At 42.2% G+C, this 128,084-nt stretch overlaps 4 protein-coding genes across 6 annotated transcripts; 1 reads left to right on the top strand and 3 right to left on the bottom strand.

The window, feature by feature from the left end:
• Positions 1-10,279: 10,279 nt before the first annotated feature.
• Positions 10,280-64,175, bottom strand: ZZEF1 (zinc finger ZZ-type and EF-hand domain containing 1). Its single transcript, XM_088530106.1, is given in 56 exon segments — positions 10,280-11,354; positions 11,857-11,928; positions 12,426-12,576; positions 13,676-13,841; positions 14,475-14,573; positions 16,377-16,545; positions 17,576-17,719; positions 19,581-19,940; positions 21,041-21,176; positions 21,682-21,782; positions 22,149-22,337; positions 23,295-23,414; positions 23,772-23,968; positions 25,211-25,343; positions 25,869-26,043; positions 27,135-27,412; positions 27,936-28,075; positions 28,697-28,850; positions 29,470-29,642; positions 30,688-30,950; positions 31,486-31,651; positions 31,864-32,002; positions 32,225-32,354; positions 32,643-32,804; positions 33,567-33,686; positions 34,591-34,755; positions 35,412-35,928; positions 36,455-36,517; positions 36,520-36,547; positions 37,664-37,743; positions 39,387-39,627; positions 39,880-40,019; positions 41,337-41,538; positions 42,160-42,241; positions 42,808-42,974; positions 43,654-43,764; positions 43,853-43,974; positions 44,925-45,084; positions 45,693-45,807; positions 46,246-46,316; positions 46,977-47,110; positions 47,893-48,062; positions 48,322-48,422; positions 49,220-49,435; positions 50,482-50,593; positions 51,138-51,286; positions 51,732-51,823; positions 52,563-52,661; positions 53,473-53,651; positions 54,639-54,755; positions 56,667-56,877; positions 57,836-58,035; positions 58,452-58,623; positions 59,310-59,504; positions 60,553-60,697; positions 63,840-64,175. Coding segments are annotated over 56 exon segments (8,904 nt in total). The 3' UTR covers positions 10,280-11,279.
• A 287-nt stretch (positions 64,176-64,462) lies between these two features.
• On the top strand, positions 64,463-67,056 carry CYB5D2 (cytochrome b5 domain containing 2). The gene is made up of 4 exons (XM_088529983.1): positions 64,463-64,706; positions 65,047-65,187; positions 65,705-65,891; positions 66,708-67,056. Exons 1-4 carry the CDS (start codon positions 64,463-64,465, stop codon positions 66,919-66,921), a joined length of 786 nt encoding a protein of 261 aa, XP_088386109.1. The 3' UTR covers positions 66,922-67,056.
• Positions 67,057-72,302: 5,246 nt separating this feature from the next.
• Positions 72,303-100,016, bottom strand: ANKFY1 (ankyrin repeat and FYVE domain containing 1). 2 transcript variants are annotated; one of them, XM_088530102.1, is made up of 25 exons: positions 99,985-100,016; positions 96,090-96,282; positions 94,505-94,623; positions 92,091-92,226; positions 91,417-91,540; positions 90,138-90,287; positions 89,303-89,468; positions 87,050-87,254; positions 86,409-86,477; positions 85,465-85,664; positions 84,886-84,983; positions 84,371-84,593; positions 83,327-83,425; positions 81,941-82,094; positions 80,847-81,015; positions 79,742-79,860; positions 79,249-79,405; positions 77,996-78,196; positions 76,644-76,820; positions 76,080-76,227; positions 75,715-75,805; positions 75,270-75,394; positions 74,905-75,051; positions 74,296-74,386; positions 72,303-73,550 (listed from the first exon to the last, which is right to left on the bottom strand). In XM_088530102.1, the coding sequence occupies exons 1-25, from the start codon at positions 99,992-99,994 to the stop codon at positions 73,418-73,420; spliced, it is 3,504 nt and encodes a 1,167-aa protein (XP_088386228.1). In that variant the 5' UTR covers positions 99,995-100,016; the 3' UTR covers positions 72,303-73,417. The 2 variants fall into 2 exon arrangements, with proteins under 2 accessions (XP_088386228.1, XP_088386229.1); XM_088530103.1 differs by having other exon boundaries at positions 73,393-73,550; positions 74,291-74,386.
• Positions 100,017-102,851: 2,835 nt separating this feature from the next.
• UBE2G1 (ubiquitin conjugating enzyme E2 G1) lies at positions 102,852-127,291 on the bottom strand. Of its 2 annotated transcripts, XM_088530104.1 has the most exons (6): positions 127,139-127,291; positions 113,368-113,470; positions 110,320-110,417; positions 109,119-109,297; positions 106,214-106,337; positions 102,852-104,052 (listed from the first exon to the last, which is right to left on the bottom strand). In XM_088530104.1, the coding sequence occupies exons 1-5, from the start codon at positions 127,182-127,184 to the stop codon at positions 106,251-106,253; spliced, it is 513 nt and encodes a 170-aa protein (XP_088386230.1). In that variant the 5' UTR covers positions 127,185-127,291; the 3' UTR covers positions 102,852-104,052; positions 106,214-106,250. The 2 variants fall into 2 exon arrangements, with proteins under 2 accessions (XP_088386230.1, XP_010218419.1); XM_010220117.2 differs by lacking the exon at positions 127,139-127,291 and having other exon boundaries at positions 110,320-110,412.
• Between the last annotated feature and the right edge of the window lie 793 nt (positions 127,292-128,084).

The following is a 128,084-nucleotide window of genomic DNA, read 5'->3' as shown; positions in this document are numbered from 1 at the left end:
GCCTGTTTTTCCCGGGGCATTTGTTCCGGTTTATTTTCACGGCCGTTTGCACGTTGGGAAGGGGAGCGCGGCCGACAAGGCGCTCAGCTGGGGAGATCCCATGTGGGAAGAGCAGGGAAACCCGCACAGGGCTCTGGATGCGGCGAGCGTCCCTTGGTGCCGCAGGCTCTTCGCGGCCTCCAAACCACCCCAATGAGCTGGGAAGGGAAATTCGGCGGCGCGTTTTCAGCTGCGGGGCTCAGCTTTAGCCACCACGGCATCCCCGGCCCCGCGAGCGCTGCTATTTTTATCGGGGCCGGTGATGGCGGTTTCCTTCCTCTTTCACATGCACCAGACGTAAGAAAACCCGATAAAACCTCCAGCAAAAACCTCCGCGCCGGGGCAGGGAAGCCCCCGAGAAAAAACAGCTTCAAGCAGCCAAGCCGCGCGTCTCAGCACCGACAGGCGTCCGAAACCGATGCCATGGGAATGTCCATGGATCAGGAAAATCTGGCTTCATTGCAGCGTATTTACCAAAAAATGCAAACCTGGGCTGGGACAAAACTGTCGGTCACTTGGGGTCAAGGTGGGAGGAACAGCAGGAAAAAAAAAAACAAAAACAGCTTTTTTTTTTTTTTTTTTGCGAAGTCCAAGGATCAGCTTGTGACCTTTTCTAAACAAACCATGGCAATTTTTAAGGTGCATTTTAAAAATCCCTTCAGAAAGCAAGCTATCAGGCGCTGGGGCAACGACGGCATTTGCAGCTAGTGATAGCAGCTGTGTTTTGCAGGTAGTCTGCAAAAAAAAAAAAAAATCAAAAAAACAAAGTGGAAACACTAGCTGGAGTGAGATATCTATGTATTTATCTATATATAGCTCTCAGATATATCCACAACTACCTACGCATGGCATAAGGGAAATTGTTTTGCCACATCCTCAACATGCTGCCGGTGGGTTCGTGGAGCCTCTTCCCTGAAAACCTCGGTTAAGCAGGGAGCAGATACGTGGTGGCGGTGAGGGCAAGGCCAGGGCAAGAATAAATTCGGATTATCGAACAGCCCATCGTCCGCACAGGGAATCACTGCATGTGGGTGCAAGGCTCCGTTTTGCACTGCCTCTCCCTGGAGCAGATCCGCTGCTCCCAGCCACGCGGGGACCGTCCCCAGCCGGTGGGACCAGGGCCACCGTCCCGCGCGGACCGAGCCCCACGGCGAGCGCCGCAGGGCGGCGCGTCCGGAGCAGCGGAGCCACCCGGCCGGCTTCCTGTTCCCGAGCTTATCTCTGCGGGCCAGGCTGCGCGGAGGAAGCCCGGCACCCGGAGCGGCACGCGGTGCCTGGTCCCAGCGCCTTGGCATTAGCAGAGGGGCACAGGGGTAACCAAGGGCGATCGGTGCAGAACCCCTCATCCCTTCCCATCCTCTTCAGAAGATGCAAAAGCAGTTTCCTGGAGCACCGCTAGTATTTTGCTTCCCAAAATTAGGACTGGCTCAATGAAAGGGTCACTGCAGCTGCCTTGAGCATCACTGAGACTCTCAGCAGGGTCCCCGGGATGGGGTGACCCAGGTGTCACCCAGCAAAGGGCTCCAGAGCAGCTCATGCGGGGCCCAAACTGCCCTTAATGGAGCTTTCCAAGGGAAAAGCATTCGCATCTCCCAGGGGCAGCTGGGGAAAAGCCCAACCAGGAGTACAAGGCGCCGGACACCTCAGGACATGGACACCAGCAACCAGAGCCCAGCACCCGGCACAGGGGAGCAGAGCAGGACAAACACTTCTGTGGACAGAAAACACCAGGCGTCCATGGTGGGCAAAGCCAAGCAGAGGCTGCTCAGCACGGATGCTGAGCGGAGGCTCCTTCGGGTGCACATGCACCTCCTAAAATTGCCCCTTTCCCGGGCGTTTTCCTTGTCTTCCCGTGAGCGTTTCTGCAGGCCAAGGGACAGCAGCAGGAATTTCAGGAGAAGGCGGCGCTGCAGCCCGGCGGCCTCTGCCCTTCCCATGGGATCGCCAGGGCCCGGGGCCGCGCCGGGAGCGTGCGGAGCCCGATAAGGGCGGCGGGGAGGGAGGGCCGGCGCGCGGGGGCCGCGCGAGCCGCGCACAATGCTGGGCAGCGCTGCCAACTTCCCCCCGCCGCCAACGCGGCGGCAGCAGAATAAAGTCAAAGGAGGAAAAGCCCCGTGGGCGGAGAGCAGCGTCTCCCCGCGCAGCCCCGGCGGAGCAAATCCCGAGGCGACCAAGCTGTGCTCAGAGCAGAGGGAAAACTCACGGGGTTCCACTTCCCTGCACTGCGGAGGGCGACGCCACAGGGAAATATTTAGGTGGTGACATTAAACCACGGGGCGCTACCTCGTGTGCCACCCCGCGCTCCTTTTGCATGACAAAGTTGGGATTTTCAATGCAAATGCTGCTGCCCCCATAGGCAGCGACGCAGTGTCCGGCTTTGGGTGAATCCTCTGTCCTGGCACCCAGAGTGGCAAATGGCAACCCTGGCAATTGGCACCTGCCATGGTCTGCTTTGCAAAGCGCTCCGGGACATTTGCATTTGATTTAAACAAAGTGCTGGGAAAAGGAAAAAAAAAAAAAAAAACAGGCTTTGCAGTTCCTGGCGGCGGGGCCAGGGTAAGGAGCAGTGGGATGAGGGGCAGCCAAGCCAAGATGCCATATTTGAGATAAGGAAGGCGAGGGGAAAGGCGGCGTGGGGCACGTGGCGGCCGGCCGGGAGCCAACGCAAGCACGTCCAGCACCGGTGACGGCGCGCAGGGCTGGCCGGGCCTGGTCCCCATTGCCTTGGCCGAGGATTTGTATATGGAAAAAACATAGCCGGTGCGCAACAACAGCCCCGCTCCATCTGGATAAATAGTTAACTGAGTAGTCAAAATAGCTGGTGCTACAAAACAGCTGCTGGGACAGGAGACACCCGGAGGAGAGAAGTGTCACAGGGAAAACGGGATGGGAGGAAGGAAGTGCTCAACTGTGGGGATGCGGCAGGGAGAGGAGAAGCAGCCGCCATGGGGCGGCTGTGACGGCTCCTCATGCAGCCCCAGGCGGTGCCCAAACCAGGGAGCATCAGGGTCTCGCTGTCCAGGGGTCAGAGCAGACACAGCACCAGAGTCCTCCAAAAAATGCACCATGGAACTGAATGGGATCCGGCTCTCCTGGATGGACAACTCACCAGCAGCCAAGGGCCTGGAGCAGGAGCTGGCAACAGGGCTCAGGGTCAGCCACTGCGGCTGCTTCTGAAGGAAAATTTACCCTCTCCCCATCCCTCCTGAGCAGAGCTTAACCCCCAGCACATCTCTCACCCAGCTGCATGCATTTAAAGGCTCTGATGAGTCTCCCACTGCCTTAAATGCACTACATGGAGCAGCACCTGCTCTTCCAGGGCTCTTCGCATCAGTAGTGTGGGCTGGGAGGCTGCCTGGTCACTGCATCTTGCTTGGCACCCACCAGGCCCCGCGAGAGCCGACGTGGCCTCCCCAAAGGCCATCCCTGGTGTTCAGGCGTCCTTGTCCCTGGCCAGCCCTTGGGGCCACCTCAAAAATAGGCACGGAGGTTTCCACCTCCCAAACAGGCATGGAGGTTCCGCAGGAAGCGGGCAGCTCGTGGGCCGCCCGGCTCCCTTCCCAGCGGCGCTGCCGAACAAGCGCGTTGCTCGGGGCGCCGCGCGCTCCCCTTGCACACACGCGCACCAGGGACCTTGATTTTCCACCACTGAAACTGTTGCAGGCCCCAACGCCACACGAGTGTTTTTCTTATTAACCTGGATAATTAAGAGCCTTCTCCAGGCCCGCAGTGGGGATTTCCCCAGTCATCACCTTCCACCCACACTAAATGGCCAAGCGCGTTCCCAGCGCCGTGGATGGTGCAGTGATGGCTTGGCCCGACCACTGCCATTATGTTCCCAGCACTAATTACCCAAATCCATCATTTACTGCCAAACTCCATCCTCTCCAATAGAGGAAAAATAATTGCCGCTATTCACACACCTTGAAAGAACATAAATGAACTGGATAGGGGGAAAACACGCTCTCCCTGTCTGCGCCCTGTTCGATTTATGCTTCTGCATCAAAGCGTGCAGTTAGGAAGTTGCTGTCTTTTTAAATGATAGTTCCTCCATGATCTATGAGTCCTACCTGCAGCTTTCATTTATTGATGAATTGGAAATTATTCAGTAAATCGCAAGCCCGCTCAAAAGCAGCATATGTTCCGGGTGCTTTCCATCACGGCAGTAGGAAGTGCTGCAGATGGCCACGCTGCCGAGGAAGAAGCGGAATGATTGCCTGATGGACCCCGAGAGCCAAGGAAGCCATTATGAAAGCATTTATTAACCCTTCAGGAATTGTTATTAAGCAATCTTGTGATATAACTGGACAAATGAGGACTGGAGATGGCACTGACTTGGAAAAGCCCCTGAAATGTCAATGTTTTCAGGGAAAACCCTGGGAAAACGACATTCGACTTTGGCTGTAAATGTTATATTCCTGCAAAATCCCTGTTTTCTTTGTGGCTTTTCAAAGTGCGGTAGCGCAGTGCAATGTAAAAAAAAAAAAAAAAAAAAAAAACAGTATTTCAAAGCAAGAGTAACTTTCAAATGAAAAATGTAAATATTTGCTCTGTCAGAGGGAAAAGCGCTGCTCCAACACTGTCAAGATCCTCCCTCGGCCTCGTTTCCCCCCCGCCAGCATGTTTTCTTTAGTTTTTATGAGAAATCAACAGTTTTAGAAAGCTTTTGGATTTTCCAATGGAAAAGCGCACAGGGGAAGCTTTTCCAAGCAGTTCCGCCAATTAACTCCTGGCTCGGGCGCCCTGCGGCTGTTGCGAATTTTCCATGGCTGGAAATCTTAACTATCAAGCCTGGATGTTTTTCTCCCAGGATACAACCTACCCCAGGGTGAGTTGGCGGCTGATGTTCCTCAGCATTGGGATCAGCCTGACAGACCCCAACGGTCCCTTTGGCCTTTTTAATTTAGGAAACCATTATCAGGAGCAGGAGCCCAGCAGCATGGCCGGAGCGCCAACCCCGCGCTTGCTTCCTGGAAGTCGTTCAAGGACTGTTTTTTTAGTTATTTATTTTTTTTTTCCACGATGGCAATGCACACTTCATGCACATAATATATCCCAGTCATCAAAATGACAATTTTAGGCTTAATAAATATTCAGGAGTGGCTGCAAAGCAGCTGGACGATAGATAGAAGCAATATCCGTGCGGGATAGAGAGGCAGGTTGGGCTGAGGAGCTTGTAGCCAGCTGACGGATTTTTGGCAAATGGGGAGCCAAAGCTGGGAATCCCAAGGCCTGCAGAACTGTGTGGCCTCTGGAGAGAGCTGCCGGCGCTTCCTGATGGGATCCTGCTCCTTTGGAGCAGCTCGGAGGAGAAACCCGTGGGTGAACTCAGCCAGAGATGGACGGATGGATGAGACCATCCGGGAGCCGCCAGCAGTGCCCGAGCAGCGGCAGTGCAGCGAGTTTGGGGACAGAACCTCCAGAGGAAAAACAAACTGGAAAAACAAACTGAGGTGCGGCAGGCCAGGGTGCCATGGTGACGGAGCAGCCTGCGGGCTCCCGCGCTTGCCCAGGCCTTCCTCCGCCAGCCTGTTTTCCCCATCTTCTTCACAACTTCTCACTCGTTCTGGGCTGAAATATGGCAGAATGGGGTGTTGCAGCTCCCCAGCAGCGTTGGAAGCAGAAAAAGCCCTGAGAGGGAAAGAGACAAAATGGTGACGCTGAGGGCCAGGGGAAGAGACAAGATGGCGGTGCTGTCTGAGGGCCAGGGAAGAGACAAGATGGCGGCTTCCCAGAGCCCCCTCGCTTTTCCCCCTGTCCACATGGAAGGTTGGTTCCACGGGGCTGGCGGCTCGTGGCCGCCACCAGCAGCTGCGTGGGTGGGCAGCCGTGCCGGGCCGTATGGTGCCTTCACTGCCGTCGGAGAAGAGGCGCCGGCAGCTGCTGCGGCAGGACACCCTGTTCCCGCTGCCTGGAGGAGGATGTTGGAAGAAAGGGGCTGGGAAGCGCACAGGCACTGCAGAGCCAACCCACCACAAAGGGTGGCCACTGTCACCCACCAGGGCACCCTGTGTCCCCCACCCTTGCCAGAGGGTACGAAGGAGCCTCAGGGGTAAAAAAGAGAAGGGGGCAAAAATGCATCATTTTGGAGGAGGCCGAGACATCCCTAGCAACAAATCAAGTGCCAAAGACCAGGCCTAGCACAGTTAGAGGTTGGGAAACCAATGGAGAAAGGGGCAGATCTGCAGAGCAGCGTGAGGACGCGCGGAGTTGCTGAGCTGTAGTGAAGGCCAACATCTAAAACCCAGCAGTGCCTCCAGTCCTGACTCCAGGCAGCACAAAACACGCTTCTTTTCTCTCTAAACATTAACACTCACATCATGAAGAAGCAAAAATATATTAAAAAACAATAGAATGGTGCGAACATGCGGGAGAAAAAGAGCTTAGCCGGCTACTTAGAGGAACATAAAAACCACGGCAGGGGGGATTTCTGTAAAGCCCTTGACATTCTTGATTAACGAATTTGCAGTGGGTGGCTTATGTAAAGGAGAAGGGTAAGAAAGGCAGACATGACTTAGACTTAAGCAGGCGGATGAGACGAAAGGTCTCCTGACTCAACACTTCTCCTGACTCAAGAATTTACCTTTTTTTTTTTTTTTTCCTCTTTTGCAGGTTTTGCTGAATGCAGGAGCAAGCTATGCCATTTGTGGACTTAGTAGCAAGTGTGCTCTGTTTAGGCTCCAAGGCAACAACACTAGTTTAAAGTCTGTTTTTAAACACTTAAGCATGCACTTAACTATTCATGCTTAAGATTACTCCATAATTACATGTTTAATTTAGTCTAAACTAAGCCCAGTCAGGGCTGAGGCCCTGGTAAATGGCTCTGTTCATATGCATTTTGGAGCCTTCCTATCACAGGGGTCACCAATGTTGACCAAAATATTTATGTGTGGTCAGATAGTAAAATGGGGAACGGAAGGAAGAAATCAGATTTAAAAAATACATTAAAGTTGTCAAGAAAAGCATTAGCAGGAGAACCGCCCCCCCAACAGACTACAAACTACCCTGTCTTCAAGACAGTCCCTGAACCCAGAAAAAGAGTTGCTTAATTTAACACAACTGTTTGAAAGCTGCACTCCCAGACGCTTGTCAAGGCCAAGTGAGGACGAGCTCCTGCTGTCTGTGCCAGGAGGAGCTGCAGGACACAGCCGGGCCGGTACCAGCCATGGCAAGAAAGGGCTTCTGACCTTGAGGGCTCTCCCAGCACTTCCTGGGGAATCCCACATCCTGGCAAACTGCACAACCTTGCCTTATTGCAGCCTGTCTGTTTGCTACTTCGTTTAATCTGTTCCCTAAATCCAAAACAGACTCAGCTGTAACTGCTGAGGACAATTATAAAACTCTGAGATTTCCATCTATTCGTCAGGAATGCACGTTGACGTTTCTGGTTGGAAGGAATGAGGTTTTGGTTTTGTTTTGTTCCTTCTTAGCTTGCATACCCACTTAGAGGAGTGCTGCTGCAATACTGCAGCTTGGCTTTGAGTTCAGTAGCAGCTTTTTATTAGGTAAAATCCTTAGGTAAAAATCAGGAAAGATTATTGCAAAATGGACCTGATTAAATTGACCTGACTGTCATGGAAAGAATGAGCATTAATCTCATTTCCTTCGCCTCTTACTTAATTCCTTCCTTATTCACAGTGGATTTCTCCAATTTGCTTGAATTAGAAATTGCTTCTATGCTTTAAAATCAGAGGCAGGGCAAATTTCTGTTTCTAACTACCAAGCTAAGCACAGTTCCTGTTCGGTCCAGTAGCTTCCTTGGAAGGTATGTGGCACTGCTCACTTCTGAGCAGGCAGCACAACTCAGTTTTCTTGCAAGAAACACAATGTTCATTATTAGGAAGGGGAAAGAAAATGCAGAATTGGATTACCGGGTTTCATTTTACTCCAACATGCCTGATTTTATAGCAGGAGACTGCTGCAGATTAGCAGACAGTTACTCCAGGTTTTTAAGAGGTGCAGAAAGATGGATGATACCCCACCATTTGCAAAGAATTGTACAAAAAATCGTGACACCTTTTGGAAACGTCACATCAGAAAGATCCAACTAGCCTCCTATGCTTACCCTAGCCAAGCTGGACACCACACTCCTGCGGCCAATGTCACTCTTCGAAGGGACCCAGTCTCTTACAAGTGAGGTTTCTTACATGTAGATGAGCAAATCTAGGCCCTGAAGAGCAAGCCAGGGCTTTAAAAGAAGCCTCTGGTGGCATCCTGGAAAGGGTGACACAACAGCAGACATAAACCGCACGAGAACAAGCAGCTTTAGTTACAGTCATGGACAAATAAAGGCTTGTAAGAAAACTCTTAAATCTCACTGCAAACTCGAGCATTTAACATTCAGTGAGGAGAGGAAAAAAAACAAGAACAGACACTTTGTTGTACTTTTTTTTTTATAGAATTTTTACAATATATTTCTCTTCATTTGCATATTTTACCCACATCTTTAGCTTTCTTTTTACATGTTGAACTGAACTGGAATAAATCGAAAGATTTGATATATTTTAAACAACTGATAAAAATTGCAAAGTAGTAAACCCGTAAGAAAAGAAATTATAAAACTTTTTTTTTTTCTTTTAAGTGTTTAATGAAAGCATGTCAAATGTATCATTAGGAACAATATGGTTTGTCTTAAACACATCATAGGTGATTCAGGCAGGAAATAACTATTTTTATATTAGGCACATTTTTTTCAGCATACCTCTTTTCCAGACAGTTTTATAGTATTCAACAATATCATCTGCATCTACTTGGAACTGCTGCCAGATATTCAAAATCTGATTGATCGTGAATATTCATTATTACTATTCTCTTCCCCTTTCTTTAAAATAATCAGAAAAAAAACCAAATCAGCATTTCTGGTCTGTTAAAAGCCCCCAGTGATTGAGTTGTAAGGCAGCAAGAGATGCAGTGTCAGCTCGGGTCACAGTCCTTCAGTTCCATCTAGTGGGTAGAAATAATTTGTAGTGGACAAAGTCCCTAAAGAGCCCCTTGAGGGCAGGATGACCGTGGCACGGGGCCAGCACGCTGGTACAGCTGGCAGGGGCTATGCCTGGTAAGGACCACTGGCCACTGTGTCATCCTTGCAGCTTCATACTTCTTCGTATGAAGAAGCAATTTAAGCAAAGGGACAGTCCAACAGAAAAGCAAAATGTGAGTACGATAGAGCCACGCCAAGTTCTGTGAATGGTTTATTTACAGTTTTCATCCCTGATGTGAAAATAAGAAAAAAACGCTCGAGAAGAGCAACTTCCAAGCGTCCGCCTGGCCCATCCGTCCAGCTCCCAAACGGACCCGCGAGCGCCTCGTGCGGTGCCGCCGCTGCCCGTCGCCCTGCCGGGACGTCCTCAGGGACCTCAGCCACCCTCGCAGCGACACTGCCAACCCAACTGCATTACTCAGAGGTGGGAACAAAGTGATCCAGGGGTTAAAAGACGTGCCACAACTCTGACAATTCCTTCCCCATCATGATCTTATTCCAGAAAGGGGGAGGGCTTTAACCTTCGCTTGCAGTGTACTGGAGGAGGGTTTTCACAGCAGTGTTTCTCTGCCTCCTCTCAGTCTTAGATAAATAGCATAAAAGATTTTTTTTTTCCTGAATTCTGGCATTCTCGTTTGCTAAAAGGGTTACTCGTTTGCTGAAGGCAGTGGTTTCAGCATAGTTTTGCCTGGTCTTCAGATTGAAGCTTTTCAATCATATTCTCATTGAACCGCATCCCCTGGAGAAGCAGCATTGCTTTACACTCATCTGGAGTCACAAGTCACAGCTTCCCAGACTGCAGCCCCAGGGAGCGTGCAGAGCAAGGCCATGCCCACTGCGGGCTTCCCTCTCCCAGGGACACGGCATCGCCCTTCCAGCATTTCCAGCCCCGGATGATGGACAGACCGTCACTCCCGGGGGCATCCCTGCAAGCAGCTCTCCTACTTGCACAAGGTTATTTCGGCACCACTTGCCTTTGGGACAAGAAAGGCCAAATTTATTCCCTTGCAAACACAGCCACTGCCTTTACATCGTTTGCATTCAGTTACCAAGACTCCACTCGTTTTTGGTTGCATTTTCATTCTTATGTAGAGGCAACGAAAAGGAAAAAGAAAATAATTAAGCATAAAACGTATTCTCCGAATTCATACATGACAAGACCAGTTGTACGTACTGTGTAAGAGTATACAAAACAGCCCCACTTCCCCTGCCAAATCCTTCTATGTTCTCTTTAGTTCTTTGAAAAGGGAATAAACAGCATTGTTGGACAGAAAGAAAGCCGATTTATTTCAACATAGAAGGTCTGCAATTCATTCCATGTTCATTGAGAGTAATGCAGTTATTGCTCTGTAAGATAGACTGGATTAATCATTAACTTGCACCCTAACTGCTGGGAGTCAGGGTGTCCAACATTCCCACCAGTACCAAAGAATTAAAAAAAAAAAAAAACTTGTGAAAATGTGATCTTTGAGAAACATATAAGTTTCTCAGTTCTTCATATCACCACTGCTCTGTGAACAGAAGCTAGCCATTGCCCTTTCTGTAGAGAATAATGTACTATTTAGAATAATACACTGAAGATCAATTAAGGTAAAAGCAGGCAATCAAAGAATGGGAGAAACATTAACCTCTTGTATGAGGATGCTCTGAAACTGGAATCCTTTAACTGTGAATCACCCAGAATTTATTTTACAACCTGTAGTTTAATAATAATTAGTTGAAGTTCTTTTCCATGGCTTCTCCATGCCTTCAAAGCAAAAGGAAACATGACAGGATTCAAGTATGGACCATTTCTGCATCAGCCTACCAGACTCTGGCTTGCCTACTTCACTTCCAGTGACATATGGATTCTGCTGATGGCATCACCCCAAGTTCAGCAAACTTTCAAAGCTCTCGTGTTCCATCAATCAAGTTTCCTTAGGAGCAGATGATACCAACATGGGGCCTTCCATTCTCATACTTCAGATACCTTCTTTCGTTTACTTCCTTTGAATAAAAAAAAATATTGTTCTGTTTACTCTAACATGCTACAATATGTGCATACATAACTGTAGGCGACGCGTGAGTACTTCAAGATGTGCTTTTTCTTTGAAGTGCGCTTTTACTTTTACAAATTCTACATCAAGGTGGAAGGAAGGAAGGCTGCAGAGTGCTCATACACTGAAGCTGAAGGAACTTTTCCTGAACGGAGTTAAGATGTTTGTTCCAAGATTCCTATGGACAAACTACTCTATCCCATGCACTCTGGCCTAAGCCAGTATTAAACATTCCAGAAACTTGTTGATTTGTTTGGATAGTTAATGGCAAGGCTGATAGCAGCAATGTTTTTCAGGGCCTAGAAGAGAGAAAGAAAAAAATCATGTCAAAGTCTCTCCCCACTCTGAACTCGTAAAGAAATCATGAATTTAAACAGAAACGGATAAATAACCAGCCTGTTCTACAGTTCTATCTTGTGACAGGGCTGTAACTGTGGTACATACAGGCAGCTTCAGCAAGGCAACTGGGTTTCCAGTTGCTGAGCAGCCCTCCCCCTAACCCAGCACCGCGTTGCAGCAATTGACAGGTAAAAACAGTTAAAAGAGATACACCTGGATAAACCTACTGTATTAGAATGAGTTGGTTATCACTTCCCAACAGCCTTTTAGTGGCACATCGCCTCACTATTAAAGCATTTGTGTATAGTTCAGTCACAGAAAAATTCAGAAGCCCATCATGGTATCATAAAGTCTAGATATATTCACATCTATCTTATAGAAGTCCCCTGGGCAATCAGAAGTCACTGGTCATTTCTGTCTGCCAGAACACACACCTCTGGGGTAGTGTGTTTTTGTCAGTACCTGTGCTGTGCAGCGATGAAGATGGTCTTCAGTATTTAAGGCAAGCAAATACTCCTGTAGAGATCCAAGCTCCTGCAGCCAGAAAATACTGAATGAAAAACAGAGTCTCTAACAAAGGCACCACCCTATGAGTGAACATCCAAATGCTGTTCACTGTAGCAGTCCATAAGAACAAAGGTACAAGAATGACAACTAGACCCCTAGACCTCAACCTAGTTCAGGACCACACGTGTCAGTTCAGTACAAACCGTTTCAGACGTAGCATTCAAAATCAGTTCAAAGGGAAGCACATGTTAATAGCTTTCAGTTAATTATTAAATCCACATTCCTTTCAGAATAAAGGGCGGGTGTAGGGCCTATTGTCTCAGATAAATGAGGAAGAGTCATGATTACTAAAAGCCCCACGAGGGATATAGAAACCATATGTCCCTCTACTAGAATCTGCTACTGCTCTCCACAAGAGAAAGCTGTTAATTGGGCCAAGATAAAGAAACCTGCAGCCTGACCCTGAACTACAGAACATTCCCAACACTGCAGAAAGGGGGGATGCAGATGCAGTAATTGCTTACAGTAACTCTGTTTTCCGTAACAAAGAAGAGTTCTGCAAGTGCACGATGAAGAGGAAGGAGGATACCAGGCTTGGTCGCATCATGACACAAGTTGTTTTCCATATGGGTGAAAAGCTGCCAAAGTGGCTTCAACAAGGTAAGGTCACAGTCCCTAAAAAAGGTCATTTCAATGAAAACAGTGAGTAACCACGTTCTTACACCTGTTTGGGGGATTAAACAGCAAACCAAAACGAGTGCAAACACATAATGTTGACACTTAGATGTATGCATGAAATACGAAACAAAAGAAACTTTTTAACACTTAAATTCAACCAAGTATTTTGGCATATAATTAATCTAATTCTTAATCAGCGAAGCCCACAGACATGAGGACTATGGACAAAATCCTGCATCTATGGACATGTCTGAACTACTTTTCTAACCTGAATGGCCTGCTGAATTGAGGAGTTGAAAATAACTACATACATCACATGGTTAAATGCTCTGGCTCCACTGCTTGAAATTTTACAATATTCAACTGTAATATAGGGTGGCTGATACCCTTGAGTAGGGTGGATAGACAACAATTTTATATATATATATATATATATATATATATATATATATATATATATTTGATATACATATATTTATATATAATACATAAATATATATAAAATAGCTTTTCAAATAAATTCAAGTCTGCTTCCTTTCTAGTCTTGAAGAAAAGAAAGCTAATCCAAACATCACTTAACATACAAGAGAGGATGACAAATAGAGCTAAGCGAGCACCATCAAAAATGGAAACTTGATTTCAGAAATTGTTATAAGATAAACACAAGAGAAATATGAAATATTGTAGGCACAATGGAGACTTCATCTTTTAGCAATTAAATTTGTTGTCCACAGGATAAAGCAAATCTTCTATGATGAAGAAATGAGGGGAAGTTGGAAATACCATATATTGGTATACATATCCATGCTTAAAGGAAAACCAATTTCAAATCTGTTTGACATACCCTTGTTTTGGGATGATTTTTTTCCCCTTATAATAATTATTTGAGTTTGTAGAATCTTTTCAAAAGAAGAGAAAAATGTATATTTTGGGAAAAAAAACCAAAACTTTGTTACAAATTCCTGCTATCAAGACACTATGAATAAAATCTGAAAGGCAAATTAAGGACACCTTCTTTAACTCTGCTTTCAGCCTATTAAGTTAGTCTCTGTCTTTTCTTGCCCTTTGCCTTTGAGGTGCAACACAGAACAGTTACCTTTGGGCGCTGCATTGCACTATCTTCAAGAGCAAGTGGATTGCCTTCAAACGCTGGTGCCCGGTCTGGCGGCACGCGACCCCCACCTGCCATTCCCAAATTTTGGCCAGTGGGAGGTGAGGAACTACCCTTTCCTCAGACAGCATCTGCTTGAGGATTTCAAACCCTGGAAGTGAATTCAGTCAGCTGTTACTTTTGTAGGAAACCATTCTGCTCATACACCCATAGATCTGCTCTATATATTAAGCATTGCCCAAATACTTTTCTTTTATAATTTAGCCAAATAAGGAGAATGAAAAACAGACTCTCATTATTAAGTGATAAGCAGTAGGCTTTCACTGATTGCAAATCATCCACCAGCCTCACTTCGTTAAAACTACGTAAACTTTTAAATAAATTTATAAATCGATTCATTTTGTAACCAGAAAGAGGCTATTTTAGTGAATAACCACTTTTAAAAATGCAATTAAAATTAGTTCTGTTTCTAATTATCACAATCTCATAGTGTTTGCTAAATCAGATATACAATTATTGTCATATAATGAGTCTTTGAATGCAAATAACCTTACTATAATAGTTATCTCCAAACCTCTGTAAAGGTTTGGTATTAGCATAAAGTCACAGCAAGTAAGAGACATCAGTCAAAACCTAGTTTGAATGAAGATGAATCACATCTTTCCAGACTACCAAGAAAAGTATATTCTTAAGCAAAAATTAAAAGTGGCATTCATCAGTCTGTCAAAACTCCAGCAAAATAACCTCAAAAAGCCCTTTCAGCTACATTATGAACTGTGCTTACCAGTCTGAAACCTTCCAAGATGACCTGCTGTCACTGTAAACTTGTAACCCCATTCAGTGTTACTCATATCAGAAGTAAATCGGTAATAGAGTGTATCACCTGTGTACAAGGACAGGAAGAAAGTCCACATTAAAACCTTTTTTTTTTTTTTTTTTTTCCCCCCTGACAGAAATAGAATTAAAATTAAATGCCTGCTATTAAAATAAATTACAGCTACATTTCCTCATTCAGGAGAGGCCTTCCTTTATTTTTTTGGTAATTACAGAATGCACAGAACATTATGACAAATGGGGAGCTGATGCAAAATGCAGATTGTCTTCCACTATATAAATTATTTTGTGGAGAACAATGCCTCTTATGTTTCGAGTCAATTATAAAACAAGGGGGAGTTTAAAAAAACCCTCTATACTGTTTGCCATTCAACTTCGATTTCGTAGTTGTATTATGGATCAATTATAATTTATGAGCAAAGAACCTCTTCACAGGCAGCAAAATTTATACTCCATTAAAAAGGTAAAACTTTTCAAGAGTAGAGTGGTACTGTTCTTACATGTTGGAAAGTTAATATAGAGATTTCTACTCGAGGGAACAAAGTTATTTAACTTAGTCATCAAAGCTGGAAGAACTCTCAAAGGTTTTGACCATTTTACAGTAAGACAGAGAAGGCTCAAGAAGTTCTTCTAACTGAGGTCATGGTAGTTTGTTGTAATGCTAAAGAAAAACAACCTCTTATCTATTGTGCTGTATAATATTAGAACCATAAAAACTTAGGATTTCCTTCTGTTCCAGGAAAAATCCCATCACGCTCGGAAAAAGCATGGTAGCTTTCCATGTCAAGCAGAATTTTCAAAGTTTCAAGTGGCAGGAAATTTCTGAGCACGTTTGCTTGTGACAAAGAAAACTACAAATCTGGGAAAACCACAGATCTGGTCTGGGGAAAGGTCTGCAACCAAATTAAGAGCTCAGAAGCCTCCAAATGCCTAGTTCAGCTAAGGTCTGCATCAGTGAAATCAAGACCTCAATCCAGAGTTTTGGTTCAGTTGGACCTGAAAGCTTAGTTTTTTTTGGTAAAACTCTGCAGTTGTTCAGGAGGAATGGGAGGAAAGCAAGATTTTCTTTAAAAAGAAAAAAAAAATCTATAAAAATGTTTGATTTCTAACTAGCCCCTTCTAACCCAAGTGGCTTTGCTTAAAGACATTCCTAAGCCTATTTATGGCCATTGCCAGTTGGCAAAGTCAAAGCTTTTCTTGCAATATCATAAAGTGCTGTGGGTTCAAACAACTTTGCATGAGATACATGAGAGCTGACATGCTTTCTTCATAAAGTCCTTCGAATCACTGGCACTTGCTACTGCATTATCAAAAATGTGCTTAGAGACCACAGCGTAGAATTGTCAGGGGACTAACCCTAATTTTTTCAGCTGTGCTCAGTAGCAACAGCTGGAGGCAAAGCACTGGCACCCTCTTCTTTATTTGCTCTGAGTGCTGGTGAAGTACAGAGACAAGATATAAGCCTATCTTTTTAAACAAATGTGCTTCCTGTGGAAAGTAAGACAAGACACAAACAATGAAAGCGAATATCCTGCAGAGCTAGAGCTGTGTTGGAAGAAAATCAAGATCAAAATTTGTTTCCAGTAGCAAAGTGGCTGCTTTGACTGAGGTGGGGAAGAAAAGGTCAGAAGTAAAGCAATATGAGATATGTCAAGTACCAGAAGAGCAGATAAGCCCACTTTCAAGGAACAAACAGCAGAGCAGTCTGTCAAAGCAAGCAGATTAGGACAAAAAAAGGAGTTTTTCCATGCATCTCAAACATGACCATTTAACACCTCTCAGGAGCTCCTCTCAAGAGTCCCAGATAAAGCAATTCCCTATGTATTTGTGCTTTAAAACTTTATATATTCACCTGGCAGCTCAAAATCGGTCCATTTCTGCGGAGACCCGCTGAAGCTGTGCCGATCCTGCTGGAAGTCGCTGCTGCTGGACATGAGTAACTCATCACAACCTTCTTCCGTATTACACTGAGAGTCAAACTTGATTGAGAGGTAGATAGCACCAGGAATGTGCACTTTATCCTGAGAAGGAAACAAGAGATGTGTGTTGGCTGTCGTACTGTATTAACCAGAAGCTACTTAACTTTCACCCTACAAATAAGTGAGGTATAACAAGTATTACAGCGTCTCCATGAAGAAAAACCTCATTAGTCTTACTACAAACTGGTTTAACGAAGGCAAAGTGTGCCCTATTCGTTTGTATTACAGATTAAGAGTGCAAAAAGATATTTATTAACAGTACTTTCCTTTTTTGGAAAACTGTGATAATTCCTGATATTGATCTCAAGGACAGATCTTAAAGCTTCACAAACACATCAAATTAAAAATGTGAAAGAATCAAAGATCGGGAAAAGTTAAAAATCCCCAAAACACCGTAAAATCTGGAGACCAGCAGACAGAGAGCCATTCTTTTTTAATCCCATTTGTGAGTCCATTCTGAGATCTTCAGTCTCTGCCTGCCACAGGACATGGGAGAGATGACACCATTCCAGAATATCCTGAATTTACACCCAGAAGCAGCAACTGTTTTCCACAGTTGATTTGCACGTGCATCTTTAGAAAAATGCTTTCGACCAATATCAAGGAAAAAAAAAACAAAGTTTGTTTTGGGAGAAGTTAGTTTCAAATGAGAAATACACAAAAAGGATTTGCTTTGCTCCTAGTATTCCTCTAACACTATGAGAAAGTTAAGATGCCAATTGAAACACATTCCTGTAGGAAAGAGTGGACATTTTTGCTTATTGAGGCCCTGAAACCATTTAAGGTTACGGTCAGCTTTACACATGTGCATAATAAACCCTTTTAAGATGCAGACTTGTCACACGTTTGAATCGGGAGTGCACTGAAGTGCCCTTCTGAGCCTCTCTCTGCAGGGCAAGACCTCAGTCACCTGGCAACACCCTTCTCAAAAGCAAGACAGAATGGGATATCTGACAGGTGCTTCAAGCACCAAAGTCCCAGAGATTAGACAGGAATAACTGTGAGACTTTTCAAATAGTCTTCACTACCTTCTTCCTCTATTTTCCACTGCACTGAGAGATGCATAACTCACCTCAAAATTAGTGTTGTTATTATAAGGATGTTTAGATTCACGCATCTGGACAGCCATTCCAGGTTCCTCCATGAACTGGCAAGCTGTCAGCGCCATGGTTCCTAGCATGCTCTCGCTGCATCCATGCAGCACTTTCTGCAGAATCTGCAGAGAAGACACACCACAAACATCATCTTCTGCCAAAACAGCATTTGCAAACTTATATGTTGATGGCTAAGAGCTACTTCCAGCCACAGATCATTTCAAACTCACAAATACTGTTTGCAAGTGTTATCTCCCAGAGGATTTTATTCAGTCCTCTGCTTCAGACCTTTCAGATTTTAAGTGATTAAAAAAATAAATTTGAGAGTTATTAGCCACATCTCTTCCCACAGATGCTAGACTACAGGCTAATCCATAAAGTAATTCACAGGAAATTGAAGCTGTAAACAAGGAATATAATTTTAATCAGAAGAACTTTGCTAGCAAATTAAACAGACACCTTAACCTTCTGTATCTATGGGTTTTGACTTGAAGAGAACGTCTAATATATTTCAGCCTTCAAATTGCACAAGTTCCTATATAAAAAGGAGTGATCACATATCCGTTAAATGGCTGCAGCATTTAAAAGAGCTCGATACAAATGTCATTATAAATCTGTACAAATACAAATAAATGCCATTCGGTCTACTAGGACACACTAAATAAGAATTTCAGAACAATATTAGCTCTGTTGGCAGATGAAAGCCTTTTCCTTGTTTTGCAGGAGGGCACAAAAGTCCTTAATCTAGAGTCATGTTGCTGAAGGCCCTTTACAGGTAGTTATAGCAACCTATTGCATCTTTTCACCTGCAATTTTCTAACACCTTCTACAAGCTGTAAGATCAGCCATACTAGCTCAAACCACAGACTCCACCAGCCTAATGCCCTATCTCTAAACCAGCCAGAAGGGGATTTCTTGGGGGAAAGGAGCATTAAAAAAACAAAGTACTAGCACATTTCCCTGATGCTCTCTTTGCCTCTTGACACTTGCAAAATCACCTAAGTCAAAGGCTTAATACACTGTTGTATTTAACATGTCTTAACAGATTTGTGTTTCATCAGTTCATCCTACAATTTTTCGAACCTGTATAAACACCCTGCGGCAACATTAATGATGCAGCGTGTCAAGAAACAGATGGTTTTGGTTTGCTTTGGACCCACCACTTACTACATTAATTTGACATTCCCTTGTTTTCTTACAGGGAGGGCCAGCAGTGTTGCTGTCTGCCTCGTCCTTGCTGTTCATGGTCTTAAAACTACAGAGGAGTGTCAGACTTCCTTATTATTCCCTCCCTCCCAGCTGGGGCAAAGATCCAGGATCATGAAAACCGGCTGGTTCCTCATACGGAAGTTATTCCACAGATATAATAATCACTGTCTCTCTTCTGCAGACCCCTTCCAGCTGCACTCTATCTTTTTTTATGAGATGAGGGCCTCAGGCTGCACTCCAGATGAACGGACACTATGGGTTTATACCACAGCATACTTCTGCTTTCTGTTTTATTTTTAATTCCTTCCTTGAAGATTGCCAGCACTTGATTTGCTTTGACTGTCATGAAGCGCCGAGCTGACACTTTCATATAACAGTCTTTTATAATTCCAGTTCTCTTCCACCATTGTAATGGTCAGCTCAGATCTCATCAATCGAGTGGCAGGTATTTACCATGTACACACTGAGATCTAACAAAAAGCAGCTTTCAAAGTGCACTGCCTATTCTATCAGCTTCTCTGCAAGTTCTATCCCCTCCTGCCAAAGTACAAAGATTTCATAATCCTTAGCTGTCTCTAAGGAACTGTTTTTTTCCTTTTTCGTTAACAAAACCAGCATACTAAGACACTGACAAATTCTAACTGCTTTTTCTAAACTGATTTAAATTTTGTAACTTCAATCAAGCTTAAAAAAGAACTGCAAGTATTTTTGTAAGCCAGAGGTTCATGGCACACAGGCACAGAATTTGTTCACACACGAGTGCAATCCACTTACTTTTTCCCATAACTGCTTTTCCTCTAGCTGCATAAGCATGTCGAGTATGTATGTCATATGGGCTGGGCCACTGAGATCGAGGATTTCCTCATTTATTGCCACGTCATCTGGCCACTCGGCTAACAACGATGCCAGCACATGCCTGGCATAAAGAACAGCAGTTGCTTCATTCACACGATACAGGTAGTCCCTGACAGCCTTTTTGCTTCTGGAATCCAGCTCCTTGTGCAAGAGTATCGAGCTCTTAGTGCGACGCTGCTTGGCATAGCTAAGCTGCAGATCACTCTCTGTGTTGGTTATTAGTTTCTGAGCCACTGGATTGGTTTCTTCTGTTGCTTTATCACACAGCACAGGCTTTGACTGGAGAAAAAGAAAAAAAAAAAAAGAGAGATGCGTGTGTGAGAACAGTCTTTCAACAACTTGCTTTCCTGTGTTTAGACATCTGACTGACTAACCCATCAGATTGCAAGCTGGATTCACAAGTCAATTTGTCCTTACAGATAATCAGATGCATCACAAAGCACATGCTGTGATCTTTCATGCACACAGAGGGACAGAACTTCTCAGAGAAGACTGAATGTATCAATCTATAGTTAAGTCTGCTGGTCTAAACACTGATTCCACATTCACAAACAGAAACTGTAGTTAGAACTGATTCTAACCCCAAGTGTTACTTTAAGCTAAACCAGAGAGGTAAAGCAACATGGTGCCATGCTGTTTGTGACCCTAAAGCAGATTCACCAAATGAGGTAGTCTGAGATGGGCCTTTGGAGATTATTTGGCCCAAGTCCCCACTCAGAATTCAAGGCAACTTAAAAACAACATTAGGTTCCTCAAGGCCTGGTCCAGTCGAGTCTGGAGTATTTCCAAACGCAACAATCTCCATGTTGTAATGCGTGAATTTTTGTTCCATAACTACATTTAATTACATCAGGAAGCCCTTGGTCCAGCCTTCTGTGCAAATGAAACAACTGAGCTGCTGACGCCCCATGGCTAGGAATAAACACTTGAAGTAAAGGCAAAAAGCTGTGCAGCTGTGCCATTGATTGCAAAACCTCAACTTCAGTTTCTCTTCTCACTCTAACTACCTTTCTACTTTGCAAGACAAATTCATGGCTTCCTTGCTTTTCTGAAATTATTGTAACAGCAGAACTTACTGCACACATTTATTGTAATTAGACAGAATCGCTTTTGTATAAGTAGAGGAAATTATAGCATGCAATCACACTTTGCTATCCTGATCTAAGCACTGAGTTCTGCTATTTCATTAAGGAAGAAATTACAAGGAAGGCTACTTGCTTCTTGTTGCAAAGGTTCATTCCTTTTGAAATAAGACATAAGCTACAAATTATTTCAGATGTTAAAAAGCCTCAGATTTAAAGATGCTAAACAAAAGTGAAATTAATCTAATGACTAAATTCATTATTTCAAAATTACTTCTCTTCTGGAGATCTACGCACCAAACATGGTAAGATGATCATGTCTGTATCAACTGCTTTTGAACTCTGTTCCTCCAACCTCAGGCGCTTGCTGGGCTGCCACTTCTGAGCCAATGTTCGGATCCTCTCATCTGTTGTAATTACATCTCCATCAAACCTTTAACAGAAAAAAAAGAAAAAAGATATCCCCTCATACAAATGCATTTTAAAATTAAGGCAAATTAAATTTGCCTTGAAAACTGTCCCACCTTGGGTGTAGAAAGATTCATTACGCACTATCTATTTTTGTCATACTTCACACTCTAACAAATTAGTTTTATACACTATAGAACTGCTCAATCCCTGTACGAACAGCGGCTCCAAGATATGCTTTGATTCCCACAAGTCACAGGTAAGCTCTTCACTCATCCTCAGGATGTTTAGAAACAGAGTAGATGGGACGTTTGTGAGTTACTGTATTCAAAAGAACATGCAACCTATTTCAAAAGATGGTGACTTGTTTCCATAACTTCAACTAAAACTCAGCAAGGCTTCACTTCCTTGCTTTTTCACATGTGCAAAACAAGTCATCTTTGGAACAACTTCTATTTGACACCTGTTAGATTTAAAATTACCACCTGGACCTAACTCTGCCTTTGTGCTGAACTCAGCCTTTCACCTACCTCTTTTGAACTTCCAGGAAAAAAGAATCTGTTCTTTTCATTTGCAGCTCATACATGGCTCGAAGAATATGGAGAGGTGCATTAAGTGCATCATGTGTCATCTGAGCAGGAAGGGGGAAAAATATATACATATAAAGATGTCATTGAAAGAGGAGAGCAAGTTTCTTTAAAGTAGGTGTTATTTCCTCTGTTTATCATATGAGCATAGAATTAATGAATTTCATGGTGCCTGGTTAGTAAGAATAAAATGTAATTTAGCAAAAAGCTTAATAATCATTTTGCAGTGCCCATTACTGCCATCCTGGTATGAAGTTCATTTCCTTCAAATAACAATCCGCTGAAATTGCAGCCTCATATTCTGTAAGTTTAGAAGAAAAGTAGCCTTATAAACTCCCAAATATTTTATACAACTAGTAAGTTTACCAGTAAATTTAAACTTCCAAGGAGGGAAAAATAAGTTTAAGTACCAAGAAGCATATTTTGGTGGCTTCATCCAGACCTTCCAGAGGGTCAAGTTTGTTCTGCTCTAAATCAGTGGGACCAACAGTGGGTTGCTCCACATCTTGCTCTTGTTCCCGTTCTTCCAGCTCAGTATCCTCACGCTCAGCCAGGGAACTGATCTCTTTCTTTGATGAATACAACATTATTGACAAAATCTACACAGAAAAAAAGGTAGCAAATGTTATAGTAGCTGTAGAGATTTAGTATATCTATGATCAGCATTTTAGTGGAACATTTGCACTTATCTCCTTTGAAAATACACCTTTGGATTCAGTCTGGCCAACACTGAGAACAATAATGTTACCCCTTCCTTGGTCTTCCAATATGCAGCCATCTCAATACTGAGGATTAATACAGATATTTATGGTGAGATATTTTAGTGCTCGGGGCAGAACATCAATTTGACACGATGCTGCATGAAAGGGAGCAAGCTGGGATGCGTTCCTGGGTCAGGACGAGTTCTTTGGCTTCAATGCAGAAGATACCACGTTCCAGATCTGATCTTGCAATATTTCCATGTACAGTCATTTTCAGCATTCCTTTTAAGAGGCATTCCATTTTTTCCCCCTTTTCTCTCACCTTTGCTACAGTCCTAAGTACAGATTAATACCACAACTCCTGCCTGCCATAAAACACAACAGTTGAACCCCATTTAATCTTCCAGCAATCAACAAGCATTCAGAGAGGAGATACCCAAAAGTACATTGGACTTCCCATACTACACTGCAGTAACAACTTGTATGTGCCAGTAGCTGCAAAACACAACTAATATTTTTGAGATCAATTAGTATGATTTTTAAAATTCAAGAACAGCATTTTCTAGAACAATCTGAATAAAATTCATAAACAAAACTAAGTAGGCAAATAATGCTTGTCTTGTAGACTCCTTTCAAATACAAGCAGAACAAATAAAAATCAACTCCTGCCTTAATGGACTATTATTTACATAATTATGATGGACAGAGAAGGGCAGCAAATGAACTCTTTTGTAAAGACTACTTGGAAATATTTTTGAGACTCTCTTCAGAAAATAAAAACTCAATGCCCTAACCTTTCATGCCAGTGAAAGGCTCTGCAGCTTGACTTTCTATAAAATATTGCTATTCCCTTACCTCCAGGTCCCTGAGAAGCCAGGTCTTGCTGAAGCCAGTTCCTTTGCTGCATTTCTTCACCAGAAGCTTGAGTAAACCAGACTGAAGAAAAGCAGCTTGGATTTCTTTAAATCCATGAGTCTATCAAAGACACATGCACAACATAAATAAGAAAAGTGCATCATAAATCTTGCAACAGCCTTATTCACATGGCCTCAAATGAAATTCAAGCCTATACTATAGCACTTTTTTTTCCTTTATTTCCCTAAAAAAACACAGATCACCTCTTTATATACTTTACGAGCATCACAGAATCACAGAATATTTGAGGTTGGAAGGGACTGCAGATTATTTACTCCAATTCCCTGCTCAAACAGGGTCACTGTATCAACAACAACATGCTAGTTCCCCAGTGGGCTTGGTCAACGCCCAAGTCCCTCTTGTGCTGGGTAATATAAATGGCAGAACTTCATATACTACATGTCATGGAAAAGATACCTTAAGGGTTCTGTAAAGTCCCTTTAGAGCGAGTGACAAGACCCAGGTTGCTTCCACTGCCTCTGCGTAGCTACTGTCCATGCTGGTTTGCAGAAGGTGACTGGAGATAAGCACAAAGTGCTGCAGGTACTGCCTGAGCTGGGTCTGGGAATCGCTGCTTTCTTGGCCACATTTCTGAACCAGCTGATAGTCTTTCACTACAAGAAAGAAAAGAACATGATAAGTATGTGAACATACATTCTAATAACTGTATTAAAAGAGAACCACCTACTGGAGGACATGAATGTTTGCTCTGGCAAAATTCTGGCTTTGTACTCAACTATTTAATGAAATGGAAATAATTTAAGAAAACATTTTTATCTTTTCCTGCAAATTAAAAAAGTAACAACCAGGTAACAGCTTCTGGCAGCAGCTGATTGACTGTGCATATTTGCATACGAACAGTTCAGTATACAAAGAAGAACATGCTATATTTTAAAATCAGATGAAGTGCAGGAAAAAAAAAATCCTCTGATACAATGACCAGAAGCAGCATTTGGTTGTTTTCTGTTTGTTTCCTTTTTTTGTTTGTTTTAAACAGCATTTAGATACCATAATAGCCAAACATGCTCTACTGATGCACCCTGATGTATCCAGACACTTTCCTGGGAGAATATATTATTTCATTCTGTAGAACACTTTTTACATTTATCTCCTCTAGCCATATCCAAAATACTTCGAAAAGGAAGAAAGCAATAAAGATGCTCCTGACATTTTATAAAACACTTGATTAAAGTTAGCCCTGTCCTTCTGGCATGCTTTTCTGCAGGATTAGGAACAAAAAACAAACCTAGCACCCTTTCATAAGCAATCAGTCACTTATGGGCATGTGTGTGTGTTTGTTTTGCCCCTTCATTTGCTAGTGGTTTAGCACATCCTGCCCACACTGGGAACAAACACTTTGTAACAGAGTATTTTTGGAGCAACAGAAGGGACTACCCCAAACGTGTCTAGGCCCTGAGCACCATTCCTTTAAACTGTGGTACTTGACTACACAGCAGCAGCACGTGCATTTTTCAAATTTTCAATTATTTCAAAACATCAAGCACACATATAGAGTAGACAAGACACAAACAGTAAGCAAATCTCAAAACAGCTGTTTAAACAAAGCACTATTTCTCAGACTCCTCATATAATAAAATGGTCAGTGCTGTTTCATAAACCTTCTGAATAAAATTCCAAAGTTAAATCAAATAAAGAGGTCTCCATAATCAGTATTGCAGAAGCTCACAATTTGATTTAACTTATGAACAGAAAATCAGGTGACTTGCAAATAAAGGAACACAATCTCTGCACACCTGTATCAAGTGGTCTGTTTAAAACATCCGCTTTTGGCTACCCGTAAGAAACTGTAAGGAAATACTCTGCAATTCTTTGATAAAATAGTAATGTCACAGAACCTGTTTTCCTCTTTCGGGTTTTGATGTCTACCACAACTGCTCTGTTTTTTTCAGTGAAGTGCTTCAGGATGATCACATTATGAGGCTCATTAGCATTATCCATGTACACAGAACGAGTCCCCATACACAGCACCTGAAAATGCAGAAGCAGTTTCAGTTATGATTTGGAATATTTATTTAAACAGACAACATCACCTTTTATATTGCTTAAATTTTGGTTACACTCAGTACTGTATCTGTTAGCAGTACAATCTGCTTGCTGCAAGACATTTACTGGTCTTTAGAGACAAACTGTTGGTTTTTATAATGAAATACCTACTACAAACTTAATTCTAAGTATATCAGAGTTATGACTACTACTTTCTTTCACTTGTTCAACAAACACACACACACACACACACCCTTTTTGATATTCAGATGTACTAAGCTGGTTTTCTTATTACTGTTATGAGTAATACTGAAAGAAATGCAAAGCAAAACCAGCTATAATTTTCTTCATTAGATAAAAATTGTGCGCAAGTGGAAAGATGTGAACTCTGACATACACCGGGTTTTGATGATTGGGTTCTCCCCAATTGATGAAATCTGTAGTATTTAAAAATAGAAACCTAAAAGCTTTAATAGATTTATTTTCCTTTCCTATCAACAGGCCACTTACCTCAGGAAACCCAACCAGCACCAATAAAGTGAAGATATTGGTGTGTTTTAGCTGGAAGGGTAGTTGCTTAATGCAATGGTCAGTGAAGGCAGCGATCACATTATGCCACTGCGCAGAAGAGTTCAAAGCTCGAAGAATATCTGCCATGGAGCTTGCCCAGTCCAGACCTACACGACTGGAAAGCAAGAGCAGTTTGTATTAGGAGGGCTGACTACAGACTTCCCTGAAACCACCTCAAGTCACGGGGCTACTATTACACTACTTTTTATCTGTTATAGCTATAGTTCTCACGCTATTATTATACAATTGTTTCTTTGAAATATTTGAAGTTTTGATGTCTTCCACACATAAAATCTATTTTGATTCACATCGTTGGAGCATAGATATTACTCAAACTATCTTCTTAAATGTTTTAAAGTCCCAAGTCAAAGTTTCCCTGAATGCTGTCAACCTGAATTCCTAGTTTTATTTTGGAGTTTCGAATTTCTTTATACAACAGCAAGGGGTCTTCTTCTCATATGCATATGAGTACCTGCTCTCTCACTATTAACTACATAGGGAGTCTAGTGATACTGGACTCCTTGTTCTAAAGTTAGTCCTTGAAAATCTCCTTCCCCTCGTCTAATCCTCTGGGTTTTCTATATTAATATTTTGCATGCTTTTCCATTTGTTTATGAACCTGCATTACAGAACATAGTTGCAATAAGAAATACTGTCATATTTAACAGGCATGATATTAATCTTAGAATGCTGCAGAGCTTTCTCAAGTCTCTGAAAATTGAACATTTTCCTTGCTCCTCCTCAGTACTTCCAATGCAATTTTACTATAGGAGGTTTAGATCTTTAACCCTCTTCCACATATGGGGCTCATTGAGAACTCACCACGGATGAGAGCTGCCACATGATGCACTCTCTTCCCAACTTACACAGGGAAACGTAGCTCAAAGGGAGGAAATGAACTTCATAAAAAAAATCTAAGATGTATTTTTGTTTTCCATTAAAGTCCTAGAACACTAGGTCTTCTACCATAGCATGCTATGCATGAAAGTGCGGGAAATTCAGTTATTTTTCACCTGCCTTCTTTTGGAAGGAATCTTAAGAGATACTGACTGCAAGTAGGGCTGAGGCTGCCAAGTCCTTCCCAGGATCAAAAGGTGGGTTCAATGAACTTCCTATTAAGAAGTTCTCCATGCACAAGACATACTTAAAACAAAACTAGTATTAGTCCCATCAAGGAACAAATAAGAGGTTTTAATTAAAAAGCACCTGTCTAAACACACAGCTCCTAGACTGAAGAGAAGATGAGTTGTCTTCCACCCTTCTGGCACTGTAGACCCATCTCCTGCAGCAAACAAACTGTGTTTGGCTGAAAGGGCTTTAGCCACTGCAGCGTCCACTTCCGCAGGCCTAAGTCGCAGGATTAGCTGGCCCAAAAGTCCCAGTGTTAAATGGTAGGTTTCGTTTAGATGGCCAGCATTTGAGATGACAACCTGAAACATCAGTGGCAGTATTTGTTCCAGGTTAATTAAAGACATTGTGGAGCCCTGTGGAAAAAGGAAAAAAATAAAAGCAGTAAGGTAGAGAATTAAAAAAAGTTCATAGTCTAAATCATAGCAAATACAATAGGAAATGAAAGACCAGGCTTTTTTTTTAACTTCTGTAAGCAGACAGAAGGCTGCAAATCATACATCTTAACACACTTCTAATTACATTAGAATTACTCATATGAAACGTTTGCCATAAAACTGAAACAGGAAGCCTGGTCAAAGCTGTATTCAGCAGTAAAATCTGAAATCTAAGTCTAAGGTGTCTGTTTCATTTTCCTGGTGTTGAACAGTTACAATGGATTGCCCCAAGGATAAATCAATTCACTCCCCACACCCAGGAATGAAGCCTAGTGTGCCCTTACTATGTAAAATGGCTTAAAAGTGTCTGATTCTGACACTAGCATTTTGTGACATTTAAGCAAGAACCACCCTTCTCCCACATCATTTATTTTACTATGGATGCTGCTCATGTTATTTGTGACACCCAGGCAACTGCATATTGAAAGTAAAAAGAACTAACTGATTTAAAAGGTGGTAACATAGCTGCCAGCAGTCCTAGAATTCTCTTCTGAGAGCATTCAGCAAAAACTTGTTCCTGGCTAGGTATTAAAACCTTCTCTGTTTGCTTCTGTGTTGAATCTTCTGAGAGGCAATCACCTGCTTGAATTAAAAAAAAAGACATTAAAAAAGAAATAAATGATAGTTTAATGCTTATAGTTACACTCCAAGAATAAAGCACATTTTTTAGTTTTATTAAAAATTTGATAGACCAATCTTTATAAAAAAGATAGCAGGCAAAGAGATACATCTACCTCATTTCTCCAGAAATGTTTACAGAACAACACTACGGACAGAGTCATTTTACCATCTCAGTGCTAACAACACTAGCTTTTAATGGAATGAAACACAACCTCAGGTACCTCTTAATCTCTGGTAAGAATACTCATTTAAAGGCTCTCTGTAAAATAATGGGACCATTAGAAACAATATGAGAAGAGGGTCTGAAGTGTCTAGCACAAATTTATTAAGTGTTGGGTAACATCAGCAAGTTCTATAATCTTATGCATTGATTCATCTCCCTGAATTCTACTCTAGTTTCTGGAATCCTTTAAACAGATTGCAACAGAGCAGTTATTCAAAGCAATATGGTTGGCAGGTTTTTATGAAACAGTTCACTTGCATTGAGGATATCTGCAAACCCAGAAAAATAAGATAGGAATAAAATAATTTGTATACAGTGGATATTTCCATGTTAAGAAAATAAGGAAAACAATCTCTTACTTGATGGAGAAACGTTATCATCTGCAGACAAATCTGACTCTTGTCTTAAAACCGCCTTTTTGGCAAGGGGAGCATCGAGATTGCTTTCAGTTCCTTGTTTTACTACTTTATCTTCTGTAGAGGAATGGGCTTCATTGTGACCATCTCCTTTCCCCTAAAAATAAATCAAATGCAGTAAAATAGTTTAAAACAGTTTAATTCCTACAGAATCACACAGAATCACAGAATGGTTAAGGTTGGAAGGAACCTCTAAAGATCATCTGGTCCAACCCAAACCCCATGTTTCCTTTCATTGGAGAAGCAGCCATGGAAGAAAAAAAAATCAGTGATTAGCATTTGGCAAAAAATCATTTTCCTAGACTATCAAAATCTTTCACTAAATAACACTTGAATACATTAAGAAATTCATTCTTACATTTCTGTGCAGAAAGAAATTGCATTTTTTCTTTTTTTTTGCTTGCATCATCCATATGTAAGACTATTACACTAAAACACAAGCAAACCAAGAAACCAGGAAATTCACAAAAATGTTGGAGGGAGGAGGCAAGGCTGCCTGTAAGAACATAAGGCAATGTTTAATCTTTGTTCAGATGAATCTAGATGAATCTAGTTGAAAAACAAACAAATTGACAACCTTGCTCCTACAATTTTAACCTCCCAATGAAATCCTTGTTTTTCATTATTTCCATTATCTGTCCTGGAGTAGAATGTTCAGCCTCTGAAGATCACACAACTAATGGGTACCAGGGGTTCTATAAATAACAGGTACTCACATTGCAAAGCATAAGGGAGCCTGTGCTTGGCTTCTCATCTCTTCCCTTCGCTGCTTTCTCGCCAATATGTTTTTTTGCAGCACCATCTGTGGGAGGACTGACTGGAATGGTATCATTCTCGGAGAAGGATTCACCTTCTGGTAGCATACAGAGGAGAGCTAAATTTTTCAGACCTGAAAGCAAAAAAAAAAAGTTACAAAAGCTATTTAGAGCCTGAATGGCAAGACAAGCAAAAAGTAGAAGTGAAACATATTGAAACAGAACTACACACTTCCCTACGTACACTTCTGTAGAATTTTACTGACTTCAACCCCACCAAAACGATGTTCCCCACAATGTTCACTTGATTATGTAGTTTCATTAAATAACTTTGTGTGGTAACATATTCTACCTCACAATGATGCCATCGGAGTAGAAATCATACTTAATAGTAATAATAATAAATAACTTTAAAAAGTCATCAGGGTTACCTCCAAGGATTCTGAGTTATGATATTTAAATATTTGTCATAATTTTTAATCTTCTGACCACTTACATATTTATACAATCAAACTGTATGTTTAAAACAAATAGAGGAAACAACGGAGCATCAGTAAGTGACTCCTGGTGGCAGCTGTCTTTCAGCAGTATTAAGGCTTCTCAAAAAATGTAAATACACTCTCATGAAATTAAGTCCAAAATTTTTAATACACTCACAACAGGATTCTGTTATACCTATTTTGTATAAATCCTATTTTGTATAAATAGGTCTTCATTCACAGAAATCCTCATTTCCAGGCAAAAGGACATTTTCCTCAGCAACTCCTTTAACACCACAAAGAAAATTTAAAAAAATCTAGCCGTTTGAGGCAGTACAAGAAATATTTTCCATCGAGTTATTTGCTGTCCTTCAAGTCCTTCAATTTACAATAACAGGGCAGTAACAGGATGTGAAACCACACCAATCACTTCACAACATCCAAGGGGGGGGGGAGCGGGGGGGAAAAACCTACTGAAGAGTTGCTGTGTTGTCTTCAACATTTTTTAAGCAATAAATAAGTTTCCTCAAGCACCCCATTCTCCCAACACATGTTCCAATGACCCTGAATGACCCTTGCTGTACACAAGTGAAGTACACAGTAATTTCCCCTTTCCTTTGGAAACTTCAAAGTGAATAATCACCGAGACTTTTCTGAAAGTCTCCTGGAAATTATTATTTCAGAGAAGGGGCTGAATCACCTTTTCCGTGCTGGGCTTTCATCAGGCAGTCTCCGATGAGCTGGATGCACTGGTGTTGCAGAACCCTGGCGTGACTGAGGACCTGTGAATCTAGTTGTTCTCCTTCCACTTCTTCCCCGTTTGCCAGATCTGCGCTGTAGAGAGTCAAGGCTGCAAACAACAGCCAGGAATAGTTGTGGACATAGGGCTGGATGAGCCGCTGCCGATCGCTGATCCGAATGGTCACCATTGGGTACACTGTGATGCTGTGAGTGGGCAAGTGACTGAAAGAAGAAGGTACGGACAATTTTGAAACACAACTACCTTTTTGGTCGGAAATGTTACTAACAGTGCGTGATACATTTTTAGGAAACTATGAAAAATAGAACATATAATTCCAGAATTTCAAGCTTTGGACTTTCAAATGATGCAAACTGTCAGAGCCTCACTGACATCAGTACTGCTCACTTAAAAGATTCTGAACTACCAAGAGAAAACCTGCTCAAGGAATGCAGCTCCCGGTGATGTCTAACCACAGCTTTGTGGTCCCTTATTCTATCCTGTCTTTCAGGGTAGGAAAATGTCACAGCCATAGCCAGGAAACACTTAGAGCCAAGTAACTTCAGAACTTGGGGCAGGTTTCCAGTCTACAGAAATATTTGCTGAACCAGTCCTGTATTTCCTCTGTCCTCTAAGGACACCAATTACATGTTCTGATGTCAAGCATGACCTTGCAAGAACTGACATGAGAATGACTGTACTTAGTTGCTAATTAACACTTTTATAGCAAGCACAGGCACAAAATGCCATATTTAATACCTGTCAGAGTACTTCTTTGCAGAATAGCATCCATAGCAAAGGTCAAAGTCGTCACACACATTGCAGTTCATTCGCCGACCTATGATAACTCCTTGACAGTGATCACAGGCGTACTCCATGTTAACCATTTCATGGTCATCCTCATGACCTTCAGGTTTAACTCCACCTGCAAAGAAATGACTTTTTAAATTTCACCAATAATCCTTTTTGGTAAAGGATCTTCATTAATTTCACAGTCAAGTTAGGAAAAGATAAAAAGCTGAACAATTCCAAAATGTGCAAAAGAAAAGTACTCCCCTTTGTTTTATGTACAGTTAGGAGAGACTATATTCCCTTATATGTAGAGTTTTGAGGTTTTTTTTTTTCCTTAAATCTTACCAAGGAAACACGTTTTACACAGATCCATGTCATTACACTGGAGGCAACGGTAGCGGTGCCACGGTGCAATTTCATCACAGCCATCGCAGGATATGTCCACATTTAACAGGTCACAGTAACGAGCTACAAACATGTGCATCTGGAACAATAAGTGGACACACATTTCTGACTTTAAGAAGGCCCTTTCTAGACAGAAAATAGAACACTCTCCCCATTAAAAAAAAAAAAATATATATATAGTTTTGAAGACATCCATGAAGCCAGGGATTCAACTCATGAAAAAACTCATGAAGCCACATGCCTTTCTTCTGATTTTCAAAATTTCCTAATTACCCCTTTTGCAGATAAATAAGCAATTCACCTTTCTCTGCTTCTCTGGGTCAGCTTGAGCTATCTTTTCATACCAGGTCTCAAACATTACATCCTGACATTCATCCATCCACTCACAGTTTTGCTTGTAGTCTGCAATTTCATCTTCTTCGCTCCATTGACTAAAAGAAAAACAAGCTCAAAATGAAGTTTGAATGCAGTAAGTCTTCCTACTTGGAATGCTTTTTTAAAAACTATTATTATTTGAACAAGGTGCTATAACATGAAAACAGACTGCAGGAATTCTAGTCATTTGATTAATAAATGACTACAGAGCAACCTTCTTGTTGCCTGTATGACAACCTGTAAGAACATATGAGGAGCATAGTGCAATGTATGTATCTGCACACACAGACACACACGCAGACACACGTTAGTGCCCTGTGAAAGCTGCATTCTTCCTGACTCACCAGATGACACTGTCATGAATACTTATGTTTTCTTGTGATGTGCTCATAAGAAGATACGGCAACTGAATCTCAACAAAGAAGGAAAGATCGCTTGGTTCCCAACTCATATCCAAAAGATGAAGGAGAGTTGTTTGCACACAAGATAAGGCAGGAAGCAATGATCTAAATAATAATTAAAAAAACCCAGTCAAGACAACAAAATATGACAGCTCTAACCTGAAGTTGGAATTACATATTTAGCAAAAAGCATAGCCAAGCATAGTCTGAACCAAAGATGGCATTTTTCAAAGGTTCTGCAGAGAGAAAAGCTTATGCAACAGCCTGAATACAGCAAGGGGAACTGCCTCTTCTCTACAATAAGCTGCTGCTTCTTGATATTCGTAGGAACTTTCTCTTTGAAAATTTGCCATCATCAGTTGAAACTGGCCAAAAGACTTGTAAGTTATTAGCAGATAGCCAGACATCATACTCACAAAAGTCTCAATTTTCTAAGCCACTTAGCTAGAAATCTTAACAACCAAATCATCATCAAAACATGAGCCTTTAATATTACAGCATGATGGCACAACTGTGATATTACAGTTTTATTACATTTGCTAAAACATTTTACAATAAATTTGCTATTCATAGGATATCAGTGTTGAGCTTTGGAAACGTAGAAGTATTAACTACCATAGGACATTTAGTCAAAGCTTTAACATTAATGAATTTATTGAGCTTTCCTGCATAGCAACAATAACAGGTAACCTGGTGTTTTAGATCACAAACAACATCCAGATAAATTACTTAGCTTTGTAAACAATACTGAGTATACTTCTTGTTATTTATTGTTTGATGTCTCAGTTAAGAGCAAATGAGAGGGGAAGAGGTGACAAAGAACAGAGACAAAAATACCTCAGTAGTTAGGTAAGCAGGGTACTGTACCTGTCATTAATGGCACTGAATCCCTTCACAGAATTTACCAGGAACAAAACCAGCTGATAGTAGGACTCCCGAACCTCTTTGTGCAGCTCAGCACCGCAGCCTTCCAAGTTTCCAAAGTAGCTAGAAAGTAAAGAGTCAGTTTAGCAGTCTGCAATTCACTGCTTCATTTTAGGTGGCATGCTTCGTTCCATTAGGAATGGACAGCATTTTAAATGCTTTCTGACAGAAAGTCTGACAGAGCTTCCAAATTACTTTTTCCTTGCTCAGAGTAACAGTTGCACATGCATGTAACTCATGATTTCCCCGCCACGCTTTTGTATTAGTGCCCCACAAGTGGTACATAGCTGGCATGAGTACAGGCTGAGCAGCTTGCATGCCCGTCCCTTTAGCCTCTGGACACATTAACTAATGAAATGTAGGAGCAAACTAAATAAAAGCCATCTTGTACAGGTATCACATCTAAAACTATCAGCATTTATGAACAAGCAAACAGCTGGCTAAATATATGTCACACACCATTCTTGGAAGCTAATTCTATTGGCATATAGGTAAATATCTTAATTTACAGAGTTCACAGTTCATAGAAGGATAAAGATGCAATGCTAGAGATAAAGAAGTAAATGCATGTTATACAGTAGTTAGATTACTATAGCTCTAACCAGTAAGAAACATAAGAGCTCATAGTGAAACAATGAATGAAGACTCTCCAATCTTTCTGAGCTTGCTGTGATCCAGGCAGAACTGCAAAGGCTTTTCTTTGCATCTACACTGCTATTCAAGTGCCTGACACCTACTGGCATGAACAGCTGCACATCCAAATCCCACTTAAAAGGATATCTATTCTAAATATCACAAGCAAGATATGCACAGTATCTTAAATACTAATCTTCACATGATTTTTTTTATTCTGTATATGGATAAAAAACAATTACTTTTTACTATTTTAAGTTTACATGACTGGGACAACGCAAGGGCCCAGACATACAATATCATGTGTCTGAGACTTGTATTGATAATTACTTACTTTGTAAAATCTTTTTGGCAGGCTAGAAGTTCCAAGAGAAAAAGTACACAGGGTGGATTGAAACAGTGTGGTTGTCCAAGTGAGTCTAGGCACTGACGGATTGTCTTGAGCACTTCCATGATACTCTGTCCTTGGGACTTTCTCAAAGCAAGGACCTTTAAAACACTAAGAAAAACAAAAAACATCTATGAGGACTTCAAAACCTTGTGTTTAAAATAACTCAAGCAAACTACAAGAAGTCCTTGACTAGTTACACCACAGATATCTACATTTCCAATGTATTTTTAACAGTCTTATACTACTGTAGTGATTTATTACAAAAATAATCATTATAAAAACAGCTATAGAGACTGATAAAGCCCACACTAGATTCCAGGCCTTCCGGCACCAGTTCAAATTATAGAGATTAAAAAAGACACTTGAGAACTGGAAGTTTCTCTTTCAGTTTCCATTTACATTCTCAGAATATCATGTAATTTCATGATAGAGATGTGACTATTCTTGCTTTGTTATTAAGGATTTCTAATAGTGAGATACTGTGTCTTACCTGTTTGCAGACAGGAAGCAAACAGTACTGTAGCAGATTTCAGGAAGCAAGACAAGAAACATGCTGAAGTTCCACCTGATTTAAGTGATTCAAATGAAATAATACTCTCCACAAGCCTGAACATGGTGGTGAAATACTGAAGTTTGATACTTAAATCTGACACCTACTTAGGTACAAACTATTTTTTCAAAGCTTTCTTGCAGCTACGATATGTTTTATTCCAACTGAAGAGGTCTGAACACAATTTTATAACTGACATTTTCAGTTTGCTTACCTTTCATATGTAAGTGATTGATCCTTAATGAAGTCTAAGATGCTTTTCAATATGGGATATTTCTCTTTCACAGTAGGCACAGCTTTTGGCTCTTCCATTGATCTGAAAGACAGCAGCCTTAGTCTTCCACGGCTGAACTGAGACTTGCGTGTAGGAGTGGAAGGGGGTGACGATACATCCTCTTGCTGTGACACTGCGTTTTCAGCAGGCTTACAGTGAAGTGCAGATGCTTCTTCTGTTTGGAGGGGGTCTGGAACTTGTTTAGTCTTTGTATCAGGTTCTGTCATTTGGTGCCCATCCTTTGGAACAGGATGAGCTACTCCATTGGAAGACTGAGAGTCTGCTGCCTGGAAGTCTGTTTCCACAATGGAACCTGTCCTTTGGCATTTATTGCTGACATACTGCTGGACATCATCAGTATCTCGGGCTTCCAAGTTATCTGAAGCAAAACCTTTCGTCTTTGCTCTTACAGGCAAGAAATCCAGCAACAAAAGGCTCTTCTGCATGCAGAGTTTTGCTGTAGCATAAAAAGGAAAAGAGTTAGAATCAGGACTGCTTCAGAAGAAACTAGTTTATCTTATTTCTTCTGTGCAGAGAGAGCTAGAAAATACTGTTTTATTATCATTATTATTTAGTATAATGATCATCACGCTTCCAATTATTTAATTCTCTATCTTCAAACACTAAATCTGAATAAGAACTCTGAATCATACAAAGGACACATGTCAATGAGAATGCATTTTATTTCTATAAGAGTTCACTATTCTAACAGTTCATTGTAGCAACTAGCATCTACAAGTACAGATGAACATAAGTTAGGAACCAGGTGACTCAAGTGGTAAATCACTCCCCCAGTGGAATCTTTTTCACATACTGTTTTCTGCAAAGAATAGCAAGAAACAGTCCCAGAATCTATCTTTTAAAAAGTAAAAGATTAAAAGAAAAAACCCTAATTTATTTTTAAAGCTAAAACAATAAAAAAAATTACAAGGTGATATTTCAGTAACCTGAAACACTTCTGTATTTGAAAAGAAAACACTTACCAAGAGTTTCTGGGTTCACCTCACTTGCTTCTACGTTCTGCTTCTCCTCAGTATCATTTCCCTACCCATCAAGGATTTCTGCTTCATTTCTAACTGTAGACAGGATGTTAAAATAGTTAAAATATGATTTTCACCATACATCCAGACAGCAAGGCAATATGAAGATAACATCACAATAAAGGATTCTCAGGAACAAAATGACCTAATTTGTTCCTGAAGTCAGGAAATATTTACTATTTCCTAGTACAGAGTAAAACACCTAGTAGTGTAAAAGAGCAGTACCTAAGCACTCTAAGAGCAGATCACACAGTCTTGTACTGAAATGCTCGAGGTTTCTAGGCTGAGCCCCTTCCCTGTCATGCAACAGGACGTGCATCAGCCCTATAAAAAACATCAAAAGAAAAAAAGGAAAAAAAAAAAAAAAGGCTTCCCCTCAACCTCTTTGCCAAAGGAGAAAGATGCGCAACTAGTCATAGGATAAGATTCTCCAAAAAAATCACATAATCTAACTGGAAATTATGATCAGATACTATCCCCACTGGAAACACGCCTGTCGTATAACCAAAAGGCAACTCAGTTGTTCTAGAAGGCCCTAGAGTTGCCAGCACTTGCTTAGAGCCTCCTGCAGTCTGTGACATTGAAAGGGACTTTGCCTCTCCTCTGCTGCAGGGGATCACACAGACACCTCTCACCAGGTCGTGAGCTCATGACACTGACTCTTGCCACAAACCTTATGTTTCGAGGAAATTTATATGCAAAGAATATATCCTGAACTACAGCTACTTTCTCAATTGGAAAAAAAAGAAAAAAAAAATGAGTGCCTTTTCTGTTAGTACTGCAGAACTGAGAATGATATTTAAGACATGTTTCTTCCTATGTGATACCTTAAAAGAAAACTGACTCTGGACATCAATCTCCCTAATTTACAATACACATTCCTGATGAAAAACAGCACAATTTTGATTTATAGTCAAATTCTGTCCTAAATACTCATAATTACACATTTGAGGTGGTGGAAGGATGTAAGAATAGCGTAAGAATGTGCTTAATGTTTAAGTTCAAAGTTTAGAATTGAATACACCTTTTCTTAAATGAAAATATTTGACCTGGAATCACTGAAATAAAATGAGTTTCCCACTACTCCTTAATACCTGCATATAAAATATTAAGATAGGTGACATAAAGAGATGTCCTCCTGAATGATCTTACCATCCATATTCTAATTGAATCAGCCAGGGAATATACTTGTGCAAATTCATCATTCAAAGGCACCTTGCCTCCACTGTTGACTGAAAACAAAAGAAAAGAGAGACCTGTTTATTTACTGCTCCATTTTAACACAACTTGACTACATAACTAAAATTATGCTAGAGCCTTTCTTTCATCTCTTACTCAACACTGGGAATTATTCCTGCTAGAAGAATAGGAAATAAAAACTGCCAAGTTCTGCACGCCTTAAATACATCAAAGGTACCTTGACAGAGCTATTTGCAAAGTTAAATTATGAATATCTCTCATCGCTTTTGCAAATTTTTTCTTTTCCTTGACTGCATGCATCATGTCCCCTATATATCCAAATATTCCTAATGCAAGCTGTTATCAGAACAAATCTCCAACGCTCAGTATTAACTTAAAAGTTGTATTAAGTTATAAAGATTTTTTCTTTTGTTTTACACTATGAGCTTCTAGAACAGATTTACAAAACCAAACTACAAAAATTAAAGACATGACAAAACAGCTGTTATCAAAAGTAGCCTGAAAATGACTATCAAGAAAAAGATGCTTCTGTTCAGAGTCTTCTCCTTTTATATTTTCACTTTACAGCACCACTTGCACATATTTAGGATGGCGCAGGTCAGTAAGTATCCTGACATTATAGTCTGCCTGAGGAAGACTAAGACAGATGAAGCTATTAACATAATAGTAGCATGGAGATCTTATCCAGCCATTAATACATTCCTGAGCTACAGCAGTTTTCAATCTTACTAAGCAAGTTATATCAACTGTCAGACAGTAAAAAATAACTAAAGGCAATAAGCAATAACCACTTTAGTCATCAAGTCAGTCTTTATGTCAGTCAATTTTACTTATAGCTTTGTAGCTCAAAATGTAAGATCCTTAGCTTCAAAATTGTGCCATAAAATGAAGGCTCTTAACTTTTCCTTCAGTGAAACTATTTAAAACTATTTAAAAGTAAATGCATTTTATTATCAATACTAAGAACATGTAAATAAGCTTAATGGAAGGTTTGTGCAACTTAAAGAGTTATTCATTTTACTTACTGAGAAGATATAAATTGCAATGCAAAGAACACTATACAAGTTAGAAGCTGAATATTACCTTTTATTAAAATAAATAAATTATATATACACACATTATATATACACACACACACATAATTGTTATTCTGATCTTAGAATACTCAGTCTCAGAAAACTGATCTTAGAATAACACCTTTGGAGATAATTCAGACCTCCTCCCCAAGAAAAATTTATAAATCTACGCAGTTGATCCTGATTTTTTAGAAAACACCTAATGAGAGTGGAAATTAATCTAAAAACTACTAGTTACCAGGAGCCACATTCTTCCAAATTAAAACTGCAGAAGAAAAACAAAAAACCCACAACTTCTTTGGCTTGTCTTTAGAATAAAGGCTTAGATTGTGTTGATTGTTAATGTTTGGAAAGATCTCTGAAGTTAAACGCACATAATAATAAACATAAATGATTTCCATCACACTCCAGTAATAAGGCCTACTTAGTCCTCCTAAACAATGACTGCAGTTTACCAATATGTTCTTTATATAATTGAAATATCTTATTAAAAAGTTTCACACTAAACTGATTTTTCAGCATTTGCAACCAAACTGTGATAAAGTCTCTTATAATCTTTAAGGCTTCATTATTAAGATAATCACTAATATTGGAGTTACCATATTTTTGAAGCTTCTCATATAAATCTGGAGTGAGATACACCAAAGCAGCAAATGTTGAGTTCACAGCTTGATCAACAGTAGAACCAGCAACTATATCTGTCTTTGGGGTCTGTTTTTTACATGCCTGAATAAGTCCTTTGAAAAGTTCAGATTTTTGCCCACAGAAATCCTGGGCAGGATCTGATTTTGCGAAGTCAATGAGAAAGTTACGGCAGTCGTCTCGGTGTGAGTTCCTAGTCTGGAAAGAACGTTAGAACACATTTAATATCCACTGAAAAACTTACTTCCACAATTAAGTTAACTTTCAGTATATCTTCTGCAGTTAAAACTAGTAAAAGGACAAAAAAATAACTATTTTTCATTTCCTTGAGCAAAAGACAGCAACTGCAGTTCTACAGCATACCTTTAATTAGTTTACCAACTAATCAAGCCTGAATCAAACATAGCGATTTCAGTGGGGAGGAGGGGGATGAAACAGTAGCCTAAATACCTCTTTTTTATCTTCACTGATTCGACTTGCTCCCACGGTTGCCTCAGGACACATCTGATGCCTGAAGACAGGTTTCCACAAAGGAGAATTAAGAACTGATGTTACTTTCACAGGAGGCAAATCTGTTTCGCTACCTAGTTCTGCGAGAAATTGAGAACAGATATTTCAATCACAAAAATGCTTTTGTTGGCTTTTAAGAGTAATGAAAATAGAACAGCATGTTAAAAATCCAGTAAAAAGTAAGTAAAGCAAGTAGAGCAAAAATATTTAAAAGGCCTCCTCATTTCGATAGACACAATGTGGATGTATCCTTCCTTTAATGTAGCATCAATATCTCACACCATAATGACAAGAGTACATTATGGAAGGGCTGTGCTCATAATGATAGAAGTTTCCAGAATGATTTACGAAACAGTCAAAAAGCTTCTTCACCAACTGCGCACCTAATAATTTGGCACATGTAAGCATGCATGTCTTAACAAAGGAGTAAAGTGAGCTATGGTAGGAACTCTTCAATTAGTTCTCTACATTCACACATAAGCAGCTGCAAGGTTTTCCATGATGAGTACTGACTACCTGATACTACCAAAAAGTCTTTAACAACGTTTAATTCCTGCAAGACATTGAAAAAATGTAGATTTAAGAAGCTACTGAAAACTGTTCTGGCATAAAATTCTATCTCTCTGTATTTTTATGGCACCCATCTCAACTAACATTTTGCATTTATCCTGTCTTGGGGCCCAAATCCTACATGTGCTTAACTTCTGGAATCAGTCAAACTAAACCTGTGAATTCACTAGACAGGTCTAAGATTAATGATGAGCCTAAGGGTTTTGAATAATGAGTTTTGTGTCAGGAGGGGATGCAACCCACACATACTGAACGTGCTCACTATATCACAGGAGTCACCAGAGTACAAGAACATAGCAGAATGGCCAGTTCAGCAAAGCTGGACAAATACAAATCAGAACCAAATGCCTACATCAAACGCTCTAAATCCCCACAATTTGTGGTCTAAGCTTGGTATATTTTTTCCCAATTTGCTGGCTACAGTTTCATACCAACAGTATGTGGCAGAGCAGGGCATTAGTGATGAAGCTCAAGAGAAAAAAGAGCCAAAGTTTGTGCAGAATCATGTACTACTTCAAAAATGTAATACAGCTTAATACGATTGTTTCCAAACGTCTGTCTCTTTCTAGTATTGGCCTTTCAATATTAAAAAAGTCACCGTGATCCCTGTGACAAGTCCATAGTCTAACAGAACAGGAGGCTTGTGGCACACAGGCCACAAGCAACGGGTACAGCCCTAAGACCAAAATGTATTCCTTACCTAGCCACCTAGCAAGCCTTCTGTCTTCAGACAAGCAAGGCCTACAAATCGAGCTTTATTCCCACAGCAGATCCAAAACATAAGGTTTTTGTGTCCCACAACTGCTGGGGCATTTCCGTGCACTCACCTCGGAGAGATTTGAGTGCCATACTCCGGGAAGCCAAGCGCCCCATCAGCCGCGATACGAGAAGCTGTAAATCCAGGCCCCAAGACACGGCAACATCTGGCAGGCCGTAAGCAGTGACGGAAAACTTGTAGCCCCACTCATTATTACTGCTGTCAGAGTGAAAGAGAAACTGCAGCCGTGGGCCAGCCTTAAAGGTCACTTTCTACAGAGCAACAAAACAGTCATTTTGCCAAATGTACACGACAAGAAAACGTTTCAGGGTAACCAATTTCCTTCAGCAACTGTGGCTTCTCAATACTATGTTTTCTCCATAACGGGCCCAACTTCCCCACCAGGTGAACAAGAAAGCCCTAGTCATAAGCAGCTTAGATTTCAATTCAAAGGCTTAACGAGGAATTTTATAGATACTTTTGCCTTTGAAAATGGAGCCATAAACCAGCAGGTAAATCCCCAACATGAGCAAGTATCATGGAAAAGCTGGAGTGCTCACGGGAAGCCCTAAACCTATTGTCTCAAGATGTAAGAAACCAGAGGGGCAGAGACATTTCACCCCTGTAACTGCTGGCACTTAAACATGATTATTGCTTTTCCCGTGAAAACTGTTCCTTTGAAAACAGGAACAGAGAGGGATTGTTTTGTTGTTATCCACTCCTCTTACTTGCAAACTTTTCTCCACTCCTCCCCGCTCCCACTTTAGAGGGGTTTAAAAAACATACACAGAAGGAAATAAACATTTTCAGATGATACGTTTTCCACAAGTACCATAAGCTTTTCCTAATCTTAGATATAACATCACTTGGTTCAGAATTTTAAAGGTGCTCACCTTAGGCCACTTGTCAGTGCCAACCTTTGTATCATAACGAGTTTTAGCACCTCTGGCATCAGTAAACTCCAAGTAATCATACCTGTGAAAATGCAACTCATTACTTCCAAAATTATTTTTTAAACGCTGGGGGAAAACGCCTGATTTCCACAGGTGCTGCGTTTCAGACTCCTAGTACCCCACCACAAGAGAACCACAGCTACATTATTCTAAGAAATGTATTTCATACTTTAATGCAACAGTCCCAGCAAGCATTTTCCTGCAGAATTTCTCCAAATCTATAGAATTGGTGATGGGTGTTAAATTTAGCATACAACTTAAGGAAACAGCAGCCTGATTTGTTACCAGGACAGACCAAACCAGTAACTTTGCCTAAAGAGACGGTGACTGTCAAAACAACATTATAAAACAATCAAGGGCAAAGTGAGCAAAATTCAGAGAGTATATCTGTGAATTTGTCAAGAGAGATGGCCTTCTGCATGAAACATTGAAGAAAATTACTCAAAATAACACATTTATGGTTAGAAGGATAATGAGGAATAAGAAATGGCACACTTGTAGAAGAGGAAGCACTCCTCACACCATGAAACATAACTTGCTACTCAGCAAATAGATACTAAAATCTTACACAGCAAAAGGTTAAGTTACCTCCGTTCGGTTTCACATTTTTCATCAAATTCCACCTCAAAATAAGTTGCCCCATGACAGAGGAAGACCGAGACCTCATGGCAATTATTCTCATAGTTGTGAGGAGATTCCATCGTCCATGTTCGCAGCACTACAGGTTGCTCTTGCTGCCAGCTTTCCATTTCCATCTGTATAATGAAAATGCACTCAGACACAAATCTAAAGCATTCAGAGAAGACACTAACACCAGACTTCTGCGTCTGTGAGTGAACTATGTAAGTGGCCACATGTATGCACAGAGTGACACTTAAGAGGTCACAACTTTGATGAAGAAATGAAGCATAAGCTATTTAAAAATTATTATTCTCCTCCATCATTCTCTGAATCCTTCCTCCTTCTACATGCCTTCTAGCCATCTCATTCCAGTTGCACTTTTTAGTATTCATACTCTTTCACTATGAGAACAAATATTTCCAGTTCTCCACTCAGTTTTTTACTACACATCCAATACTCAGAGTAGTTTTCCAACTCCTTTCAGATGCTCAACAATCACCTGAGTTTCTTACATCTCTGTTGCAATTTCCCTATTGCTTCACTGTACTTAACTGTACTTTATTTCGTTTCATAAAGCACTGCATAATTTTTCAGTGCAGTTAATGGCATTAATGCACACATACTTTTTAATGTGCATAAGAAATCCATTTTTAGACCTGCCTGAAAGAATTGGAAAGAGTTCCAATCAAGCAAAATGCTCAAAAGTACTAAAATTTTAACAGAAAAAATGTTCACATGAGAATGACCAAAGTGTGACAGACAATTCAGAAGTTCATAGGAAATCTCACACTGTCTGCATGTATCTTTAGTTACCTTATGAGGTTCACTACAAAGTTTTTTCAGTGGTTCTATCAAAGTGCTGAATCCCTGCAACAGGGTACAGTATGGAATGTCTAAAGTGCAAAAATCCAACAAGAAGATCACCTAGGAGAAAACACAGAGTTTTCATCAAAACACATTTAAATGTAATGATGCTTCCAGGGAGTAGTACAAAATCCCAATGTTCACTTACCAGCTGACGAGTTGCCATAGCAAAGACAGAGTTACTTATTTTCTCTACTATTGTTTTGCCACTATATTGAGATAAAAGTGACTGCAAAATCGTTCTGACATTTGACAGGAACTGGCCCACATCTAAAGAGAAAAAAAAAAAAAAAAAAAAAAAAAAAAAAAAACTTAATAGCCACCTTAAGAACTTACTACCACAACCTGCTTTATCAAAAACTATTAAGTTCATGGTGATGTGCACAACAGGAAAGACACCTGCTTCCCCAAAGAAGTAATATTCAGTTCAGAAAAGTTTTCTGTGATACTTCCATTGTCAGAAACAAGGCACTCAACAAAGAAATCTTTAAAAAAAAACAAAACAAAAAGAAACATTCAAACCAAAGAACTCAACATTGAGTCCTCCAGCACTCTAAGAACCGTTTCAGCGATCTCAGTGCCGTATAACCAGTTGCCTCCCCCCATAACTAGGAAATGCAGCTTACATAACAAGGAAGCTAGTAGTTTTTAGCTATACGTTTAGAAAATTTCTAAATGCAGTATAGTATCACAAAACAAATACTAAGTAATTTAAATAATTTTGCATAAATTCCCTGAGATCACATCTCCATTAATATTTGGCCCAATTCACCATTTAATCCTTTCAGAAAAACGTTGCTTTAGTGAAACACATCTTAGAAGTGTCCAGCTTAAGTATATTTCCTTCCTCTTGCTGTCACAGACATTTGGGAAAAATAAATGCCATCCACGCAGAACTGAATCAAAATAATGGGCATTTAAAAAAGAAACAAGATGCTCGGATCAGTTACAGAAGTCTGCAACTGTATTTTACCCAGGATCTGAACACCATAATTTACTGAAATGTTTTTCAAAGATTGTCCCAACACAAACTCAGCCATACCAATATTTTTAAATTGCTTGTTATGCCTATAAATTCCTTCTGAGAGATAAATGTTATGATAGTTATAAGTATGCCTCTCATGTCTGCTTGTAAACCCTTATTATATTCCTACACATAAAATCACATTTTAAAGCCTATTTAAAATACATTTGGTTTTGTACTCAGTCTCTGCACTTACAGTTTTTAAGTATTTCTACAGCAAGATCCTTAGCTGAATTATCGCTACCCTTAAGTTGCAGGTAGCACCATGAAAGGAGGCTACCCTGAACAGACCAGAACAAGGAAGACAAAACTGTGCCACTCTCTTGCTGTGCAACATCCAGCATCATCATTTCACACTGAAAAAATAAAACAGAGCAAAAGGATAATCTTTTCACATGCAGCTTGACACATTTTAAGCAGTAAGTAAAGCAGGACAGTCATTAACATCCTCCTCCAAAATTAACTGCAACTGTAACATATTGTATCATGAAGTAATGTGCTTCAATAAATCTGATATCATGAAGTAATGTGCTCAGTAAATCCTAATTTTAAACAGCTTGGCTACATTTGAGTCACTGGTGCTCTCAGCACATTTTTTCTCTTTATGATAAATGACCCTCCTCCTCCATTTACACTTCCCTTAGCAGCGTGACCAATTCTAACCACCCAATATAGGATGAATGTTTCTGTTTTCCTAGAGTTGATAGGTTGCCATGGATTCTCTTTAATGCTATGGAAAAAAACCTCCCCATCTCATACAGTACTTACCCTACCATTAGGAAATAGGAATTCTTGAAGAAAAATATTTATACTGGTAGGAAAACCTTAGACCACAGACATGAATAACTTTACCCAGGACAGGAACAGTGGTTTCTTTAGTATGTATCTTAGGCAGTTTGTGCTCAAATCCACACAAAAAATGAGAGCAGAGAAGTGGGAAGAGGAACAGCACATAGACACCTACCTCTCTTGCTGCCACTAGCAGAAGGGTGTCCATGACTGACAGAACTTCACTTATGTCAAAATCTGCAGAAACTCCTTTCTCTGGTAATAGTAAAAGTCCACTTGGATCTTGATCACTACAAAACAAAGATCTTAGTAACGAACAAGTCCAAAATATAAACTTGGTTATCCTAATGACCAAACTTGTAGAGGTCCTATTCTATCATTACCCTTAATCAAAGGTGTTCAGGGTCTAATGAATCCAAACGGCTAAAACCAATGTCAACCACCACTATGGACAATCATTTAAAAAAATTAAAAGACACACTAGCAAAAGCCTGTAAGTGTATGCTGTGGTTTTCAAAACAACTGTTACCCTTAGCAATACTTTATCTGCATAGCTTTCAGTTCATAAATAAGTTTAGCAGTAGTATTCTCCTACCTAAAACAAAGTCAGATAACTATTTTGTAGAACTATTTTCCAGATAAATTACTTTTATAAAAGGATTAAATATGAACTTATTAACAAACGTGAGGTACTAGATACAATTATTTTCAGTATCAAGACTCCTTACCTGAAGTGAGTGCATAGTGACCTGAAGGCAAGATGTACTGATTGTTTATGTTCTTGTTCTGTGATGTTTTTCTATAAAATAAAAAAGATTAATTTTTATGATATGTTCTATTTCCTTCATCTTTGAGAAAGAATCATAAATTCTGTATAAGAACACTAATGAGGCCAGGGAGAGGAAAGAATAATGAAAGTTTTGTTGATTACAGAAGGACCGCATTTGTACAAATCAAGAAATGACTTCAAACTACCTTTTTCATTAAAGTACTAATTTCTTAAAACTCCAGAATGTAGAAGTCTGACTCTGCTAAAACTGAGCAATCCTGCAGCAATGACTACATGTTCATCATTTTATGTCTTGCCAAAAAGAGGAATAATGGAATTTTTCAATTAAACAATTTATTAGTGTTACAATAGTAAGCAACTCAGTAGTGATGCAACAGCTCAGATTTTAGTCTGAAATCAATATATCAATGGAAGAAATGTGTTTGGTAAGACCACAAAGAGATCCACATATAAACACAGTTAAAATGCAACGTGGAACTACTTAATTTTCAATATTTCTATAGGATTAGAAGAAAGAGAAAAAGCAGAAAGAGGTTTTTATTTTAATGGGACTAAGTATACAGTATTTGATAATGAGAACTCAGATTTTGCCTCTTTTTTGCATAAAGAAATGTAACAGAACTCACAAAAGTGAGCACCAAACAACCATTTTCTCATTTCATCGTTTACCATCATGGTGAAGAGCTGGTGACGCCTGGTTTGTCTATCTGGGAAAAAGATTGCAGCTCCACTGAGTAACGTGTTCTTAACTTCCTGTTTCAGCATTTTCATTGGCATGAAGTTACTGTCCCCCGTGTCCACTACTGCTCGTAGAAAAAAGGAAACAAATGACAAGTCGAAATTAATGCTCCAACTAATTTAGTTAGTGGTACAGTTAAATGTGTTATTTTACACGTCCTTGCACCCCTGTTATATGCGTAGAAAATGAGGGGAGCTATTTTCACTTCTGGCAGAAAAGATCTTTCTAGGGACGTATTTGTTCAAATGAGTAAATTAATTCCAGGAACATTAAGACTTGTCAAGCATTCAAAGGTATTAAAGCTTTCAAAATGTAACAGATCCTGTAAAAACCTGCTTATCTCTGGGTTGCTCTTCAGAAGACTTAGCTAATAACAAACAAACAAAAAAATGTATTTGATCAAAGAGGGTGAAATCCTACTTCCAATGAAATCTAATGCGCAAGTCTTATTCTCTTCACTGGCTCCAAATTTTTGCCTGCACTTCTGTAAAACTTTGCAGGCTTCTCATAAGATCATTTATACTTATATAAAATATCATATGATCAGTGAATCTCAGTAAAATTAGTTAAAACATCACATTCCCTGCTGCATCAGGAAGGTAACAGATTCAAAAGAAATTTTCTATTGCAGCCACTTCTAGGCCACATTTTATCAGAAAAGTCTGCAAAATCATCTCAAAGGGCCAAAGAAAGTTTCACTGCAATAGACTACTGAATACATATTGACCTGAAGAAGCAAAAATAAGAGTAGCTGTTTTGGTCACGAGGAATTTTCCCAAATTCTAGCTATTGTAAAACACTTGTAAGCCAGAACAGAGAGTAGTTAATACATTCAATATAAATTACCTTCACACAAGTGTCTGTAAAGCTCTTCTGCGGCTTCTGTATGACCAGGTGTTTTGCTTTGAGAAGTTTCTTGAGGCTTACCAGTTTTATTGTCTCCAGTAAGCACAGAGAAGCAGCTCTGGAGAAGCTGCAATAGCACTGTTTGAGCAAAGATGCATTCTTCCCTCGGGCTATAGGAAAACATAAAACAGAAGTAAAAACTAGAGAAGGAGAAGACAGAGTTGCTATCTCAGATGAATAAAAGACATTCAAAGTAGAGAACACAGCCAAAAATGTATAACTACCAGCTAAATAAATCTGCAACTCAAGCTTCTACATAACATTATAGTTAAAAACCCATATGGCAGAAATGTTATTTATGTAAATGATGCAGTTTAGGATACATATACACAGATTTGTGCTTTACCATATAGCAAAGATGTGACTTACTTTTGGTGAAGCTTATTGTAAAAATTCCAGAACAGCTGCAAATCAAGGCCTGTGAAATCTAAAAATGACTTGTATTTTAATCCACTGTCTTTCTGTTGAACCTTAAAGAGACAAAGAAAATACAGGGCTGAAAAGATTAGCTTCAAACACAGCATATTTACAAAGAGTAGATCCCTGAGCACTGGACTTAAGGCAGACTATTTTCCTATAAATCTTCAGTTAGCCTAAGTTCTTTCACCTGCTTATATTTCTGATGTCTAGATGTTACATTTATGCTGAAACCTTCCTCCTTACAAAGCACTCTCCTCCTTACAAATGCCTTGTTCTGTCCCTCTCTCTCCAGAAAGAGACTTTGCGACCTTTGCCTCTTTGCATAATGTGGTTGGAGTAAATAGGTCCTAAACTTATAGTGCAGATACAACAGACAAAACAAGATGCACAGGGTTCAGAATCCAAAGCTGAAAGGCACTGAAGCATGAGCTATACAAACAATATATTTCAAAGAACACAGAACATGTTTTAATCTATGCAGCTTTCCTAGATATCTTTCTATGCATCTTTATCATGTTTGCTTCAGAAATAGCTTCGCTACTTAATGGAGCATCCTTCTGTTGCACTGAGTTTACCCAATATTGGAATCTAATGCTGAGAGATGATCCTTAACTCTCTTCAGGACATAAGTGAACGTATTCCTAGTCAACTTTAGCAAGAACTCATAGAACCCAATCTTCCAGAAACATTTTTCCCCTTGCAGAATGATACTATTAATTATTACCATTACTTATTAGTAACTATTTGATTCATCTATTCACAAGGCTATTGATTTACTATTAGTATAATATTATTGTTTTGTAGCACAGCAAATATATACTTAACAAAAGTTAAAAAGTAAAGATACCAGGTCCTGGGCAAGCTGCTGGATGAAGTGAAGTGTCTTCAGGAGAAGAGTTGTGCCACAAACTGTGTCATCATCCACCTTCTTGCACTGCAAGCAGTTCATGCTCCTACTGGGCTCCTCTCGCATAGGCCGAAGATACCCAAGAACATTCAGGCCTTGAACACCCAATCGCTCTGCAGTCTCTTGCCTCGTGCACAAGAACTTTATCATTAAGTACTGGAAGGATAAAAAACACAGGACAAGATTTGGTTTTATTTGTTTATAAACTAGGCAGTCATAAGAGGCAGGTGCACAGACGAGCAGAGCAGTTGGGGCTGAGCAGGGCTTATTGCCTGTCAGTTACCCCCAGGCCTTTAAGACACTAGGTTTGAGATTCAGACTAAGCTTGGTGTCCTCACTTACATACCCTCCATCTCCCAAAATGTCATTCTGATGGATCTGCAAACTCTATACACATCTGCAATGTTATTTAATTCATTATCAGTTTCATTCGTTCTCTATGCTCTATTTCTTGTCTCTATAGCTACAGGATTTTTGTAGGTGAAAACATACCAGCTGCATTTAAAAGCAGACAGAATATCAGCAAGAAATATTTACAGCACACTTTTATGCAATCTGTACACAGTAAAACATAAAACTTGTGGCTGATGGGAACAGCAAGTTCCAAGTATACTTAATAATTTTGTACACTCAGAAGTGTAAGGCCATACATGTTACATGGTCAACAGAAGAATATCTCGTCAAGTGGAGGAAGCTTTGGAAAAAAATGCCAGTTGGTTTATAAGTGTCCTGCTGATTTCCACAGTACAAAAAAGAGTTTGGGGAACTATTGATGCCAGAAACAAAGTGCAGTGTATGAGAATTAAAATTCCCTACAAAACAAAATCCGTGTTCTGTCACTCTTGAAATGGAGAAGTCCCACACTCCTTGGGGAATTCAGTCTAGCCCACTGAACTACTGAGTAACTGTTTTCCACTTAAAATAAAGGTTGCAGAATTTAGCCCTAAAAGAGTAAATGCTGTAACAATGCAGCTGTTAATTGTTTTCAAAATTAAAATGCAGTAACAATCATGTCATCCTTTTTAGAAATATTTCTAAATCCCCCTTTTAGCCCCTTCTAAACCCCCTTTTAACCGAGCGCCTTTGATTTTTACCTCTGCCCAGACTAGTTATATGTGCATGAATAGAAGTTATGCTTATTTCAACTGGTATTACAACTTTGCTCGTTGTGATGAGGCTAATGAATTTGCATGGTTTCTTACTTGGGCAACTCGGCATTGCTGCATTTTGACATCAACCTCATCCCATTCTTCTTCCACCTCAAACCAGCCGATGGGATCATCATCTCCCAGATCATCACCCGAACAACTGCTCCTGTGTATAAAATAATTTAACAATGTTTTTAAATAAAAAATTTAAAGAAACTGCCAAGCTGCTTTTATGCTGCTGCAGTATTTTCAGCATGTTATTCTGGAAAAAGGTTAGAGAGATGAAACAAACTTTCACATATGCAAACTTTTGAATATACAAACTAAGAATATTTTAAAATAATTTAAGAAAATCTCTGCTGAGCTATGGACCCTAACCTCCCTTCATTCTTAATGTCATTTAATTGAGGCTGAGGCTAATAGCGATTACTGCTGCCCGTTATCATAGATCTGCACATAAAGTAGAGATTTTGTTTTATTACATACTTTTTTAAACTGGTCTTTAAATTGAGAGGTTGAAAACAATAGCTACATGTTTTTGCCCTCGCAAACATCTAGTTAACATTCAATAAAGTCAGACAAGTAGCTATTAAATGCTGCATTACTTTTTAAGTCACTTGGAGCAAATCTCAGTAGTTCAAATAGCTTTGCAAAAAAAAATGGTATAACATTTACTTTCAACATTTTCATGACAAAAAGTCGACATATACCTGTTTTTTAAAAATCGCTTAAACTCTGGTAACTTCCATTTATCATATCTTTCAAATCTTCTGAAATGTTCCTCTGCATGGAATTTTTCCGAAGAACTATTATAGGCAAACACCAGCCCACACTGGGCCCCAATGGCACCTCTTCGAACCTAAAAGAGCAAATCCAGAGCAATGTATATAAAAGCTGAAAATAAAACTGTTGCTTTCACAGAAGAGTGTTATGCACTGACAAAACTGATCTCTGGAATCACACTATGATTTTTACCTAAAGAATTAAGATGGAACTGTTTAGGGAAGAGTTATGAAAGCTTTTGAAACCCACTCAAAAAAAAGAAAGATCACATGTACAGTTAATGTTCACTATCTTATGACCGTGCTAGTGCAAAGCTACAGTTCCGCATATGGATTCTTACTGTATATACACACATGCTTTTTAAAAAATTTCCTCCGATTTACATAAAATCAAAAATCTAACGTAACAGTATTTAATCAACAAATTACAATTTCATTAAGAGGTTTTTTTTTTTTAATTCAACATTATTGTTAGGGAAGAAAAAAAGCCTTTGACTTGCAAAGCAAAAGGAAAGTACATACCTTTATTCTAATTTGTGTCACCTGAAATGAAGATTCAGTTCCAGTAGAAAGAATGATACTTGCTCTGGTCTTCCCAGTTTCGGTAAGGAAACCTAAAGACACAGCGGAAACGGAATGAAACTGGAAGGATTCTTGATGTAAAAAGGTTGGTGCAAAACTATACAGTGAAATGCCATAGCTGATTTGAAAATGTTTCCAAATACAAGGATAAAAGACACATAGATGGTATCATGCTAGTATAGGCTCCTGCAGGGCATACAGATGTTGGAATTGCTGTAGATATTGCAGTGTGTTTCCCCTCTACTGTTTAGTAACAACTCCCAAATATTATTTTGGCTTGTAGCTCTGTTCGTGGATAATTCGCTCTTCCTCAAACTACCACCCACATAAGAAGGCAATCTACAAAACAATTTGAGAAATCTGAAATCACATGCATAAGCGAGCAAGCAATATAAGCCTGATTTTCTGTCACAATAGTGTTCATTTAAAAGTAGTAAGGCGTAAAATAGTACACAGGTTTTTCCAGAAAGATTAGGAGAAACTTCGGTTAAACAAGAGGCCAAGAAACACAAACTACCCTCCTACAGTTGCACCCAGTGCGTATTTTAGAATATATTTTATTAATGTAGGTAAGTTTTAAAGAATTAATAGTTATGCATAGTGACCGAAAAATTCAGTAGTTTCTACCATAGGTCTCCATCAATTTTGAGGAAATGAACTGTGAGCGATTCCTGACTTCTCCCCACAAAATGTGCTCAAGTATAATCTTCTTTGCGCCAGTTTACTGCTCACATCACACACAACGTCCGTAACTTAAGACTTTGCTCTTACCATCCCCTGTCCAGGGCTCCACAAGCAGGTTTTCAGGTCCTGATTTATCTTCTTTCCCCTTTACATCGCATGCTTGCAAGGTTAGTCGCAAAGGTTTTCCTAAATAAGCACATCAACAGGTTTGTCAACTTTGTAAAACATGAAACCTCTTTCCAGTTTTAGGTTCTTCACACAGAAAACAATGGAACTAAGAGAATCACAGAACTATGAATTTTTTTTACCAATGTCGGACAAAGAGGAGGAGGAGCTGGAGTGTTAGAGACCTGCTGGTCTAACGTTATAGCTAAAGTTTTACATCTGGACACGTGAACAGAAACTCATGTTCCTTCAACTGTTTGCACACTTCAGAATTCACAGTACATGCAATACGACTCTTTTGTTGCAAAAAGTAACGGCTATTTGGAGAAAATTGAACAATTTTCAAATGTTTTGAAAGGAAATACTATTATAATTACAAAGGTATTTAGTAATAGTAATAATAGTAATAGTTGGCACAAGCTAAGTGGTAGTGACAAAACATAATACATAGTAGTGTGTATATGTGCATGTGCAAATGTGTGCAAGAGAGACTACTTATTGACACTAAACAGGAAAAAGGAATAGTTGGAGATAAGAAATGCAGATAGCACCAAATAATTCAATACAATATAAACACTATCACTGTCTTGACTTCAGGGCCACTGTCTATGAAGCTCATGCTTCTTCCCCTCAAAATTACATAATCTGTTTTCATGCTTGGGACACAGAAAGCTTTCTTTTTTACCAATTTCTATGGCAGGTAAGGTATATGTTCTTCATGATAATCATTAATTGTATGTCTCATAAGATTTTAAGCCTTAGCAGAGGAAGTAAAACCACTTAGAAAGCTGTATGTTGTATTAAGTAAAGGATCCAACAATTATTCATTTACCATATTTATACAGCAGGTTCTGCCTAACTGTGGCCATAGAAGCAATAAGTGATGAAGCTTTGTATGGAGTGTCCAGATGATCAGTGATTGTACAAAGGGAACTCAGCACTTTAGCAACACTCCCTCTGGCTAAGGCGAAGGCCAAGAGTGTAAGTTCAACTTCGGGAGTGGTGCAACAACTGCAGAGAAAAAAATAAAAAAGTAAAAAACAGACATGAAAGAAAATTCAGAAAAGAAACCCGAGTTAGAAAAATCAAGTACATTAAGTATGACTTTAATGTGTGATACCTCTTTCTCATGTGTTAGCCTATCTGGAGAACTCTTTTAAGCCATCAAATTATAATACTTAGTAGCTATGTGGCTTGCTGCACTTACTGGAATAAACACTGTATATCTCGTTTTAGAGAGAAATCTGCAGAGGAATAAAATGTCCTATTCCATGCAAGCCGAGTCTCCTGAAGATTCAGGTATGAACTGAACCTCCAGATTCAGGTGTGAACTGAATCTGGCCCTCTGGATGCTCTGCTTTTTCCTGGAGGAGACGAGGACCAGAGCACACAGCCTAAACTCCCTGCACAAATCGCACTGGTTTCTTGGGTGGGTGGTGTTGCAGCAGGCTCTGTGAAAACATGGTTTCTCCAAGCAGCAGTCACAGCTGCAAAGCCCACATGTCCCTTAGTACTGGCAGCTCAGCCCATGTCAGGCTGTGACAGTCGCATCAACTAGAGTAGTTTTTGCCAATAGCTATTCCAGCTTTTCCTTTTTTCCTAGCATCAGTAGTCCCAGGTTGGCCTGGTCCGTGGCCAGAGGTGCAGTCACAGTATAGGCTCATGTAAACAAAACCAACCTTTGACCTTTGAAATTATTTGGAGTCGCAACTTATTCTTGCTCATCAAACTTCCCCCAACCCCTTTTAAGCCACTGTGCATCATCTTAATGCTGAATTACATTACCATACTGCATTTCAAATCAGAGGTAGGCACTCTGCTTTTACATAAACACAAATGGGGCTTGAATTAAAAATCTAAGGTGTCAATTCTTAATGATGGATTTTTTTCCAAAGTACTAAAAAAGAGCAGATAAATACAAATAAGAAAAATATATCTGCCATAAAAATTCATCTGAATCCTTTTCCACTGCATTAGAACACATGAACACAATCTCACCTTGTTATTCTTATCAGGAAGCTATCTACTTCTTCCAAAACATTTGGAGATAAGAAACTTGAAAAATCTGTTGAGCCTGGTGTTAGGGACAGAGGTGGCATGTGTTGCAGTGCTTTCCTAGTTAAAAAAAAAAAAAAAAAAAAAAAAGGAGTATAACATCAGAAATCCATTCAGAATCAAAGAAAGTCTTTTGGGAAGAATGGGAAGTTTGAATCTTTACTCTTCCATGATTAGGCACCTACAGGCATTATCTATTTACACAGATAATATGTTCAAAAAGAAAAGACAGCACTGCATTCTAGCTGGAGAAAATTCAACAACAGTTCAGTAATCTTGAATCTCTCAAACTTACTTCAAATGACACACAAGTAAATCAATGGCTTTGAAACAAACCTCCTACAAGCAGCGAATGTGTCTAAATACTACCTTAAAAAGTTACAGAATTTAGCAAGGGGATCCTTCCGGTCAATGCTTTCCTTAAAAACGGAAAGTTTGCCTTGAAATTCTTTTAAAATAATTATGAAAACTACAAAGACTTTTAGCTGAGGTCAGATTTTTTGTTTGATTTCCTAAGGTAGTGTAATAATCACTGAAAATAGTAATTCTTAAAAAAATATACTGCTACCATCTTGCTTGTAAATGTAATTGAGTTATTAACAGTAAGACCACTTGCCTTTGGGCAAAAGTTTTATCTATAGATACAATGCATACCAGTAAATACTCCCAATTCTATTCTTCCTCTCTTAATAGTGCATCTTTCTAATTTTGCAAAATTTTAACTCATTTTGAATTTAGCAAAATCTAATAAATAGAATTACATTGTATGGAAAACAAATATGTTATTAAAAACCTTGAAATACTCAAATGTTTAGTGTTAAGAAGTTTTAAGTTTCTGATTCAAACTAGTGAATCACGCATGGTAAATATTTTAGTAAAAAGAGCAATTAGGTAAATAATAAATAGGGGATTATGATGAGCCAAAGTATATATTAAGAAGCAGCAGCAGCAAAATAAAGTCTGTTCAAAGATTAAAATATCTGAATTATCACTGAAACCATTTGCAACTGTGTAATGCCCAGGTGTCCAGGGTGGCTATTGAGGATGGGCAGTTGCATCAGAGTAATTCCAATTCTGAAGTTTGGTTTTCACTGAATTCATAACTCTTGAATGCAGTTTTTCAGTCCAGATTTCCTCTTTTTAAAGGCCATAGGAGACCAAGATTCCTATTATCCTCCTATCAAATATCTAAACTGCAGTGTAAATGAAGGCTCTCACTTTAGCAAAGCTGCACAGCTCTGAACTGTCCTCAGGCAGGCATAAGCAGCATAAAGTTATCTAAACTTTAAAGAGGTTTCATAGATGAGACAAACTGCAGATAGGCCTAATGGACTTTAGCCTGCAGTACTCATTAACCTAATGACAGTAGTGCTCTTAGGCCGGGTGGCATCACGCTAACTAAGCTCTATAAAAGTTGGCGTGGGTGTGTTGCGATTTCGTTAGGATTCCAATCCTCGAAGTCATCGAGCAGGAGGGTTTGGCAGTTGGACAAGGAAACGCTACGGAGCGGAGCCAACTGCCACAAGACAAACATCTGCGCAGAGATACTGCGTATACCCGGCCCTGTCCCCATGTAACGCACGGCAGGGCGGTACGCAAGCAAAAACTGTTGAAAACGAGCAAAATGGAGCTCCGTTCAAAAGTGAGCAATATTCATGAGCCACAAAATTAAAAGAAAAAAACAGTTACTTTTAGGCTTCCTGAAAATATTACGAGACAAAGGATAGCTGTTCTTTTTTTCGGTGGTCATTTAGTTGTGACCAAACTACTAAGTTACTTACAAAGCACAGGAGAACCATATTTGTGCTGGTATGTGCAAAAGTATAAAGCAGAAATACCGAAATTTAAACAATCTGATAGTTAGGATGACGTTTAAACACCTTAATGGAGGGAGCGAAAACCAGTTACACGAAGTAAATTAGTTGACAAAGGCTGGAAGTAGTTGCAAAGACAAGGAGGTTTGGTACTTACTGAGTATTTTGTAAGATAGTGTGAACAAATGCTGGGTTTGTTTCCATGGAAGCTGTTACCAGAGAGGTCAGTAGAGACCAGTACCAGATAGCTGAAGCATCGCATACTGAGACGCCCACCTTCTTAACCCTTTGATAACCAAATGCCCTGAGTCCATGGATCCTTGTATCACACCCATCACTAAGGCAACGCTTGATATTTATCTGTACATCTAACAGAAAAAAAACACAAAACAGATTTTTTTCTCCCATTTGCTCTGTTAGACCAGACATAGAACTCAAATATTCAAAACAAGAATTACTGCAAAAGCTCTTGAACAACTCCACATGTGTATTTCTTGAACATGCAACTGCCATGTTAGAAAAAAAAAAAAAGCTTCTGAATGGCCTGCTCTGATTCACTGCATTGTACCATGGCCCTGTACTACTAGAAACTAAGAAAAAAGGAAGTAAAAAGACTCTCAAAGGGGAAGTCAAACCAATACCAGCACTAATCAAACCTAAAAAAGGGAGATTCTCACAAAAGTTCTTGACCATTTTGCAGAGAAAAGGTTCTCTTAACCATGTTTGAAGAATAACATGCCCAAAGCCTCTTTCTGTAGCTGTGAGAGTTATCTTAGTGGAAAGCATCAGATTGAGCTGAAGAGACATCTGTGAAGGTTCTTTGGAAGCAACATCTTTGCTGTGATTGATTCCAATATAGCACCCACAGATCTACCAGGCTTAAAAATAACACTACTTAGAAACCCTTAGCATAAAACCTGCTTCATGAAAGTCATCTGACTGCTCCTCAGAGTTTTTCTAGGGGAAAAAAAAAAAAAAGTGTCTCAGAAACAGATCTTTTGCTAGATAATAGTATCTAACATAAGGTACTTTTGCTTGCGGAGTGTACCATAATGTTGCCCAATACCTTCACATTGAGAGGTTGAAACTGCATCTTTAATCATTCCAGCTATTCTACCCTTAAACTGAGGTACAGATGCCATGAGAAAGACTCTTTAATGGACTAATCATTAAACAACAGTCAAAATTTCTCTGACCTAAGGGCTAGGTCAAAAGTTTCTGCTGTAACAACTGACATTTCAACACTCCATTCTGTGACATTCCCTACATTTCACCTTCAGGAAAGAGCAACAAGACAATATGCCAATGGTATATTTATGGACTCACACATCTGACTAATGTTAGCGTTTTCCAACAACGTTACGTAGCCAGTGATATTGCTTGGAATGTGAACATCTCGGACCTCCTGGAGACTGCTGGCATTCCTTCCCACCGCCACCGTAACTTGCTGTGGCATATAACTCTGGTCATTAGCTGCCACTGCTATAGACAGATGTCTCAAAACAACATCTGGTTTCATCTTTAAACTGCAAAGTAAAGAAGAAAAAAATAGTTCTTGCAAAGAGAAGATAAGACAAATGCTACAGTTTTAGCTAAAACTTTATCCTGTTTTTACTTTTGCAAGTATAGATAAACTTGTTGGAAATTATCTAATAATTCACAAGTTTCAAATACCAACCACCGCATCTATAATAGAGGTTGGAAAGCTTAGCTACAAAACAAGGACACGTGTCAGTGTGGAAGAGGCATATATCTTACAGATGAATACTTTTCTTGCTGGTTAGGCTTTTAAACATTAAGCAAAGATTATCATGACTTATGTTTTCAAATTAGTTCATCTGTCACTCAATAATTCACAGCTTTTTTCAGTTACACCCCAGTGGCTGCAAGACCCACGGACTAACCAGCCTGGAACTCAGCCGTGCTTTACAGTGTTGCTCACCGTATCCAGTGCGAGCGAGCGCTCCCATCGGACTGCCAAAAGGATGTTGTTTCTCCATTTGTCATCTTGTCGATATCGGCAGAGTTGGATGAGGTTTCTATGTGAGTATAGCACTTTGTGACAGATTTCAGTTTGTCTGACTCTTGATTACCATTTAAGTCACTAGGGTATTCTGTAAAGGTAAAGAAAAGGGATGACTCATAACATTCTTTTCCATTTGCTTCCTTGTAAGAATTCCTATATCGTCCTAATAACTAAATATCTCTCAGAGATGAGGTTGTTCGCATAGAACACAACTTCTGCAAAATTTCTTGTAGTTTTTCCCATATAAAACAGACAACAGAAAAGTTGCATTTTAGATGGAGGCACATTACTCTCAATCTACTACCTGCAGTATGAAAATAGGTGTCTGAAAACACCATAGAGTCAAGCCATGAATGCCAGGAGCACTCTCTTAAAGGTGTCAAAGGTAATTGCTATCAATTTCAGGAAACGGTCACCTTCAAATGGGAGGTATGTTTCTAGTAACTGGTAAAAATATTTGATGGAAAAGAGAATATCATAAATTAGTAATCATCATTCTGAAACAGGTCTGGAGAAAGCAAAAAATGTCCAAGACTTCTATTCAGGATTCCAGACAGTGAGGAAATCAGTTTATATGACTGATAAAAGACTCCAAAAGAAAAAATCAGAAGCAGACAGATCAACTTCATGAAAAGTCAAGTCTGCTAAAGAGTTTTTTTTTTTTCCTTATACCTTTATTTTATCTGTAATGTCTTCTTCAAACTATGGTTCCAGTATCCACCCTGCAAAACAAACGGCCAAACAAAAATCCCAAAGCACAACAGTTTCACATACCTCTCTCTTTCAGGAGAAGTCGATCTAAAGAATCCTTCAGCACAGACGAGCGCATCGTACAGATATTGTTGAAGTACTCCAGCACTGGGTACGGGATAGCAGTGCTAGAAATGCGATTCCGGTGCAGGAATCTCAGTATCATCGAAGCATGAAGACCAAGGCGCTCTTTTGATTCGGAAAATATGTCAATGAAACCTAGAAACAGACAACATTTCTATCTTTGTTGCAACATTGGACAGAACCTTGAAGAACCATTTTTACTCACTACATTTTTTCTCACTACGTTTTATTACTAGGTAAATTCAAATTAAGTATGGAAGCCTATATTGGAGCCTACATTCCAGATGAAGCAGCTCATTTACCACATTTAGAGCAGTGTCATGAAAGGTGCAAGAAATCAAATGTTACCAGTCACTTGAAATGTCTGAAAAGGTTCAAAACTACCACTACAAATCTTAGTTCTTATGTTTATTTTGCTGTCTGAAAAGCCTCAAACTCTTTTGTTTTATATTTTAATATCTAGATGAAATAGACACTCCTTGGCCAAAGAGCTGATGTACTCACGTCATTCAGCTTGGGCTATCCTGGCATCTCACTTTGCCATTTCGAATTATTCCCAAAGAGGCACCCAAGTTTTCTGCTGACTAGCTAATTAACAGCTGGACTCTGAGGCATAGTGAAACCAGATGTGTAGAGGACCCTGTGAGTTCTCTCCTCTGACTTTTCTTTCAGCCAGTTCTTAAACTTCTTGTCCTCCCTGGCAAATCTATGTTAGCCACTTATCCTTAAATGCTTAGGAGGAATGCCAGTAACAAATACCTAACCCAGGACTGAAATTCCAGGAACTTGAAGTTTTATGCCATAAACTGTGAAGTTAAGAAGTTATATGCTATAAACTGAAATATATTTTAGCAGGATTCAAAAAGCTAAACAACAGTATAATATTAAGTGCACAATTCATCACCTGAAACAGACTCTATGGAGGATGCTTCCAGTTATTACATATAAGATTGCTACTGTATTAGTTAAGTCAGTCACCAAAATTTTGCAAGAAGCTCCTCATTCACAGACAGGAAAAAAAAAAAAAAGGTTATTATGAAAGCAAGTCAGCTGGCTTGTAACTATGGGAAATACTTGCAGACACTTCACTTGTCTGACACTAGGGAAGTGAGAATGACTTGGCCTAGTGTTGTGAGACCAGAGAAAATAAAAGTTTTGTTTTGCTTTGTCACTGTTCTCATACCTGGAACTAGGGAACAAGCCTGCAGCTGCCTGATTACATGACTAAGCTCCCCTTGAAGATTTGCTCCACTGGAATTCTTGAGAGCCTCCAGCATATTCTCCACATCTACAGTGCCATCTCCTTCAGCATCAAATTGTGCAAAAGCCTAAAGAGGAATGAAAACAGTAATTCAAGTTACTTTAGATAAAACTGAACAGTAAGCATTGTGATCTTATTAAAGCTTTAACCAAAAGAATCAATTTTCTGCAGTAGTGAATTCATAAGCATATTCACAAGCATACCCTAGTTGAAAATCTGCAGTTCTTAGCAAAGTTTTATGGCACTTGCACTGCCTTCCTATAAAAGTCAACTGTAGTTATGCTTAGATGGAGATAGCACATCATCTATACCAGTGAATAAGCAGGATCCACCCAACATCTGTGACTACCAAAAAAGTGCTCACAAAAGAACATCCAAAAATCTATTTCATTACAGGGCAAGTTACTTCAAAAAGACATTTAATTCATCACTCATTGTTTTTATAGCCACCTCATACCGCAGGCATTCAAATTCTTAGGGATTTAACAAATACATAATCAAGCAAGTTTGGCTTCTGAGGAGCGATTACCTCCCAGGTATCTGACAGAGCCAGGAACCTGCAGCTATTCAGAAGGAAGTTTACGTGCCAATCTCTTCTTTTACTAACCGAGTATCAAACCTGATGTACCATTAAGAGCACTATCCTAGAGAGAAATAATCTGAAATGATTAGGTCAAAATAATCTGCCAATTAACCATGACATAATTACACTACCTAAATGAGAGCAAAGTCCTCAAAAGATAAGAGCTTAAATACCATATTTTACAGCTTACGAAAGCTCCAAGGGCAACTCTGCAAAACAGCACTGAATATCAGCTTGGCAGTTTCATAAATGCTTGTGAAAACATCTGGCTGAGCCTATGCTAAAAACCATCTCCTTTAAAAAATAGATTATTATGTATAGAGATGACTGGTGCTGGGCATCAAATGGATACCAGAGCACAAACCAAGAGCTTTGTTTGCACAAAACAATATAAAAGGAATTAATTGTAACAAAGATAGCTCAGGCTGCTGAAAAAGTTCAAAGTACAGCTTGGTATCAACCCACTGTTGCTTTTATAGGTCTTTCCCTCATACTTGAAGCCCAGCTGAATTCTTAACTAAAATAAGGCATGAACAAGTTCGGAGATTTTAGTAGCAAAAACAAACTATGCTTAAGAACACAGGCAAAGGTTGGATCTGCTCATAGCTGTTCTAAGTTAGTTTCTTATACTTTTGTGTAAGAAGAAATTAGCGGGCATATATATTTTACATATGTATTTGCTTCTTTGTGCATTATTTTATTATATTTTAAAAAACATGTCCTACAATCTCAGTACCAGGTTGACTTTCACCTACCCTACAACTCCTACAAGATTTTTTATGGTTTAGCACAATTTAAACTATATCCATGTGACACAGAAGTTGCACAACTTCCACGGGCTCCCCTGTACAACAGCGGTACAAACAAATAAAAATATTTAGTAAACAAACCAGTACTGAGCTGTGCTCATGTTCGGGATGGACAGCAAATGCAATGGCAGCTTTAAACCATCCAGCTCCATCCTGCTCCTTAATAAAGGGACTAAGGCCAGACAATTCCTATCAAGCTCAGCACTGAGCATGAAGAAATCTTAGAGAAATGTCTTTTCTGGGAAATGGTGGCTAAGTTTTTCTGTCCAGGAAATACAGCAAATGGAAAAATGACCACCTCATTTCACAGACAGCTTGGGAACTGGGCAGCATGAGAAAATATTTTAAATATTATTTATGACATTCTATATTCCATCCTTTGCTCTTAGCAGGGGTAAAAAGTGTTCACGTTTGAAGTGAAAGCTGAGTCCGTTACCGGCTGGCTGCTGGAGCATTAATGGATAAAAAAGGATTCAGAGTTTCTCTAGCAAAGAGATATTGTAGTTAAAACAGAGGTGGTTCTGTGCATAAAGCACTCAACGTACACGCTCGCAGGGCCACGCTGAGAGCCGAGTAAATCAAATTTAGTCTCTGGCCAGCAGGATTTTGTCAATATCAGAATTGCAGCCTATTGAGCTGCCACCAACAAACTGACTTCTCACCAGTGCAAAATACACCCCGGAAACGTGAAGCACCACCCTCACCTGGGCAGTGCCAGCGAGAGACACAGCGACATGGAGGGTTTCCCACAACTCCAACATCTCCACATTGCAACAGAGAGGCGACCACCTGCCCAAACCATTATATATCTCTTGAAAAGTCTTTCAAAGAGCGGCAAAAAAACTATACTCCTCATCTTTTTTTTTTTTTTCTACGAATAACTGCAAGAACCTCTCCTCTAACAGAGAGCGATCTGTAAAGCAGACAAGCCTCCAAGTAGACCCAAGACTGGCAAGGCACAAACGTTTGCATTAACGCGAGGAATGCCAAAGCACTGATTTCACACCTTCACTTCCATGACAAGTGAGCAAGCGCTCTTCATCGGTGCCTGCAACACACTGGAAATTCTGAGACAACTTTTCAGTGAAGAGCTCAATGGGCACTGCCACAAACATTCCTATTTTTACAACAAAACTAATCCCTTTCCGCTTCCCAGTGCTCGCATTACTCTGCCATTACTCACTTCACGCAGAGCAGACGTGATTTTAGAGCCAGTTTATAAGGTCGCCCTGTGACGGGGGCGCAGCTCCGCGACAGAAGGAAGTGGCTGGCGGGACTCAGGAACTGAGACTCAGAGGGAAGCACCGGCCTAACCGAGCGCGAAATTCCCAGCAGGGTATTCCAGCTACGTGGGAAAGGCTGGCGGTAAAATAAACGTTCTGGATATTAAGTTCCCTCTACCCTTCCTGGGAGGGCAACTGGACTCAGTTTGTCCCTTAAGGCTTTAGATGCCTGCACGCAGGGAGGGCTCCTTTGGGCTACATTCCTGCAAGGCCTCCAAGCCTCCCGCTTCAGGATGAGCGATGCCGGTGCCGTTCCGGCCGCCTCCGCTTCGGCACACGCTGACACCCCGAAGCCAAGGGAACCCCCCGACCCGCGGGGAATCCCCACCTCGGCTACGGCAGAGGGCAGCAGTAACACGACGGGCAGCTGCCGTTTCCCTCGAAGGCGGCACCTGGGCCCAAAACTGCCACAGGCAACAGCGGAGCCGGCGGCTCGCGGGCCCGGTGACCGCGGCGCTCCAGGAGCCCCGTTGTCGGGGCCGTGGCCCGGGGGGGTCCCCGCCGCCGGAGCCGCTCCCGGGGGGCGGTTCTCACCTCCTCGCTCTCGCCGCGGGACGCGGCCGCCAGGCGGGAGACGCTCTCGAGCACCTCGCAGAACTGCTCGAGGCTCACGGCCTCGTCGCCGCGGCTGAGCCGCTCCTCGAGCCAGCGCACGAGCGCGCCGTGGTGCCGCGACACGAGCGGCTCGGGCAGCGCCGCCTCGCGCAGCCGCGCCGTGGCCTCGCGCAGCGGGGCCTGCTCGAGCAGCGCGGCCGCGGGCGGCAGCGGCGGCGGCGGCGCCGCGCTCGCGGCGGGCGGCGCCGCCGCCTCCATGGCCTCCTCGGCCGCCTCCTCCTCCTCGTCGCTGCTGCGACTCGCCGCCGTCCCCATGGAGGAGCCGCCGCCGCCCGCTGCTGCCGCCGCCCGCCTCAGTGAGCAGCTCCGCGGCACCTGTCAAGCCCGGCGGCGGCGGGCGGGCGCGCCACACTGCCGCCAAGCGCGAGCCGGTGCCGCAAAGCCGGCGCCGCCCCGCGAAGGGGCGAGGTGGCCCGTTCCGCTCCGCGCGACGCTTGCCGTAAAGCGGCGGGCGGCGGGGGCAGTGCCACGCTGCCGTCAGGTGCGCCGCGCTGCCGTCAAGCCGTGCGGAGTGTCGCGCCGCGCCGCGCCGCGAGGGCCGCATGTGGCGGGGCGCGGCGGCGCTGCTGTGCGTGGGCGCCGCGTGGCTGCTGGGCCGCGGGTTCGAGCCCCGCGCCCGGCCGCGCGCTGCCCCTGGCCCGCGCCTGCTGTGCGCCGCGGAGCTCGCGCGGTACCGCGGCGCGCCGGGGCAGCCCGGCCTCTACCTGGCCCTGCTGGGCCGCGTGTTCGACGTGCAGCGCGGCCACAGGCACTACGGCCCCGGCGGCGCCTACAGCGGCCTCGCGGGTACCGCGGCCGCGGGGCTGGCGGCGGAGCGGGCCCGGCTGGGGTCTCCCGGGGGGTGACAGGACCCCGGTGGGGTCATTAGGGGTGACAGGGCCTTGGTTGGGAGGACATGAGGGGCTCGCAGGAGCTGGGGGTCACTGGGGCCCATGGGACTGACTGAGGGGGTGTCGGGGGGGAGTCGTTGGGGACTGAAGGACCCTGGGAGGTCTTTGGGGGGTGACAGGGACCTGGGGCATCACTTGGGGCTGGCAGGGCCCAACTGTGGGGAGGTCACTGCGGGCCGAAGGAGCCTGAGACGGGGGTGCCAGCGAGGCTCAGTGGGACCGGGCCTGCCCTGCAGGCAGAGATGCCACCAGGGCCTTTGTGACCGGGGACTTCTCGCCCGCGGGGCTCGTGGACGACGTGTCGGCGCTGTCGCCGCCGGAGCTGCTCGCGCTGCGCCGCTGGCTGTCCTTCTACCGCAGCAACTACGTCCTGGTGGGTGAGTGCTCCGCTCCCTGGATCCTGGTGGGTGAGTGCTCCGCTCCCTGGATCCTGGTGGGTGAGTGCCCCGCTCCCTGCATCCTGGTGGGTGAGCGCCCCGCTCCCTGGATCCTGGTGGGTGAGTGCTCCTCTCCCTGGATCCTGGTGGGTGAGTGCTCTGCTCCCTGGATCCTGGTGGGTGAGTGCTCTGCTCCCTGGAGCGGCAGCGGCGGTGCGGGGAGGACGGCCTTTGGCAAGGGGATGCACGTGCTGGAAACGCTTCTGTGCTCTGCAAGGGCCGTTGGCTATTTTGATACTGAGTCACTGGCACGTGCCCGTGCCAGAGCTTGTCCTGCGCTGCTTTAGCAAAAGGGTAAATGTAATCCAAGAGGACATTAGCCCAGTTCTGTTTTAAACTGGGACACGGCAAAGATGCACTTCTGTTTCTTTGCCTTTAAATAATAAAATAGCAGAACTAGTAATTTTCCTTGCCTAGAAACACTGCAGTCTTAATTGATCTTCTCCTTCTCTCCAAGGAAAGCTGGTGGGCAGATACTATGATGAAAACGGAGCACCGACAGAAGCCTTAAGGCAGGTGGAGGCTGCTATTGAGGAAGGCATGAAGCTGAAGGCAGAAAGTGACCAGAGGAAGCAGCAGTTTCCACCCTGCAACTCCGAGTGGAGCTCTGCCACGGGCAGCCGCTTCTGGTGCTCCAAACAGAGGTGAACTCTGCCTCTCTGCTCTTTATATATATTTGGATGCAGATTTTCTCGCCTACCCTGAATCCAAGGGTCAGCTGGTCTTTCAGGGAAGTTCACAGCCCATCTCATTGTCTATTTCCGTAACTGTTTTCATTTGAAACCGCATAAAAATTAGGTTAAGCTTTGGGCAGTCATTTTCTGCTTGGTCTGTGTCGCAGTGCACATCTCTTGGTTTAGGGAGTATTTTGATTTAAATTGAGATCCGTTTTGTTTTTACAAGTGAAAACACTTGACCATGTTGCAAGATGCTTGGGCTTCATTTGAGTATTGCTCTAGCAGCATGGATCCCAGGGGATCTGCTTCTGGAGCAGTGCTGGGCCGGGATGTTTTGTGGTCGCCTCCTGTGTTGAAGGTGCAATGGTTACAGGAACAGATTTGGTGCCTTAAGACACACTATGGAATAGCTGCAGAATTAATCGAGGCTTCTTTTCCTTGTGCTGTGGCACATAAGGTGGCGTGTATTACTGTGAGCAATTAATGCTCAGAAACAGGCACCTTGCCATTCGCAAGCTGTGCTCTGCAGGGCTGTGGCTCTTCTTCCAGGAACAGGAACGGCGGGTACGGAAGGTGGCAGCTCCCGCAGGTTGCTGAAGCGCAGCCAGCAACAGGGTATCAGACCACAAGGGGATGGTGGCCATTGGGAGTAAATTCTTTTTCAGTATATTTTGGCTTTCTGAGACTGCCATGTAACTACCTGAGCCTGTATTGACTGCAGGAATTTTCCCAGTTTGGAAACTTGTCATCTGAATTGTTTGATTTTCCCTTTCCTGTTCTTAGTGGAGGCATAAGCAGGGACTGGGTCGGAGTTCCCCGGAAACTCTACACGCCTGGATCGAGAGGGAGCCGCTGCGTGTGCGTGAGAGCTACTGGTCCCCCGTCCGGAGAGCTGGACGCGCCCGAGCACCAGGACAGGGGAGACCTGGATGACCCCCACCTGGAGGAGTACGAAGGCTGCCATCCCCGGGCCGAGTGGTGCGTCCTGAAAGCGTGACCGGGGCGCTGAACACGTGCGCCTGCTCCTGCTGCAGCTCCCTGCCATCTTCCATCTGCCCAGGCAAGGGGAGAGCGCAATGCCAAGGTCTTCATAACTGGATTTAACACATGACAGCGGAGCCGAGAGGAAGAGGGAATATTTTTAGCTAGGTCATGCAGGTAATTGCTAAAAACGAGCACTGGAAAATTTACTTTCCTAGTGAAAATCCCTATGGTATTTTACACCATAAAAATATGGCTTGTAAATAAAAATGTAAATGTAAATAATAAATTGCACCATATGTAGCCTGGACTGGATTTAAAAATTGATGTTGTATGCAGTCAGGAAATAGATGCTTGTGTGCAGAGTATTACATGTTGTATTTTAAGGAAATGAGTTGTTGAGCGCAAGAATTACTGCAGCATCATTGACTTCAGCTTTTGCACAGTCCTGCCCTGTCACTCAGACTCTGTTTCCTATAGTGCAGTGATAACACTCCTTCCTTATCACCTGCTTTGCTCTGAAGAGCTTAAAGGTAGCAGCAGAGAAGCCTGAATTTCTCCTGCAATGCAGGCTCGGAGTATCTAGGATCTGGTGTGGTTTAGTTACACAAAAGCTCTGCTATCATGTTCTTGGAGCACAGAAGGCAAAGGTCATAGCTGCATTTCCTTGTTTGATATTTGAAGTAGATGTTGAGCAAAGAAGGTATCAGAAGTGAAGACTTGTTTTAAACTAACCTCACCCTCCTGGTCCTCCAATTTACTACTTGCGAATGACTCAGAGGTCAAGAATTGATAGTTTTAATTAGACTGTAATGAAAGCTGTGTAACAACATGATCATCGTGCTGCAATCTCCCTCCTTTTCCTATTTCCGTGCTGGTTTACGACATCTTCCCCTGCCCCCATTCCGATACAGGTCCATCAGACCTTAACCACAGGTTGGCAACCCAGCTCCCTTAAAGGCAGTATTTTATCAGACCTGGCAAAATCCATTAACTTCCACAACTCCCACAAGAGTAAGGCCAGTTACTACCCTTTCTGTGCAGGATTAAAAAGGACAAGGAGCGCCAGGCCAGGGCCCAGGGACTACAAACACAGGCAGCACTTTGGCTTTTCTGTTTTCCTGGAGGCTGCTGCTAAACGTGGGGTCCAGCCCTGCCACAGCTGTGTGCTGAGCTGTGTTCAGTTCCTCTTCCTAAAGCAACCTCCACCTATTTATAAACAACCGGGAGATCCTTCGAGAGCCCTTTATGAGTGTTGAGCTATTTCTGCCTCTCATCTCCTCAAAAAATATCCACAGATCTAAGGAATTAGCTAATAAGTAAGTGAGATTACAGGAGACCTGGCACCATCCCCCCGGAGCTAGGGCAATCACTGCCTTGCACTGACAGCAGGTAGAGACACCAGCACTTCATCCCTGCAGTGTTCAGAAAGATGAGGCTACAACTGCCTTGGCCCAGGATCCTGCAATAGCTTTAAGATGCGTCTGTGCTTATTGGAATAAACGGTTCTTTTTTAAACCTGGTTTTGATGCTTATTTTTTGCCATCACCTCCACATTGTATGACAGGAAAAGTTTTGTAAAGCACTTAAGAGACCAAAAGAGCGGGTCCTGCCACAGCTGGAAGTTGTCCAAGGGGATGTGTGGCAGCACAGAGCCATCACACAGTGCCTGGCCTTCTAGCACTAAACTGAGCCTTAGGCAGGTACCATCCTTGCAGTATCTTCTAAACGAACAGCTTAGCCTTAAAAACAGCAGTGCTGCTTTGCCTGGGCTGCTTAGCAGCCGCTATAAAGATCCTCTGTTTTGGTGCACATACCTTCTTCCCCTGCTTGCTCCTAGTAATTCAGTAAGATCGTTACAGGGAACACCATAAATGTACAGTAACTCTGAACAAGTCCAGTGTTTTTAAAAACAAATCTACAGCACAGTCCAGATCCTTGGCTACAAAGAGTAGTTGTAGCTGCAAAGCACCTGGGTATCTAGCGGAGGGCAGTATAAGCCACACAGGCCCTAAGCCAAGCTTCAACTTGCTGTGTCTTAGGGCTGCTCCTCCCCATGCAAACAGTGCCGAGCTGCTGCTGAGGGGTTTCACAGCTTCACAGCAGCACAGCCCCAAGGTGGGGCTGCTGGAAGCAAGCACTGATTTTACAGTCACTTGTTGCTTTGAGTTAAAAATAAAGTCACAAATTCCTTCATTTAAGTCCCCTGCTCCTTGCCCCAATACTAAAAAGTCTCATTCTATCAGCAGGAAGAAACATCTATTAAAGCAAACCCCTACTCTGGTCAAAGATTGTCTCACTTTTGCTGCCCTAATTAAAAAACTAAGCAAATTCCTCCCCAGAGTAGGCAGGTAGAAAAAGAAACACTTTTATAAGGGTCAATGAAGCGCTCCAGTGATACTCACAGTTCACCATTAGCCTGGCCTTAATAATCCTAACAAAACGCGCTGGGCTGGTTTGGTCATTGCACTGAAGCCTTCCTTTCTTTGATGTAAAGCTGCAGCAGTTCCATACTCTTCCTCGAGGGTAGATTACCTGCTCCTCAGTGACAACACAAGATAGTTTGTTATTTAGGTGAATTCAGCTCAGCTGGTCCACTTAGAAAGTCAGAGGCATGTCATAGCTTGTAGAGATTGAGTATCTAGAATAATTGCAGAACAACATGAGCTGTAATATCCCCTTGCCTGCAATCCCAGTTTTCTCGGGGCTTCTAGCCCTTCATGAAGGCAGCTGGAAGGGGGCAGCCCTCTTGCACAACTGCTATAAAGAAGCTGCAGGTTTTCACATCCAGATGCATTATCTCGTTATGCATTTTATTACAAGTATAATCATTACACAACAAAGTAATGCATATTGGAAAAATACATTTTTTACAATGACTCCGGACAAACGTTGCAGATAAAATGCCATCATTCTAAGACTTCCCTATCTATTTCACAGAATGTATTAAAAGGTTCAGAGTTATTTATCATCACTCAAATTAAGCTTTGATATTGTTGAGTTTGCTGCAATATCCAACCCTGCTGTTAAGAAATTAAGACTTCCCTTTTACTACATTTGATCAGCAGCAAAGATCCAGCCTCAGCCTCCCCTGCTGTTACATGTTAGTTTACATGCACTGTGTGAGCAGTTGTGCAAGTCAGACATCTCCAGAACAAAGTCATTAAGGCATCTGTCAGCTTTTAGCAAGCAACACGTAATGCTCTATTAGTACCTTTAACAGCAACATTCTCACTCCTAGTGGTGTGAAGCAGCGATTACAACCTCCTCGAGTAGATGCATGAAATAAAACTGAAGCCAGACCGCGTTTTGTGCTTGTGTGCAAGTGCGGAATGATGAACTCAAAAGGAACCCGGGCTCCGGAGGAGAAGCCGCCGTGGGAGCCAGCACAGAGCGTCAGCGCGCGCAGCCCAGCTCGACAGCGTCGCTTTCCTGGGCCAGGAAGACGGCTCATTTCCCGCGTGCCCCCCGAGCGATGCCCGTGCCAAGGTGACGGACACTGCTCCGGGACAGCGGGGGACGTTTTGGTCACAACGGTAAGTACGCTACAAAAAAGGAAGTGCATTTTTTTATATATAGTTAGAAATGTGTTGACCACCACTCTATTACCAAGTGCCTCCACTCAAGTTTGTGCCCCACAACCGGCACTGCCAGAAAAACCCCCTCAAGAACCCCGGAACACCAAGACCTCTGGCCAGCGGCAGCAGAGAGCACAAGGGATGGAGCCCCACCAATGGTGCCTGCTGCAATCAACCTCCCCAGGTGAAATAATGACTAAAAGAAAACTAGAGTTTTGGTTCAAATTGCAATTTCTTCCTCTTTAATTGTGGTAGAAAGCTGTTTAGCGTTGGCTGTAAGGAAACTCTCTCAAAGGCACTTTAAGTTGATCAACTACTAGACTTAGTTCCTCTGAATTAATGAACACTTCAGGCTGTACATTAGTCTCCATCAATAGCCTTAATTTTCCTTGCAGAGCTCAGGGGAGAAAAATACAGCTGGTGTAGTACTGGCTGTATATCGCAAGGTAGGAGCATCAAGTTTATTCCCCCAGCTGAGAGTTGCAGGCAGTCACAATACATAATTCACTTTCCAAAAGAAAACTTACCAGCCTTAAACTTGTGTTAAGCTGAAATTTCAGATTGCATTTTTTCATTATTACTTTAAAAGGCTGCTTCTACTGTTAAAGCTGAGCTCCCTGTTCCCTTGTGCCTTCTATCAGAAAGTCATTGAAAAGAGCTTAGATGCTTCAGCATTTACACGTGGTACAGTTTTCCACGTAAGTGGAAGTCCATAGGCTGCAGCCTTGGAAGCAAACTCCTGTAGCATCTTTCAGTCTTCCAGGTACACAGTTAACAGGATTGCAGGTCCAAATGAAGAAGTTAACATGTTACCATGGGACATCCAACAGTCAAGACTTCTCAAGAGAGTGTTGACCACAAGTCACACTCTCTCCATCATTTTGTTAAAGTTATCTTTCATTACTCAAGACTTAGTCAATGATAACTTGAACCACGAGAAAAGATAGACGAGAAGTACTATGATGTCCATCATCTGTTTTGCTTACCAAAAAGTAAGCTGTAATTTGCTGTTAAATGCTTTAGACACTGTATTTTTTGGCCTCGCGTTTGTCTAGAACAAGCCTAAAAGGTAGTGCACAAATCAAGCTATGCTGAAGATGTACCGTTTGTGTTAGGAGCTGGTGTTGCACACACCAGCTGTGTTACCTGGGGCATTTTGTTGGAACGTGGCAAGAGCAGACATTAAACAATGAGGCAAAATTGTATTTAGCATCATCCATTCTTCTTCTCTAGTGTTACAAAGTTCAGGATTCCAGTTATAATACACACATATTGGAAGATCAAAGTGCAGTGAGACTTGATGTGGAGTTCATTGTGCAAATGTCAGCATTTATACCATCTCCCGAAGTTTTGCTGCACAAGTTTTGGAGCAAAACTTCAAGCAAGTCTCCTCTAAAGGGCAGTAACAGTCTGGCTTGCCATCTCATTTTACACTCGAGAAAGCCCAAGAAGTCACTATTCCAAAACAGGGCAGTGTATCATTACCATAAACTTTTTGCTCCTTCCTCTACACTTCACATAACAGCCAGTAAATAAATGCACACAAGTTGTTCATGAAGCAGTGATGAAGAGCACTGGTTTGAGTCTGGACTAGATTCATCTCTCGGGATCAGTAAAACCTTAACGAGGCTTTAACCCCATACACATTTCTCTTAATCTGACTGAAGCCTCTGCACAAACCATAATCTTGTTCAACAGCAAAGTGATTTCCTGTTTGCCTGGACAATGTGGAGTTGCAGTTTCAGATTCAGCATCTTCAGAGACCATAACCAGCCTCGATCTGTAGCTTAATCCAGAAGTGTGGCATCATACTGCAAGCCCAGAATCCTTTCTTCAAGGCCAGATGCTCAATGGTAGCAGTAAGCCTCCAAACAAACATTCCTGCTCACTGGCAATCCTGCTGAAACTGGACCTGAACTGATCATCTAGATGGGCAGCACATGCTACACTGCTAGGGTGACTGGCTCTCCCACAGCAATTAACCAAGGCCCTTAAATTCAAGGAAAGTGCTAGTTTCCCTTGTGGTTCATAACGCACTCCAGCATTTATTGCTGGATCTAGCAAGTTAGACTACTGGTTTTAGTGTTTCTCCATTTAACATTAAGCTTAGGTCTTCTCTTAAAGCACTTACGCTTCTTAGGGTTTTTTTTTCCCTCTAATACACAAGTTTCATGAATTGAAAGAAATATCAATGTAAATAGGGAAGTGCAACAAAGCAGCCTTTGATAGGTCTAGCAGGCATGAGTAAGAGTATTTTCTACTTAAAACCATCTTACACTTTCTTGAACTTGCTAAAGCTAATAAGACATTTTCTGAGGAGGTATCAAGACGTGGATCTGCAATTCTGACTGCTTTGCATCATATGGTGTAAAGCTTTCCGTTGTAAGGCCACAATTCTTGAACTATGCTTAGAACTAGACCCCATTTTAAAAAAGTTTCTTGAACAGTGGTTTTAACAGCTCAGTCTAGCTTCACAAGAAGTCTTCTCTAGAGAAGGGGAACATGTAAGACAAAGCAAAGAAAAATACCTGGTTACCCTGAAACTTAATGCAATCTCTACTAAGCAGCCTGAAAGCAACAGGACTTAACAGAGTTGCTCAGTGCAAAGCACCATGTCAAGGACATACCTGTTTTATGACGATTCAAAGACCAGCCTAACAATTTTAGCTTCCGTACCCCACTGATGCTACAAGAGGGTCTAAATTCCTGTTTGTCACTCGGCTTCCATGATCCACTCAAATTCCTAGTGAAGTCTATCACAGCCCAATACATTTACAGTCATACAAAATCATTTATACTGGAATATATCATAACAGGGTCCTTAATTAGTTCAGAAGATGACATGTATAGGCCTCTTCTTCCCCGTCCACAGGGCTTGTAAGCAGAGCTGCTGTCAGGAGCACTGACTAGGAATCCCTTCACTGCCACAGCACACTAGGAGACTCCTCCCAGAGTCAGGACATCAAAGCAGATGTTGCAAACTCGAACCGGCTTGTTCAGATCAAATTTTATGATGGGAATCTCCTTTGTTGAGCACTTATGGCAGAGCAGACGTCCACAGTGTCGGCTGTTGACGTAAGACAGGTAGGAAAGAATGAAGTGTCAGTTAAGTGTCAGTTACTGCTACAGCTAACACCAGGGTTTCGTTTCATATCATCACATGTTTCAATGGTGCTGTCATTTATGCAATTGAAATACTGCATTTTTTCCTTATTGCCTGATAACTGTCCCATAAGAATTATATTCCAAACCAAAAATACATGCTACTTCTCTAACAGACAGTCACCTACTACCACTTCAACTGATGCTTGCACATAATTTACCCAAAATGCTAACCATAGTCTTACCTGGGTTATAAGGACAAACCTGGCTTAGTATCTAACCCAGAATGTTTTACAGAAATTCAGATTACTTAAGAAAAGGCAGCTCTACACAAGAGCACTGATATCAGTATCTTCAGCTACTTCCATATTGCAGTTACCCTAACCTAAACTGGCAGAAAGTGTTCAAACGTCACCTGTTTTTGAATAAATCAGCCCCTCCTAGTAGCAGACTTCTGAATCTGTTGTGTCAATGCTGTAACTTTGATGTGATTACTTGCTGAACAAGCCTGAAATATTTTCTAGATGCACAGACTGCTTTTTCTAACAGTTTATTACTGCTCCGACAGGTAGGCAAGGCAGAATGTTTCAGCTGGGTTACCAGTTATGCACCTATGTTAACATGGAGGTGGTTGAAAGCAGCAGAAGCCTTGCTACATTTGGAAAGGAATGTGTTTCCTTGTAAGCACAGCAAGACGTGTCATACATTACCAGTGATGCTTTCTTGTTGTGACTCCAAATTTGGCAGTGCATTCGTAACAGTTGGAGCCATCACACCAGGGAGGTTCTTTTGTCAGCATATCTGTTAGATGCAAAGTATAAAGGCAAAATAGACTCCTGAAGAAGTGCATTGACATTAAGGAAACGTTTTATGCAGTTTTAGGTGTCATTCTGTATAATTCGTTTAGCTACAGCTGCAGTAGCTGCAGTTTTGTTTGTATGAAAACCATACAGCTTTCATCAATCCCACACTATCCACAGGGAATATACAGTAGCAAGTTAAGGAAAAGTAATTTTAAGCAACACTAGACTATATTATCCAGGATCCTCCACAATCATATTCTCAAAAAAAAGGAAGTACACATTCAAGGTTGATAGGGCTGTCATACATTAATTGGGCAGTTTTTCTGCTGATCTTCAGAAGATGAGCATTTACATTCCTCATTCAAAGGAGGAAGATATTTACAAGCAGTAAGACATTTACAAGATGCTCTGCACCTCTGGAATTAGAGTTTTGCATCAAATGTCTGGAGTTCTTACACTGAAGTATGTCAGAAGCCTAAGCTAAGGTACCTTCCAGCCGTAACAAGTAACACTTACCCAACAGTCTAAAGAGAAGCTGTTTTGTTGCAACTTGGTAGTTGAAGATATTGACCCCTTGATTATTGTTAACCCCAAGACGAGCCCCAGCTCTCACTATTGCCCGGCACAAGTTAGCATTCCCCTTCATATATGCCAACAGGAGCACTGAAAAACAAAAGCCAGACAATTCCCTGCTAACACAGAGTAGGTCTTGCACTTTCACTCAATTCAGAGCAGGATTTTTAGTCCTTGAAGTATCAAGGTAACGTTTACATCTCACTGTATTTAACATCCTACTGCCAATTAGCCATGCTTTAAAATTGACATACTATTGAAATGATTTAAGTGACATTCAAGTTTAATAGCTATTGAGTGTCACCTACCTGTGTTTCCTTCAGCATCAGGTTTGTCTAGAGGGTATTCTGGCATACACTCCAAGAAGAGCTCACAGATGGCTGCAGCATTATCTTTCCCATATTGTCCCAAAATATGCATTGGTGACTGGCCTCTGTGGGGATAAAGTGTATTATCCAGATCACTAAACTGGACTAAGCCACTTCTGTGGGCTTTGTTTTCAAATGGGGTTACAGACTTGAACAATGCTACACCTATTTGAATTCAAAGGGCATCATACATAGCTACGTACCAAGTTAATTTCTACAGTATTTTGACAAAGCATGGTCTGCACACATCACTAAGATTAGTCCAAAAATGCTATAATCCAAGCCAGATCTTTAATACCATATCTAGTTACAGCAGCACACACTTTAAAAATGTATTGCTTTCTTCCCCCGTCCCCCTTAAGTCTCTTAAGACTATACTAGTTACCTAATATTAAAGGCTTCTGCATCTACATTGCACTCTGTGAGGAGGACTCGGATATTGTTTAGACGGCCATGCATCACTGCTAGATGAAGAGCTGAAAAAGGAGTAGAAGAGAAGCTTCAAGAATCTAAAATCATTATCAGCAATAACTGTCACCTGATAAAGTTAAGCACTCCCTTTTTATTTTCCCACCTTCCTTGTCCATCTCTAAAACTCCCTCCACCAGCTTTAGTTTTCTGGATTTTCCTTTTTTTGTCTTTACAGAGTGAGCCTTTCAACGATCAGTCTCTACCACTACAGGACACTATGAGCAGGCCTGCTGGAGTGTTTACATGTACAGATCTACTTGAAAAGCTTTACTAGTTTACCATTGTTTCCATTTTCATCCACAGCTGCAAAGTCTACTCCATTCTCCAAAAGAACTGAACAAATTGTGGGCAAGTCTTGCTGGGCTGCTAAGTGAAGAGCAGTCTGACGATGCTTAGTCAGTTCATTCACCTGGGCGCCTGCAAGCAGCTGTCAAGATGCAAGAAAGAAGGTCTTCAAGAACGTGTTTCAAACATGAACTCTTGGCTAATAGTCCTATAAATGAAGTATACAAGACTTCACTGTACAGAGATACTTCCAAGTGCCTGGCCAATAGGTACATAAAGCTATTGCTACTGAGCTACTGCAGTTTTTGCACATCTTCCTATCTGTGGTTAAGTGCAAAGTCAACTAAGCTGCACTACCCAGTGACTGCTGTGAGCCAAGCACGCTTATATGAAGGCTACTGTTGCAGCTCAGTCTGAGCCAAGGTAACTTTATGCAAGTTTGAGTTCCTGTTCAGACAGAGAGGCACCAGCTTCAGCAGACGTCTCCAATCAGTAGGCAATCAGCATTCAGATTTATCAGTGTGGATTTCTAAGAAATAGAAACTCTCCAGTACGTACTAGATTACGCACGATGATCTCTGAGCCAGCTTGTACAGCCAGGTGGAGAGGTGTTAGTTTGGAGGCATCCTGGACTCGAGAGTTGACGTTGGCCTGGACACTTATCAGGAACAGCACACTCTCAATGTCAGAGTTCTGAACAGCTACATGAAGGAAATTCCGACCTTTATTATCAACCTGTGGCAGAAAGGGCACGTGACATGAAACATGACTTTTGCAGAGCAACAAGTGGTTATGCAGTAGAACCTATCTCCACTTAGGGATACTTGCTCCCTCTGCTTGAGGTGAGCTGTAGTGTCTTATTCCTTCAGTGCTTCTAGTAGATACTTACCTATTTCATAATCAAACAAACTGAGCAGAGCAACTGTCAGCAGCATCTGCCCATCCTACTCAGCCTCAAGCTATCTTCTAGGCTAAACCTTGTCATTTCTTGGTCACATACTGAACAGTATTAAGATGAACAAAAAAGCGTTAACAGCTGTCACAGTAAGTATAAAGTAGCAATTAATGATGAATAAATTTATTTAGTCAACATGAGACAAACTTGAATAAACCAGGTAGTTAATGCTGCAGAAGGAAGCAACATGCAATCCTGTCACATTGCTGCGAAGAGTGTGCATTTGTTCACTTAACACCAAGAGCATGTTGTGGCTCATATCTGTCTTAAAGGTGATGTTATATTTGGAACTAGGCTAAACTTATAACACAAGTTTTAGACGTGGAGCAAGAGCTCACTACACTCTCAAATACTTTGCTAGTAATTAAACTTACACAGAGTAGGAAGGAACTGCTGAACAGCTGCCTGAAGTGTCACACCAGAAGCCTAAAGATATAGTTGGAGGTCTCCAATTCATCAGTACAGCATAACATCTGCCACTTAGTTGTTTTAGGACAGGGCTTGTTTTTGACAACTTTTCTAAAAAAGGTAAGTAACAGGTTACCCCTGCACTAGTCCCTCGCAAGACATACCAGAAGAGTTAAGAGTTGGCACCTTCTCCTTACATTTTTTACATATATATATATATATGTAATTTTTTTTTATTTACATATTATATATATACACACATATATATATGTGTGTGTGTGTATATATATAATCTCCCTTGTTTCTTAATTTAGTATTGGGAAGGTAAGACTAAAGCCTGATAAAACACTGACCCTTGATTTTCTCTTATGAAAAAGATGTACACATCTATAGTTTCTTAATAAAACTTGCTACAGAAAGTTACCATGTGGCAAACTTGATTGTATATAGGACCAGAAAAGGATAAAGCAGAGCTTGCTTGTAGAACACCCACTACTGTACTCTAATACTGCAAGAGACACGTGTGTCCCAAGTGCTCTTATCTTACCTGTTCAGCAGCTCCTGGCTCCCTCTTCAGAATTGCTTCGGCTGCCTTGTTGTTTTTATACGTCATAGCACACGCAAAGGGGGTCATTCCTTGCCTGTCACGCACATTCAGCTTTATTTCTGGATGTGAAATCATAAGCTGGATGATAACATTGTGTTGGTTGCTAATGGCAACGTGGATCGGAGTTCTCCCTTCTGCATCCTAGAAGGAAGCCACAAAGTTCACTGTATGAAGATGCAGTACAACAGAAATCCTTCCCTGTCCGAAGTATAAGGGAAGCTTTTTAGTTTTATTCTGTGACCTACCTGATAGCCTTCTGCTGGGACACCAAACATTTCAACTGCATCATGATTTGAGCTCCCATTACAACTCTGTAGTCATTTCTCTCAAATAGCCTGACCTCAGTCCACTGTGCTACACAGTTTCGAGCTACTTACAAGGCTTCCTCCCCATACAGTTAAACAGTATTCCAGTAGTGATACTTCCCTAGCTTGACTCTCAGGTACTAGTGCTATTTTTTTCTGGAAAAAGCTAAACATTTACAAGTTGGCTCATTAAGTAGCACAACATGTCAGATAAACTACTGCTTGCAAAATGTGCATGTTTTAAAGCTCAAATTTTGATAAGGCAATATACATAGCCTATAGCAAGCTGCCTAGAGCAAGTAGCAGTCCACAGCCTAACCTCATGATGCAGTTTTGAAGTTATGATTTTAACTAGCTGGAAGACCTAAAGATCTTGTGTGTTTATTTCCTCTGTTGCTATTTTCAGGCTTCCATTCAAAAATTGCCACACAATCCGAAATTATCAAGTGCAACTCTAATTATTCACCCCAGTATGCTCACTGACAGAAGACACCTCCCAAGCATGCCAATAACTTAATAAAACATTCTGCTATTTTATGTTATAGTTGACTTAATGATTAATTGCTGCAGAAGACAGTCCTGGTCCCTTCCCTAATTCACACCAAGGACAGAGGAATAGAATTCAAAGCCTTATGTCAACACTAAGATAACACATCAAGAAGTTTTTTTGTATCAGTATTTTCCTGCCAGAATAGCTTCTGAGTTAATCCACCATATGGACAGAGCCGAAACCACAAAGCTGCAGCCAATCATTGTACTGGCTCATCCATAAATAGAAGCAATCTTTTTTTGTCAGGTAAAAAACCACCACTGAGATGGAAATCTGTTTTCACTACATTCAATATAGAGAATTAACCTCAAAAAACTATCCACCATTTCATTACATACCTGAGCATTGACATTGGCACCAAACTCCAGAAGGCACTGAATCACCTCTTCTAGCCCCCAGCAGGCTGCCAAGTGCAGGGGAGTTTGTCCATCATGAGCTTCTTCCTCCCCTTCTCCATTAGGGCCTGGCTTTCTGGGGCTATTCACATCACAACCACTACAGAAAAGCAGGAGAGCCCAGTTAATACATGCTCAATCCAGGCTGAAGTGGTTCCAAAAAAAGGCTCAGACTTTTAAAAGAGTTGATCTAGCATCTGACACATTCTGTGTAAATATAAATTCCTGGGGAGACTCTTCTCTAAACTAGCATCACGTTCTTGATGACATTAGAATGTGTCTAAGATTAGCCAGGCTTCCGCATGTGCCATTCACTCACTAGGAAGTTAATGAAGCACATACCTGCTCTTGGCTCAAAATAGCATTCATTTGGTTTAAGCAAGGAAGAATATGTACTTGTATATTGGAAAGTTTGTATTTTAGGAAAGGGTCTGACCTGCGAATAAGAAAGCATGCTATTTGTTCACTGTTTTCATCAATAGCTCTATGAAGAAGAGTCTGTAAGCACCCACTTGGTCCTGACCCCCAACAGGTTGAATCACAGCCATGCCTAACCTGGAATGAAAAGCACAACAAGGCAGTGAAGTTTTCCGTAAGTCTCCTAAAAAGCACCTTATACTTTATATGCCCTTGATTAACTCTTCTGGAACATTACACCTTAGGGGTAGAATTAGAGATGTTTGCTCTATTCTCGTGACAATCATCAAGTTTTAGAAGGCTTCTTTAATGCCTTCCAGACCAATGGAAGGTGAGACAGCGTCAGACAACAGCCTCTGAAGGTCTGGACCATTACTTGTTCTGCCATACATTGCTGAAGTTACCCTACGTGACGATTTATAGATACAATCAAAACTACTTGAGAATCATATGGTTCAAATAAGACTTGCTCTACTCCGTTTTATGAGCTCACAACATTCAAGTCTTAACTCTAAGTACTCTTATCTGATATCAGCCCAAATGGTTAAGTACAGTTACAACACTTATTTCTCAGCCCATCAGTTAAGTTTAAATATTCATGTCAATATAACAGATAACAGCTGACTATCAAAGACAGGTTTCAGAGAGCTTCCTTCCTATAAAGGAGACAAAAGGAAATCTACTTATGTCTCATACCATCAAGTTGCCTGCTGAAACACTTATGCAGCAATAGGACGCAGTCTTGAAAAGAGACAGACAGCGTACTGTCTCTCTAAAGCATAAACAAACTAGATGTTCCATTTTATTCAGGAAGCTGACCTTTACCCAAGTCTTCACATGCTAAACTGACATTTCAAAAGATCTTTTGGAAAGTAGATACTATAGCACTTTACTTTCTGACAGCTTATTTTACACCTTTAATATGGCAACTGCGAGGTATTTGACTATACAGAACTGCAGTATTTAGAGAAAATTTCCCCAGAAAGAGCTTCTGATGAAGAAAAACACTAGAATCTAGATGGTGCTATAGGACTACTCCACTCATGCAGTAGCGGAAACGAACTGCTAGTTGGTACTTCATTACTAGTGATATCACAGCAAGACAAAAATAAAGTAGATCTCACCAGAGTTGAGGCAATATCTTCCAAGTTATTTTCCAAAGCAAGCCATAAAGGTGGATTTCCTTTCTCATCTGGCACAGACATGTCTGCTCCCCTGGTACAGATGGCATCAACCACAAGAGGGAGCTGGTTTTTTATTGCTAGTTGTAGGGCAGTCTCTCCATCCTGCGTTCTGCAAGACGCACAGTTGAAGAGTTCGGTGTCTGCTACTACTCCACTAGAAGTTACTGTTACAATAATCCGCTGGTTTATGTAGTAAGGACTAGTATTATCACTCTATTTATGCATTTTAGCTATGATAAAAATAACTACAATTGAGAAAACCTACTAAGACAGTCTATCATCACAGCTACAGTTTATACTTCTTTTTCCAAGTAGCAAATGAATCATTTCTAAAGTCTGAGCTAAGAGTGTTCACTCACTGCTCACTTTTCTTTCTCATTTCTTTAAGCTCAGTCATCTTCTGAGCATGGAGTTTCTTTTAGAGCAAAAGTCTCCTGCCACAGAAGGGAACAGGTTTGTTCATAGTGTGATAACACTTTAAACAGTCAGACAGCAACTGCAGGGAGGACTCTGAAGTCAAAACAGCAGTATCAGGCAGTTTATCCCCATTGCACTCACTAGGGTAAACATAGCAAAACTGTAAAGAAAACATGTCAGCTGCATGTAAACAGAGTTCTTTCTCTGCTAAATTTAGTATCAGCTTGTCTAGAGACAAACTCATGATGCAAATTCTATCTGAATGTAGTTGCTGTATCTACACCTAATTAAGGTTATGTGGTAGAAGGCACAAAGCTCCAGCAAGCTGATAAACAGAAGGGAAACTACAGAAGTTCAGTGCTGTGTCTGTGGCACTTGAGTTTGTGATAAGAGGATCCTGTTTTATCTAGAAAGAAGTGACACCTCCCTCTGCAGTCCCAAGAGGTAGCACTGACTGATAGAGCTATAAATAGCTTCAAGTTCACATATACAGCCCATCAGTCGTAACTAGTTCCACAAAAATAGGCCAAGTGCTTAAGTGTCAGCTTTGCACCTCTAACTTCAAGTTATGCTCCCAAACATGGATCCAACTAGTGTTGCATCAGTTAAGATCTTACCTGACATTTATATCTGCCTGATGTTCCAGCAGAAACAGGGCACTCTTACTATCTTGTCTCTGTATTGCCATATGCAGCAGAGTCTGCCCGTCTGACATTGTGTCATTGATGGACGCCCCAGATCCAAGCAGCTGAGCTGCTATCGTGTGCATGCCTGAAGATTTACAGCTCATTAGTATTTTACCTTCAGAGATCCTTCAAAGCTTAATAAATAAGGCTTTGAGCTTTCAACTTTTGATAAAAACAGCATATTGATTCTATGCTAGCAAACTTAAACATGAACTAAGCAAATTCACCCCTGCATAACTGTCATATTCACTGATGGACTAATTGTACAATACTGATTACCAAGTCCTTTCTGTCTTGCTTTAAGACACCAGATGTGGCTTGACATACAGGAAAGATTTTTCCCTTAGTTCTGCCAGCTGAAGTCTAGTAGGAGCCACATCTAGCCTAATCCTTCACGTTTCCTCCGATTTTTGTTCAAGAGGCATATTGACTTTTGGCACTACATTCATTAGCCATTCACATGTCTATTATTGTATCATTCAGCTGCCTAATTCACAGTTTCCTTCTCTCATTTCAGGAGATTAAGTCAATGATTAAAATAAATCTACATTTCAGTTTCCTTATTTTAAAATTATTGGGAATGAAAAAACAAAACACTGGACAAGAAGTGTTTTTACATGTAGATGATATCTAGCACTTCAGAGTAGTAGAGTATATGACTAAGTGTTCTGCCTCACCTCACTAAGCTCATATCCTGGGAAGTCACCTGCTATATAGCTGTTTGCTGGTCTGTAGGACCACATTTACGTTGATTCAGTGATGGTCACCCACTTTCTTTCAAGGATGTCCCAATAAGGCTGAAGTGCCACTTGATTGTGGCTCTGAAGTTTTCCCAAAACTATCCCCCTTGCCTTCATAAACAAGAAAGCAACTTCCAATTCAGTATTTCAGATCTCTTACCCTTCACACCCTTTAAAGTAGCTTACCTTCACTTTGTAACCAACAGCATTAGCACATTAACCATTTTTCTACACAGTTAGCCTCAAAAGACACAGCCTGCTAAACTGATAAGAAACGCCAATGAAGACTTCACACGCTGAAGCAATTCCACACAACTGCCAGCAGGGCTGTAGCAAAGAAGCTCCAGGCCTCCAGGTCCCCAGTGAAGGGGGGATGCTATAGGGCTACTAATCGCCCACCAATAGGCTATACGTGAATATTCATTTTTAGGAGCCAAAAATCACTACTCCAATTCTCCTAAGACAGCTTCTCATTAGCAGCCCAAGTCAGGCTATGAACTCACAGCTGTCGCTTTGTCTCAGGTATCTTATTCACATCATGACTTCCACGTTTAATTCTTATTTTGTAGTTACTTACCTGTCCACAGAGCCAATCCCAGCACCGTCTGATCTCTCGAGTCCTTTAAGCTAAAGTCAGGAATGATTTGCAAGTTGTTGGTAGCATGAAGCGCATTAGCTAGAACAAAACATTCAGATTTAGAGCGTTCTTATATTTGACATGTACAGGAATAGCAAGGTCAGTCAGCAAACACCTTTAATATTTTCAAGTAGACTGCTCATTTATCCAGACAGTTTGAAAAAAAAAATCCATTCCTGAGCAAGGAATGGGTTATCCTGAGTTTCCCCAAATGCTGGGACTGTTTAGGACTAAGCAGCAGTGGCAATCCCACCAATTAAAACCTTTCCCATTACTACCCCCTTCCCCCGGTTTTGCTCCAAGTGGCTTCATGCTCAGAGCTTTATATAAAGACCTTACTGGAAGGTACATTGAACAACGGCACCAGCACCCCTCCTTCTGAGCTTCTTTGAAAGGAAGATGGCACTCAATTCACCACAGTCCCTCCCACCCATTCCTAATGCCAGCTGAATCTGATAAGGATCCTAGATGCCAGAAGTGTAGAATTCTGCTGGCATTTCAGTATTCATTTAAGTCCAATACTGTCATTACAATCACGTTGACTGTCCTCTTATTGAATGAGTTGAAGGCCACAGAAGGCAACTTCCTGTGGTAAGATTTCCACCTGTATTTAGCAGATTCCTGCATTTATCTGAACTGAGTATTTTGACAGGAGAGAAATCGGATCTCACTAGTACATCCAGAAGAGCTTAAACTTCAAGTTCATTATCCATAGTGGAGGCACTAGAGCAAATCTGTATTTGCTGATCTTTCCAAGACAACATTCCGGTTATAAACGGAAGTCACTTGTTTGGGTAATCAGTCTTGCTAATTGATTTAATTACACAAAGTCTACAGGAACACATATGCAATTTGTAGTTTTTCCTAGCTACTTTCTAACTTCTACTACTGTAGTTTTCCCTAACTACTCCCTAACTAGTTAGCAACTAGACATACCAGTCCATTATAACACCAATATAATTTGAATCAGAAAAAAAAACAAACCTTTTTGTTCCAGGATGACTGACACCACATCTGGATGATTGTGAGCAATAGCCATGTGAAGGGGAGTCTGCAGATAGACATTCTCTGCTGCTGGAGAAGATTTATCCTTCTGACCAAGGGCTGCTTCTGCAGTTTGGATGTTGGGATTGGCTCCTTGCTGCAGAAGTTCTGCTGTCAGGTTTGCTAGGCCATGCCTACACGCTGTATGCAGTGGTGTTTCTCCCTTTAATAAACAGAAGATGGGTTACGGGCTTGAGACAAGCAGTCATGAACTAAAGGAACTTTTAACCTACATATAACCATTTTTAGGGGTATGTAAAGCTTACACTCTAGTAGCTGAAACTTATTAGAACTTGAAGTTACAAGAAGTGACCTTTGATAAAGAACACTCTGATCTTCCAGTTTATTTGAAGTTGGGATTAGCTAACTTTTAAGAGGTTCGCTTTCTCAAAAAAAAAAAAGGTATTGCATTTCTGGAACAGTGCATTCAAGGGAACTTTGGGACTACTTTTTACCCATTTGTTTTGATGGTTGACTTTTGCTCCATGAGTTGCTAGGAAGAGAGAAGCTGCCTCATTTCCAGCACCAGCTGCCCTCTGAAGCAAGCAGTTTCCTAAGAAAAACATTTAAATGCAGTTAAGAGTGCTATCCCAACTACAGCTTGACACTAACCAGTGCTTACACCTTCCCTACTACATTAAAGCTTGAAGCTAGAGAAAAAAATCCTAGTTGTCCTCTCTCAATGCCCCAGTGTCACATTCACTGCCATTCAGCAAATACATATTTTGAAACTGTAAAGATGCCAGGACCTGGCAAGGAGTCCAGTTTTTGTTACTTCTGCAAACCAAGCTCACTTGGAGCTGGAATTCTGACAGGTACCAAGTGAAGTCACTACCACCTACCATTCGTTATGCATATGTGCTCAGCAACAACTGTGGCAATTACATTCCACTCCCCAGAAGTCTTCACCTAATTCCATCCAATTACTTAAACAGCCTAACGTAGTTTGGATTTCAGAAAATGTAGTTAGTAGCACCACACAATTAACTTGCCCAAACCTTCCACCTAAACAGAAATACAAACCCCCGTTTTACCTGTTACTGTGTCTGGCGCATCTGTATTGCTGCCTCGTTGGATCAACCTTGCTGCAAAACTGTTCTCATCAAATGAGGTTCCATTTACAACCGGGGCATCCTCAAAAGGATTTACGGATTGATCAGAAGACACGGTGATATACTGAATTGCAAGCCACAGAGCTGTGCTTCCCTCGTGATCCTTCAGTTCCAAGTCTAGTCTAAAAATAAGAGTTAATGTTCCCCAATTTATGCCTTAAAAAAAAAAAAAAGTTCCTTGTGCATCTTTTAACACTCAAGTAGCTGTACTAATTTATCTAACATCTCATTAGCAACCCTTTGTTTGCCCAAGAAACCTGCTCCAGCTTTAGGTACTTCCAAGTATTGTGAATACTCTAGAGCACGTATTAAATTACTATTTTACCAGTCATGCCTAAGCTGAGTGCTCCTAAAGGGAAGTGTGGCATTACCGGATTTGGATTGCCACAAAAATCTACACAACGAAGAAGTTCCACTGCATGTGAGTAATTAGTGCACAGAGCTCTAACAAGAAGCCGAGACACATGAAGCATTCTGCTTCTTAGCCCTGGGTATTTGCCTAGTATCTGCATTAGCTTTACACAGAACCCAACTTGAAGGCAGGAAAGTATTAAGACATTAGAATCTTGTAACTCCTTTAGGCTCTACTATGAATGAAGTTATTGCTACATCCTTTCACCTAACCCTGCTTGGAAAATGAACGAGATGCAGTTTGCTTCCTCTTTAGGGTGCAGCAAGCTTGCTTGGCTGCTGGCATTGTGTAGGAAGGTAACTTTCATCTTATTATGCAAAGTCCTTACATTTTTGCATCCCTAGCCTACTGCAAGCCTACAAGGCCAAAAGGCCTAACAGGCTTGTTAAACCAATTCTCATATCTTCACTGTACAAAGTAACTTCATTGTGATTTGCATTTAAATGAAACTTACTGTTTGCACTGGAGGAGTTGACTAAACACAGGTTCATTCCTAACAGCAATTGATGCATGTAATGGGGTCCTGCAATTGAAGGCAGGTATAACTGAATTAGCAAGAAGCAAGATACTCCCATATAAGATTCTCTTACCTAAAGTTCTTCCCCCACTAAATCTTGGCAAGCGAACATGTAAAGTAGCTGAAACACTCTGTGCTTCAGTAACCATGTACCAAAGCAAAAGACATCTCAATTGCAGACACTGTCTCTTGAGGTAAAACTGTTTGCCAGCCAGATTGAGGTTAAGAAGCCTTTTTTGCTCCCCCCACACCCTGCTCTTAAAAAAAAAAAAAAAAAGTGAAGAGATATTAGTCATCATTTAGGTTGCTTTACTGCTCAGTGATCCAATAAAGAGAAACTGCTAACTGTATTTCAACAGGTAGCTCACTCCAACTTTCCATACATGGGGTACATTTGATTACAGTATCATTCAACCTACAGTTTTCTGCTATCAGTGGGTCAAATACTTGATCTTTCTTGCTTCCGGTATCATCTGTGCCTTGTTGATAGACCTGAGCATGTTCCTACTGGATTGTATCTAATCATTGCCCTATTATCTGCCAAACTGGCAGCAGAAGTTACTTCAGCCAGTATTTACCTTCCTTTGCTGTCTTGCATGTTGGGATTGGCTCCAGCCTGCAAGAGGGATTCTGCTATCTGGGCCATCTCAGCCATGACATTTGGTGAATGCTTCTTGGAGCTGTACGATGCCACAAGGTGCAGAGGAGTCTCCTGGTCTCCCAGTGTAGCAGCATTCACACGGGCACCATTTTTAATAAGAAAGTTTGCAGCAAATTTATCTCCTTTTGTGAAAGGAAAGAAGATTATCCATGGGTATGCTAGGAATCTGCATGCTTTATGCAAGTCCAAAAAATGGATTCACAATTTCCCTCTATACCATGTAGTCACTCCAACAGAACCATCTGTTCTTAGAGTGCCTTAGCAAGGAATAACTCCAAGAACACTTTGCTACATAGGCAGCATTAAGGTATCTTATAACCTCTCAGCACAAACCATAGAGGTTACACACAGACTCTAGATTTCAAGCACTAGCTTATTGGTGTGGTGGTACCGAGTGACTTTGCTAGCTCCCATACAGTTAAGATGAACCCATTGCAGCCCTAGTGCACAACTGGACAATTTGCAAGACTAAGTACACTAGTCATTCGTGCCCAAGAGGCACTATTCTAGAGCACCAGCCAAGAATTGTGTAGTTGGAAGTTAGTCACTATCTGTACTGCTACATAAACAAGCACTTGCACAAACTTTGCCATCTTTGCAAGTTCAGACCCCACTCTGTCACCTCAGAGCTTCAACAGTCAGGACCAACCACGCAAGGCACTAAGAACCCCCTCCCTCAGCATTTCTTCAGAAGGCAGCATTGGACATTATGCCCACTTCAGTACATTAGGCATTGACTTGAAACACCAAGATGCACTTCAACATGAGACTATTCCCAGAATTCCAGACTGGAGAGCAAACATACAAAAACTCCCACCACACATTTGCCTGTTTAAGCAACATGAAAAGCTGCATCACATCAAAAAGCGAAAATCAAACCCCCACTTTCCCCAATTTCCACATTTGGAATTCCCCCACTTTTCTTCAACGATCAGAGGAAGTAAGGATTGTGCGGCAAATTCAGACAATTTGCTTTATATGTTTCCAGAACACATGGTTGTTAACAGTGATTAACTCACTGAAGCTTAGTTGCTGAAAAGCAAGCATTCATTCTCAGAGTTTTAGCTTAGCCTGAAAGCAGGCATTAGAACTAGCGGACAAATGCTAGTATTAGTTGTAACAAGCAGCCTGCTGCAAACTTTCTAATGCTTCACAAGACTGCAGTCACCAGAACACTGACCTATGCCTAGAAAGCCTCCTACTCCCGCTGCTGAAGATTTATTCTTAGAATCAGGCATCATCATTACCCTGTTCAGGCATATGAGAGATTAAAGAAAGTCATGAGCTTTGAGCTCTCAGACTTCATTAGAAATAGTTCTTCTTTTGTAGAATATTATCTGCTAGTAGGAGTAAACAGATTCTTTTAATTACTCGTAGCACCCCAATATCTATGAGAGCTAGTCACAGGTAAGATGCCTTGTAGTACTTTGGAACAAACAGCTGCCTAAAGATGAAATCATTACAGGAAATGTCAGTGGTAGCTCTAGAGGTTTGTTTTAAACCAGACCTTGGCCATAAGCCAGGATGCTGCTGCTCCAAAGCCTTCCAAATACCGTGGCTATGGCAACCAGGTCCTAGTGCGCTGCAGTTCTCCTAAGATGTATTTTGCACTCGAGAGCAGCTCAAGATAATCACGTAATTGTACCCAAGCTCCACTCTGTTAATGTTAGCCATGCTACCACTCCCTGGAGCTACAAGAACTTTGCAGATATTTAGACTAGAAGCACCTCTACCTGCTTTCCAGTAGGGAAGACCCTTGCTGTTAACCATGATCAGTAAGAAGAAGATGCTGCATTCAACCCAGGTCTAGAAAAAGGCTTCCCTTTCATTTTGTAGCTAGGTTGTCCATGTATGATATAGCTTGATTCAGCTATCTGCCAGAAAAACATTAAGTGTGTTGCCATATTAGAATGCTCTCTATCCAAAATATCTACCTATATATCCTTTAGCAGGCAATGCTGTTCTAGATGGCTTCTTGATGTCATATACAGAATTTAGTTCACCAGCCAGCAGGCCAGCATTTACATCCCAAATACTTTGTGGGGGTTTTGTTTTTTAGTTTTAGAAACAAAGTGTCAATTACAGAGCAATACAAAGCTAGTCTTTGGAATATATAATTCAAGTTGGGAACAACTGCAAGTTAAAGAGGCTTCATATTCTATTTACTCACCTCTTTGGATGGCTTTATGTAATAGACTCCAGCCATTCTTGTCTGCTCTATCTATATCTGCCTTGTAGTTGACCAGCGTAGTTGCAATGCTCTCCAGTCGCTGGGAGAGGGCTAGATCTAAAGCAAGATCTCCATTGTGATCCAGTTCATTGAGTTTCCCAGGAAGCTATAAAACAAGTTGAGTGGATTAACAGTAGTTATACTAAGAGACACTCACTGCTCAACAGGAAATTTTAACAGCCCATTCTAACAACCGATGTAAGAGTTGAAGTTTAACACAAAATATTAGTGCTACATTTGGGCGAGTACATCTCAAAAGACAGGAACACAACAACAAAATAAGCACTTCCACATGCAAGTCTAGACCAACAAGAAAACAGAAGTTCTCTTTGCAACTCATGAGAAGTACTACTGAAGATTCTGTCCATGCAGAGCCAACAAGGTACGAAGAAAAGCATTCAAATAATTCCTTTTTCAAAAACTCATATTGTAAAATCTGAGGGATAACTTGTTTGTTAACGCTTTAGTATGTTCACTGCTATGTAGTGATTCTTACTGTGCACAGCAATAACTAGTACTGGATTATCAGATACAATCTGTTGTATGCAAGGCATATGTCCTAAGAGCGTTATGAAACGCTTCTGAGTTAATCTCTATGAAGCTTCTAATGTGGTAGCTAAATTTCCATTACATAAATGGAAACATATATGGCAGTGATAAACAACATATGAAAAGCATCAGTGATGGAAACTGATAACAAGGTTCAGACTAGCAGTTAAACTACTTATTTGAAACATCAGTATCACTGAACACAGAGCAGGTCAGTTCACCATACCTGTGAATCCATTTCGATAAGATACAAGAAGACAACATCCTCTCTCTCAACTTTAATAGCCTTATGCAAAGGATATTCTGTCTTTGATTTGAACATTTTATACAGCAATTGAGCACTCATGCTACTGAAGTCTTCTTTACGCAAATCATCCTAGAAGGAACAAAAAAGTACAGGGTAAAAAAACTTCTACCTTGTTTGTACACAATCTGTCATTACACAATGCAGTTAAAGTCCAGAAAACAAGCAGAGTTAAAACTCCATTTAGATAACATGCATTGCATAACAACGAGCAGGAACAGACCCATGTTTGTCACCTACAGATAACCCAAGATGGCTTTTTATGACTAGAAAAAGTCATTCAGAAAAGATCTAACATCTTGCAATTTAGTTTTAAGACCTTTTGCAGTGAGGTTTTCCACTCCCTTATGTCTAGGTAGAGGGGACAACAAGCATTTCACCAACCCTTCGAACAGGTCAAAATCCAGTCTCTCAAATAAGACAGTAAATCAGTCTAAATCACAGATTCAAGTTACTTTTGTGAAAAAGTCTTACTACTATCGAAGAATTCTTTACAGTACAGTTGATTACACTTTCCCTAGAATAAGAGATGAGAACAAGTGGCACTTCCAAGTCAGCTGCATGATTCCTTGCAGCTCCCTCCATTAGAAATGAACTCGCTACGAGGTTGACTCTTACTTTCAAGGATCACTTTTGGAAGTAAAATCAGCCATAGGATTCCCAATTGTGTACAGACAGAGACTAATCATGGCTGAACCTCTCAACAGTTTAGAATCCAAATTTGATAGGGAACTCTTTATTATTTGACTGATCTTTTTGGTTTGATTCATGTTTACCAAGAGAAGAAGCTTTTTAGGGCATGGCATTTCTTTTTCCAGCAAACATGACCCCCAAAGGACAAAAAACATATACACAAAAAAGGGGAAGAGCCATTTAGTGCACCATTTGTTTCTTACGTAGATATGACAAAGTTGTATCTGAGAAAGAAGACAAGAGAAGAAAAATGATTCCTGCCTCAGAAGCCCCTCTACTTAGTGGGGGCAAGGCTCTCCACACTGAGGCTGTCCCTTGCAAACAAAGTGAGCAAGGAAGGGCACCTTCATGACTGCAAGCTACGCAGCAGCCGATAACTCCCACCCCAAGTGGGACGCTTGAATGCTACCACACCAAAACATACTGCAGAAGTTAAGCAAAGAATCTACAGTTTAAGCATCTCCATTTCACCAATTTATTTTTCTCCTGTGTCCTTCAAAGTACTTACCCAATGACTAGCAATTATTTCAGCACAGTAGTTCAGGAGAGTACCAGCGTTCAGCTCCTCAGCAGTCTGATAGAAGCGAATGCAGTTCCTAACATTAACTAGTGACATAACTCCTTTCTCACATCTGTCAAAATAGGAAAGTCACACTCAGTTAATCAGGACACCACTTCTGGAACCACTTTCCCATGCTACAGGCATTCTACCCCTTTTGCTGGGTGCTAACACAAAAAGACTCAGCTTTGCTTTACTACTTTACTACTATTCTCTCTATATATAGTAAGTATATATACACTATACTTACTATATATGTATTTATATATATTTACGCTGCCTAGCTTTACTTTAATCAGAACCCCTTCAAAACCCCTTCAGCTTCAGTAAGTGCAGATCCCTATCAAAGCAGCTTCTATCAAAGCTGAGGTACCATGACAGCACCAACCAGTGCTGGAGTCCACATGAAGTAAAGCAAGCGTGAGGAAAAACTGCTACAGTTAAAATTTATTGTGCAAAGTTTCATCTCCTGTGATCTACTGAGTGTCATGCTGCATTTTAAAAACTTCAAGTCTTTCTTTAAAAATGCAAAGTTCCATCCAATCGCTAGCAGCTGTTAACTTATTTCTTGAATGTTCTGACTTTGTTTGAATAGAAGATTCAGTGTGTTTACCCAGACTCACCTTTCCCTAAGCAGCTGGAGCTGAAATTTATTAGCTAGTTTCATGAGCTCTGTCAAGAAGATATCATCTTCTCTTAGGTCAAGCTCATCTGTATAGATCCAGCGCAGCATTGCCATGGTTACCTCTGGGTCAGCATCTAGCACAGAGGAACAGGTATTAGTCAGACACCCAAAGAACAAGCATGTATCCAAGTAGCTGACATTCCTCTCTCTGATAAAATTTATAGCTAACAGGAGAAAAAAAAAAAAAAGAAGTTGAAACTGTACTGCTTTAGTTCGATCAAAATGCAAATACTGGCCAGATTGAACAGAAGTTTCCAAAAAGAAACACATCACTCAGGAAAACACTTTTCCCCTCTTCCCCCAAAACAGTATGCAGAACGTACACAGCTCTATAGCATTTCACAGTATCACCTATAACATTGCATATTTAGGAGTCAGTGATTCCCCTTTCAAGTCTTTGGTCCCTCACATTACGGCAAATCTAGAATTTATTCTCTACATCTGGCAAAGTTAAGCCTCCCTTTTCACTTTAACAACCCTCCCTTCATCAGTTTGCATGCCAGGGCCATGTGTTATGAACTGCTGCATTCCAATAAATGTTGTTTACCTCTTAGAAAGAGCTACAAAGTACTTAAACTGCTGGGAACCACTTCTAGGAAATGGTAGTAAAGAGCTCGTGTAAGAAACTAGTTTAACTTCAGGTGTTTTTACAGCACTAGTTCCAAGCCAGCATGTTTTTACACCTACAAAAAAAAATTGTTGGTTTTTACACCAACAAATGATAGAAACCTACACCACAGGTTGCTAGAGATACAGGTCTTATGGGCCAGGAGACTTTGTCATTTGATCAGAAGCATTACACAGACAGTCCTACTTGCATGGATATAAGCGAGAGTTATGAGACAGCATAAAATCACACAGAATACAAAAAAAAAATACCACTGATATTAGAAAACAGTATCCAAGCTTAACAAAAATACACACATACATAGTTGGCTGAACTACTCATCCTTTAGATGAAGAGTTGGCCCCAGATTTCCAGACTACAAGCTATTCCAAGTACTATTTGGTAGAGGACCTCTAAAGAAAAAGGCCATTTGTAAGAAAAAAATATCTTTGGATCAGTGTTCCTGAAGTATCAGGAAATCCACTTGAGCTGTCACCAGCACTGCTTTGGTTGAGATAGCACTTTCTCTTTCCAAAATGAGAAGATATTTATCTCTCTCTACTCAATCTGCAGAATTATATATACCTTTATATGAACCGCACAAACATTCAATTTTGAATATTGCCTGTATTTTGGTTTAGGCCATCTTAAATTGGAAGTTCTAAACAAAGTCTTATAAAAATTATGTCAAGCCTTAAAGTGGATGGCTTGTGGCAACTACTTCATACCTTAATCTCATGCAACTGATTAAAGTTAAAAATAAGTTTTGCACAGTGGTAAGTGGCACCAACACATATTTTACTATAATGCTATAATGAGGCCATATTTATATTGCTAATCATGCAAGACTCTGCTTGAAGCTTCCAAAATAGCATGAAGTGGAGCTAGAAATGCTACAAACCGTCTCTTAACACCTGTAAGAAAATTGTAATCAGCATTGATTTACAAGCACCCTGTGCTGACAGTGTTCAATATCACATCGCTCCCTGGCATCTGTTGTCTTGCAGCTGCAGAAAGCTCCTTAAATCCTTCCACAAGGAAGCTTATGCTGTCTCACAAAACTGAATTGCTGCTTTCTAGCTTGGCTGCATTTATGACTCCTGGTAAGACTAGGAGTAGTAGGGGAAGTCAGTGGCTCACAGGGAGCATTTCAGCCTGCAAACCTGTCTAGCTTCACTGCCCTTTCCTTTGCTGAGGAATTAATTGCATGCTAAGACTCTGCCATACTAAACTTGTCAAGAGATTCAATATGCAAAAATACTGCTTAATCACATGCTAGAAACAGCTACAGCAGAACAAAACCCCACTCCATAGAAGACAGGGTTTCAAGAGAGACTTCCCTGGCCTATTCTGCAAAGGTATCAAAATACAAAAAGCTTTTATAAGAAATCAAAACTTTTCCCCATTTTCCTCCCCTACACTCTTCTAGAAAGAAACCTTGTGCCTCAAAAGCCCTGTCCTAAAAAGGAGAGTTGAGCTTCTCCACACAGACTTGGTTTTCATGTTTACCTTACTCTCAGAAAGACCATTTCTCACCTCCATTCATTCATGGAAAAGAAGATCGATTGACTAGCACTGCCCATCTAGTTTGCAAGCTTACTAGCATGTTTCAGAGCTTCATAATTAATGAGCTAAGCATCACTTTCTGTGCACAGCAGTGTCCTGCATGGTAAGTAACCCTTTCATCCCTTTATTGTCACCCCAAATACAATCAAAGCGTCACACACTGCTAGGCAGTGACCAACCTGACAGATCCAGCTCCTCTGTTGACACGAGGTTGGCTAGGCTCCAAGCCTCAGTGCGTGCTGCCAGCACAAATTTGTGAGCACTGATGTGCTTGTCCCCAACCTTTATCTTCAGATCACTGAGAAGAGGAAAAAAAGCACAAACAACTATAACAAAGCTCCCCTGTGCTTAGATAGCTAGAGATTCAACATTTTCACAGTATTTATGTCCTGATATCCAGATTTAGGTTCACGTTGTTTGACAGAACCAACTAAATTTCACTCGTCTTGATATTTTGTTAAGTGACCTAATAGTTATTTGATGGGGAAGAAGGAGGCAATGAGTCTCACTGCCATTTATTAAGGCTTGGGGAAGCGGGGGAGGGGGAAACGCAACTTCATTTCAGAATAAACTGCTGGGAAACTGCTGTACAAAGTAAGGAAAAAAAATCAGCAATCTCGAGGTTAATCTTAGGCTGCAGAACCCTCTCTGTCAGCTAAGCTTGCTAAGAATCAACGGTTTTGGGCAAGACTACCAAGAAAACAATGCCTGACAGTAGTCCAGAGTATGAAGCAGACTCCAAAAATCACCTTTTCTCAGGGGACCATCTGCTAGAAACACTGATTCTATTCTGACCCCTTTAACACCAAGTGTCCTTTGCAGTTTGGAATTACATGTCCAGTTCATTTTGAAGTCCCATAGCTCGCAAGTGTTCTGACCACACTGATGTATTTTTCCCGGCAACATTCTAAATGAAATCACTGCTAAACTAAAGTACAGAACACAGAGATGTTACACAACAAAATACTTATACTGGGACTTGCTTCCTTCCTTCCTCCTTTTAAATAACTGGGCTGCTATTCCATGTATTTACATCTAAAGCTGAACAGCAGTGAAGCAGTAATCCAACTCTGATGTATGCTAAGAACTCACATTTTACCAACACGTCAGAAGTTTCTTGCCAGACATGCACATATTTCTTCGGGAAGCTAACGAGGAGATGGGGAAGGGACTAATTATACACGCTCTCTTTATACACCTGATCTCCTATACTGTACTGACTTGGCTTTTAGAAATAGCAAAGAAATATTGCTAAGAGCCAACGAGGTCTCAGAACTAAATCAGTTAAGGAAATTGGACTACTAAAGATGGTCCCTACTGTGCTTATGGAACAACCCTGAAATCTAATCTTATGTCAAGATGCAAAAATACAGTATCATTACACCACTAAGTCACTTAAATCATTACCCAAGATTTGTTACCTAGCACAACCAAGACAGCTTAATCAGGCTTCTTACAGACCAGAGAACTTGCTTCAAGGACATTAGCATTCAAGGAGAGCTTTCCATGGTTGTTAGAAGATGCACTGTGTAACTAGCAAGCCAGCGAGGTCTGTGATAAGATAATACTTGTGTTCAGCAGGAGCTTAGCTGCTGACCATTTTCGACACTCACCTATTTTCTTAGCTACCTGATCTTGGCATGCTCTTACGGGTGCACGAGAGACAATAAAACTCTTGCTATGACACACAGTTATTTTAAACTAAAAGGTTTGGTCAGGTGAGCTTCCAGTAGCCTCCCTCTCCCCAGAGAAAGATTTTCTTACCTGTACTGTTCCTGCTGGTAGAGTTCAGCCACGATGGCCAGAAGCCGACAGATGAACGTGTCACTGGCATTCTCTTGGTTCGCCTGGGCAGCCAGAAGGTTGCATCTCCTTTCTGTATCCGCTAGTTTCTTCTGCAGCTTTACATATTCCTGGCGGAGAAGCATCAGGTGCTTTTCCAGCTTGGCCACCTCCTCTGCACGCACATACACACACACAGAGTGTTACTGAAAAGCTGAAGCACAAAACTGAAACTGTTCCTATAAGATTCCTCCCTACTAACACAGATTTTTCTCAAATATTTAATAAGCCCCTACTATAAACGTTGAAAAACTGAGCTCTATGGACCAGTTTTCTTTCTGCTTCAGGAAGAAGGCAGGCAAGAGTAGAACAGGCCCCGGCCTTACTCCAACACAGGTCCCAGAACTGAACGCCCCTCTGGTTGAGCTGCAGACTGAACGTCTCATTTAGCCTCTCCTCCATGGACTGCTGGGGCAAATGATCCCTTGTAAGGCCTTTAACTTAATGGCTACTATAATGGGTAAACATGGCATTTGCCATATTTGCCATATTTTACTCTCCAGCTAATACTGCTTAAACAGACTTTGAACTGTACTTCCTTCACCAGACACATATTTAGTTCCATTCTTTATGAGAGTTAAGAACTGGCATCACTGCTTAGTTTGGGCTATTTTCCCCCCAGCTATTTTTTGCTGACGTGTTTTTATTTTCATAATCTAACCAATACCAGAGCGCTTGAAGTGTAGTTCTGTTGCCTGAATCTAAACATAAAAATGCCAGTTCAGTATTCCCAGAACCAGAAGGACGTGTCTCTTGAGCAACTGTTCCTTCCTGCCTCATTCATAAGGAAGGTGTCAGCAAGAACACAAAGCAAACCCTACAGTTACAGCAGGGAGAGCGAAAGTTTGTTTACAGCCAAGAGCTGATAACATTGAAAGACACTTGCAGAGGACAGCTGGGATCAGTGTCCAAACACAGCAGCTGTTCACACAGGCGGGCATCTTCAGGTGCTGTGTGAATTCAAGCGCCAGGAACAAGAGGGTGCCTGCTGAACCTCAAAGCACATATCCAAAAGAAATACTGCATCTTCAAGTACAAGGAAGCACCAAAGCAGGAATAAAAAAGAATTCAGCCACAGGGCAACACCTCAAATACTCCTATCTTATAAAAACCACCTCCAAACTTTGGAGTCATCAGCCACTCTTCCGAGCTACACCAGGGCAGCAGCAAAGGGAATCTGGTTTCTTGCAGCTCTGCTTAACATCTGCCAAGGTCTCCATGGGCAGTGAAAGTGCTGCAGACACTGAAGCTTTGGGAAGTCTCTCAGACAGACAGTTTTATCTCAGTATCAGCTATTGATAGGGATTTGTGTGCTGCGAGGATTACAAGGATGAGCTGTGGAACAAGTTTCTTATTCTACCCACGAGAGCCAGCACATCAGCTGTGCAGTAGCTGCTGTCACACTCTCTCAGGCAGTGTTTGATCTTACGGAAGCTTCCAGGGGCACATTCAGCACAGTCTCAGTATCCCATTAATCATCATCCACTATAGAGGGGAAAAATTCACGTCTCCCTTGTTCATGCTTCATTTATTTGAAGAATAGCTATCACACTGTTACTTAAAGGAAAGCCTGCTCAAATTCAGATGTCAGAACCACAGCCTCTGTTTAAACTAGTAAATCTGGAGCTTTGTTACTATTTTCAGTCCTCAAGTGTTCTAATCTGGGATAGGGAAAGTGGAAACTTATTTTAATAACCACTGTATCTCTAAGCTTACAATCATTTTGACAGCATGCACATTATTTACCTCCCATATTAGCACTAAACATGTATTTGACTAAGCCTTGAGTGCAGCATACAGTTACTGCAGGCATACAGGTATTTTAGACACTTTTATATAAGCACTGAAACAAGTCAACCCTCATGTACTTTCTGAAGATACCAGGAGGCCTCTGCCTGAACAAGAGGTTACACTTTTATGAATAGAAAACCAGGGTTCTGTAGGGAGGCGTAAAGAGAGCAACTCCTTTCCTAGGCTTGTACTCTAGGTACTCGGTTAGCGGGAAAATAAAAGCAGTGTTTGTTAGCCCAGATCTCCAACAGACAGAGCAGCATTTCATGACTGGCAGTAGTTTAAGACTCCTAACAAAGGCGTTGAAGAGGACCTCAGAACAGGGCAGTGTCACTTCTCATTCAGAAGGCACAAAAACGCTCTTGAGAGCGGCGAGATAGCAGAGTCTAAAGAGATAAGCAGGGAGGGAGCAGGCGAGGGGTGGCAGATGTCCCATATCTGGAATGGGCGGGAAGAGCTGCTGGGACCTGCTCTCCCCTCCACACTGTCCTCAAGAGCCGCCACCAAAACTGCATGAAGGAGCTTTTGTCTCCTTAGCAAGTGGACCCGAGTCAAGTGTTGCAAGGGAATAAGTGACTTCCTTCCCCAAACTAGGCCCTTCATCCACCGTTCCAGCTTTCGTCCCCTTCCTCCCCAAGACTGTCCAGATTTCTGCTTCATCTTCCTCCCAGCTTCCTTTTTTCTTTTTCTCCAGTTAAGATCTTCATTTCAGCAACTATCCAAAAATACTCCTGCATACTTCCTCCTGCCTCCAGCTCGGGTTTTTGGGCAGCGCTTTTGACCCATGCCTGGCACCACCTAGCTTTCCCTGGTACTGGTGGTACCAAAGTCTCACAGAAGCAAAACTGCTCATCTCTACCGTCTATTCAATCAGCTTGCAGCCAGCAACTGCAAGGCATCCAATTCTGCACTCTGCATATGCATATGGACACAACGTCTGCACAAGGAAAGCATTCAGATTCTAAGCAGACTCCAGGTTTACAAGCTCCCTCTCCTAGAAAACCTGCATTTTCCAGCTGACCCTCTCATACCATCACTCCATAGATACGGAAAGGCGCTTCTGTACTTTGAAGGGATAATGGAGAGTGGGTGGCACTTAACTTCAGGAGCTACAGCTCCAACTTTCCAAGCTTTACTTATTACTTTTATCCACACAGAATCACCATTTGTGGGGATTTTGAGCCAAAGGACTCCAGAATGATGCAGACAGGGATGAGTCCCTAGGAAGCAGGGCCAGCTGAGGCAGGATCCAAGCTGAGAGCAGGCTCACCCTGCAGAGCCTGCAGGGTGCAGAACCCCAGCCTTGCTTGGTGGGCATCTCCTCTGGAGGAGACCCGTGACACCTGCAGGGGACCTTGGCCGAATGGTGCCCGAGGTGCTTAGGCTCGTGCAGAGTCGCCTCTAGCAGGGCTGCGTGAGCCGGACAGCAGCGTCTCCTCAGCAGACGCATGCCAGGAGATTGGCTTTTGCTACATCTTAGTTAATCTTCAACAACTGCCTCTCCACTGTGGCGTGGAGAGGGCGCTTTGCGAGGCGGTGGCTTCAACAACCGGACGCAAAGAGCTCTCCTTCCCTCTGCAACTCCCGACTCTGCAGCTCTGCTCACAAGCTGCTTCTCCGCGCGGAGCAGAAGCAGAAGCTGCAGCCGCGGGGACGGCTCTCAACGCCCGGGTGTCTCCCGGGAGGGACGCACTGCGAGCCCCCAAGGCCGTGTCCGGAGCCCCGCGGCCCTCACAGGAGCCTCGGGAAGGGGGAAGGGAACTGTAGCCTCCTGACAGGACGCAGGGCCCGGACGCAGCCCCCTAAAAGCCGCGGCGGCCACACAGGCCCCGCGCCGCGATCCCCCCGCCCAGGGCGGCGCCCGCGGCTGCCACCGCCTCGAGACGTCCGAGACGTAGGCGGCCCCAGCCCCACACAACGGCCCTAGGCGGAGAGACCCCTCGTTCCGTCCCGTTCCGTCCCGCGTCGCCGCCCGCCCCGTCCCCGGCGCCACCGGCCGCAGCCCCGCCCGGGCTCCCCCCGTTACCGTCCGCCATGTCGGCTCCGGCGGCCGCCGCTCTCGCGAGAGCCGCCTCACTGAGGCAGGGGCTCTCGCGAGACTAACGCAAATCCCCGGCCAGCGCCCGGCGGGTGCCCCGGGGCTGCTCCAGAGGGGCGGGAGCCGCCGGCGCCGCACGCGGGGAGGGCAGCGCCGCCTGCCCGGGCCTCTCCTCCTGCCCGGAGCTTCGCCCACTGCCGCCTGTGTCTGCTCCGGGGGGCCTCTTCAAGTAACGGGCGGGTTCAGAGCGCTGCAATACGTGGCTTTACCCTGGCATCGCCCTCAAGCGACCGTTGGGAAGTTGCTCCTTTTCGTAACGTCCTCCGTTTTTTGGATAAAACAGTGGAAGGAGGATTGGGTGCAGGCCTGGGAGAGCCACGGGCTTTGGCGATTCCCAGGAAAGCAGCCGCAAGCCGGACCTCACTACGAGGAGCCGTCGCTCCGGCTCCCACCCATCAGCTCGGTGAGAGCGAGGAAGCTCTTGGTGCTCACTGCGGGGATCAGGCCCGGCCTCAGGCTGCATCCCTTAGCAACAGAGCGACCTTTTCAAATTTCTGCCATGTTTTTCATCCGGCGAACCACCCATCTTGTCATTTCTGCTGAGAATAGACGGAGAGGAGCAATTTTGATCAGCACCTCTCTTCAAAACCCGTTTACTTTCAGTTTCTGTTTGAAGTCCCTGGTAAGTGCTTCTGGAAATGCTCAGTGCTCCAAGGCTTGCATTGCAGTGGCACCACGGCAGCAAGAGCCCTAGGTGTGGTGCTGGCACTGAAAAGTCCATCTCCCAAAGCCCACAGAGAGGGCAGCTGTAACAAAATACACTTGTAATCGCTGCAGAATTCACGTTCCCCCTTTATTGATCCTGTAGTTGTGGTGAGCACTCAGCACATGTCACGGGAAGGGATTTCAAACAGCTAAATAGCCCTACTGATCTGTACAAACAACTTCTCTGATGTATAAGGAGCAGCATGGAGAAGTAGGAAGCATGAATTTCAACAACAATCCTCTTTTGGTATTTATTAAAGTTTCATGCTTTCACTTTCCTCTTTTCTTCCCCAGTGATGCAATGTTATCTGGAAAGCAGCCCACAGGGTATTGATGGGGGAAGAAAACAGAAAAATTCACCCAGATTTGTGAGTCTGCAGACGAGTTTAAAAAAAAAAAAAAGGACTAAATAAAACCAAACTAGATGCAAGATTTTGCAGTGAGTGAAAATGGCTGTTCCACAAGTATGTATTAGTACTATTAAAATGCAGTGCTGCTCTTTCGACAGTGCCCGTATCTTGAGGTCACGAAGCAGAAAGTTCTGGTCTTGTATCACCAAGCCCGTAGCTCTGCCTTGGCCCTTGCACATGTGGGGCAAGAACACACAAAAACCATCTGTAATCACAGATAAGTCAGAGAGGCCATTTCTGTGCTTACCACAAATTCGTTACAAGCTGGGCATTTGGGCATCTTAATTAAACTACTGGACACCAGCAATACCTGCAGCTCCTGTGTCTTATTGCTACCTCACGGTTACGCTCCATCCTTTGGAGTGTCTGGGCTGTGTGGACTTGCACAACTGTGTGGGGAAGCAAAACCAATGCGGAGTCCAACAGTGCCATGAGATTAACCTTAAGCCAAGCTAAAACCTCCAGGCCTACCTCTTTAAAAAACAACAACAAAAAATTTAAGTACTTTTTTTACACAGCAAATTAGAAGAGGAAGTTTTAGGCTATGAAGTTTAGTAATGAGTCAGATGTGGACTTTATGTACATTTTAGTTTGCAAGAAAACAGAACACGTTTCAGTCTGCCAGAGCAGCAAGTACCAATTCCTTCCAGTGGCTGCCAGTTCTTTGGGTGCCCAATGGAAAGGTAGAAGGAAGGAGGCCTGGGGGAAAGGTCATTACTATCATTTTTAAATAATCTTCCTCATTCTTTTAATTTATTCTTTTAGTTTTATTTATTATTATATACATTTTTGTATAATTTTATTTATTATTTCGCACCATGCTGTTGGGATTCAACACTGTCCCAAATCTTAGATAAATAAAATGAAAGGGCAGCCTGTTGGCTGGCAAGAAGCCTCCTCTCAAGCAATTTTAGACAAGCATTTAAGTGGGAATCAAACATCAGCGCTTGTGTCTCTGCCCATGTAGTGCCAAAGCACCGCATGGAGGAGGCTCTCCACCTAAAACCAAACAAAACTGATGGTTTCTCAACATCATTAGGTACCACATCTGTAAATGGGAATATCGTGCACACCTATATTTATCTAAAGCAAGTCCAGGACACAGTAATGACTTCAGCTGTAGCCCTTAAATGGTATGCCCAAAGCATTTCTTTATCCCTTATGGCCACCTTGCCTCTGACAAGGCTTCCCACCTTCCATCCTGCCCAGTCCCCATGGAACCTTGTACGTACCTTTGTGGTGGTTGTATACATATATATATTTTGTGTAGTGACCCAAAAGAAAATATAGGCAGCTAGGAATTAATTGTGAAAGCTTGTTACAAGATGACTTTGAATGACACCAAACCCTCCACTTTGTTACTCAGTTACTCTGTGCTGTTAAAGGCTCTAATAACATCAATCCCTGACAGAGCAGAGAACAGTCAAGGAGCTGCAGGTTCCTCTGTGAGTTTCTTTGGTAGAAAGTTGTTTCAGTACCTAGTACCTTATTCAGTGGAGGCCTAAAACAGTTTTTAAGAGGGGAAAAAAAGGTTATTTTACTGTTTCAACATTAAATACACTGTCAAATTTAACAAATGTTGCTGAGTTTAGGTCACTGAAAGCATTCTGGTAAGTTGTGCTCTAACTGCAATTCCCCCTTCCTATTTAAGGCACTGAAAACAGCCAGATTGACACAACATTATTGGAAAAAATTATATTTTGGAAGAACTCACTACAGAAGGTGACAGAATTCCAAAAATCAAATTACATGAAAATATACATCGCAATTTTCTTTTTACATTAGGTGAGGAAACTCTGAAGTAGAAGGCAAAGAATATGAAGGGCCACAGAAGAGAGAAAAGAGTTAAGGTGGGAAAGTATTTTTGATACCAAACCCAGAAATTAGTCATTTGAAAGCCTACAGATGTGCATGCTTGAATTCAACTTTGAGAAAAAACAAGCCTCCCATACACACACCCCTACCCACAAACAGGCAATGAAAAAGGCAAAGGAAAAAAAAAATCAAAAATCACCCAGAAGAAAAAGCAGCTCATCCTATGTTGGACTAACTTAGTCAACTGAACTTCCAAACAAAAGCATTCGAGTTCTCTGGAAGGTCAGAACCTATCAGGCTGCTTAAGGGTGCTCCATGGCCAGTTTTATTGCTATACCCAATTCAAGAAGTATGTGCAATTGGGTTTTATAACGGAGGAGGGGAAAGAAAAAAGCACCTTTGAGACTACAAAGGTCATCGTAAAAAGACACAAGTAATTGATAGCAAGTCCTTTCAGGGTTTAATTAGGAAAAACCTTAACTTCTGATGAGGGAATAAGAGGGAGCACATTTCCAAAAACCAAAAGAGATGCTAAACTTTAATAAGCAAGAGATTTTAATTAAGCCTCAGTGGGTCAAAGGAAAATTAAGTGGGGAAAAAAAAAGTCTTTATCTTAATTGGTTTTAGTTTGACATGCTTCACAAGTTTTTGTTGTTGTTGTTGTTTTTGCTTTTTGTTTTTAACTGATAGGAAACAATGAATAGGGAGAGAAAAAACCTGCTAAAATCTTTAGAATTTACACGATTCTTATCCTAACTACAGACAGCATTATTTGGTACAATGTGTATTTGTGGATGTACATGAACAGTATATATATTATCCGGATCATGTTGTGCTATGTACACATCTTTACAATTCTTCCTGAAGGTTAAAGCAGTTCATTAGATTTCAAAATGCGTAATCATCTTGTGTTGGCACTTGTTAGGCTCTTGTCAGCATTGATAACTGGCATGTTTTATTGCAGCCCAGTTCCAGCCAGTGTTTGCCAACTTGTAACAACAGAAGTCCAGCAATAGGTGGGTAGAGTGCAGGAAAAAAAACAGTGCCATGTTTCTCAATTGAAGACCTACGAAGAAATCAAATTCATTAAAATAAACCCCCTCCTGATCCTTAATTATTCTAAGACCTTAATCAGTGTTTCTAATTAAAGATATTTATTGTTCAGAAACTTCACCTACCTCTGAGAGAAGACACATAAGTTCAAAATCATCGGAGACAGATTTGAATTAATGTAGTTCTGAATTAGTGCAGTGAGTATCTGAGCTCAAGTATCACACTTGTGAGCTATTACTTTTAAGTCACTTGTCAAGTGCACAGTGTATAAAGTTTCATTACTCAAGCTTAGTGCAACTCACTAAGACTTACCATTTTATACCTCATTTATGAGCAACAGATGCTGACTGAACAGAAAAGCACAGTACAAAATGACACAGCTTTGTTAAATACCACAGCTACCAAAGCAGACTCGTAGTTGAAACCCACTTCTCATCCAACTTCTCACATCACTCATTCTGGAGGAGTCACCAAGACTCGGAAAAGATTTTGCCTTCCAGAAATCAATACTTAGTATGTGTCATGAACGTGCTTTCACTCTGGCCAACTTTAATATGGCAAGAAAATTAAGGTCAACTGAGGATATTCTGGAGTGCCTCTCACAGCTACTCCCTCTTTCTCTAAAAGGGAAAACTTTCAGTTGCATTAACAATTCTTCCACTGGAGTTTTGGACAGCTGCATAAGAGATTCTGCTCTTTTGCCTGGTCTTTGGGTAAATACTAAGCACTCGTCATGCTTTCTCTATACTGGAAAAAGTTCATTTCAATCAAAGCTTCATTTAAGAGATGTCGTAATACCAGTTTGTTACAAACAGAACTTTTTTTTTCCCCTCCAAACAGAACTAATTTTTAAAAGAGCATAAGAGAGAGGATCTAACTCCCATACTTCTTTCTTTCCTCATCAAGGAGGTATCTAAAAGGAGCATTTTAGTAAATGCAATTTTAGAGGTTTAGACAGTGAAATCCCATTGAGTTATGGGCAATGTTGTCATTTCCCCCTCCCCACTTTTACTACCCAATACAGATGTTCATGTGGTTGAGGCTTTTTTGCCCAAATGGGTCAAAGCTGTTTATTTGCCAGACCAACCACTAAGAGGGCAGCTTCAATGAAAGTTTGCTCTGAAGAGCGCAGGTAGGAGATCTATTAGCAACCAAGGACATTAATGCTGGCATGCTAAGGAATAAAGTACATACAGGCCAGGTGTTTAAGGGCCACACTGTAGTTAGTACAGAGCTTTCTATGAGAACTTACTGTAAAAGATTCCCCTAGTAAGAGGATGGCATTATTCCAGTTATAGTAAGGACTACTGTCTCCTTGAGTCAGGAGCTCATTTTATTGGGGGATAAGGTGCAAATATGATCCATCAACTACTCGCAGGACAAAGCTAGCAAAGGTTCTCAGATGTGCCACTGTTCAGTTTCCAAGAGTAATCTGACCGTTTTGTCTGAAACTATAACTAGACCTTTCCAAGTAGCATTAAGTTATTTGGCTCTGTTAAGGAGAATACAACCTTTCTTGATAGTAATTATGGATAATATCTCAAATCATCCTCTTTGATATCCTAGCACACCTTGTTTGTTTGTAAATAAACCTTCCCCTGGATATGTGAAGCAATCCTTTCTAAAAGGCTTCACAACAACTTCACCAAAACCTCAATTAGAGCCTGCAAGCAACATGCCACTGGTATCTGCAAGAGAAATTCCACATGTGTATTAAAAACATCTTGTTTGTCTCATCTCAAGTTAAGATTCAAATAAGTAGTCTTCACAATAATGAACATGAAGGAAGGCGTATTCTCTTCTTAATTAGCACTAGAAGTCCTTAAGTGCTTAATAAAGCAGCACTAATACTGATAAAAAGAACTTCACTTTTCAACAATGCAAGCGCACCAGCAAAGCTCCATAGCGTAGGCAGAGGGGGCTGTTACTGCACTGCAGCTAAGGTTAAGTATTTCCTTAACCATAAAGTCATTAGTATAAAATACAGCCAAAGAAATGTCCTGCAACCAAGCTGGTTAAAAGGAAGGGTGTGAGGTTTTGGGTTGTTTTTGAAAAATAAATAAATAAATAAATAAATAAATAAATAAATAAATAAAAATTGAGCTCAGCAACACTCACCTAATCCAGAAAACTCTGAAATAGAGTCAATCATCTGAGTTGAGGAAGATACTTACCCTGAAAAAAGTGAAGCTACTAGCTGCTGAATAAGTGTCACTCAAAAGCAGTTTCTTGGCTTTTTCTTACACAGCGGGCAACTTTTCTTTTGAACTCTCCGTTCCTGTCTTCTCTCCATTCTTTCTGTAATTGAATAGACATCTTTCAGAGGTCAGTGCTATAAGAACATACAAATTCCAGGAAGAATCTAGATGTTTATATGTGTCTAGATAGTAGCCATCCAACCAACATTTAAATTCGGTTACATTTCTTGAGCTAGTCACTAAATACCTGTGACATTCAGGGTTTAGAAGGCAGAGATCACTCCAGGTTTCTGTGCAAGTTACCCACAAGATAGTGAAGATACAGCTGAACCTTCCCCCTTCATGTTTTGGCCTTCTCCAAGATTAACCTGGTCTTACACAAGCAGCTCCCAGCATCAAGGCTGATATCCATTTGTTTCATTTTGCTTTACAAGCAACAGTCTACAGACCTGACCCTATTTGTACAGGTTATAAAAGTTAACTTTATCTGAGAGAGCTCAAAGTGCAGAACATCACAAAAATGTGGCTAAGGTTGATGCATTGGATCCTACCTTACAGTTAGACACTGAAGTAGTGAAAAAAAGTTCATGAGATGCACTGTACTAGGTTATACAGATGCTAGTTTTTGGTATAAGCAATATTTGCATGGTTAATTTTTCCCTTGAGTAGCAGGCAAAACTCTTTCAAACCCTGTATGGAGGATGTAGAGCCAAAGAAAATAGTGGTAGCTGATACATCCTAACATGCATCACCTCAAACCACTCCTTGCCGCAGTCACCATCTTGACAACTCCAGCAGGTCTCTCTCTTGTCTACCAAATGCACAAAAAAATGCTACTAATTAACTTGTTCTCCTTTTCCAGCAATTAATACAGCAAGCTTTTCATTTGTTGGATGGAGACACAGGGCAGTTTATGCAAGAGGGCATAAGGCCAAGGAAAGCTTTGAATTCACGCCTTCTTAGCTTCACATACTTTGGTTTTGTTTCTATGTTTTAGATTCGTAGCTCTGTGAAACAGTGTTCAGAATTGAATGGCAAGTGATGTTCCCAATTTGACAGCAACCTCTCCAAAACTCAGGTCATGAACTGTTCTAGTTGCCTATGGCACTGTCTGTTCAGGCTCCTGTCCCTGTACTTTTGTCCCTGTACTTTTCCCCCACTCCAACTGCAGCACACATTGGATTTTCTGTGAGGCAGGTGTTTTTACTCCCTACTCTTACATTGCTGTGGTCACTAGCACCCATGACGTTAATGATGCCTCAATATCATCCTCACAATCAGAGATGGATTTAAGTTCTTGTTCCTTCAAGTTGGGGCAGGGAACACTGCGTTTTCTTACAACTTCTTAAACTTTCACCATAAGGCTCAGAGACCTACTCACCAGTGGGTAAACTTACAACTCCTTTAAAATGAGTAGCTTTACACATAATGTCTATCACTTGGCCAGAAAGTGACCCTAAAATCTTGTACCCCTGTTCTGCCAACCACAGGAAAAGACTACAAAAGATAGGATGCCAACAGGGTGATAAGCGTAGCTAAAAATACCACCTTTCTCCAGTATTAGGTCACTAAACATTCAACATACATGAGATTGCAAACAGCAACTCTAATTGCACTTCTAGCATTTCATTAATACACAGCTCCTCCCAGTATTCTCAGGTTTGCCAGCAGGAAACACTCACATATCCTGGATATTTGTTTCCACCAGCAACTCGACACAAGGGGGGATGTCCAACACTCACAAGAACGTTAGACAAGGACTTCTTCCCCCACCCCGTGCCCCATTAGCTTTGTTTGGCATGAGACTATTTCCACCATTAAGCCCACAAAAATAAGAAAATAAGAATAACCTCCCTAAATTCTCCATAACAGTACTGCATGTGTTAGCCTTTGCTGAACTATATGCCACAAGTAAATAAACATATCTCAGTGCTGAGAATTCTTCCCTCCACAAGATAAACACCTATTAGCCTACTATTCAGCTATAAAAGCAGCTCTTTCAGATAAGAGATGCATTTATACAACCCCCAGCACACGACACACTCCATAAGCACTATTTTGCATGGAACGTTTGTGTCTCCCTAATGACAGGAGTCTGCACTGTAAATTCCCTTTGTTTTCCTGTCGCTAATCCATGCTGCTCCCCAATCCTCAGCAAGACATTCATGTCAAGGGTAACGCTGAAGGCCAGATGTCCAGTGAAGCTTCCAGCTGCATCCTCAATGCACAGATCTAGAGTCAAACCCACAGCTTTGATCTAAGGTTTAACAGCACTGCTGTACAGAGGCAAACGCAAGAGAGTCGCAGCACAGTTGTGCTGACGCCCCCACTGCATTTTCTCTTCCTCTTCAAGACAGCAAATCAGCATCTCACAGGATTTCTTATTCAAAACTTTAATACACTAAACAAGTAAGAGTGGGAATCAAAACAGGTTTTAGAATACATTGACTTCTGCAGCTAAACTTAACAGCTGTTGGAAGTGGTAACTGCATACCTCACACAAGCATCCTCCCTGAATTTTCCAAGATGAAAGGAGCTAAAATTTACCCGCAGGTACCTTGTGAGCACGAATTTACTCCAAATAAGTGGATTACTGCATAGGAGAAATTAAATTACCGCCTATGAAATTTGACAGCATCTGTACCTTGTAGCCTATATGAAAGAAACTTGAATGTACTTCATTAGTTATACAAGGACTAACTAGTAATTATGTTTCACAGCGCATGGGCTTTCGTCAGTAATTTCTTGCTAATAACTTAGCTTAGTTATAAAAGATTCTTCCAAAAATTAGTGCACCCTCTGTTGCACTGAAGTGAAACTGTGTAGCAAGAGGTTTAGCTTTCTATACCAAAGACCATGTGCAGACCAAGAAAAATCTTACCGCTGCGTCAACATTAGCAGGAGAATCACCATTGGGATCCGCCAGCATAGAAATTACACTAATCATTATAGTTTCCACCGTGTGGATGGGAAGCCAGCGTTCCTCAGGTTTTTCATAGCCATATTTGTCTTCTCCAGGCTCATGAAGAATTGAAATGCAGACATCGCCATTCTTGTCAACTACAAAACAGAACAAGGCATGTTTCAGTAATGAACAACGTGCTGGCATTTCTTCAGGCTAGTTAGGGAACCATTAACTTTCATTCCAGCTAGTCTGGAGACAAGCCGGTGAAGAGACTTTATGGAAAAAAAGGAAAGTAATTAATTGTTAAAGAATTTAGTCTCTAAGAAGTGATGCCTTGGTCAGTTATTCTGACCTAGAGTTTTGTGGTAGGCAGGGAAGGGGCTAATTCTGACACCAGGCTACACTTTGCAAGACTATTTAGACAGGCTCCACTACAGCATTTTTCTGGTAAGATCAGCAAATCAGAGGGTGCCTTTTTGTGTCCCACAGCAAAAGCATCACCCAGATATTACTGCAGTAAATTGGAATAGAATTTAAGTTGCTAGAACTGGAATCTGCCCAACAAGTATTCTGATATTCCTAGGGTTGAACTGACACAGTAGCAGAATATCCTCTGGTCTAAGATCAGCACCATGCTGGTCTCCTCTCAGCTTTCCATGTCCAGACACTGACGTTAAAACCTGCACAGCCTTCCTCTTTCCCCATAAAAACCTTCTTCTGTTTTGTGTTATCTTTCTACCTATGTCCAGCAGCCCAGGAATAAATGAAGCTTTAGCAAGAATCATCTTCAGAGAGGCTAAAAAGATGCTGTTACTTCATGCATGGAAGACAAACTTGGGCCTTCTATATTGAACCACCAAATAGTAAAGGAAGATGAAGTACTTAGTGGCATGACAGATGGCAGCTAAAAAAACAAGGTTCTCCTCAGGCCAGATTTTTGCATTACATATATACAAAAAACCTCTACAGTTACCAAGAATTCAGAAAGCTAGTAGAAATACTTAAGGAGCAATCTTTCAAATCAGAGTTTTTAAAAACTCTGCAATGGTTACTACTTCTTTTTGAGGTGAAGACAAAGTAAATGCAGAGTTTCGTATTTCTGGCCTGAAAATAAACCCAGAAATCTTTATTCACAACACTTAGTTGCAAAATAAATTGAAACTTTAGCATTTCTTACCATTTGGATGCCAGATTTCTGTGATGAACTTCATTTTTGGCGGCCTCAGTGGATAGTCTTTTGGAAAAGTAAGATGAGCCTTGAAAACACCACCTTCACTGGGGAATCAAAAATATCTTAGTAGAGTTTCTCGTAAGCTTGAGTAGAAGGCTGGAACTTAATGATGCATCAAAACCTGCAGGTTTACCCCTCACACAGCTCAATACCACAATGCTAATTTACAGTAGCAGCATTTTCATATGTAACACGAAGAGTTTCTAGATTGAGATCCTTTCACAAGATACTGCCAGTTCCCTAACACTTGCTTCTTTTTTAGAATTAGGACGATGTTCCAGAGCAAAAGCAAATGCAAAAAGACTGCACAAAAAAATCACCATCTGGAATTACAACTTAAGTTTTTTTCCTACTGCATTTATTACTTTTTTTTATAGTTAAAGGTCAGCCAATAAATCCTGTTATTGCGACCACAGTAAAGCCCAGCAGATACTCACTTCTATTCTTCCTTTAGGACACCTTAATCAGTCCTTCTCTCTTGCTCTGGATCTGTAGCAATAAGCCTCAAGTAAGAGATACAGGAAAACTTCTTTGCATCTCTAGTGCTGCTTTTTAAAAAGTTGCCAGTACCACCTTTTCAGCACTTCGCTAGACAACTCAAACATAACAGTGAGAGATTTCCCACCAAACTGGAGAACAATAATAAACAATAGATATTCAGTTCTCACGGGGGAAGTACACACTTAACTGAGGCAATTGACTTTTTAAATAATGAGGTTTCAAAATCCAGGAATATTCACTCTGAGAAGCAGGAAGGTCTGTATTAAAAACAAAACCTTTTAACATTTGTCCTATTATTGTAGTTTCTCGTAACAGAAGTTTATAACCACGCTGGAAACAGCAGCAGGAGGGATTACAAGAACTGGAGCACAAGCTCTGGAGAATGGAGTGCGAGATGCGGTGCAGTGTGACAGGCCACTCCTCGGTGGCCACACACAGAACAACTGTGGTAGGAAAAAAAGCTGCTCAGCGCATTTATCTTCTCTGGGCTTGTAATGGAGCAGGAGCCAGGATTCAAAGCCCGCAGGCTACTGAGAAAATAACAAAAGTCTTACCACCAGCAAGAAGGAAAATGTGCAATTCTAGCATGTGTCTCATCTCTAAAAAAACAAACAAATAAATAGATGACCAAGTCTAAATAACTTGGCTCTTAGAAGAGGGCAGCTCAGGGGACATGAACCAATAGCATTCATTTTCCACACGTTTCAGAAAGTCAGGCAGTTTCCAGAGAATTCTTGCTCCTGGGAAGGCCAAGAATCCCAGAAACAAGACTGGCTACTTTAACAGCCCTGCTAGTTAAGATAAAGGAGAGTTAGATTACATGTGTTGATAGCTCTAAAGCAGTAAATCTTTCTCTCATGGTTAAAAAAAAAAAAAAAAGTTCCCCCTTCCCTTCTTAAAGGAGCAGTTAAAGTGCAGTTGTCAATCAGGAGATATCAGTAATATTTTTAAGCGGCATTTCCGATACATTAGTCCCAAAAGAGCCATTCATCAAGTCCAAAGGAATGAGACAAAAGTTAAAAGCGCTGATTCTCTGGTTAAATTATTCTGTTCGACTGCCACAGTAAAATAGATCAGGAAGGGAGGATTCAATGTAATACTATCTTGGAAAGCAATGACTAAGGACTGGAACAGCAGAGAGTTTCCTAGGTCAAAGCCTGAAAACAAGCTCTGCACTCAGGCTGGGGAGGGGGATAGGAGGAGTAAAACCCAGCAGGTAAACACCAAAGAGCACACACACCTCCACACGTGCTACTGCAATGCTTAGATACACAGGAAAAAGCTCTATTGGAAGCAGTATGTGTTTGCTGACCGTGTAAAACGGCCTGAGACTGTAATAGTTCACTAGCAGGCTGTTCACAGGAGGTCACAGACCCAGATGAAGTTGATTTGTCTCATGAAAGACTTGAGGAGCAGGACGCAGTGAGCTCCAGAAGCCAAGCACCCTACTTCTGCATTTAAGCACTTACTTCAAAGCTTGAAAATGAAGGTATATGACAACTTGGTGTCATGACAACTAGAACCGACCTCAAGTAAATACCACTAGAAGGCTTTTTGTATCAGTACTTTACCACTGGAACAGCTTAACATATGAGAATGGTTCATCTTTAAGAGGCACACTTTAAACTGACCTCTTTTAGGCATAAAACCTTTCCCAGGAGCAAGAAGAAACAATCATACAGAAGCTCTGAGGATGAGACAAATCACTCTAATAGTTATAGCCTTTGCCCACTCCCTATAAAGAATCAAATCACACTGCACATACCACAGTGCAAACATATAGCTGCATGAGCACAGCCAGTGTTAACTCCAGGGGAGACAGGACTGAATGCACTTCATGATTTTGTGTTCAAATTCCAATTAGAGGTCCCAGTCTATGGGAGCAAGTAAAGAGTTTTAAGAGGAACTATTCAATCAAAGCTTTTAAAATGAAGTTTCCCAACGATTAGAATTTGATCAGCATTAACACACCCTTGTCACAAGGGAAAGTTCTCCTATAGGGAATTATCACTTATGGGGGCTAAGATATCCTGACTTGAAGGCTAATTCCACAGCCTGCTGCAGCTTTATAAGTACACGCCTCAGTTGAGTATTTTCCTGTAACCACCAGCACTAAGTTGGAGTGTTTAAGTTTGCACTAGTGGCTAACCTAGAACCTCAGACCAATAAGGACAGTGGCCTGGGTGCATCTGCCTTAAAGGCACGGAAAACCCAAGTTTTCCCTTAGCACTCCCTATTCCTTCCCATATCTACAGCAGTACACTAAGGGATCTGTGTTGCATTTGTTCCCAGGGTAGCAAAACAATTTAGAGCTTCTATATAGCAGATTCTGCCATTTACAGATACTTTACTAGCAACAGAACAGCATTACCTAACTTAGTTATCTATGAACTACTCAATATGGAGACTTAGGTTATCTTCTGCTCACTTAAACCAAACTAGAACTAGTAAATCAGAGTTTGCTCAAGTTTCTGTACAAGTAGCAGTACTTACTATAGTGTATCTGGAGGACCAATAATAAGGACTTCCCATCGATAAAGATCATTGTCATCTATTAAGCCCGCTGAAAAGCCTTCCACTGGATTTTTGTTGAGCTCTGTGTAGAAAAAAAAATTCAAGAATGACTTTAGGCGTCTCTGATAAGCATTCGACTTTCTCCGTGTCTCTACAGGCGGCCAGGAAAAGTAAACAAAAAAGCTCATGATTCACAGTGATTTGGTGCCTACCGACGGACTTAGGGTCTGCAGGAGTATCCTGAGCTCCCTACCGCACACAACAGCGTATTGTCCACGCGGAGACGCACGGGCTAACGCCGGAGCTACTTGCCAAGTACATCATGAACCAAAGTTCACTTGTCTCAGAAGGGCTGAGAACTCGGGACGCAAGGATGAGGGCTCCTGCGCTAGCTACCGAGTGCCTGCAAGTCAGAAACACAGATTTTCCACAATTAAAAATAACATACTACAAGAACACTGAGGAGCCAGATTAAAATAGAATATATTTGAGCTGTGCTGTGAAGACCGAAAAAAATAAAAAAAACACCACACACAAGAACAAAGTCACACTATATTTTTAAACTAACATCCTGCTTCCCTTAAATATTTTCTAAAAATCAACCACTTGTGCCATGTGCCCGGGGCTTCTGGGGAGAATGATTCCATATACTCTGAAACACTCTATTCAGAGTGAGCCTAGAAGGTGGCAACTCAATAGCATATAAAAACAAGCTATTGGAGTTGCTTTTTCTTTTTTTTAAATTAAAAAATATTTTTTTTCCGCAAGTGATAAGCAACAAAGGATTTTAAATTACCACAGGCTACTGCCAGGTTGAAAGCACATCTGGAAATCACTGTGCAAAATTCAGACAAGGCTGCAGATTCCACTAAGCTTGTTTGGAACCTGCCGCAGTGAAAGCAGGAAGATTTGGAAGCCAACAGATCAAACTAGTTCTGCCTAAAACTGCAACTGGGAGAGAGGTGGGGAGGGAGAAAGGAGAGATGTCATCTTTTAACCAAGAGCTTCAAGTCAAAGAGGAGTGTAAATACCATAATGATACCAAATTGAAATTCTTAATCTAACATTTGAACAGCATCTCTGAAGTCCTTACTAATCTTTGATATTTAGGATGGGAGAAGGGAAGAAGTCATTCCTTTAACAGGTCAGTTTCCCCCCTCCCCCCATCAGAATAAGTTTTTTTTTCTTTAAATAATTACTACTGCAGTTATGTCTATTAGCTATTATGCAACCGCAGTTATTTAAAGATGTCAGCGTCTGCTTCTGTAGCTAATCTATTCATTCCTTCAGTTCACATTGAATAGGACGAGCATCAGACGCCACTCTTGCTCGGCACTACATTTCAGAGGTCCCCAGAAGGTCGTCCTCAGCTCAGGAGAGGACTTCACATTACGGAAAGGTGGCTACTGCCACGTCCAAAGTGATTTGCCAGCAAGCTTGTGAGGAGCATTAGACAGTTAGGAATTCAACCACTCAGAGCATGGTTCGAGCAAAGCTGCAGGAATCTACCCAAGCCCTAAACCTTTGAGCCCAAAGCCGGGGGGAGCCCTCACAAAGGACAGTCAGGATCAGGCAGATGACAGGAATATTCACTCAGGGTACCCTGGAAGGGCTTTTCCCAGGAGCTGCTCAGTGGTGGTTCAGAATTCTGCCAGGCTGACTATTGGCTTCCAATGGGAGGAAACTGCAAGAGACAAGTGGACCCAAATCGTGTTTTCCTTTTTTCATAAGACAGTGCCTGAAAGAAGAGTCATATCACAGGCTATTTAACCAAGATACCAATTTCAGAAACAAGAGGTATAACATGACCCCACTCCTGCTGAGGAGGCCAGTTCTTGTCTCACAAGACACTGGAAACAGCATGAACTAGAGGATGCTGCTCAGTTTTTGGTGAAAGGGATAGAAAATAGGTAAAGGCATCACATGACACCAGAACTAAAGCTTAAAAGTAGCTGCTGCTGGAGGGACTGCAGCTCCCCATGTCACTACTTCCCTGCTCAACACACAAGGAGTCCTACCTACCGCCTTATACTCGAGTACACCCTCCTTTTTCAGGTATAGTCACATATGACTTGTCTATTGATTGTGCAGAGGGGAATTTTGTCCTAAAAAGACACAACCCGTTAATGCCAAATTCTGTGCATTAACCGTTAAAGCTCAAGCTGCTCTCACTTAGCTTCCTTGCTGCTCACCAGTTATCATTTCTCACCGATAAGACAATAAAGAGGTCTATGAAAGGTCAGATTTAGGAAAAAATCAGCATGCTTCTGTCTATCCACATACCCCGTGCTATTCTGAAGCCCAGCATGTTTTTTTTGTGTGTGTGTGTGTGCTATTTCCTTTTTACATCTGCATCAGCCTCAAAATCAGAGCTCTTCCTTACTCTCAAGTCCTTTCACACAGTTTTCATACAGACCCAGTGAAACCCAAAGCTCACTCTGACTCATGCTTAAGACCTCGCAGCACTTCATTGTGGAAAATCTTGGGAGAAAGAATGGGATTGCTGGATGCCAAATCTAGTAATGCAGAAGTCTGTAAACTGCATGGAGGGGACAGCCATTGACAAAAATCTTCAGTTATCGTCATCAGGGAAACAGGAGCTTGCCAAAAAGCTGATTTATGGAGCAGCTACTTTTACTGAAGATGGTATCATTTGCTTCTTATAAAAAGATGGGGTTTTCTCCTTCTTCCCCGCCCCAGTAGCAATAGCTGAAGCCCAGTAGTTAGTGCTTACGAGTAGTTCCTGCTTACATAAACCCTGAAGCTTAAGATAAAACAGGCTTTGGACTTGTTACCTGTCCTGCAACATGGGGACCTTCTCCAGGACTTTCTCCAGGAGAATTAGAGAGAATAACCCCCAGCAAATTATACAGATAAGCTGGATAAGAGAGCTCATTTAATGCTAAAGGGAAGACTAGATAAAGGGGGGAGGGGAAAAAAGAAAGAAAAAGGAAAGCAGCAGCAACTCACTCAGGGAAGTTTTACATTGGGATGTAGAAGAAAAAAACCTACACACACAACACACATCCTCAGCTGCCTTACTCTGGGGAGCTGTAAGCTGCTTGCTAGCGCTGGTGAATGCTAAAGCCTAGTTTAGGCATTTTCTTTGTTGTTTTCTCCCTCCTCCTCCTCATTTTGTCCCTTTTTCCTCCTTCTCCTCCCCTGGCCAGAGCCAATGCTGTGTATCGAAGGCGAGCAGGTAGAAGCGCTCATCTCCTCCCGGCTCTCAACTGGGGAATCGGGGGAGCCCTCGCCCCGCTCCGAGCAAACGCTGCCGCGAGCGGCCGGCCGCAGCAGACGCCCCGCGCGGGCGACGCCGCCGCGCGCCAGGCAGGGCCCCCAGCTGCCCGCGAGACAAGGAGCCACCTGCTCCGTCTGTCACTTCCCAACCGCTACAGCCATTAACCACTTGCGGGCTGAGCAAGTCTCGGCAGGGACACACGGATCCCAAAGCAAAGGATCCGATTCCCTGCTTGCAAAGGAGGAGAACGAGCCCTTCATGCGGCTCCTCTAGAGCCCTGCTGAAGGGGAGAGCTAGCAGATAAGTCCTGGAAAAGCGGGTGTAGCACATCTATGAAGAGCCGTATCCCTCTAAAGGTTATTGTCAACTGTTGAGCTTTATTTACACAGGAGAGATCATGTATTTTTTTTAAATATACACTTGTATACACTCAAAAAATCCCCATCATCTCTATAGTAAAATTTAAGAGCAACTTTCCAACTACCGTTATGTAGCATGCGCTACATATGTATGCACTAAGGTTTAGTACTTAGAATGGCTTTCTCTGCATTTGAGCCTTCATGCAAGAGAAATTCTTCTTCCCTGGGGACAAAAAAAAAAAAAAAAGAGAGAGATTCTTATATTTGCTCCAGGAACAGTGTCAGGTAGAGCCCTTGGAGCCTGAGCAGCAGCTGAGAGCTACGGCCGCCCAGGCCTGGGTAGGTGCCAAGGAGCCCCATACTGGGAAAAGAATCCTATGGCCAGCTTGGAAATTTAGACCTTCAGTTCCTTCAATCCTACTGCCGAATCCATACCTGATTTGGGAGACACAAAGGACTGCTGGCCCACAGTCCAAAACTGTTTAAAACCAGAGCAGACTTTACTGGGCAGCCTCCCACATAACCTGGCAAGGCCAGAGCTCACTGCTTCTCCAGTGGCTTCACTTTCAGTAAACCCAAGGTTACTGTTGCCTTAAACTTGAGCCAACACAGGATCATGAGCCGAGCTTCCAGTTCTCAGTGTTTAGTTTACACCGAGCTACCAACGTTCCCACATTCAGTAAACTTGGCCTTTATGGAAGCCAAGAGACTTTCACAAATCCAAAAGCAAAACAGCGTCAACAAAAATGACTAAGCAGAAAGAGCCCCATGGCTACGCGCAGCAGCTATGTCCGGCATCCCGACTCCTTGGCGCAGCCAGCCAGCCGCCGTGCACCACCTCCAGCGCTGCGAGCTGCGCTACGCAGGAAAGACTTTGAAAAATACACGTTCTGCAGTGTTTTTAAATAGCAGCCTCTTCAATAAGAGACATACAGCCTGGATTTTGTGTAGTCCGTGGACTGAGTTCAGGATCATAAAAGCAGCCTGAGCCTCAGCTAAGGCTACTGGAAAACATCATTATCCAGCAGTCAGCTCCCAGAACCAGACAGGAATGGGCCACACCAGAAGTAGAACCGGCTTCTTTCTTGGTCACCTTTGCTGGGCCTCAGAAGCTTCTGAACTGTTCTCAGAGAGAAAGTCAGGCGATAGATCCCTCCTCTATACACCGAGCTGGGACTTCCAGGCTGTTAGATACTTAACTGCAGTCAGTTAACGACTTCCAGGACTTCCTCTGCTGTCTACATACCTGCTGGCAAACCTTTGATTCTAGAAGATTAAGGGTGAGTTGCTGTTGAAGCAACATGATCTCCTTTCAAAAATGTTTTCCACAAGCACTCCATATTATCCACTTTCATCATGTTCTGTCTTGCTCCACAAGCTCACCCAAAAAATGAAAGTTCAGCCAAAACAGCAGATACAAGATGCACATTCCTAGTAGCCACTTTGGCAGTGACAAGCAGGATAGCAATTAAGACATGGAAACGTCTTCGTCTCACAAATGCACTTCTAGTTATTTTGGAAGCAGACTGAATTAGTAAGGACAGATCCGTGTTAAAAAAAAGTCTCCATCAAACTTCATAGAGAAGGTTGTACTGTTAGCATTAACCAGACAAGTAGCTCAAAGGCATTTTCTCAGTGCAATGAAACACAGCTTAATGAAGGACAAGGAGGTTATTGTATTTAATAATCCAAATCAATTTTCTTAGTCGAGTTCACAACTCTGCTCCACAGCACTAGGTCTCATGAAGGAGCAGAAGCTGCTCAAACTCCCACAACAGGTCTTAGGTGAAGGTTATCATTTGGAGAAGTTTGGATGGATGCAGACTGGGATTCCACTACTGTGGTGCCACGTTAGTCTAGACACAAGGTCAGAATCAAGTTTCCTAGCTATATATTTATATATATATATTCTGGAGCTGCACATTCACATGAGCTGGACTTACTTGAAGCCAGATAGTCAAAAGCTTGACTTTTAATACACAGACTGGAAGCTTATAGGTCTTCAGAGGTGTCTTGGTTTTTAAGAAATTGCCCATAGTCCCCAAGTGCACAGTTAGACTGCAGATATTCAGCTGCCTCCAACCCCACAATCCAGTTTACGCAGCTCATGGTCCCAACCTGTTCCCAGATACCACCTTACCCGAGTCCCAAACACAGGCAAGAAGAGGGATGAGCCACTGAGACACAATCTTTCTGTAGCTCTCCACACCAAGCTCTACGTACTGTGAGACTAGGCCTTTTGCAACATGTCACACTGAGGCATAAACACAAGGAAGGTCTCTTCCCTTCACCCCCTCCCTTCTGCATTCACTATTACAGAAAAATCTCTGCAAACCAGAACAGCAGAGCTGCGGAGCATCCAAGGAACCCGTAGGTCTTTTCTCCCAGGAAGATGTTCTTTTCCTATCTGAACGAATGTGCACGGGACACTGGAAATTCTGAAATTTTCAATCAGTGTATTTTGTGATTCATAGGTTTGTTTAAGGTTTTGATATACTTACACTTCCAGAGTTAAGACTTCCTTAGCAGAAAGTTCAGAACATATGTTAATGTTAATATTTAGCATCATTTTAGTAGAAATGGAGAAAAAAAAAATCCTGAATTGCCTGGATTGCTCAAAACATGCTTTCTGCATATTATCATGGCAGCATCTAGCACAGTAACACCACTTGAATCAAGAAGGTAGCCTGCAAAAACATCCCAGCCAGGCTGATTAGGAGGAGGAGGCGAGAGTAAGAGCAAGGGAAGAACCAAGAGAGTCAAGAGGAGGGTAGGAACCCTGAGGGTAGGTAGGTCCATGCTGGAAAGGAAGCAGGTGCCCACCAGCTAACATTCAGTGGCCACATTCATCCACCATGCTCAGTATAAGGGAAATGCTACCTTCTTTTTTGTCCTCCGTGTCTATTAAGTGTTTTTGTTGTTAACAGGAGCCAGACAAGTATTAGGCACGTGCACGAATCTGTCCGCGTTTGAGGTGGTCACAGCCTTTAGTTGACAGAGACCTAATTAGGATAAGTAGTTCCCTAGACTCCACCAATTATCCCATCCCAAAGCAGATGTCAAAAACGGGTCAGAAGACTCACTTTCTACAGCACTTATTTCTCTCGCCTAAAAGGTAGCCTGGGGAGATACAGATGTCTACAGCAGACACCACTAGAATTTGATACCACAAATGTCATCCTAGGTATTGGTCACACAGAGGTAGCTGAGCCTAGTATAGGTAGTAGAAAAAGTTATGTTAATTTATCTGCAGCTGCTCGCAAACAACTAGTAGCTTAAAGTTATAAAAAACATCCCACCATCTACCTTCTGAGTGAGAATAATGCACACCAGCTATGAAAGACAACTCAAGAACAAGGCAGTTTATGTACAGGAACAGAAGGAGATTCCAAGACATCCAGTAGAAAGTCTGTGTCGCAAGACTAAGCCATGGGGAGAGGCTAACATTTGTCAGCTTTCCCCATCATATACATTAGAAGTTGTGCAAATCAGGGACACTTCTCCAGCTTGTTCTCCCTTGTTTTTAATAGGAATAATAGGCTTGCATACCCTAATCTGAACTACATTGTTATTCAGAACTGTTTTAAGATGATAATTATCTCTTTAAGTGACTCCTCACAACATCATCTGCTGCCTCAGCTCGGTGCTGGTCCTACTCCAATGCTCACCATGTTCCCACACCGATATGGTGATGGGTGCATGAAGGGTTCTCCTTCGAGTGACAATTCACAGCAAGACAGACTGAGCTGCCTTTACTCTCACTCTAAACCAGTTCAAGCCCTGCTAACATTCATGCCCAGGAGAGCAGTTATTTCTATGGAATCCTATTTCATTCAGATTGCTATACTTAGTGTTCTTACAGGGTCTGGATATCTGATCTCTGCTCCAGCTGATCTGCCTTGGATTGATCCGAGAGTGTGGAAAGAAGAAGTAAATAGGAATATTTACATTTACAGGGTAGCCTAGAGCTCAGACCTATCAGATTCCTTAGGCAAAAGACATTGCAAGGCCAGTCTTCTGACAAATACCCCCCACACTACTGAAAGCTAAAGCACAAAGCAGTTGCAAAGCGGTAACACTGCAGGTCTGCAATGCTGTGGGGCCTATCCCATGCCCACACCAGCACTTCTTGAAGTTTACTCCTGGAGAACATCCCATGTGCTTGAAGAACATAAAGGAGAAAAAAAAAAAAAAAAAAAAAAACAGCCTTCAAGGCAGCAAACAAGAACCTCTGGCTCAAAACAGATCAGAACGTATTTAATGCAACTATTATTGGAGGAAAATTTAGCAGAACACCTATTCTAGGCAAACCTCTTCTGCAAAGTCAGATTTGCAAACAGGTTAGAAGAGGAGGACTTCGACAAGAAGGAAAAAAAAAAAAAAAAAAGAAAAAAAGTGATATCCACCTCCAAAAGAAGCCAACTCTCTCATCTTAGGTGAATGGGCATGTAGTGTTCCGAGTTTGTCTTATGAAAGAAAAGGGGAAAAAAAATCAGGAAGAGATACAGAAGAGTCAAGGCAGAATCAGTTATAATTACAATAGATCATTTTATTTTGAGGACTTAACTCTACTTGGTTCATTTCAAATCAGTTTCTTGGAGCGGAGGAGAAATCTATTGACTTGCCACAGTAGTTTTCTTTTATTGTTTACATTTCTGTAGCAAATAGTTCTTTAACACTACAGTTAGAATCATGAGTAACAGTAACAAGGCAAAACTGTTTAGTAGAATTTGAATGATTTAATATCTCCAAACAATTATCTTATCAATAAATCAAGAATTCCTCTAGGAAAATATTTTTGCAGAAGTATTAGTTTTACTCCATATTTTACAGCATCTCCAGCAATATTCCCCCATTCCAATATTCTCTAGGAGAACAAAACAACAATTCTACTGTCAGATCCAGATATGCCAATACTTCATTGCCACTCACAGTGCCCAGCCTGGGGGGAGCAGAGAAGGAAAGAGCTGGTTTATCATCAACTTGGGTCTTCCTCCAAGAAGTTAGCACCCTGACTTAAACAGAACCAACCAGCTGTCATGATACCTAATCCCTTAACGAGGTGAGCTTCTGAAGTAGATTTTTACTGGTGAGCAGCTCATCCTGTTGAAGCAATTGGTCATCTAGTCCCTCTGATTTATATTTAGCTTCACCTCACTTTCCAAAACTGCCAGCAGCCCTGAACTTTTTCACTAGTCTCTGCAACCATAAATACTCTTTTTTTGAAGAAGCAGATGGATAACTACCACGTGTCTGGGAGAGTTTGCCACAAGTTGCATTCATTATGTTATGCGCAGTGCAAGAGACACTCAGGCTGCAGTCACTATAACAAGGCACGGACTTCAGTAACGATGTTATCTCTAAACTCACTATGAGCAAGGTAGCTTTGATGCTTCTGTCAACACATCCTCCCGAGGAACAGAGCTCTCATCTGCTGCGAGGGGGCCCTGCGCTGCAAGAGTGTTAAGGTGAGTGATACACACATGCTATATATCTAAGCATCCCAAAAAGCAAAGCAGTGAAGGCTGCTGAGGTTTATCTAAGCAATATCGAGAGATTCCTTCCTAAAAAGGCACTGAAGTTTGACAAGTGCAGGACCTTAGTCTTTAACAACTCAGTAAAGAACAGAATTTCTGGTCAAGCAGACTGAGCTCTCCGAGGGAACACACACAGGACTAGCATCAACTTAATACTCGGGATCAGTGCCACTCAAGCGATTGCCTTGCTGTAAGCCAGGAAATAGCCAGCACACAGCTGTAACCAAACACTTGCACCACCAGCGAGCCGAGGGGCTGTATCACCTCAACTCCAGTCTACAGAGCAACCTTCACTCCACAGCGCCCTCGGAATTTGCTATTCAAGTACCGTAAATAGAAATCCCATTTGATTGGAAATTCAACTAGCTTAGTGGTGGACAACAAGATTTTTCCACACAAAGAAATAAGGATTGTTTATCTTCACATTAAGTATTTAATACAGTTTTCCACCTTGTTAATTTTTAACTAGATAATTTTGCTTTGAAATAGGAGCTGGATACACCTTAGATTGAAATAATGCTGCATTTCTCATGTTCAGAAAAGGCTATCAAAAATGTACTGAAGTTGATTTAGAGAACGTTTTCAGTACAATAAAACTGTGGCCAGCAAGGGCATGGCTATTGCATGTTTTCAGCAACCCATGCTTATGTTAACAAGAACTTGCACTTCTGGTTCCACTGTGCTCTACCGATTAAACTGCATCCTCTCTACATGATTTTGCTGTGTGAAGCAGACAAGTCTGCCTACTCTAACAAGTCTGTGTCAGCACGGATTTGGCAGAAAGATGAAATAAAACCATTTAGATAAGTGCCTCAATCTGCAAAACCCTTGGGCTTGAAAGATCTGGAGACCAGAAGGGTAGCTTTAAACTCTCAATTGCCTCTCTCTTCTCAATAAATAAATACAGTTTGGGGCTATAGGGAGAATGCCCCTTCCCCCCCCCCCTTTTTTTTTTTTTTTTTTTTTTTTTTTTTTTGCAAGTGGGGCAGGTGAGGGAGGGACGGACAGACACTTTACTGGTTTGATGCTAATGTATAAAATGTATATAAACTAATGTATATGTTTAAGTTCAGAAATACTCCATTCTTACGCAACTCTCCTGTACCTGGATGGGCTGCAACTTCAGTTTTATACTATTACTCATCTGTAAAAAGATGAGTTTCTCTTTCAAAGAGGAAGGCCCTACATGTGCAGATACCTTTACTGGATTTTAACACATTTCCAGGAAGTGCTGGATCTTGCAATTAAGTTTGAGGAAAAAAAGCAAGCAGCCATTTAGTTCCACAAACACCCACGCAGCAGACCCTCCCCGCAGCCCTCAGCAGTTCCTAAGCACTCTAAGCACTAGTGCTTGGACTGGCTTTGAGAGTCAGAGACCACTACTCAGCAGGTCCTTTACACCTCCCCTCCCCAAAGGGGCAACGTAACAACAAAACCCTCCCAGGGTTCTGCCTGTCTCACTTGGAGCTGCTCTTGTGCCCGAGCACGGGCAGGCACATTCAGAAACAAAAGCCAAGCTGCTCTATACCTCTGTGACATAGATCAGCACTTCACTAGCAAAGGCACTGAATTACTTCCCATTTTAAATAAATAAATAAAGCTATATTTTGAGACTGCCACTCGTTGTCCTCTCCCAGAGGATTATAAGCATCTAGAACATGCTGCATAATAGGCATGTTGTATATGTGATGCTGTGCTACTAGTTACGTGCTGAAGTTGCAAGTCGGCTTGCTCCAGAGGAGCAAGACCTCTGTCTTCATACACTCAATGGACCTTCTGGGGGCTGCACTGCCAAGTTTCCTTAATGTTCTCTGATAAAACAAACAAACAAACAAACAAAAAAAACTTTGGTTTTAAGTCTGACAAACTAGATGGCCCTCCAGTTTGACTTCCACTTTAGCAGAGTTTTCAGAGTAAATCAACAAAAATAAAAATAGAAACAAACAAACCAAAAAACCCAACACACCCTTCATTATATATGGCCACATATCATAAATGCCTATTTTTCCCCCCTATAACACCTTTATTAAGAACCAAAGCATACAACAGTTAGAACAGGTAATGGCTCTAAAAACTGTTTTACCCTCCTTTGACATTTTTCCCGCCCTTTTAATGTTAGAAATACCCATCTAGTATCTCTTCATCCATTAGGGAGTTGTTATACTCAGCTGCTCCAGCATATTTGGGGTTTTAGACCCCCCTTAAAACTTCCCTTCACTTCTGGATGTCTTGCTCCAAGCCTAACAGCTCCAATTTCTTATGCTTGATTAATGCTGCTTGGGTGAGCGAGTGATCCAGCGCACTCTAAACCAACTCGGGTCACACAACTCATCTCTACCACCTGTTTACTGTCCTGCAACTCAACCACTAGATGCAACCCAATGACTCACCACACCTGAAATAATTCAAGAGCTGCATGTAGCAGAAGGACTGAAATATCAGCCCCATGAGAAGAAAGAATGCCACAGTGTTGATTTTTGATGTGGGGAAGAACAAGTATTGTGGGTGTAAACAAAGAGACACTTTGGGGCAGCTCAGACTTGGAAGAAGACAGCCAGCAGTAGGGAAGGAAGGTCAGACATCAGGAAGCTGAGTCTCTGCATTGTGACTTCAAGTAGCCTGCCATCAGAAAAAGCGGTCTCAGAGTCTAGTTTCAGCTCAGATGTCACCTAGGTTATTAAAAATGGAAGAAACAGTTTTCCTTCTCAGGTCAGTAATTATACCAGACAGGACTTGTGAAGAGTTCAAGACATTACTTCAAACATCCACTACACTGAGCTGTGCACATTCATAATAACTCTTAATATGCTAATATATGTATTCCCATGTAGGATACCAATGACATTAACATTACTTAGAAAAGCAAAGCCCACAAAATGGTTGTAACATTACTTACAAAAGTTTGCACTTGAGTCAGTGCACTTGAATGAGTATCAGTAATAGGAGCAACTGGAAAAGCTTACCAGTTGTTAGCGTGACACGTAAAACCTTCAGAAGGGAACGAGCAGGAGGATTTGGGGGTTAAATTCCATGAATCTAGGGTGATCTACAAGCCCATTTGGGTATCCAAACACTCTGTGTTCACAGAAGGTCTTAAGATCCAAAGAGAAAGAGGTAGAGAGGAAGGGAACAAAACAATAAATAAATAAACCACCACTACATGACAGAAGCTGACAGCCAGCCCTCACTTTTTGCTATGGGAAAAAAAAATCCCAGTAACTAGAACTAGACGGCTGAGGAATTAATACCCTAAGTTATCAAAAGCTCATTTTTACCACATTAGAGAGCACACGGCCTACATGATTTCTCCCATAAACATGTCATCTATAAGGAAGTGAGAAGCGACGCTACCGAGCGCAGCCCAGTGCTCGGGCAGGGAGCCCATCCCAGCGCTGCCGGCGTCTCGGACACCCCTGCACGCGGCCGCATCTCCTGCAGGTACCAGGGCACGGAGCGCAGCGATAAGCACGCTCGAGCCCGGTGATAACTCGCTCGCGTTTTCTTTTTAGCCAACGTCACCTTCAGGGAATAAGTGCCGCGCTGCGGTTGGCTGGGGTCGAGTTGCAAACTTGTTGTCACCAACTCCGGCGCGAGGACGGGTCTGCCCACACCTCAGCGCCCGGGTGGCTCTCGCTACTTATGTAATTCTCCCCCTCTCCCCATCGCATCTCCAACCTCCCCACCAGTGACCGCGGCCCAAACCCTCCTCCGGTGCCTTGGGCAAGGCACCCCGCGCGCCGCATGGCCTTATGTGGCCATGGAGCCATTGAGGCGGCGACAAAAAAGGCAACGGGCCCGCAGCGCGCGCGGGGGGAGCCCGGCGGCTCCGCTTCTCCTCAGGCCCGGCGGCACCGGGGCCGCATTGTGCGCCCGCCGCCGGGCCGGGCCGCCCCGCGCCTGCGCGGCGCCGGGACCGGCTGCCCGCCGGGACAAAGGGACCGGGGAAGGGAGGGTTGGAGGTGGCACCAACGACTCTGCCCCGCCGGGCCCGCCGCTCCGGCCCTTCCTGCGCCAGCTCCTCCTTCGCGGCCGCCGGCCCGCCCCGCCGGAGCCCCTCGCCCCTCCCCGCCGCTCGGCCGGGCCCCGGTGCTGCCTCCCCCCCCCCCCACACACACACACGGTGCTGCCTCCATTCCCCACCCCCCCCCCCCGCCCCGGTCCCGGTCCCGTTCCCGACAACAAAAGCGCCCGGGCGCTCCAAGCCGCGGCCGCGCCGCGGAAAGAGGCCTCGGCGGCCCCGGGCGCAGCTCGCACCGGGCCCCGCCGGCGGACACGGGGGGGCCCGGCCGCCCCTGGCCGTGCCCCCGAGAGGCTCCTCCGGGCTCCCGCACGGCGGGACGAGGCCCGGCGGGACGGGGGCAGCGCGGCTCGCGCTCCCCTCCCCCCGGCAGCGCCGGCCGGGCCGCTCCCCCTCCCCCTCCCGGCCTAGTTCCCGCAGCTCCCGGCGCGGCGGCGGCGGCGGCGGCGGGGGGGCGTAATCTCCCCTTCCCCCTCGCACCGCCCGCGCCGCCGCGGCCTCCCCCCGCGCTCAGGCCCCGGCGCCGCCGTTCCCCCCTTCCCCCCCGCCTCGGTTCTCCCCGCCGTTCCCCGTGCGGGCTCCGTCCGCCCGGTACCTGCTAGTTGTCTCCGCAGTAGCAGCGCGGACTGGAGCTCCGTCATTCTCCCCCGCTCTGCCCGCGGAGGGAGCCCCGGTAGCGGCGGTGGCGACGCGGCTGCCGGTGCTGCGAGCGGCCGAGGCGGCGGCGAGTGGCCCTGAGCCCGCCCGCAGCGCGCCCCGCGGGGGTCTGGCTCCGCGCCGGCCGCCGCCACAGCACGCAGGGTCCCTGGCAGGGGCTCCGTGCCGCCTTCGCCGCCCTCCTCCTCCTCCTCCTCCTCCTCCTCCTCGCCGCCACCTCCTCCTCCCCCCGCCCGCCAGGAATTTCGCTGCACTCCGCGCCGCGGCGCACACGCGCACTGCGCACCGGCCTCTCCGCGCCGCCATCTTGGGAGGGCGCGCGGGGCCGCGCCGCCGCCATGTTGAGGAGGTCACATGCATTCATTTATTTATTTCATTTATCTATCTGTTTATTTATTTATTTCCCTCCTCCCCTCCATACACACAGCACACTCTTTCCCCTTCTTTCAATTCCTGTCTGCAGGGAGGAAAGGGGTGGTGAGGAGGGTCTCCTTCAGTGAGGATGACCTCGTTCCCAGTGGCTGGACCCCAACAGGGCTGAGAGCAGCGAGGTTCTCCTCAGGGATACCTGTTCACACAGAAACGTGCTCAGAGACGGGGTGAAGGAGTTTGTAATGAACAACCTGTGGGCAGCTTGTCCCTGCTTGGAGAAAACACTCAGACTGCTGCCACCTCCCCAAATGTCCTAAAATATGAAAGTTTTGTGAGGTGGGGCTAAAAGAGCAGCTCTGTGCAGATTAGGGGCTGCCGGAGGAGAGCAGCTCTCCCTCCTCAGGCCTCGCAGCCTTGCACGGGGTGAGGTGGCCTGAGGGGACAGCTGAGCGGCAGCGCTCGTGTCCCAGAGGGACTGGGGAGTGCTGAGAGAAATAAAAATGTGCTTTACA

The sequence above is a fragment of the Tinamus guttatus genome, unplaced genomic scaffold, assembly GCF_059628265.1.
Source record: "Tinamus guttatus ecotype Peru unplaced genomic scaffold, ASM5962826v1 Tinamus_guttatus_pri_ptg000356l, whole genome shotgun sequence".
Taxonomy (NCBI): Eukaryota; Metazoa; Chordata; class Aves; order Tinamiformes; family Tinamidae; genus Tinamus; species Tinamus guttatus.
Note: the sequence above shows the minus strand (reverse complement) of the source record. Positions and strands in the feature narration are given on the sequence as shown.

What these genes read in the sequence shown, in the direction of transcription:
- UBE2G1 (XM_088530104.1), bottom strand. Translation starts at nt 127,184, where the DNA reads ATGACGGAGCTCCAGTCCGCGCTGCTACTGCGGAGACAACTAGCAG. An exon ending in GGTCCTCCAGATACACTATA is followed by an intron (nt 110,418 to 113,367) that starts GTAAGTACTGCT and finishes TTGATTCCCCAG; the next exon opens with TGAAGGTGGTGTTTTCAAGG. An exon ending in AGAAATCTGGCATCCAAATG is followed by an intron (nt 109,298 to 110,319) that starts GTAAGAAATGCT and finishes TCTGTTTTGTAG; the next exon opens with TTGACAAGAATGGCGATGTC.
- CYB5D2 (XM_088529983.1), top strand. Translation starts at nt 64,463, where the DNA reads ATGTGGCGGGGCGCGGCGGCGCTGCTGTGCGTGGGCGCCGCGTGGCTG. An exon ending in CAGCAACTACGTCCTGGTGG is followed by an intron (nt 65,188 to 65,704) that starts GTGAGTGCTCCG and finishes CTTCTCTCCAAG; the next exon opens with GAAAGCTGGTGGGCAGATAC. An exon ending in TTCTGGTGCTCCAAACAGAG is followed by an intron (nt 65,892 to 66,707) that starts GTGAACTCTGCC and finishes TCCTGTTCTTAG; the next exon opens with TGGAGGCATAAGCAGGGACT.
- ANKFY1 (XM_088530102.1), bottom strand. An exon ending in AAATAATTGCTAGTCATTGG is followed by an intron (nt 90,288 to 91,416) that starts GTAAGTACTTTG and finishes TGTTCCTTCTAG; the next exon opens with GATGATTTGCGTAAAGAAGA. An exon ending in AAGATATTGCCTCAACTCTG is followed by an intron (nt 79,861 to 80,846) that starts GTGAGATCTACT and finishes TTTTCATTCCAG; the next exon opens with GTTAGGCATGGCTGTGATTC.